Raw genomic sequence first — 125689 nt, 5'->3', positions numbered from 1 at the left:
AGCCTTAGCACTTCAGCCCGGTGGTTAACGCTTTAAGGGCAGTTCAGCACGTTGGGAAAAGGGATGGAAGACCACTCTTGTGGACGCTGTCTGGACTGGGCTAGGCTGGGGTTGGAGAGCCTGGGAGGGTCTCCGGGGTCCCAGCTTTCCCGCAGTGCTGACTGTGGTGGCTGCTGCCTGTTCTTTCCTGCAGTGCTGACTGCACCCACCTGGTGGGGCTGTCCTTGGGAAGGGCACCAGAGCTGAAAAAGGCCCTGGTGGAGGGGCGGGGAGATGCTCTTCTCCAGAGATTTGCCAGAAACTCTCCAGAGCATCCCTTTTCTAGCCCGTGAGATGCTCTGTGTGACAGGGAACGTGCCCATTAGTCCGCAGTCCTGGGCAACCTGGTCTAGGTGACCCTGCTTGAGCAGGCGGGTTGGACCAGAGGACCTCCACAGGTCCCTCCCAGCCTCAGCGGTTCTATGGGATGCTGTGCTTTGGTTTGACTCCTCGAGCACCTCAACTCAGCCCCGATGCCTGCTGGAAAGGATTCTGGCGCAAGAGATGATCCCAAACTCCTCCACAAGGATGCATCACAAAACAACGTCTACCTCGTCCAGAATATCGTACGGCACACACACTCAGAAGAGAGAAAATGTCCTTTTATTGCGGACATTAACTGCAGGAGCCCAGGAGTCACACGGGTTCAACCAGTAACAGCAAAATCAGCACCTACAACGACAGAGCCAGAAAGCACTGGTAAAGCCACAAAGGCAGCAACAGGCATGGCTTGGTTCCCCTTTCTTTGGGAAACAGGAATTGTTGATATCCCAGAAGAGAGCTACTGCTGGCATTGGCTCTGGGGTGGCTCCGGCCCCTTATCCCCATGGGTAATGCCCTTAGAGAGCTGTGCAGGTGCAGAGGTGCACAGTGCCCCTGTGCCACACAGCAGGGCTCCCCTGGGCAGCTGCCACGGCGTTCTTTCCAAACCCTGCATAGCACCATCCCCTCGCCGTCCCTTGCCAGTGAGTTGGACTGACTTAGAGCAGTGTGGGGAGTTGGCAAAGATGGGCAGCAGAGCCTGGTACACACCTGGGGCTTCCCGATCTTTTGCACCTCCCTGCTTTTCTTGCAGTGCCCATCTTCTCCTCTCTTCTCTTCTTCGCCTGGTGGGGTTCCGTCTCTTCTGCCCAGGCCTCTTCTCTCTTTCTTTTCCTTTGGCTGGCGTTCTCCTGGCAGGAGCCTGCAAACCTTTCCATCCCACAGCATGATTAGACAGGTAAAGCCAGGATCAATCGGAATCAGTTCTTGATTTAACCAAAGCTGACTCATTTTACCTTCTTTGCTCTGAGAGGCTCTTTGGTTCCTCTGTGCATCCCAGGGCCTCTACCGTGGTCGCGGGGGTGGTTGGAGACGGAGCAACGGGTGCCTAAAACAGAAAGGTCGTCATTAGCAGGTGGCAAGGGATGCCCTGAAGTAGCAAGCAACTGCTTGGCACGTTGCTGCCTTAGCTCTACAGAGGAGATCCCTTTGGCCGGTTTGCATTAGCCCTTTCTCCCAAGGATCTCACTCTGGAACACAGGGTTCACGTGGGGGTGTGACAGTTCATTTGTGGGGCCATTCAGCAGAGAGCCTGCGATCCCCTGCCGGGCAAGAGAAGGCTGGCCCACTTCCTTCTGCCAGAATCTCTTCTGCCCTCCCAAGACAGAGCTCTGTGGATGCCCATTTGGTGCACTACAACCTTGTGCGGTGGGAGGCTTTGCTTTTGAAATCTATCTTTCTGTGGCATTTTGTAGGTATTTCCTTTGATTAAGCACATGCCTAAGGCATTGGAGAAAAGACCTTGCCAGTTTTCCTTACAGCGTGCTATTCCGGGGTGGGGGGGTGAAATAAAATGCAAAGCCGCAAGAGATCGAATGCCAGGAAGAGGCACAGCAGCTGCTTGGACCCAGCAGCAACTCCCCTCCTCCTACCTAAGACACATCCTCCTCCTCTGTTTTGATAGTGACCTGAAACTTCTCTGCACGGTTTTTCAGGTCTTCTTGGCTCTGTAAGTTAGAATACAGCCTGAAGCAGCATGGGATGGTGGCATGTGAGGCACCAAGTTCTAGGAGAAATTTTGTATGCTTGGCAGTTCCTGGTGAGAGAGATGTCTGGCCCAATACTGCCAATGCCTCCATGGCGACTAAAATTGAGAGGAGGCCAATTACTGTCATGATAGCTGCAACACTGGTGGGCAGCCAGGGTGGAACTGCAGTCGCAGGTAGAAGTGTCACTCTGCAGTTTAAGGATCTTATGACATGCATCTGAATGCAGGGTCTGCGTACCAAGGAGACCCACAGTCAGCAAAGGCTCAGAGGAGTGCCTTTCCTGGTGCTGTGCTGGATCCTGATAGTCCATCAAGTCTCCTCATCTAGTGTGCAGAAGTGGGGTGGTCTGTATAACCCAGATGAAACAGGTTGACTTGAGACATAGCTCTTTTGTTACTCAGCATAAGGAGTGGTTAAGAGCAGTATTTTCATAGAAGCTCAGGGTGCTTTTAATGCCTCACAGTTACTCATATGCAGCACTCCCAGAGTAATTCAACAGCATTAAAATGCCTGTGGAACGAACAAACTGGCATTAAACTCCTCTTGGTGCTCCTGTGAAGACTGCTTTTACAGTCTCGTTCCACTTCCACAGAAGCGTGAGTCAATGGCATGTTACAGTTTCTGATGGATGGTGAAACATCTGCCTGGATAAATGGGGAAAGCTGGAATAAGTCAGGCTTGGAAAAACACAGCTATGTCTGTCTTGATGGTAGCAGTGCAGGAACATGACACCTTTGCAGCTCTGAGGCTGGCTCTTCTCTAGTGTGGAGACATCGTCCTACTGAAAGAAGTAGGAGCATTTACAGCAGTATCCAAAGATCTTGTCAGGGCAAGACTGTTTTTTTGGTGATAGGAGAAAGGGGCTGTGGTTCCCTAAGAAGGGAGGAAACCCTTTCTGCACAACTCCCAGAGGAGCCTGAGGGTGCTTTCTGTGTCTTACCCAAGATTCTTTTGGGACAGAATGTGGGAGAACACTGCCCTGTCTCCTGAAGGGCTTGCGGAAATTTTTGCTTTAGCATAAAGACCTGCAATAAAACACCCTAAAGAAAAGGAACTGAGCTGGAATATGCCACAGCTGTGCATGTTAAAGATATGTTTTGTTTTGCCTTGTTGGTGGAACAGATGTTTCTGCAGGGCACAAACATCAAGAAGATTTTGCTGAAGCTATTTACAATGCTATTCCACAGTGAACAGCCACATCCCTTTTCTGGAGCAGGCTTCTTCTCAGAGTAGAGCTGCTGGAAGGTAACTCATGTATGCCCATGATACTTTTATGCAAAGGTTGGTATCTCAGTGTAAACAGCTAATGAAAGTGATTGCAAAGCCTTGGCATAAATCCAATTCCTTTAAATCTGGGTCTGTGGCATTAACCGTTGCAGATGAGATAATGACCTCCTAAGCTTCTGGGTCTGTATGCTCCGTGATCACAACAGAGATCTGATGATGCTGACACTTGGACCTTCTCATCTAGCTTGTGTAGAAAACAGTGCTGTAAAAGAATAAGCACATGGGACAGCTCATTTTTGCTGCTTTGTTTGAGGTAGGGAATGAAAAATTTAGCAGTAAGTGACTGTAATTAGCTATATACAAGTGTTTTTTCTCCTAGCCAGCAGAAGTCATGTCTCCTTATCTAGCTGCTGCCAGTTAAACTTTGTCTTGGTTCTGTGCAGTTGCATGCATGACTGCCCCAGCTGTCAGTGAGTCCTGGAAGTCAGTCAGGTTGTAAAATTGGGTACAACTGGTATAGAAAGGCCTTCCAGGCCGTTAATGTGGAGCTGCTGATGTGAAGAACATGCGAAGTAGAAGGTCTGTCAGTCAGCAATGCTTTATATTTTGGTGGCAGGCAGTTTGTTTCCTATGCAATTTAAAAAGTGGGAGTGTGAGAGGAAATATTTGCATAGCAAAGCTTTTGAGCAAATGCAGATCTCTGTCTGAGGATCACTGGATACTGTGAAGCTCTGGTGAAACTCAGGCTAGCTTGGTTTGAGTCACATTGTGTGTGTGAAGGTCTCAGTGTGCAGCCAGTCCCTCCATGTGGCAGACTGTTAGGGAACTGTTAGGCAGACTGTTCAGATGAGGCTAAGTATCCTTATAAGCAGATGAGCCAGGAAAGTATGTCATGCACGAGGTGCAGTGCTTCCAGCATACTGGAGAGAGATCTGAAGCTGAAGGAAGCCACTCCTTCAACTTGTTTGTAGCACTTCTGCATGAACCCATACCTCTGACGCACCAACTATGGTTATCCCAGAAGCAATTAATGTCACTGCTGGGATTGTTCCTTTTTCTTCTGCATCTGGGGCTGGTAGGAACAGCTTTCCCTTCCCTCCTTATGCCCTAAATCTAGAGATTATTTTTATTTAATTGCCTTTGTAGCTTGGAATAGCATTTAGGGATATGGTGTAGTTGAGAATGGTCAGTGTTAGGTTAATGCTTGGACTAGGTGATCTTCAAGGTCTTTTCCAACCTAGATGATTCTGATTCTGATTCTGAATATCTGTCAGAGCCTCAGCAAGCTCTACAAGGGTGTGAACTCCCTGGAATGAATGGTGAACAGTTAACCTTGTTGTGAATTCTAGCAAAGATCCAGAGGGCAGAGACATTCGCTTTTGACTGCTGCATGTCATTGTGGTTAAATGGTACGTAGCTGCAGTTCTTTAGGTCAGTGCTAGCAGTGTCCTCCTAATGCAAGACACTTTAATTGCCCAAATGTTTCCTGAGCAAAGTGTTCTGGAGTGGTAGAAAGAGCCCAGTTGTCTTTAGCTCTGCTCCTTTCTTTGGTGCTGTTATCTACCTGGGAGGATGATGGGTGCTGCTATTCCAGTGTGCTTTTCGTATTGTAATGTAACAGCAAACACTTTGCAGCTGTAAACATAAGGCTAATCTGTCCTTCTCAGAAGGTGCTTGTCCCCTTTCCCACTGTGTTGGTTGCAATGAGCCCATCTGTGTTGCAGTAAATGCTGGCCACAGTTTTATGTAGAACATGCTTCCGAACAGGCCTGTTTGGATAGAGAGGTCCGAACGATCCTGCTGCATTTTCCTTGAGAGAGCAGCAAAAGCATGTTGGGTTTGTCAGCCTGCATGATGCCAGGTTCACCTGGCTTTAACAGAATTTCTTTGACAAATGGGAATTGACTTGGTGAGGAGGCTGAGATGAAGCCCTTTATGCCAGGGGCTTGAAGGGTCACACATGGGAGACTGTTCTGTGGTGTGATCCCTGCCTGCATGAATTTCTGCACAGACCTAAGCTGATTGTGTCCTGCCTTCTCACCCCCACTGTGGCATGTGGAAAGGCTGGTGACATCTGTTACTGAGCACCAGGCTGTCCCGCTGGCTGAAGGAACAAACGTGGACCTGTCTGGCATGTTCTGGGCCCAGGCTGTCTGGAGCTGACAGCCTGGTTGGAAGCCCTTTGCACTGTGTGAAGCACCCAGCTGAGGGATGGAGACCGTTGCTAACCCCTTTGAGATTAGGAGAGCAGCTCCTCCTGGCTGCTCTTGCTCTCTTACAAATTTAGCCGTGGTGTGGCTTTCCTGCTTTGTGGACAACTTGAGCCACCACAGCTAGCTTTCTTTTTCCTTGTCTTTGGCTTCACACTGTCAGTGGTGGCTTGTGTGATGGATGAATGTAACACCACACTACATATATCCATGACCCTTCTGGAGGTTGCTTTTGTGCACTTCTTTTTTTCCAGCTAAGACTGCTGTCCCTAAAGACAGCACAGCTGTCTCTCCAGCACTGGATGCTGCATTTGACCTACTGCTGGGCCACCTACTCATCACAAGGGATGTTTCTGAAGCAGAACTTGAGACTTGCCCAACCTGCAAAGGTTTGCTTTGGAATTACTTAGAGCAGAGACCTCAGCTATGCTGTTAATAGATCCATCTGTCTTAAGAACCCTGGACCTTGATCTGGAGCCCTTCACTGGCCTTTCTTGACTGAATGGTTTTTATAAAGGCTGAAAGTGGGGGTGTCACTGCTAAGAGGAGTTGCAACATTGCTGCAGAAAGGCAACAACTGTCAGAAGAAAAGGGGTGTCTGAGTAAAGAAAGTTTTCTTTGGAGCTTAGGTCAGGGCCCTATCCATTTATAAGTGCTGGTCTATGTATGACTGAGTATGTGCCCAGACTTGATTGCTGTTTTAAGGAAGCAGTTACCCAACTCCTTCCAAATAAGAGCTTTAGTCCAGTATAAGAAATAATCTGCCCATACATGAAGAGTGAAAGCTGAAGAAATGGTAGATGCCCACCTAGAGAAGACCATCATTCTACTAAACTGGAATATAAGCTGTGGTCAGCCAGATATTGAATGTTTTATATTAACCTGAATGAAACTACGTTGTTTAACCTCAGCAAAAATATGCTTTGGGAATATGTTTGGGTTAATTTGTCTTGGCATTTGCAATGATGGCCTTTCATAGTAAATGATGATTAAAGTAGAAGCACTAGTTAGACTGTCATTTCTGGGCTGTGGGTGTGTTTCAAAACAGCCTTATCCATACTCTTGTCTTGAAGAAAGAACAACTCTACCTTGCACATTCCTGACAGATATGTCTAACCTTTTCTCTAGCACTGGAGACTCTTAAGACTTTTTTGTGTGTGTGTGCATGTGGAGCAGTTTGCTAACAACTGGCTACGTGAGAAAGGGCACAGCACCGAGGAACTGCTGACAACGGCGACGTGATGGGAGAATACCGAAAAGTATCAAAGAAGAACAAAGAACAGAAGCAGGACTATGTAGAAGGCCTTGCAGAAATCATAAGGGGAGAGATTGGTATTTAACCTTAGCAACCAATGTATCTAACCTTAGCAACCTATAAGGAGCTTGCTTTTTGCAATATGTATGAACTAATTATTGTGGATATAAAAGAAGTGTGAGTACTAATAAAGTTGAGCCTTTGTGCATTAAATGATGGCTGGGCTCCCTCTGCGTTCTTTCAACAAATGGTGACCCCGACGTGATACGTGCCAAAGGACGTATCAGGCACCACGAAGGATAAAGACCAGAGAAGGTTGTTCAGGTCCTTAAGCAGCGAGGACGGCGAAAGGCGACTAAAAAGGCCCGCGCCCAGGGTGTCACAAGAGGTGAGCTCTGCTGATACGTGCTGCCGAGACCTGGAAAGGCTGCAACGGAAAAATTAAGGTATGGACAGGCAAGCAGCATATGATTTATTTGCATCCTGGCTGGCACAACGCCGGGTTGAGGGAATAGATGTAAAAAAGGATCTTCAGGGGCTTTTAGCTTATGGGGTAGAGCAAGGTTGTTTTATTAATCCACATACAGTTCATGAGTTATCGGAATGGCGAAAATTTGGAGATAAGTTATGGGAATTAACATTGAATGATGATAAGACAGCAAAAAAGTTGGGAAAGTTATGGAGGGTGGTTCATAATGAATTGCTCAGGTATCAGGCTGAAAAAAGAGCTGCACAGGGCGCAATTGCGGCAAAAGAGAAAAACACCAGATATGGGGAGGAGGAAACTAGATGGCCATTACCGCCTGCGTTTCGTGAGCTTGTTTTACCACCTTTACGTTCCGAAGAGACGGGACAGGAAAGCTCAGAACGAGTTCTCCCTACCGCTCCCCTCGCTTCTGCCCTGAGTAGCCCTGACGCGTCCAGACAGACTGTGATGCCGGAAAGCGAGAATTCTACTCCTGGCTCAGAAGATGGGCTGGGGATAGAGATCGCTAAAGAAAGGTGTCGGGCTTGGAATGCATTGGCACGAGAGGGGCTAGAAAAAGGGGATGAGGAGATGACTCAGATGGCGACAGCAATGGCTTTTCCAGTTCAGTTTCAGCCGAACCCAGCTGGTGGACTAAATGCTACTGTTACGGCATTAGATTGGAAGCTTTTATCACAATTGCGCTCTACAGTGAGTTCTTATGGTGTTACTGGTGAACCGACTCGTCAAATGTTAGATTATCTCTGGAGCACTCAACTTCTTTTGCCTGCAGATTGTCGGGGTATAGCAAAGTTAATTTTCTCTCCTAGTCAGTGGTTGTTGTTTAATGCGCATTGGCAAGCGAGAGTGTTAGAATCGATAGCGGTACAGCGGCAAGCAGGAGATCCATTACAAGGGGTTACAATGGATGAATTAATGGGGTTAGGACCTTATGCTAGAGTAGAAGCTCAAGCACTGCTCGGTCCGGATAAAGTGAGAGAGGCAATGAGGTTAGTGAGAGAAGCCATAGAGCAAGTGAAAGAGCCAGGCGGAGTTCCAATGTATATGGGGATTAAGCAAGGGAGAGAAGAGACTTTGGGCAGTTTTGTAGATAAGTTGGTAAATGCAATTGAAAGAGCAAGAGTGCCTCTCTACATGCAGGGTGCTCTCTTAAAACAGTGTATTTCACAAAATGGCAATCCTGCTACAAAGAGTTTATTGAATACATTAAGGGCACATTGGACTGTAGAGGAGGCACTTGAAAAAGCGTCATCGATACCTACTGGACCTCAGGCTTTTCTTGTAGAGGCAATAAAGAAATTAGGGGAAGGAATGAAAGAACAGGCTCAGGCTACTCAAAGTCAGGTTATGGCAGCCCTTGCGCCTCTCCAGACTTCAGCAGCAACAGCAGTTAAAGTGCAAACACCTAAAAAGGGGCAGCTACGGTGTTACCGATGCGGAGCTCCAGGGCATGTACGAAAGAGTTGTACAGCCAGAAATGTATGGTGTCAAACTTGCCGATCCAACTCCCATAATGAGGTGGCTTGCTGCAGACGGTCGGGAAACTCCACACGGAGCGCGTTCGCCGGCCGCCGCGCAACGACCAAAATTGCAGCCGCAGCGCAGTCCTTCAACCCGCCACCCGGGGAAGTCTCGGGTTGGACCTGGCAGCAGCAGTAGATGTTATTCTGTTAACAAATAATCCTCAAACAATATCTACGAATGTACGAGGACCTATCATTATTAATGGGAGAGCCATGGGAGCTTTATTATTAGGAAGATCATCGGCATCACAATGTGGACTATTTGTTTTACCGGGAGTTATTGATGCAGATTATGAAGGTGAAATCTATATTATGGCATATACACTGAATCCACCAGTAAAGATTGCACAGGGACAACGGATTGCACAGCTGGTACCTCTGCCACAAGTGACTCAAACAATACGACCAATAACTGAGGAGAGTCGCGGAAACAAAGGCTTTGGATCCACAGGAAGCCTGACCCTGCTAACACTGGATCTGAGTACGAGACCTAGGAAGACTGTTCACCTGTCATTTCAAGGTAACGCAATAACTGTGGAAGGATTGTTAGACACAGGCGCAGATTCCAGCATACTGTCGCCTTCTTCTTGGCCACAAGGCTGGCCGTTACAAGAGCATACCACTACCATCACTGGCGTGGGTGGTTTAACTTTAGCTAATCGAACGCCGCCCCTACAATTAACAATTGAAGGACAAACAGTCACAGCGGTGCTTGCTGTAGTGCAATTACCTCCAGGGGTAAATTGCTTAATTGGAAGAGATGTGTTAGCACAAATGGGAGTAGTTTTGACAAACGATCACCATTTATTCTAATGGCCATTGCTTGGACTTTCCCGATCCCTATAACTTGGACATCTGACAATCCAATATGGGTAAAGCAGTGGCCACTAAAAAGGGAAAGTCTTGAGCAAGCACACTTGCTAGTACAAGAACAATATCAGCAAGGACATTTAAGATTATCTACTAGTCCTTGGAATACTCCAATATTTGTCATAAAGAAGAAATCAGGCAAATATCGACTTTTGCATGACCTTAGAGAAGTAAACAAGCAAATGGAACCAATGGGGGCTTTACAACCAGGTATGCCGAATCCAGCTATGTTACCTTATGAATGGCCTATATTGATTGTGGACTTAAAAGATTGTTTCTTTACGATTCCGCTTCATGAAAAGGACATGCGCCGATTTGCTTTCACTTTACCGGCAATAAATAGAGAAGGGCCAGATCAACGGTTTGAATGGACAGTTTTACCGCAAGGAATGAGAAATAGTCCAACTTTATGTCAGATTTTTGTAGATGCAGCCTTACAGCCATTACGTCAAAAATGGACTAATGTTATAATTTATCACTATATGGATGATATATTATTTGCACAAAAAGAACCATTTACAGAAGCACAGATAAAAGAAATTGTAAACACCCTTGCAAAGCAAAGATTGGTAATTGCACCAGAAAAGATACAAAAAACAGCTCCATGGAAATATTTGGGATTGTCTTTGACGAAACAAATAGTAGCACCACAAAAATTGACAATTAATCCTGAAATTTCAACACTGCATGATGCTCAAAAGCTATTAGGAGATTTACAATGGCTAAAACCTATAGTGGGCATCCCAAACGAGCTTTTACAACAATTACGACCACTGTTAAAAGGAAATGATCCTGCACAGGTAGTGTCTTTATCAGCAGACCAGAAGCGAGTGCTACAACAGATTATGGATCGTATTACTTCTGGACAAGTGCGTCGGAGAGACGCTGAGCTCCCCCTGGACATACTTGTGTGGATGGGTTCACAGCATTTGCTCGGAGCTATTACGCAGTTTAAAAAGAAAACGGGGGAGACATGGGTGCTAGAATGGATCACGCCAGCATTACAACAATCAAAATCTCTACTTCAAAAAATTGAGGCATTAGCAAATTTAGTAAAGAAAGGTCGTGTGCGAGTTATTCAAATAAGTGGAAGAGAACCTCAATTCATATACTGTCCAATGCAGAAGGAAACCATGCAGTGGTACCTGGCAAATAGCACAGTATTGCAGGAAGCCATGTTAAATGGGCCAATGATGTTGTCAACTGATCAATTATCTATGGAACCTTTGAGATGGTTGGGACAATTACATTGGATTGAACAGCCAAAAAGACAACAGGCGCCGATTCCGAATGCCATCACAGTTTATACAGATGCAGGAAAGAAATCTCAGACAGCAGCTATAACGTGGCAGGAAGATAATACATGGAAACACGAGATATTAAAAGCCACAGCACAAGACACACTACAAACTTTGGAACTGTTGGCAGTAGTTTGGGCGATGGTTAAGTTTAATGAACCATTGAATATTGTAACTGATTCTATGTATGTAGCGGGAATAGTAGCAAGGACAGAAGATGCAGAAGTCAGGGAAGTACAAAATAAGCGTCTCTATGAGTTGTTCTTACAATTACAGAGGGCCATAAAAATAAGGGAACAACCGTATGCTGTAATTCATGTTAGGAGTCAATCCTAGAGGGACGAAATCTAATGAAGTATGGCAAATGGATGTGACTCACATACAAAGTTTTGGTAGACTTAAATATGTACATGTTACTATAGATACTTATAGCAAATATATATGGGCCTCTGCACAGAGTGGGGAAAAGGCCACACAGGTAATCAGACACTTAACATGTTGTTTTGCAATAATGGGAGTCCCGAATACTATAAAGACAGACAATGGACCAGCATATGTCGGAAGTCGAGTGCAAAGATTTTTAAACAAGTGGGGAGTGAAGCATGTAACAGGGATACCGCATTCTCCCACAGGACAGGCCATAGTTGAGAGAGCAAATGGTACCTTGAAACGTTATGTAGCAAAATATCAGGAAATACAGGATGTACAAGAAAAATTAGCAAAAACATTATTTGTAATGAATCACTTGTGTATATTTGGAGACGCAGAACAACCACCAGCTATGTTACATTATGAGAAGGCAAAAGTAAGTGAGGGAAGGAAAGAGATATGGGTAAATTATAAGGATCCAAAAGATGGATTGTGGAAAGGACCAGCTAAAGTAGTAATATGGGGAAGGGGATATCTTTGTGTTTCTACACCAACAGGCACCGTATGGGTTCCAGCGAGATGGGCGAAACCTGCCGCACCTCCCAATGACACCAGAGGAGAGACAAGCTCATCGACAGCGACTGAAGATTCAGCCGGTTCTAGCGCGGATTGAGAGTCTACTCGGACATTCACTTTACTGGGCAACGCTGCCAGATGTTTGGGGAATTATTGAATGGTTAAATGTTAGTGTGACAAGGGTTAGTCACGCTTGCTTAAGCTGCCAGAGTCAAGACCATAAGGCCTGGGTAAAACTATTCTGTGGGGGGTGTGAGAAAAGGTATTGGATACATCAAACACAGCTATATTTTGGGTCAAGGTGCATTAATTGTCGTAATGCATGGATTCATGATAATCCACTGAGTGCACTTGCAAGGTTAACAGGACAGCCAGCTCAAGAGTGTCTATATCTGTGGGAAAATCAGGAGTCATTTTTTTTGTCAGCGGCTGTTTGGTGGCTACAGCATCACGAACAGCGGCTAGTGCAAGAATCAAAATCTGTGTACTTACAGACTGAGTGTTTCATACATAGTACTATCCCTACATGGATGCAGGTTACTCCCCGTAGGTGGGGACAGACACAGAGACGATATCTGACAATAGGGAAAAAGGTAAAACAATGGAACAAATAGGTATAATTTGTCTTTACATCCTTACACTAAGTGGAGCAATAGATGCATTGATGAGGTTTAGTCAGCCAAGGGAAAATGTGTGGGTAACGTTGGCCAACTTGACAGGACAGTCATCACTCTGTTTGGCTTTAGGAAGTATCAACCATCCTTTCCGTACTTGTTTGGTTGGACTTCCAGTGTGGAAACCTGGAGAGTTTTGTAGTTATGTTGTGAATCAGACACTATGCAGTGAGGCTTATACAGAGGATGATGGGAAACATCAGTGTGAGCTTATATTATCACTAAATACAACATTAGAATCCCCACCTGAGGAATTGGAACTTTTTGGAAGTGCAAATGCTAGCATAACAACTGAAAGAATTGGAAAATGGGTCAGCTTTCTGCCAAGACAGGAACACCTTAATACACACAGGAAGATGTGGGCTTCATTAGATTCAGCGTTAGACCCTGGTAGTGTGTATGAGCAACTATATTCAAGCTGTAATGGTAGCAACATAACAACAGCAAGAGAGCTACCAACAGGAATCTTTTTAATATGTGGTGACAGAGCCTGGAATGGTATACCGATACATCCACAGGGAGGTCCCTGTTACCTGGGACGACTAAGTTTATTTCACCCGAATATGTCTGCCTTAATGAAACTTACTAACAGAACCAGGACGCAGCGGTCCATACACGAACTAGATTGTAGTGGGATAGGAGAGCCACGATTCTGGACAGAATTTACACAGGTGTTAGTTGCAACTATTTTGCCAGGAGGAGCGGCTAATAAGGCCATGAACTTAGCAAAACAGATAGGATGTTGGGCAAAAGATGAGCTTAATCGCACTTCTGAAATTTTAGATCGGCTTACAGCAGATGTAGAAAGTGTTAACCATGCAGTATTACAAGATAGAGCAGCTATTGATTTTTTGCTTTTAGCGCAAGGACATGGATGTGAGGAATTTGAAGGAATGTGTTGCATGAATTTGTCTGACCACTCAGAATCTATTTTCAAAAGCATACAGCAGCTAAAGGATGGTGTCAAACATTTAACAGAAGATGATGGATTAGATTGGTTAACAAGGATGTTTAAAGGATGGGGACTTTCAGGATGGTTAATATCTCTGATCAAGTCTGTGGGGGTCATGATCTTGGTAATTGTGGTTGTGCTTTTGATGTTGCCATGTATTGTCAATCTTCTGCAAAGGGCCCTGCAGAAGACTGCCTCTGCAATATTTTTAGCACAAGTGCAAAAAGAAAACGGGGGAGATGTGGAGCAGTTTGCTAACAACTGGCTACGTGAGAAAGGGCACAGCACCGAGGAACTGCTGACAACGGCGACGTGATGGGAGAATACCGAAAAGTATCAAAGAAGAACAAAGAACAGAAGCAGGACTATGTAGAAGGCCTTGCAGAAATCATAAGGGGAGAGATTGGTATTTAACCTTAGCAACCAATGTATCTAACCTTAGCAACCTATAAGGAGCTTGCTTTTTGCAATATGTATGAACTAATTATTGTGGATATAAAAGAAGTGTGAGTACTAATAAAGTTGAGCCTTTGTGCATTAAATGATGGCTGGGCTCCCTCTGCGTTCTTTCAACATGTGCATGTATCCACAGGCAAACTATCCCATTGTTGTAAAGCTTTCCTCAATGTTGTAGTCACATGTGCTGTGGTTTGGACTTGTTTACATCGTAGCTGTGTGAAGATTCATCACAGAACAAAACAAGTCCAACAGAGCTTCCTGGGTGTGTTCACACTGCTTCGAAATTCAGCCAGAGTGTGGATGGCTCAGTACTGAATGAACGACAACATGCTCTCATCTGTAGTTTAGTTTTGGAAAAATAGATACACAACTGGATAGCAATAAATTCAGTCAAGGCAGGTCTTGTCTTTGTCACTTTTGAGCATCTTTCTCAGAGAGGAAAAGAGTCATGTGCTTTGAGAGAAGAGCGCTGTGGTGATTCTGTACAGCCGTTGCCCACTTCAGTTTTGGCCTCAACGGTCCAGGCAAGGAAAAACTCATGGTGGTAGATGGTGGTAAGTCAGGATCTCATTGGAACAGGCAAGTCAGTGACAGAGAGCAACAGGGACATATGATTTATGTAACCAAGGTGTTATCCAGACCTCAAAATAGCATCTCAGCATCTGCAAATAAAAGGTGAATTGGTGATGAAGTTCAGGTGGCTGCTGGTTGGTCTCAGCATACTGGGCCATGATGGAGCAGGAGGGAACAGCATCTTTTTGTCCGCCCCCTTTATCCTAGGAAAAGTACTGTTTGCTAAGTAATCATATCTTCGTGGGAAAGCCCAAGTAAGGATTCCCCCCACCCAGGAAATCTCTCTGTTTAGCACCTACTCTATTTCTGCACGCTCTCACTCAGCCACCTAGGAACATGGGCTAGATGGCTGTGTCTGGTTCAACTCCTTGCAGACAGGAGCTGGCCCTGGATGCATGAGAGATACTATGCAGCTTATACTGGTAACTCTGCCTCACCGCAGCTGGCTCTGCACAGAGGAGGCTTGTACATCTATGGGGACATGGCAGACCTGGTCTGAAGGTGACTGTACATCTAGAGATGGCCAAGAATCACCTGCAGTTACTGGGTACCCCAAAAGAATTGGACACATACCTGTTGTAGGCTTTTTTTCCTCTGGAAGTGACAGTTATCCAGGCTGGAGTGCTCCCTCTTCTCACACACGGTGCGTCCAATTTCCACATGGAGCATGTATTTTAGCCCTCTGACAATCTAGAGAAAGTAGTTTCCTCCTTTAAAGTAAGGGCAGGGGAAAGGGATGCTAAAATTTTGGCTAGGAATCAAGTGCTACATCTGTGAATTGTGTGTGGTGTTACAGATTGAAGTGTTTAGTGTTGAATTTATGTGGGGGGTGGGCAGAGCCCTCCTATGGACCAGTTGAATGGGATAGAGGGACATGTACTGTTTATCTTTAGGCATGCATAGCAGTTGTGAGGAGGATCAGGACTCCTGTGTCTTGGATGCTCTGTAGGAGGGTCAATTGGTAAATGTTTTGGAGGACCACCAGAAGTCTGGGCTCTTCTTACCTGTACCATGGCTTTGTTTATTTGTGATTCCTTAAACAGAAAGAGGTCATTGGAGCTGTTGTTGTATCTGTAAACCCCGAAGCGAGCTGCCTTGCGAACACCAGGGTTGTCAGTGTTCATCGGGACAGGGGAGCCGGGTTTCATGGTTGAATGAGGTGGTGATACATACGTAGCTGAAACAACACAAAACATGAGTGCAAAACACATCAGGTGCCTGAAACAGTGGGAGCTTCAGCCCTCTGAACCAATGCTAAACCTTCTTACTTGTCCAATGCACTTGTGCTTCAGAAGGGCTCTGCATCCCTTACAAAGTAATTTTCCTTTGTATGTTTGAAATGGTGAAACAATCCTGTGGAATGAAGTGACACAAAAAGATGCTACTAGAAGTGGTAGCACAGCTCAAACTGAGGGAAAACCAGGGTATCATGAATATTACTTAGAATATCTCTGGTACGACTCCCAGCTCACAGAAGGCCCAACTTTGAATCCAGTTATAAAGCTAGATCATGTTGCCCAGAGCACAGTATAATTTTGATAACATACCAAAGACTGGCTGGCAGAGTCCTGCTGCTCTTAGTTGCATGACAAGTTTAACTTGAAGACATAAGTCTTTCCCACTCCCCCCCTTAATCCTTTGGTATCTTGAGGTTTTTATTTTAGGAGGATTTAGGTGGTGATAAAGGTGCGTGAAAGATACCCTTGTTCTACATGCTGACAAGGAGAGGGTGTCCCTGTTCTCCAGCTGGGTGGGGAAGGGCCTGGGGCAGAACTTGGACTAGCTCCCCACTGGCCTGCAGAATGGGCTGCTTTGGGTGCTGAAGTGCTGTTGCCCTGACCCAAATGCCAAGGACCATCTTATCACAGCCATGAAGTGGAGGAGCAAGGTGTGTAGGAAATGGAGACTGGGGGGGAGGAACCCATGAGCTTTCAGGTTTGAGCACTTCTTTCCACACAGTCCTTATTACTGTATATTCTTATTTGGTTGTGTAGCTAATTTCCCCATGCCCTGCTTGTTTTTTTCAATAATTTAAAAGAACCTTGAAGCTCACAGTTGATGTAATTATTTCCTCCCCTTTAACATTTGCCTTCCTCTCCCTTTTCTCACTTCTGAAATACAAACAAGGGGAAAAAAATCCTCAACCTGCACAAGCTGCCATGCAGCCACTGCTGATGCCAAGACATGCCAGTGCAGGAGATGGCCCCTGGAGTTCACGCTGTGTCTGTGTAGGCAGTGACTGTGCATGTGCACAAAAATGAGCACACAGGCCTTGTACTAAATTTGCTGTGAAAGTCAAGCTTTTTAGCACCTCTAGCTTTTTTTCACAGCTAGATCTCTCACTAACAGCCAAGCACAGAGCATAGACTGTGTGTTTAAGCCAGTTCGTACTGAGAAACCTGAGTAGAAGAGAGAGGGGCAGCCTGATGATCTGGAGTCTATTTAAAAAAACGCCACCAACATTACATGCCATCTTCAGCATAGGAGGCTGCAAAAATTCAGCTTTCAGGTTGCTTATGTATGTCCTAGTTACCCTCACATTCTCCCCTGCAGGTGGTAATTGCTGCACCCCCTTGTAACACTGCTCAGGGATTAAAGTGTTGACCTGCAAGGGAGAGACTCAGTTCCACATCCCTCTTCAATACAAGGATGTCCAAATTCACATCTCTTCCTGGCTGATACCCCAGTTACCTTAATGACCCTCATGTTTTCTTGCCAGTGGGAGCTGAGAGGCCTGGGCCATGTGTCTGAAAGGAGTGAATGTTCTGCCACTGGCAGAACATTTCTGGTGTGGAGGTGACAAGTGTTCCTGTCCCATGTCTCTGATATATGTTGGGACTGGGTGTGCAGCCAGTGTGTTTTCACCCAACAGCCCAGAATCTACTTGTAGGTCCCGAGACTATTCTCTGTGGGATGGTATTTTCCCACTGCAGTGACAGTGGGATTCAAGAGTCACAGAAACTCATGACCATGCAGCCTAGGTCTGAAGGTATTTCTCAGGCAGCACATCTTATGCAGTGCTCAGCTTACGGGTAAGACTTTACAAAGCATGTTTGTCCTCTTGCCCTGAACAGGGACTCTGCCTGGGGATTAGAGTGGATCTGGTGGGACTCACAGGTGATTCAAGAGGACCATGCAGGACCTGCCTGAAGTCAGAAAGGAAGCTTGGAGCAGAGCAGGGCCTTGGTCTGGTCCTTGCCCATAAGGCCAGCTGTCCTCTTCTTCAGGTATGCCATGCTTTTTTCCTGAGCCATCAATACCACCCCAGTAGCTTATAGGAACCAGCTTTTTCCTGAGCTCACCTGAAAACTGAGACAGGCTGCCAGGCTCAGAGCAGGCCAGTGGCTTGAGCTCTTCTGGCTGGTCTCCAGGACATTGATTGAATCTATGCTTTTACGCCTGTTGGAAAGTCATGTGGCAGTGCGGGGGGTGTTAACAGCAGATACTGTCTCTTGTAGTAGGAGGAGATAGCTGCAGGATTTTTCAATCTTAGTACAAGGTCCCTTTGTGGCTTAATAGCCCACAACACCTCTTGAGTCATGCTGACGTCTTTTTAGGCATGGGGTGGCAGGGTGAGTGAGGCTGGCTGAAGTCACACTGTGTGTCTGGGAAGCAAACTATGAAATGTGTTACTCGAAGCAAGAGTCAGAGTCCAAAGTGCCCTTGTTCCTGATTCCAGTGCCTGGTAGATTCAGCAGTGTCACACGTGGCAAAGCCTCTGACATGCAGCACCTGGAGAGGTGAGCTCACAGCCTGGATCATATGTTGTAGACAGGTAGCAGGCTGGTAATACCCCAGGTGTTGTAGGCAGGTGGTAGGCTAGTATATTGTTGCCCCAGCTTTCACCAAGGGGTACTGGGTATTTCATCTCCTTCACCCATTGCAACTTGGTATTGAGAATGACTTGTACCAGAGCAAAGTGGTATAAAATCTACTGAGCCCTTATGGTAAAACTTAACTCCCCTGTTTTCCTCTGGTGATCCAGATTCTTCAAGGCTAGGATTTGTTTTTCTTTACGTGCTTTGATTCTCATTCAAGGTGGTCACTGCATGGTGCACACACTGGTCTGAAATCACTTTTTGCTGTTTGGAATAGTTTGCACCACTGTATTTCAAAACTAAGAACCTCCCCGGTGTCAGGCACCTGATTGTCTTCACTGCAGCCTTTCCTGACAGCTTGACCCTTGAGGGCCATTACCTTAAAAAGTTGAATGTGTGTAAGGCAATGGCTCCATTCCACGAGCAAAGCAGAATGGCCCAGAGGGTCAGATAACAGTGCAGGGCTCTAGGCAAACCAGTATTGGTGAAACACTTGTCATCCAGGCCTGGGTGGGAGCAGAGGCACTGCATGACTTGGCCAGGCACCTACAATACTCAGAGGCCCAGAGGATGTGATCTCATGACCTGGTAAAACAGCTCTTACTGCTCTACAGGGCGATGCCTAGAGCCAGAGCAGTTGTATTTGAGACCTGATCTTTGCTTCTGGGTTTGGAAGTGTGAAGAGAGAAGGGAAAAATCTGGCCCTCCTTCTGTTGGATGGTAGTAGGGTAGACTCTTTTCTTGCTCTAACCACCTGTTGTTAAGCAAGAGAGATGTTTTTCCTGTTCTTGCAGAGATGAGTTGAATGTTGTATTAAGAGGGTCTCTTGTGCTTTCCTTACTGAGGAATAGTTTGGGGGGCCTGTTCCTGCAGTATGAGAGCAATCCCGTGGATGCCCTCTCCCAGCCTGCAGTGAAGCAAGCAGGCAGATTGTAACAGGTTGCTTTTTTATCATGAAGCGCTTTCAAAACTTTTTCTCCATTACTAGGAGCAAGGCTAGGCTTTATCTCTACATTTAAGATGCAGCAGAGTTCCTGCATGCCTCTGCAACCCCCAAAGGAAACCACAGCTGAAACAAAAAGCTACTGGCTAACCGAACACCATCCCTGAGTGCGTTAGTACTTTCTGTATATGGGAGCCAAAGTAAAACTGAAGTAGAACTAAAACCTTCAGAGAGAAAACATTCCTGTCTGCAGCTCCCATTCTAAAGATTTAAGGCCAGCTACAGTCAAGAGAGTTTCCTTGCTCAGCAAAGAAAGAAACGATATGGAGTAATGTTTCATTAAAGCCAGCTAATCAGCACTCAAGTGCCCATCTGTACTTAGCAGTCAAATTGTTACCCACAGTCTTTAGATTTAATAATCAAGGTCATGCAGAGTTTAAACACTGACAAATAAGTTAAAACCGTAAGTTGACTTTAAAATCCTTAGATGATGTCCCTGGATGACATGGTTTGCTATAAGGGGGAAAAGTCTTTTAAAACAGCTGGATTTTCAGCTGCAGTCTGAAACCTGTAGTGCTGAGCCAGCATGGGCAGCAGCTGGAGAAGGGCTGTTACTTACCAGTGCATTAGAAAGCAGCAAAAGAAAAACAGAAATTATTTTCCACTCTTACCACCTGAAGTCCCAGTGAAGCTCCAGAGCGCTAAACAGCAAAGTGCGACGAAGCTGCAGGCAAAGTTCACTGCCATCTCCACCACTTCAGAAGAGGAGCCCGCCAGCGAGAAGAGTGACTGCTCTACTTCCTGCAGGGGAAGATGTGCCTCTTTTGAGTGCTCTTATTGGCTGGGAAGAAAGAAAAAAAAATCACCCTAAACCCCCCTGAATCATCACAACTCTGACGCAGACTTTGTCTCCTGCTGATGACCACGTACCTTGAAGCCCAGTCACAAAGCTCTGGCTTGGTGATAGCAGCACCAGTCCTGCATCAGACGAGGACCTTTGTTTCGTGATCCTCAGGGGATGTGCAGAAGCATGGGCAGATATGTGTGATGTAACACTGGGAAGTGGTGTGGGGGTGAGGAGAGTAACAGTCATGTGCTTTAAGATTGGTGGGGAAATTTAATCCCTAAGAAATGAGTGGTGAGCCCTGGGGATGTTGTTCTTGACTTGTATGGGTGCCTGTGTGGGGAGAAGCCTGACAGAGAAGATGGGCCCAGTGTCTTGCTTCCCCTGATGTGGAGATCTGGGGTTTGGGTGAGGGAGACAAGGAAGTTTTAGGGGTACCTACTTGAGGGGGCTCTGTGGAGCAGAGCCAGTAGGAAGAGGATTTTGGTTTCAGTGGCAGAGAACACTGTGCCCCACATTTACAAAAGGTGTTTTGACAACAGGAAGGGGCTGTGTTAGGCTCAGAGGAGGTGAGGTTTTCTTTAGGTGCTCTCCAGAGAGCAAGAGAAACATGGGAGGGGGTAGTTTGGCTCTCTGTGGCTTGCAGAGCTTTCCAGCTCTGGGATTGGATTCCCTAGAGTCAATACTCTGTTTCCAGAGAGGTCATCTCCAAGCAGTGTTGGCCCACGCTGAGGAGCTTGTAAGTTTGGGAAAAGGTCTTGGTTGCCAGACCTTGTGATGCACCTGAAATAACCAGCTGCCAGATTCAGGAGACTGGGAGATGAATCGATGTATCACTGAAGGGCTGAGGGTGGTGGACCTCAGCCTGTGTATGTGCATTTGTTTCAGGTGAGCAGGAAGGTGATGGTTGCCTTTCACTTGCCCCAGCAATGAACTGTGCTCCTTTCTGAGCAAAGCCATCTTACTGCATGAAGGAAAATCCTAATGCAGGGCAGTGTGAGTGGCACGTCAGAAGCTGGAGAAAAATATTCTTTGTGTTTCCTTGCAGGAAGGGATTAGGTAAACCCTCTGTTGAAACATCCCACCAAGAAGGAATGGGGCAAGCACGGTGAGTCACATTTACCATCAGTTCTACTTGCACAGAGCTCCTGATTCAGTCTCCAAAGCCTGTGGAAAACATTGAGAGAGAATGAGAGGGACTATATTGGGGTTCTTTTGCCCCCTCCCCCCCCCCTTTTTTTTTGAGCTCCCACAGTGATCTGTCCTTCAACTGTGGCACAGGTAGGGATGGAATCAGGTATCTTCAGCCCCTGCTTTCTTCTCAAGACCTGTGCTCTACCGTTCCTACCTCACTGAGAGACTCTGGGGGTGTGTCTTTGTAAGCCTATAGTCGAGTCCTCCGACATGCAAGAAGGGGGTGGTGGGGACCCTCGTCACCAGATCACCACACATCTCCTGTGTGCTGAAAAAGCGTGTTTGTCACCCTGCCACATGATGCACCAGAAGGGGGTTCAGGCTTCCTGCAGGACCTCCATCTCTTCTCTCTTTGCTTCCTGGTGAGCTCACAGCCTTCTGATTTGAGTTGAAAGGGGGCCAGGATGAGGGATTTGGGGGGATCTTTCTAGACCGTAGATTCTTTCCTGGCTTAAAACAAGTGCCTTGGGACACCACTAGCAGCCCTTTGACAGGGTTTGGTGTGAGTGGGGGCGATGACTGAGGAAGGCAGAGCGTGATGAGGTGCAGGGAGCCGGGTGGGAGGAGGGCTGTGGGTGCCGGCGTTGCAAGGCCACCTTACTTAGCTGTTGGCACTAGAGGGCACCAGAAGGTAAGTCACCGTGCCGGAGCCCAGGCTTGCCTGGTCCAGGCAGCTTCCGCATCCCGAGCAGCCGCTGCTGTGTTACCTCTGACTGCGGGCCGGGGAGATTGGGGTGCCCCTTCCTCTGTATGGAAGCCAAAGGCAAGTGCAAACCTCACGCAGAGCAGAGTTGTCCCCAGCGGAGTGGGGACGGACCCCACGGGCAGTAGCCCTGTTTCAGCCTCATCTAAAACTATCAATGCCCTGGGCTTTCTTCTTGCCTAGGAGGTTGCCTGTGGCTTTGAGGGAGCAGCTCTTGGGTGCCCGAGGGCTGGTGCCCCAGGTCAGAGGGGAGCGTGCTCTGGGTGTCGGGGCACGCGCGCTCCTGGTCTGATGCAAACCTGGCTTGTGCTCCCTTCTGCTGTCCTGCTGCGGTGGCATCTGTGCTGCCACAGACTTGGTCCTGGGGAGCTCAGGACCTGCTCTAGGACCTGCTCTTTCCTGAAGAGCACTGTTCTGCTGTTAACAGGATTTATAAAGCCAGACAGTGACTTAGAGCAAGCAGCGTGTATCTGCAGAGGGCATGTTTATTCCTGTGCCCCTTTCTTTCCATTAAATTGCTCATTTACAGCTCTTCTAAATCAACTTTTCCTTTTTCTAATGAACCTTTTATGATTCTGTTGAGGAAGTTTCTCCAGTTCCTTTCTCCTAGGAAGTGACAGAGTGCTCACTAATGAGCAGTAGTGCTGGGTACTATTACATAAAATAACCCCAACAACACAACACCAAAAAACTCCCTCCCCCCAATAACTGGCAAACAATAGCAAACTCTTTCAAGCCCGCATATGCAGATACTTGTTATTTTTCTTTGGGAATTTTTGTGCTGTGGAGGAACCTGTGATTGGAGTCTGGGACTGTTGTCCTTTTGCCATGTCTCATTCTAACCAGGTGCCATCTCCCAGGACACTACTCTGTGCCACAAATCCACCTCCAGGAGGAGTGGAGCAGCATGATGTGATGTCTGACATCCAACCCCAGAAAATGAGTCAGATTGTCTTCTTCCTGAAGCTCCCTCAGGGTCACTGATGGGAATTTCACCCACTTTCCCTGGAACGCATGTGTAGACCACCTCCTCCACATCAGCACAGGGCATGCGGGGCACTCCACGGGGTAGTTTCCACTTTCTAAATTTCACACTATGTGGCTGGTGCTGCGTGAACAGAAATCCTGAACAGCAAATATCTAGCCCTGACCCAGTCTAAATCAAACTTGTGATCTTTCTCCATTAAGCTGGGTTAAATAGATCTTACAAGACTTGCACACGTGAAGAACCCTCATGTTTGTTTTTCTGTGAGTAGGGGATGTTTATGGCAAGTTGTGGGATACCAAGTCTGCTCTCTTTTCTGCAAGAGAGTTTGCAGAGTGTGTTCATTCTCTCACTGTTGGGCTGGGTTACTAGAGGCTTTGGAAACAGTGGGGACTTTTTTGATTAAAATTAAAAGTTAAAAAAAACACCACCAACTTTTATTATCCATAAATCAAAGGTAATTGTATCCTCCTTTTCTATTGAAGAAGCAAAACCCACTGTACCTGAAATTTGATTTTTGTGACATTTGGTGCACGAGGTGGACTTCTTCAGCATCACTTTTTGCTTCTATCATTCAAAGCAGACCTTTGGCCATACAGCACAATCCAGCACAACCCAGCAGTTGCCACCATGCCTTCCTGGAATAATGCCAGTGGGGTCTGCAAGGGGTCATGTGGGAATTAGACTCCTGTAAACGCAATCAGCATCTAGCCCTGTACCCACAATATTTCATTTTCAGTTCTGACTCCCTTTTTACACTTCATGGAGCAATGGGGGACTGTAAGAAAAATTCATCTCTTTAACTTTTGCAGGGACTTGGAGGATGACTGGAGTGTGTTTGAATTATGCTTTCAAAAGTTTTAATTAAGACACATTTACCAGTGTCAATAGTTGTGGGTTTTTTTCTTCCTTTAATCTTTTTTACATTTTTCAGGCCTTTATCTGATCCCCAGGGCAGCTAATTTAGTTAGTTTTGCTTTAATGAAGGATCTGAGCAAGAGGATGCTGTTTTGGCTCTCAGCTGGATTAGGAAAATCACCACATTTCAGCTTTTGGTAGACTAGTACATGGGAAAATATGTGTTCCTTTGGCAGAGTGGCAACAGCTGACTTCAAGCCTTAAAGGTGAAAGAGGCAGGCGTGATGTCTTCTTCCACATGGGAGACTTGCACTTTGCAGATGCTGAAGGTAGTGCAGGTGCATTGAGGTGCAGAGAAAGGACATTCCAAGGAAGAAGGACCAGGATAAAGAATTCATGTGAGGACTCAGCTGTTCCTCAGCCTTCCTATAGTAGGAAAACTTCACCAGCCCATCTTTTGTAAGTGGAAAATCATGCAGCTCATATAGCAGTGGCTTTATAGTACAGAGTCACCTGGACAAGTCAGAGGATACTGATACACTTCTGAGCAGGCACGTGGCTGAACAAGTCTGATGAGGTATAAGGAAAGGAGGAAAATGGTTCAGAGCACATGTCCCTGTGTAGGATTAAGTCAGCAGTGGTGGCCACAGTCAGGATTATGGGTCCGTGTACTTGGTAGCAATAGGATGTAGAGGAGAAATTGGGGTTTGACACTGGTGGGTTGACCTCAACTGGGAAATCTGTCTCCTCATGCTCGTCTGTTCTGCCAGGTGCTCTGTAGCTCACTAACGCACCACCTGTGACTCCCCTGCAGAAGTAGCTATGATGTTTCAAAGGGATCAAGGCTTGTGCAGTTCCATCTGTTTTTCTATCAGCAATCACTTCTGAACTGATGAATTTCAATCAAATATGAAAGTGGGGTGGAAGACTTGAGGATAATTTGGTCACCATACATTTCTAGAGAAGAGGAGACCCAAACTAATGGCTGGGCTGAGGCAGGGGTGGGGAGCACAACTGTGGCATTACTTAGTCTGCCAGTGACACTGTCAGATGGTGTGCAGAGATTGCCTATATATCGTACTGTGGGGTATTTGTAAGGGACAGGTGTATGTAAAGACCCCTCCATATTTTACCTTGGGTCTGTTTTATTAATTTTGAGATGAACAAACCTCCCATCTCCCTCTCCATCTGAATATTTGAAGTAGTCCACTTCCAAGGCAAACCTGCTCCTCCCTATAAGTGCTGCAATGAGAAAGGAGACACACATTTTGCTAAGATCCTGGTGCTGTTCCCACTGCAGCATCTGAGGTTTGCTAATTGAATTTAAAATCAGCTAGAGCCTGATTACCTCAGTAAGAACAAATCCTACGTTTCTAACAGGAACATGATATACAGATGCCCAGAGCAAAGGTTCCCTTTCGCCCTGAACCTTCTCTTGGAGCACAGCCCAGAGGAGAGGATTATGTTCTCCTAAACTACGCTGAAAGTATTTCAAATCACCTTGTTCTCAATCCCATTTGAGGACCACATTTTTGCTGGGAACTACTGATCAGAAGAGGTTGGTGACCCTGCAGATGTTCCCTGCCTCAGTTTCCCCACTGACTCTTTCTATATTTTTCTTGTTTTGCTAATGACCATCTCTTGTCAGGACTCAGTACAGCACCTGGCACCAGACAGATCCTACTTTGTGATAGAGCCTCCTGGCAAATTCATAACCTAAGATGAGTAATGATGAAGTGCTGCCAGTTTAGCTCTTGCCCCTGTGGCACCTTGGTTTCTGAAACGACAGTTCACAGTGGCTTCTGGCTCCACTCTGTTACACTCCCCCCCCCCCGCATGGTGCTCAAGCCCCTGCAAACCTCTTAGCAAATGAATTAAGGCTTAAGAGGTGACTGAGAGAGGCACTGCCTCAGCCAGCCAGTTTGAAGGGGGGGGTTTGAAGGAGGCCAACCTAGTTAAATAGATCTTATCACTTTGGAAAGTGCCTGGGCAGAGCCATAGCCTTAGGCAGACACTTAATGTTGTTAATTGCTTGTGTTTCAGTAGTGCTGGAGGCTCTGATGTGGACTAGGGTCTATTGTGCTAGGGGTCCATCGAAAACACACACCAAATGAACTTGTGTATTCGTTCTGTTAGACATCAGCTACCACAGTGGATAATTAAAAGTGGTTAGAAAGTATCTATCTAGTTCACTGATGTGAACAGTCGCAGCTGCTAATTACAGCTGCTTTTTGTCCCCTCACATCACCCTGGAGGAAGCAGGCCACTGTTCTTCTGCAAAAAGGGAAGGGATTGTCTCAGCAGCCGAGTGAGGAGGTTGTGTGATGATATACGAGCTCAACAGGGGTGGGTAAATGCTGGAAAAAAGAGGAAACACGGTCTGCTTGGATTTTGCATCCAGGTGCACGGGAACAAGCACAAATGCAGGTTCATTGTGTCCTGCCCCTAAACCTGTGTTAAGGCAGTGGCTGAGAGAGGCTCTGAAAGCCCCTTCTTGTCCTCTAAGGACATGGTGCAAGAGTGGCTTCAGATAATTTGGTGTTTCTCTTCCTAGGTGTCTTGCAAATGAATCCATTGTGTCGTCACCCAACCTGCACTGGACCTGTGGAAACGATGCAGCATGTTTTGGGACTCAGGACTGGTTGGTCCTTTGTCCAGGCCCCTGCTGGGTTCCCCACTCTGCACTCACTTTTCATTTGCTGGCATCCTTACTGCTCACCCTCATATATTCTCTCCAGACAGGGCAGATGTTTTTGGTAAGAGAACAGCAAATTTTGCGCTCTGGTTTAAGAACAGGGTGTTGGGAAGTGATGTTGAAAGGCAGAGTCTCTGTGCTCTGTATATGTCCCACTCAAAAACATGATTGGCAGGAACGATTGCTCTTAGAGCAGAGGGATTCACCAAAGACAGCATGTGCTGCACTCACTCTGCATCTTGTTAAATAAGATAATCACTTCTCTTTTGTGGGGAAAATTGACTGACCTTGTGGCTCTGGATGCACTGAATGCATTTGCCATGGTGTCCTGTGGGCAAGGATGTGGGGAATCTGCAGAGTCAGAGCTGCTAGAAAGCCGTTCAGGTGGCCAAAGTAGGGGTCACAGTGAGAGGCTGTCTCAGACTGGCAGCCACCAAGGTTTGCTTTTCAGACTAACACTATGTTTTCTATATTCAGGCTCAATCTTGGAGTGAGGCACATTGGTGCTGCAATATACGCCTGTGTCTGCAATGCAGGGCGTGCTGCAGGTCTCCCAGTATGAAGGGAGACAATTCTGCGCTCTCTAGCTGTGCTTAAAAATCTCGTTCGCAACTCCATGGAGCTTCTCCATCTGGCAGGTACCCAGGTACTCAGCACTGCTGAGACTTGGATCTGACAGCCCCAGTCTGCCTCTGCTGTGCTATTGTTCCCTTTTACCACTGCTGCCAGCTCTTACCTGGTGCTTCAGATCCGTGAGGAGCAACCATAAGCTGATTCGAGGGAGGGCTGAGCTATGATTTCATATTCAGGTGGCAACACTAACACGTGCAAAATGCTCCCTGGGCTATGAGGATGGTGTCAGAGGTGTTCTCCCACAGAAAGCAGAAAATTCTTGTGTCCTGAATCTAATTTAAACCAAGCAGAGCAGTGTCCATTACATCAATACCCTAGGCAAAGGGATGGCTTTGCGCTACCCCTCTCCAGTGAGAGGTACATGTGGGTGCCTAGGCTCAGGGCAGCAAATTAAGTCCCCCTCCCTTCCCAGCTGCTCTGCATATCCCTGCAGTTCAGGCAGAGGCCAAAAAGCCACACAAGTGTTATCTACTGAAATTCATCACTGAAAAATATGGTTAAGCCAGTTCTATAGCAAGGAAAGTGAAGAATCAATTAGGGCTTAATTATCTTCCACGAATGCAACAAGAGCCCTTTCACAGCAGTTCTCATCCCAGCCCTTCCACTCCCCCTGAAAGGTAGCACATGGCATTTTCCTGCATTCAGCTTTTTTTCCTTTAACAGCAGATAATCAGCTTAATAGAGAAAAGATTGTCCTTACAACACAACAAAGCCATAATGGAGAGAAATCTGCCTCAGAGAAAAAAAAAGAAAAAAAAAAAGTGTGGCTCACTTATATAGCAAAGCTGTTGGTTTTGCACTCATGGTGTTTGGAGAGTCTGGGGCGGGGTGTGAATCAACATTCACATCTTTCCCTGGGAAAGAACACTGGGGGGCTGCTGATACAGCCTCTGTCCTCACTGCCTATAGGAGTGGAAGAAGGAGAAGAGTTTGAGGAAGTTTTTGGTCATTGGCACTAAGCTAAAGCTTCAAGGCCCTTGACTGCATACAAAAGGGAGTTCTCAAAAACAGCTCCACCTGGAATGACAGTTATGAACAGCCCCTGCTTTGTTAGTGCCTGTGAAGGAAGCCAGGTAGCTAACAAGGATGGAATAGCTGTGCTTAAGTTTTTATAAAAGAATCCAGAAATGACACTGCCTCCATGCTTCAGGGCACCATGTGAGCTGAGCAGTAGTGGTTGAGGAACAAGCAATGTGATGCTTGGATACCCCATCTCTGAGTCCTGTGGGATTTCTGCACTTTTCTTGGAAGGAGCAAGTTCTGCTCAGTCTTATAGACTGACAGAATTAACTTACCCATGCTGGATACATTGGTTGGGTATTTTCTGTAGAAAATGTTTTTTGCAAAGCCAAAATATATTCCTGTGAAATGAGCTCTTTCAGGTACCTTAGATAGTTTTTTTCTGTTTTACACAAGAAATATAAAATCAGAGAAAACCAGAGTGCTTTGGATTGTGCTGCTATTAAACAGGGCTGCCGCAGTGCGTCAAGGGAGCTGTGATAAGATATCCTGTGTGCAGGCTACTGGAGAAAGAGCAGCCTATGTGGGAAGGGGTAAAGCTGTGTACGAGCTCTGATCTCCCTCGGGGGCTGTCTCAGTTTCCCAGCACACCTAGTGGTACCTCATCGTGCAGTGTGTGCCCCGGGTGCAGCCAAGCTCCATCACTTCCTCCCAGGCCCACGACCGGAGCCCCTGTTTTGGCTCAAGGACATCTCTTCTGTACAAGACCAATGTGTTGGGAACCTGTGTGTTGGTGGTGGGGGTGTTGCCCTATGAGCTTTCAAATTGGCTTTGCTGGGCTGTGTCTGAGGGTGAAAGGTGCTAAAAAGTGAGGAGCCATCTCTGGCAATGGGAGCAGAGCTCCTTGAAGCTCACCCTTTCCAAACTCCAAAACAGCTGTGATCATCACAGCTTCCTATATCTTTCTTCTTTCTTCAGACTGCTGATCTTTCTGAGGTAGGGGGATGTTAGACTTAGAGAGTTTCAGCAGAGATCAGTGAGTGGCTTTCTCTGTCAAAAACAGCTTTTCCCCACAGAACATAATTCCTTTGTCACAAGCTGTCTGAGAAGACCCATCTCCAGGATGATTAATGCAATGAGGCAAAATGAAATTGAAACCCTGCGTAGTTTCTATGAGAGATGGAAAGAACTGGAGAATTTTAAGTGAATACTGAGGTGTTGTGGTTTGAACTCAGCCAGTAGCAAACCTCCATGTGGCCAGTTGTTTACTCCCGCCCCCCCCCCAGTGAAATAGGGGAGGGACAGAAGAAGAAATCTGTAGGTTAAACTAAAAAAAAAAATTGCTAGCAAAGCCAACAGTAATAATAGTAGTCCAAAAGGGGTAAAATGCAGTACTGGCTCACCGAGCAGTGACTGGTACAGAGCCCGTCCCCAGCAGTGATCTGACCACACCAGAGAACTCTGCCCAGCTGATCCAGAAACCCAACACAAAAACCACGTGTGAGAGAGCACACGCCTGACTATATGCTGAGCTTTGACATCACAAGACATGGAATGCTCCAATGATTGATTGGGATTGATTCAGCTGTGCTCCCTCTTAGCCCAAGGAAAGTTAACTCTATCCTGGCTGAAACCAGGACATGAGGTGTGAGAAAAATCCCCTGGACACCTGGGGAGGTTGCTCTTCTCCTCCCTGCTGCTGGGCAGCTCAGCATCTCCACCCCAGCATGCTAAAGAGACAGAGGAGACAGGGACAACAGCCATGGGATGCTTCCACCAGTCAGCACTTTCTCTGGGTGTTATGCTGGAGGTTTGGTCCCCGTCTCTTTCTCACCATGCTTGTGCCAGCAACGCTCAGCTGTCAGAGGGGATGGGTGGGCAGCAAATGGAACCTACACTGCTCAGAGGGAACTCAGGGTCAGGGTAATGTCATGGCTGTGGCTGCTGGCACCGAAGATATGTTGTGACTGGAGCATCAGCCAGGTTTGAGGCACCGAATGCGTGTTGTTTCTTGAGGCAGTCAGCACACACTTAGGTGAAAGGCTGAAGATCCCAAGAGAGGAAGGGTGTTGTCCATCATTAATACCCTGTGAAGTTGAGGGACAGCAGAGATGATAAGGGATCTGCCACTGGCAGGGCAGCAAGGTGCAGCTACCAATTTGTCCAGCAATACCTTGAAGGAAAAACCCCCAAACTTAGAGGTTTACAGAGTAAGTTTACGAGCATTGAGGAGGCTTAGGCAAGAGTAGCTTTGGCCTGTGGAAATATAAATGTCTTTTGCATAGGTACCCCCATCCTGCAGGATGCTTTGCCTAATGAGAGGCCTCATCAATTAACTTGAACACATGCTCTCTTGTCAAGGGCTGCTTACTTGTAGGAATACATCATTCAGAAAGCCAAGGAACCAAGACATTTTCATGAAAACTCGGGGAAGCAGTTGTGTCACTGAAGAGCTGGGAACATTTATCTTTTCTCCCTTGTGTGAATATATTTTTCTTTGTAGAACAGCAGGGTAAGAAGTAAAAGGTGGAGTAGAGCTGAACTCAGAGTCTGTAAGCTGCACTCCTGCTCTGAACGGGGCTGAGGGTCAAGGACCCTGTGTGCCCTGTGCTACCCTGTGGATAGGGGTCCCTCTTGGGGTTGTTAAAAGATGACACATGTTGAGATGACATGTTGAGCAGGCTAGACCCTTTTGGGATTCAGCCAGAAGCAAAGGAGTTCATTTCCCTCCCTCTGGACTTGGAGGCACAGAATGGGAATTGTTCACATAAGCATTCAGTGCTGAGCCGAATGTGAACCTCCTGTTGACACAAATGCAGTTTCCACCCTAGAGCTTACTTTAGATCTAATTAGCATCAAATGGTAAATCATCTCTAATAGCTTGGTGTGTCTGCCCGACTTCAGCTCTGGGATCACGCTGCTAAACTCTGCAGACCTGCAAGAAACCAGAGTCAGTAACTAGGAGGGCTTTCTCTTGATTTACAAGGCCTGTGACCTGTAAGTCAGCACCTATTTAATTCTATTTTACTGTCTGTGTTCTGCAGATTAGTTTAAATGGAAGAAGAAGCTGAGTACTGAAAATGAATTCATGAAGGGCTCTGGCATGTGTGTGTGAACCAGAAATCTTTTTGCTTTGTTTTGGATTTGTTTCATGTTGTTATGCAGAAAGTGCAGCCATTAATGAGCTTTTGTGAACTGAGCAGCCAGCTGTCAAACTACTGGGATGCCTTGTGTGTCAGTCCTATCACACACAAAACCCTGTCCAGAGGCCTGAGCTCTGTTGTTAGCAGCTGCTGACAGTGTGAACACATCTACAACTGCTGGTTGCCCTGACGTGGGATTAGGCTTGAAAACCTTCTCCCAAGCAACATCCAGGCAGTATATAGATACCTGTGTGACAACGTGTCAGGGATATGACTTGGGCTGGGGGATGGCAGTAAACCCTATCCCTGACTCAGCACATCCTGAAGGGATGAAGCCAAGCCATCACCACTTGGGTTGGGAACACTGACAATGAGTCTGCCCTCCTGAGTCAGGGAGGGCAGAGCTGCAGGTTACTGTCACCAGCAAGGGCCAAGCAAGAAAAAAAGGGACCTACAGAGACTGGGCAAACAGTGGCTCCAGACAGGAACCTGGTGGGTGTGGGCTTTCTCTGGAATGGGGAAACCAGGCAGACACTGGGGCCGGCCTGACCCTGGAATCAGGTGAGCAATGCCCTGGCAAGCAGCAAGTGCTGCCCATGTGGTCTGACTGCTGGAAAACAGCCTGAGGAAAGCTAATTCTTCCCACTCTGCTGGGAAACCAAACCAGGGCCAGCTGTGTCTGAAAGCAATGCCTGCACCAGTGCTCTGAGCAAACAGGTTGAATGTTTTCCATGCCTGTGTCTCCTGCCTGCTCTTTCTTCCCTAAGAAAGTCAGAGCCAGGGGCTCTCCCCAGCTCCCCCTCTTTCCAAGTGCTCTGATCCTCCAGGGAGCAGGGGTGTGAACTGTTCTGCTTCAGCGGAGCAGGGGGAGCTGGGCAGAGCTCCCTGCACACAGGGAGTTTTGCACACAGAGGGTTGGATTGCACAGAGCCCAGCTGCAAGATAACCTCGAGAAAATCTGCATGAAGCTGGGAGTAAGAATGGGAGAGCATGCTGATTTAGAGAAGAAATTGGAGGTTGGATCCACAGAGCAGAGAGGATGTCACTGCAGGAGGAAGAACTGGAGCATATCTGGGGGCCTTCTGAGCTTGGTGTTTTTGGGAGGAGGCCAGCTCTCCTAAAAAAGCCTTGCTGGATTGCTGGAGAGCAGCGAGGGAAGGGCTGCAGAAATGCTGTCTGGTAAGCGTGTATGTCTGGCACTCTGCAATAAGGGCCTGAAAGGTTTGGTAGCTTGTAGCTTTGGCTTGTAGCTTGTCTATGGAAGGGGGAGCAGTGGAGCTGCATGCTGCCTATGTCTGCATGATTTGGCTGTTTGGCCTCACTGGGGGGCTTGGGGTATCTGCAGCCTCATCCCCTACCCCTCTGAGCTGCTCTGCCTAAGGCCAGATGTGATCTGGTGCTGCTGTAACCTGGGGTCAGACTGGGAAAAGAAGATGCGAGAAGGAGCCATGTGAGAAAGAACAGTGAGAAACCTCACTGACGTCTCTTCTCCTTGGGTGTAGACCTGCGTAAAGTCAGGTCCTTGACTCTGGTCCTTGCCTGAGCTGTGCTGTAGGTATGCCTGTGCCTGGCCCTTGCTGGTCTTCATGTTGCTTTGCTGATGTGGCTTCCCAGCATGACCGTTGCTCTGCCTCTTCATCACGGGCCTGTCTGGGGATCACTAGACTGTGGCACTACCTTGGATAATATCACTGGACTTGCTCTACTCTCTGTGTTCAGGCACTGTGGGACTGGTGAGCACATTGCCCTGTCTTGCTATTACCCTGGGGTCCCAGCTCCCCTTACCTCAGGGAACAGCCCCACTCTTGCTGCTTCCTGACACAGGCTGTGGGGACACCATGAAAGCACACGCAAGCAAGGCTCTAGTAATGCTTTCCATCCTCCTGACTGTGCAGCGTGTGGTCAGCAGGTCTTTCTGACAGTCTTTGGAAAGTCAGAGAGGTTGAATGTGTATAGAGTTAGTGCAGATAAGCCCACAGAGAACGAAATCTAGAGCCTGCAGTACCACTGCAGGTTGAATCAATGGGGCATGCTGTTCTAGCAAGCATTTTTCACTTGCTCTGTGTGTTGGTCCTTGTCTGTAAGAACATCCTGATCATGCTGCTGCAGACCCTGGCCTCAAACCCCACTTCAGCACAACATAATGGGGAGTACTGGGAACAGGGGAATATTTGAAACAGGGTCTCAAGCTGTCTAGGAAGAGCTAGAGGTATTTGGGTTTACAGAGATACCAAGGTAGGAAGGTGGCTTGAGGCACTCTTGGGGAGAGCAGCTTAAGCTGGTGTGTAGGTAGCCTAAGCCAAATACAGACTTTTCATTATGTACTTGGACAAGTTGACCTTCCAGTTCCAGAGCTCCACAGTCCTTGAAGAAGGCCTTTCTTCAAGGCTCAGTATACAAGACATCAGAGCAAAGGTCCCCAGCACAGGACCTTAGTGGCATTGTGGCTGGAGGAGCATGAATGCTCCCCCCAGATGTACACTTCACGTCCTGCCTGTGGGAGGGCAAGAGGCACAGTTCTGTCCTGAGGATTGGAGGGAAAATACTGGACTACCCAAGCACTGTTGCATCACCTTCAGCTGCATCCACACGGCAATACAGGCAGCCTTCATGGAAACCACAGTTCTCACCTGACTTCTGTATCAGCTGAACAGACCAGTGTTCACAATGCTTGTAAGTCTCTCTTTCTCTTAAAAAACCCAACCCAAACCAAAACCCCACACAACTCCAGGATCTCCCTGGGAAGGTGAACAGGGGACTTTCAGGCCATCCCACTGTGTTCCCATTGCAACAGTGGGAGATGTTCCCTTACAGATGATTCCTCTACAACTCCCAATAATCACGTAAGAATAGGTGCTTTTAGAGAAATAACAGGTTGATTACAAAGCACATTTTTTGTGGTTAATTGGTATTTCATGTGGCCTTTTTTACCCTAGTCTTTGTGTAATGGGAGCTAGATATTTTCCTGCAGCTAAAGGAGAACTATAGCAGCAGGAGGAGCAGGGCCAGGACTGGGACCCTGCTGTGTTGTAGTGCCTAAATAAGACTGCAAGCCTATTTACTATGTCAAAAACAAGTCTGATGAAATGACTGCCCAGGGACAGGAGGTTTTAGAGGGCTTCTTAATAGGAAAAGATGTAATACCCAGTGTCTGGAAATTGAAGTCAGCAAAAATCAACCTGGAAATACAGTGTAGATCTTTAAGAGTGAGAGTAATCAGCCATTGAGACTGATTGCTAAGGGATTGGGTTCTCCATCACTGTGGGTCTTTAAATTAAGGGTACATGTCTTTAACAACTTGCATGCACCATGGCAGGAGAATTTTGGGACATCGTGCAAGGGCATTAGATAACAAGGGGACCAAGCAGTCAGTCTCTGTGTGTGTATGGGTAGTGCTGCATCTCTTCAGTGATGTTCCTAGGACTGAGCCCACCTTGGGTTGGATATATCTGGAAGAGAAAGGACCAAGAAGGTGAGGAAGCTGAGCAGTGGGCATTTAACAAATCAACCGAAGACCTGCACATGAGGATCCCTCAAGGTCGCATCCCTGGATGAGCTGGGTGGGAGCAAGGGCAGAGGAAGCTGTCAGCAGAGTTAGCAGAGCAGTGTGGGTTGTCCAATTCCTCATCTGAACTCCACATTTCAGGAAAATAATTTTTGTTCTGGACAAAATTAAAACTTTTCTTGAACCTGCTGAGCAGTGATGTAAAGGCATCTCCTGCTCCCACCTGGGGGTCTGAACCAGAGTTGAAAGTCACCATTACCCGGCAAATGGGTTAAAATGTGGCTGTTGAATAGGGTGGGTGGACACAAGGTCAGTCAAAGGGGCAGATGTAAGATTACCTGTGCAACCTTTGTTTTCAGGCAGTTCTTAATTTTTCAAAGATACCTTCATACTGTGTGTCTTTTGTAAGCTATTGTGCTGCCACTGCTAACCAGGAAACCATTCTCATTTTAGAGAAATATTTACCTTGTATTTCCACAGTAGTCAGATGAGGCTTTCAGAAAGTACAAATTCAGAGATAACTTGTGGGAACTGTCATTTAAAATTTCCCAGCCTTTAGATGCTCTTTTTTTAAAAAAAAAATAAACTAATTATTTATACAGTATTTTATCAATGTTGTATTAAAAGAACCCATGAAGTGTTGAAAGCTGGCTTTATTAATCTGAAAATGGTTTGGGCTATTCTGTGTGGGAGCATACCACTGCTTGGTTCGCGTTGCGGATTACAGTACAGTGCCCACAGGCAGAAATGCAGTGATAAAGGTGCAAGAGCACTTTTACACCGGGACAGTTGATTTTTGCCTCCTGAAGTGGAAGGACCCATATACCCCTGGAAGTACTTTTGGGTTTGGTAACCTTGTCCACCCTTCACAGGCATCCCACATGAATTACACTCAACAGGCAAAGCAAAGAGCTTTGACTTGTGACAGAGCTTCGTAGCCAAAGCCTGGGTACATCAGTGAAAGAGCATGGGTAGATTTTGGATAGAGCCTGCTGGCTGTAGAGCATAAAGTTTAACAGAAGGCAGATCTCCAACAGGATCTTTCCTAGCCTGGTGTCCTCATTTCCTGCGTGGTTGTCTCTGATCTGTTTGCATTGTACTGCTTGCTGAATTGCTCTGGTATCTGTACATGAGCTCTGTATTTAGGGATGCTCTTCACTTATGGCTTCAGATTTCAGTTATTATTTGAGCTTGGCTAGTTCCTGGCTACATCATTAAAAAGAAAGAGAAGTTCTTTGCCCACCTCTTCTTCTCAAACTTTTGTATTGCTGCATTTTATGCTGCACACATTGAGAGAGTAATAAATTCAGTCGTTTTTGGTCTAAATGTAATTCCTTAGTAATTGCCATCTATTCATTTTTATTGGTAGTAATATCTTAGCTTTACGAATGCAAGATCTGGACTCTTCTGGCAGTGTCTTAAGAAAGGCTTGCTTAATAAAAGTAAGAATGCATTTGGGAAGGTTTAAATTAGATGGCTGCAGGGAACTCTTTTTCGCTGAACATGGCAGAATTCATTTCCCAATAAGGCCATGAGGGGCTGTAGGGAATGGAGAGCAGGATGAAACCCTTCTCTCTGTGAAGGTTTAGGACATCTCATCATCTGAATGATGCCTTGAAAAGCACAGCTGGAATGAGACTCAGATCCTGAAAGGCCAAGTGTAGTGGCTATTTCAGCCTTGTCAACAAGCAGTGGCTCCAACGCAATTTGTGACCTTCCCCTTCTCTTCTAATTCTGCGGCAGCCTTTGCGGAGTCACTAGCGCGCTCTTACTGCTGTACAGTTTCCTGATTCAAACTGAGGATGGCACTGGGAACACTGGCTATTACTGTAATTTTTCCATCCCTTCCGCAGTTTTCTTTCTCATCTTTTGATCTATCCACATTGAGAACAATATACTCCCAAAACTCACTCTAACCCACATGCACATGCAGCGCAGAGCATCTTTATGATAGCCGCATTGAGCAAACTTCAAGAGAAAATTTTAATCTCCATTTTCATCTCCATTTCACCATCAGATCATTAAAACGAGACAAGTAAAGCATCTCAGAATAAAAATGACAGACACAAAGGCAAGTCTTTAAATATTAGCAGCTTTAAAATTAATGTTTGATAAGATTCCGTGCTGACTTTTGATTACCGGTGCCTCTTACAAAGCTCAGCTACAAGATCTGAATTTTTTTATCGTGCATTCCCAGGAAGATAAAACACAGTTATTGCTAGTGCAGTTTGGCTTCTATACCCTTAACAAAAATGCCTGTTCCTTGGTTGCCATATGCTACCAAAAGGGATAAGATTTTAATTACCAGTCAATAAAGTCCCTTCCCATTTTTCATGGTAATAGACCTAAAAGAAGTTATTTTTACTCACTAGTTATATAGTGCCTCTTAAAATGTCAGTGGTTAGGTACATATTGGGGTCACTGAAATTCAGAGAGGTGTTTATTTGCAAATCACGTGCCCCCCCCATCTCTCTGTTCCCTGGAAGTGGTTTCTGCAGAGGGACACCCCGGATCCTGTGAGCCCCATGCGTTGAGTTGTCTGGGACTGTCACTTGCCCCACACCAAAGCCTGGGGACAGCACTAGCAATTTACCAGTGGGACTCTGTGTGAGTGTGTGTGTCTGTCCATGCACAGTATTCTATGCATGGTCTCTGCTGCTGACAGGAATGCTTCCTGTAGGGCCATTGCTTTTATTGCTGCCTCTGGCTGTGTCCAGGAAGCCATAAAATGTAGCAGAATGTGAGAAATAGTTTAAGTCCTATGCTGCTCATAAACATTTAACCCTGCTTTTCAAGAGGAGTACTTAATCAAGGGGAGTCTCTTCCAACTCACTTGGGCCATAAATGAGCCCTTTAGCAAGGGTAAAGTGGGGCACAGAGAATTGCTGCTGTTTCCACTGGCTGAGAAACTGTCTATAATGATTGTTCTTAGACAATGCCATCTCATTAGGATGGTGGGCCTAAAAAGACACTTAATTCCTGGAACAAAAGGGGACCACAACCCCAATGATGTCACTGATGCTAAAATGCTAAACCCAGACTTGTTGCAGTGCTTATTTGTAAAGCCTTGCCCTGAGCATCCTGCTATCACTAGTGGAGATAGGAGGGGTGCCCCCAGACTCAGGGCTTTCCTGTGGATTGTTCTTGAAATGTGCCTGCCTTTCTGCCCCTGGAGAGGTCATGGAAAAGGAAACCAGCTTCCTGACTCACGTCTTGAGCATCTCCAGCTTTCACATTGCCTTTGGAAGTCACGCTGGTGAGGTGAGGGTGACACCCTAAATTTTCATTTAGACATTCCTGGGGTAAACCAAGTGCTCGGATCCATGCTGACAACATCCCAGAGGGGTGTGAAAGAGGATGGACAGGAGGTGTTCAGACCGGAGCTGAGCATGGAGACACAGCTGCAAACACAGCAGCCTGTGTAGGTAGGGATGGGTCTCTGATCCTGCAGACCTTCAGCTCAGCAAGCAATTCTGGGTCATTGCTCGGCACTAATTAAACTTAACTGGAAAATTCCTGGGGGTGTTTCAGTTCACGTGGGTGCTGCTCTGTCGGGGCAGCCATGAAGGAGCATTGCTTTGTCAGAGCCTCGGGCCGTGCGTGACTGGGTGGACATCAGCATCAGGGGAGCAGAAATTGCTCCCATTAGCAGCTAAATGGTTCTGCATCTGCAGATGACAAATATGCCACTTCTGACAACAGAGGGCATGCTGACACAATTCTGGGAAGTTAAATACAGGCAGATTCAGTGCTGGGGGCACATATTGTTTCACAGAGAGGGGCAAATCCTGTTATCTTTACAAGTTACCTTCCAGGAGAAAGGTGGCTCGCATGAGCCTGTGCAGGGCTTTACTCTGCTTTCTGGGGGACTTTACTGCACCAGCGGACCCCAAGGTTTCATTTGGGCTGTAAGCAGGTCAGATGCTATCGGAGGTGCAGAAGCAGGTATTACACCGTGCCTGCAGCAAGCTGTGGGGAGAGGAAATGGCCGTGAATAAAAACATCAGCATCTGGCCCAGAGAGACTCCCTTGCAGCCAGCAGGCTGACAGTAGGGAAGTCCAGCGGGACAGCAGTGGTTAGTTTGACTCATTGATCGTGGCAGGCAGCTGATCTAAATTCAGCTGCGGAGCAAAGCCCTGGGCGAAGGAAGTGTGAGGGCCGTGAATGTTTGCTAGAAAAATAAACAGAGTTAAGAAGGTGCACGCTGTGTGCTGGGCTGTTGGCGTTGAGAGCGATTTGCTGGAACAGGGAGGGTGTACTGCCTCCGGGTCCTCAAACTGTGACACGAATGGTGGCAGCTGATCTGGGTCTTCTCCCTAAATGGTTCATCTTGCTGTGCAAGGAGGTCCAGATCCTGCAGTGGGCTCTGCACAGGGACAGCAGCTTGCCTATATGAGGCACTTTACAGGATCAGGACTCTATTCTGATTTTAATCGTATGCATGTATCTACTTTGATGATGTGTCTTTACATACTGCCTGGGCACAGGACACAGAAGGTCTCATCAGGGAAAGAGTTTCCTTAAGCCTGTCCTACATCAAAGCTACTGAACTTTTTTTTTTTTTTTCCCCCACTGGCCATGGGGTTTGTGTCTGTTTTGTTAATGATTCTGTGCATTCTTCAAAGAGATTAAACCCAAGCACGGGTCCAAAGTGTTGCTGCAGAGGAGTAGCTTTATTTCTTAGTGCTTGCATTAAATCAGTCAGTCTATGTGGCACAAGAAAGGACTGTCTTACAGTCCTTCTGCACGTTGTATGGTCTTCAGGCTGATGGCTGTAGCTCACAGACAACAAATCAACAGGGTCTTTTCCAAAAGCTGCTAAAAGCAAAGCCTCTTTGATAGGAGGCTCCAGGTAACTGGGACTGTCAGGAAGAAGTTGATTTTAAACATCAAACATGCAGGGCCACTCTTGACCCTGGATGGTTCCAGCTGCTCTGCACCCACCATGCACTGTCACCTCGGCTGGGCAGAGCATGCTGGGTGCTTGGGAATATGCCCTGAGATAGTCGTGTGCATACCTCAAGGGGCAGAAGCTGACCTACCTTTTCTTACCTCAGTTTCCCTTCTGTGAAATGGCAATCCTGTTCTGCAGGCTTCAGCCCAGCAGCATATGCTAGACCAAGCTGGGGAAGAGATGAGATGCTTCCCTGAACCCTGCCATTTGCCAGGATTTTGTCAGCATCAGCACCTGAAGATGCAGCTTCCGTCCGTGGTTGCCAGCAGTCAGTTAGGGAACAGGTAGCCTCAGGCTCGATGCTGCTGCAGTTACTGCCCATTGTGATAATGTTGTGTTTGCTCTCTGAAGTGGCAAACGGTTCCTGACCCAGGCTGTTAGAGTCCCATAATAGCATGGCTAATAACCAGCACAGCTTTTGCATTTTTTTTGCAGCCTATTTCACAGGCCATCTGGTGAGCCTGGCTGTAGGTTTGCAGGAGGGTGGAGAATGGACATTCAGCTCTATAGACTTAACTTGAAGGTGACTTGCAAAAATCCCATGCAGCCACAAAGGATATTGAGAACATCTCTTAGTGAATATTGGGCTCAGAAAAACAAAGCAAGCAAAGCAACAATAAATCCAAAAGAAGAAAAGACCCTGACTCCTGTTCTGGACTTCCAGAGGTTCTGCATGGTTGCTTTTGTAGCAAAACAGGAATGAATTCCGTGCTACCAAGGTAGACTGCAAATGGGTGTCAGGGAGCTATGCAAACAGCGGGGAACTCCTCATATGGCATTGAACTAAGCCATCTACTACTGTCTTGCCATTGATAGGACACCAGGACAACCCAAATGCCAGGCCCTGCAAAGGATATGCCTGTTGAGAGCTACATCCCTCTCATAGCTTTCTGACTGTGATTGCTCAGCAAGAGGGAGGGGTGGCAACAATTTATGCTATTAACTGGAAGCCTGGGATCCATGTGCACAGCATCTCCTCCTGTCAGCTGTGGCTGAATTTCAAGCAGTTAAATTTGATGGATGTGGGAAACAGCAGGCTGTAGTGTGAGGTTGGAGAAGCAAGACAGGCTGCTGGAGAGGTGGATGAACTGCGGTTTATTGTCAGGACAGAGATTTAGCATCAGCATTTGGGACTTTTGCCCACCCCAAGCATGTCTCTTGGATTCATGTTCTCCATGGTCAGTACTGAGGTCAAGGCAGCTTTGCTGGAGGAGTGTGCTTGCTGACCCATGGATATCCATGGTATACTTCATACCATGAAGCTGGGGATGGTTGTCACTTTTGGGAATGAGGGCAGGAAGGAGAGAAATGCTTTTTTCCTCTTGGCACACTGTGTCTGTTTGGGTGACAGAGGCAGCTGGTGCCCAGCAGGTCGAGAGGCACTACTTCAGCCTTTGCTCAGCCTGTCTGCAACCACCTTTTGAATCCCAGATTGCACAACATCTTGCACCAGCCCCTGGGATGGGGGACTCCAGCCAAAATCATGCTACTAGTCAGAAAGATTGTGCTGCAGGAAAAAGGTGGAGTGTCCTAGGAATAATGAGCTGTAACATACCCTTTCACTGACTGTGGGATTGTGAACTCTGCTCTTTGTGGCTGATGACACAGGAAAGCATGCTTTGGCCTTGTGCAGGGACAGGCGAGGTGGGTGGTTGTGGGTGTCCATCATGGCCCAGGGTACCTCTGCCCTGCAGCTTTGGCAGGAAGGCAAGCCAGGCCACAGAGCAGCTGAGGGCTTGGTGCCCAGATACTGTCCAGGTTATTGAAGACACACCAGTTTCACTGGAGCTTGCTCCATTTCAGTGGGGCTACACTGATTTACAGTGTCACAGGACCATGCCTGCTGCCCTTGGCGGTGCTGGGAAGTTCTCCGGTGGCCATCCACACCTGCTATCTCCCACACCTGCTGTCTGCCAGCTTGGCTGAGAGGTAAAACTCCCAGGCTGCTGTAGGCACAGAGACCACATAGGCAGAGTAATAAATGAAATGGTGCAGGGCAATGCTTCCAGGCACTCTCCCATCACTGTTACTATTACGTTTTTAACATTCCCAATATGATTTTTGACCAAGACCAACCTAGTGCTGAATTCTCAGTCATGAGCCTGGTAATTGAAAAAAAGGGAGAAGATTATCACAGGTCTCGTGGAAAGAGCAAACCTGTGACGGGACATTTCAGGAGGCTAGTGGGATTGTGTAAAGCTCATTATCAGGTGTTTAAAGGGGATTGTAGAAATGTACAAAATGTTATGGGATGTTTAAGGGAAGGGCCAGAGGTGGGGAAAGGAGGGATCAAAGTGAATTGGGGAGAAATGAGCATGGGAGAATGGGTAGAGGAGGGGATAAAAGGGTCCAGCTGGGTGTAGGCAGGCTGCTGATCAGTGTGCTTTTCTGGCTGAGCCCTGCGTCTGCAGTTCAGCCTGGCCTGTCCTCATATTCAACCTGATTCATAGCTTTTTTCTTTCTGTCTCAGTGCAAATGGATATGTGTATGTTTGTTTCACTGGCAAACTTCAAGCTTGACTAGTCGGTGAGAAGACCAGAATGTGGAAGACCAAGGCTGGACACAGGGTAAGTGAGATTCATTATCTTGGTATGGAGTCTGGATGGAGTAAGTCTCTGGGGTTGGAGGTTTCTGTTTATGCACATGTGCCTGTGGATGAGGAGAGTGAGGAACTGTGTGTGTCCACTGGCGACCTTCAGTCCTGATCTGCTGAAGGGGAAGGGGGGAACAGGTGGGGCTGGTCATGTTGTTCATGTTCATGTGAGTACTGCTGATCGTTTTGTGGAGGCCACTAAAGGCACTGTTCTTTGTCTGTGTTGGTCTGGGTGGCCAGGTGCTTGTGGTTTATGTTCATCTGCATCTTTGAGGTGTATGCTTTGCTGTCTGGAGACACCCACAAATTGGAAAAGTGGGAAACAGACTGGTGAGGGGAAACTCCTTGGGTCTTCAAGCCCACTGGATTCAGCTTCTCCTAACGTGATGCTTTTTAGAATCAGCTTTGGAAAATGCTGTTCCTCACTAGCGGGATGTATTTCAGCCTTGTACCATAATGGCTTTCATGGAGGATTTGTTGCAGATTTCTGCAGAATTCTGCAGAACAGTCGTTTCCAAGGTGAAGTCAGCAACTTGCTGTAGTTATGGGGCAAGGTAACAAGTACAGCTGATCTGTGGGACCAAAGTAAAAATAGACCATTTCCAGATAAAACTTTTAATGTGACTGATAAGCTACAAAAAATAGGAAGCCTTCATCCAAAAACCTTGGGAAGTGCAGTCTAGCACCATATCTTCCAAACCTAAAATGTGCGTTCATATTCATCTTCTGCACATGCTGCATACCTGGTGTTTGATGGTGCATGTCTCAGGAAGGCAATGTTTTGCATTACCAGCACTGAAATAGGTGGCCCACATACGTTCTTTCTTGCAATGTAATTGTAAATGGATTTTGCTTCTAAAACACCATGACATTGATTTCCTACAAAGTGACAGTCTTGTCTCATTACCTAGATTCATTTGTTGTCTGATGGATTTTAATAGCAAAGATCTGAAATCTGATGATTAACCCCCACCCCCAAAACAAAAAAAGTAGTTCAGAGCTGTATCACATCCTTAACAGGAGCTTCAAAAAGAAGCATGACAAGCAGTGTTTGGGAAGAAATTCACACTATTGGAAGTCTGATGGCAGACAGTCTCAAACAAAAGGAAAACATTGAGGAAGGAGAGAGAGGGGAGAGAAATCTTGGATGGCAGAGGCATTAGCATCAAACAGGCAGGCACAGTGTCCCTACCAAGAAAGAGCAGATCTATCTATATGTCCAAATATCCTTTGCTCTGACTTCATCCCCTGTCTGTGCAGTGGTAACATTTCCCTGAAAGTGGTCTTTGTCATATTTGGTTCTTCACCCTCCTGGCTCCAAAGGATCAGTATCACTTCCCTAAGTTCAGTGTGGTATGGGAAAATGGGATAATTTAATGCACAGGATTTTCCAGTGTGTCTTATGTGTCACAAAGAGCTAGATTTCCACCAGGATGGATTTGCCTTATGAACTTAACAGGTGCTGCTTCTGAAATTCTGGGATGGAGTACAAGACCCTTGTACTAAACACAGAAGAAGGAAGGGGGGAGTATAACGTATACAGAACATGCCAAGGAAATAAAAGGCAGAGGAAAAGAAGCCTTGGGACTGGGAGGAATACTGGGGTAAGGCTTGTCCACTGTGTTTTAAGATTTCTATAATAGCCTAGCTATCTGGGACCTCTGGGCTCATCCCCCTAAATGTGGCAGCTAGGAAACTACATTCTCACTGTGAGTCTTTCAGGATGCAAGCTGTGCTACTTCATCAGAGTGATGGCTGCTGCTTTAACAAGCCACATTAGCCCAGGATTGATTGTCGCATTCACAGCATGAAAGATCAGTGCCATTTGCAGCAGTGAAGGTCTACCCTCTCTGGGGTTACTGCTGACGTGGGGGTGTCAGGCAGCTGCCTGTGCAGCAGTGCTGGTGGAGAGCCTGCTCTCCTGTAGCTGGGCATCGTGCTGGGGACATGGGCAGCTGCACGCGTCTCGTACTGCCTGCTGGGGCACTTGCAACCCTCTCCTCCACTGGCTCAGTGACTGAGTGCATGTGAGGATTGTTCATTTCGGGATCCCTTGCTGGCAGCTGTGCAATCCTGGTCCCATATGGATATTGCCTGTGTAGAGCAGCAGCAGGGCTGGGACTGGAGAGGGCAGACCAGACCTTCCTCTGGAGGAGTGAGTCCCTATCATCTGTCCCAGACCACTGCCTCAATGCAGCACTAGCCTTCTGCTCGTGGTTGGGACCAGAAGAGTAACTGGCACAGAGAGATTATGGGGTCACTGATGGGGGCTATCACAGCCTCCACACACACTGTATTGCCCATGAGGCTGGGTCTTAATCCACTTCGTAAGAGCTTCCCTTGGCTGGTGGATGGTGAGTCAACACTGGCCCGGTATCACCCCTTCTCAGTGAGCAGATGTGTAAAGGTCGGGCAGATCCTTTGAATCAGGCCGTGGGGGTGGCGGCGGTGGGGGATAGCAGGGTGCAGCTTTGCTGTGGAGGAGGCACAGACAGCGTGAAAACTGTGACCTGCTGCAGGGTTGGGCTCTCTGGGAAAGCACAGAGCATCAGGGATTGAAAGGCTCATCACCGCAACCCCAGTGGCTGAATACTTCACATGGACGTCTCATATGACACTTCTGGGTTTATGCCAAATGCTCTTGAAGTATTTCTCCTAACTGGATCCCAGAATAAGAAAGGTTATGTGCAGAACAGAAGTGCATGGAGAATTTATAGCTAAATGAAAAGCCAGTGTGCAGAGTTGTGTCTCACCGGTTTCCGAGATCCAGAAAGCCACACAATGTCCTTAGGCTGTTCCTGCCTTTATTTAAGTAGGAAATTTTTTTGGGATCCCTAAGAGAGAGCAAGTTTGTGTGATAGTAAATGAAAAATGTGAGGCCTGAAGCAGTGCCCTTAAGTAAACATCAGGTTGGAGGAGACCCAAATTCAGTGCAAAGGCTATTGTGAAGCACGCTGGAGGCAACCTTGCTGCCATGCACTGAGAGAGGCATCTGGGGCTTAATTCATGGCTGGCTGCTTTTTCAGGTGACTCCCTCCATCCCCTGTTTCCCTCACTCTGTGACTTGGCTCAGAGGAGGCAAGTGGTGACAGCTTTTGTTCATTTTAAAGTAATTTTGAATAAATCTGGACAAAAAGCTAACTGAAAGAAAAGTGAAAGAAGTCTTAGGTGGGTATTATAAGCATACAGGCAAAAATGGCAATGGTGGGGTGAAGTAGGGAATAACAATAACAGCTGAATCTTTCACAGGTTTCTTGCTGAGACCCTATACTGGCCAGTCAGCATAAAGTCTGTGGTCCTGTGCTAGTTATGACCAAATTCATATTTATTGGGCTGCATTGGGTTTTACAACTGGAGACTGCAGCTGGATTCAAGGAACTGACACTGAAAGATGCAATTTTCCTCTTTCGGTATTTCAAGCTATTTTCAGATAAATGACTGATGTTCTTAGCTGATCTTCACGCTTTTAAGAGCCTATGTCTGACCATCTGTCTCCAATTAGTCCCTTCAGCCCTGCAGTCTTCTCTCTTTGAAGTTCCCACACTTCTTTTTTGATACATTAATAATAAAAGGAACCTCAAAGCACTCTCAAAGTATCATTTTCCCTATTCAGAGCAGGATAACTTCACCCCTCTGGGAAGAGGTGGGACAAGACAAGTGAGGTGAATTTTTTTCCTGGACTTCCTTCTCTTAAGAGCCATTATTTTTTTCTCTCTAAGATGTGCAAGCTGACTAAGATAGTACTGTGGCAGAGGCCCTGGGCAAGGCGGAGAATGAGGATTCAGGAGATCTGGGTTCACTCTTACCTCTGCAGAATGACTCCTTCCTGGTCACCACATAATGTTGTCTGTATCGTTACTTTCTCTTGCTTCTCGTGCTGTCAGGACCTGAGCAAACGGAAGTGGGTGCTGCAAACTCTGCACCCCCTCTTGGGAGTGTGACCGCCTGTTCTCAAGAGCAGCTCCAGTATGGTGCAGCTGCAACCTGGGATCATGCTGTTGGGAAAACAACCTTGGTCTAGCAGTTATATTTAAGCTCAGGCTCTTTGCCTTTGCCTTTCCTTGAGTTGTACTGTAGGTATGCCTATGCCTGGTCCTGTACCTTGCTGATCCTGACCTCATTGTGTTGACTTCACTTCCCTGCTTGACCTTGAACCTCTCTCATCACTACAGACGTGAATGGTGATTACTGGTTTTTTGCTCTCACTGGATGTGCTCTGCTCTCCTCTCCTCACTCAGGTACTGTGGGACTGTCCTTGTTAAAAAAGGATATTGAGGAAAGGGAGCTCTTATGGACCAGGTCTTGTCTTTCTGACAATGGCCAGAAGAAATGAGGTGCACAGTCAGTTGTTTCTCTTTGAAGGTCCTTCCCATCTTCTGGCAGTTAGGGTAGGACCTGTTGAGCCTGAAGGTACAGCTGTACTGGGCAGGCATTTATGAGCCTATCTTCTCTCAGCGTAGTGAGTACTGTAGAACTTCGTGTGCCAAATAACTGTGAGTAACTCCCCTTCCCTGACTCCCTCATGAATTCAAAGGTCATCTGCCCAGCTTGGCTCATTTTTTCAAGGGCAGATTCCTTGTCAATATATGTGAGGTGAAATTACTACCATTCTGTGTGTGTTGGGCTAGTGGTTCAGACAGTCTAAACAGAAAATCATTGTTTTTCACTGAACCCCAAATCTTAAAAGCTTTCCTTAAAATATCCACCTGTGCTAAGCTCCTGGATCTGAACCGGGGGTTGGTGATTTTGTTCTTTTTGGTCTATTTTGTCCAAAAGCCATTAGGTGGAAGAAATTTACTTGATTGCCTCTGGAGAATAGGATTTGTTAGCTGACTCCTCTGCTTTTCATTATTTACAAGGAGAGTTCGCTTTATTCTAACATGCTTCGTGCACAATGGGAAATAGGCACATACTGTACACGTAAAAGCCGAGGCCAAAGTAACAGAGAACAACCTTTAAATAGCTCTTATGGTCCATTAGGCAGACAATAACACCTGGTGGGTAAAGGATACACTCACAGAGAGATCTCAGAAAACCCCACAAAAAATGACTTCTGAAAGTGCTCTGTAAATTGTAGGCATGTGTGTGATTTGTGCAACTAACAGACGGTATTTTTTGCACATGACATGGTCGTTAAGAATGACGTGTTTGGCCTCACCTTTGTATTGTGTAGGAACACTGTCTGAGACTCTGATCGAATTAATTGAACGTGTATTGTCCTTCATCAGTTGCAGAGCTCCATATAATAGGCTGAGGTTTGGATGGTTAATGAGTCCCCTGGAGTCCTCTCTTTCAGCAGATATGGCATGTTCTTTAATTTTCTCCCTGTCTGAGCAGAAGGGAGTCAAAGAGAAGAAAAAGCCTATGAACAAGGGGAGAAAAGGAGGTTAAGGTTCAAAAGTGCTGTGTTTTGGGGAAGCTAACTCTTGTTTTCTGCGTATGACCTTTCTCCTAGTGTGCAGGAATTTGTGCTGATGGATCAAAGAGTCATAGAATGCAGCTCTGAAGACTATCTAGTCCAAGACTATCTAGTCCAAGACCCAACTAGAGCAGGTTGCTCAGGGCCTGACTCATTAGCTCTCAACTGACTTATCATCCATCCCAAAGCAAAGCTTCCTATGTTCCTGCTTCTCTCTCATATAAAAGGCAACTCCCCATCCTTGCTGTTCTGGCTAGTTCTGCCTAAAGATCCATATCCATCCATCACAGCCCTCCAGGCACATGAACCTGGAGACACCATGTGAGGTACCATGTCTTCACGATCCAAATGAGATCAGAGCCCTGTAATTGCACACAAACTTCTAATTCCTCCTTCTTGTTCCCCATGCTGCAAGGATTAATGTTCCAGCACTTCAGAGAAACACCCAGTCATGCTGATTTCAAGGAAAAATGTGTGAGAGCTTTCTCCATGATGCTGTCCTGTAGGAACTTCCTTGACTGTGTACTGTACATACCCTGGGTCTGAGCCCTCTTTAGCCCTGAACTGTTGATTATGAGGTCTTTCTTCTCCATATCACCCTGCAGACTTTGCTGTCAACCCACTACACCACTTCCCTACTTAGCTGGGGGTTGTCATTCCCCCTCTCCCAATCCTTCCTAGTTTAAAGCTCTCCTCACCAAGTTACCAACCTGTTGGCACAGATGCTTTTGTTCCACATAGGTGGATTCGACCTCTCTCTAGCAGCCCTTGATCCTCAGAGAGGGTCCATGGTTGTAAAAGCCCTGTTGTCATCTTTAGCTCTGCAACAAGCTGTTGATTTGCAGGATCAATCCACTCTTCCTCAAGCTTTTTCCACCCTTCCCATTTCCTTTTAGAGGCAAGACTGAGGAGAACCCCACTTCAGCACCCACATCCTTGGCCGTCATCCCCAGACCCCTGTAGTATTGCTTGATACTTTCCAATTCTCCAAAGACAAATTTGTTGGTGCCCACATGGATGAGCAGCAGGGGATAATAGACTTCTGAGGCTTTTCTGGCCTTCAGACTATGTTCAGTGTCCTGGATCCTACCAAATCTCCCTAGGTAGCTTCAGCTGGCAGATGGAGGCCTCTGTCCCGCACAGCAGGGAGTCTCCGGTTGCTATTACTCACCACTTTCTCCTGGTGCTGCCATGTGATTTAGGGTCAGTTGCCTCCAATGCTGCTCTGAACAGAGTTCCCAGCCCCTCATCTGTTGCCGTGACACCAAATCTATTCTGTAGTTGCCAATCTGCAGGTGGAGCAGCAGCCTTCCTCCTAGTGCCAGAAGTCACCAGCTTCCAGCCTTTTCCATCAAGGGAGTCTCCTTTTCCCAACCCAATGAGTGCAGACTCCAAATGCTCCTCTGTCTGTGCAGTTGGGTGTTCAGGCTCTTGTAGAGTCTTGGAGAAGATCCTGTCCTCTTTTTCATAATCTCTGATGCTGTGCAGACTTCCCACCTCCTCCTGCAGCTCCTCAACAAGCGCACACCTTCTGCAGGCAAGATGACCATTTCCCTTGCCCTAACCTCACTGGAGGGTCCCAGGCACATCCTGCAGACCCAGGCCTGCAGCGCTGCATCCTTCCTTGGGAGCTCTTCCTGTGCTGAGGCCTCTGATGTGCCAGGACTAGTCCCTGCTGCTGGTGTTGGACTGTGCCCTGTGGTGCTGAGCACACATACACTGTCCTCAGCAGAATTTCTGGCTCCCTTCTGTGTGCTCTTCTGTGAAAACTGGCGCATCTGTTTGCACCTCTGTTACAGCAGCACGGACGGATTTTTTGGTGCTGTGTGACACAGTGCAAACTCTAAGTGGTGGAGATGAACAGCCTTTCTTATTCCCAAATCCAGGAGCACAGAAATCAAGGACTTAAAATGCACACCTGCAAAGCACAGATTTGTTCTCTTCCAGCCTCCTTCTGGCTGTGTAGATCCCTCTGTACGGAGCTTCACCACCTTTTTGTCACTTCCATTTCAGTGCAGCTGATAAAAGCCCAAACCTAGATGCTTATCTGGCATACAAAACCTTGGCCAGGGCTCATCAGATCAAACACAGCATGGTTGTAGCTGCTTCGCTGGTAAGGCACTAACTGCAGTAGGGCAGAGGACTGGAGTAGTTTTCTGTTTCCAGCATGCCTGGCTCCTAAGAGCATTACATTTGATGACTCCTGTGCAAAAGTGCAGGCAAGTGCAAGATCTGAGCTGCCGTTTGACCGGGAAGGAAGCAGTCCCATCCAGAGCTGTGATAAAGGAGGGGCTTTCCTGCTGTATGCGGGCTCATTCCTGGCTGGGGCGTGCTGAAGTAACTCAACTATTTGCTGAACCTGTTTTAGTGTGGGTCCCAACTAGAACAGCTTTCTTCCATGTGCAAACATAGATCTTGAGATATTGATGTGTCCTGTGGGTATCTTTCATAGACAGCAACTGAAGGAGCAATTAAATTCTTTTCTGCACAGTGATGGCTGAATGAGTGAAAGCTGCTACCCAAAGGCTAGGCTGGATGAAAGTGTGGGAGCTGAGGACTGGGCAGGTCACGATGATCTGTGTGTCTGTTTGTGTGAGGAGGGAGAGAAGAGAGAACTTGGCTGGGGAGACAGGTAGAAGACAGGGAAGGAAGAGTCCTTCTGTCAGTAACAAGGGGAGAAAGCCAACTGTACTCTTTGGGCAGAGGACTGAATGGAAAAGTATGCTTGGAATTAGCAGATCAACTGTTTTCTCTCTGAACTACACTTTGAAGAAATAAGATGTTGAAATACACTCTTTGTAAACAGATCAGCATACAAGAAAATCTGGCTTATGCATTTACTTGCTCTTGCTAATACAAGAGCCTGAAAAACTCTGAAGATGGGTTTACTGCTTACTCCAAGAAAGTCAGTAATATCACGCTGGGAATAGCTTTGAGTCAGCCAGGGCTTAATGTAACATGGCATGTGTAAGATTTCCGAGCTTGATGCCATCTGCTCACAAAGAGCATTGGATCACTGTAAGAATGTCAACAAATAGGCTTGAGAAGCTTGTGAAAATGAGGAGAGAAATAGCAAGCACCAGGGTGTAGGAAAATGATGATTTTTCTGTGTGACTCTTGTGTTCGTGAGATTGGTTAGCCTGGTTTTTTTAATCTGCTGCCTTCCCACTGTCTCTGGGCAAATGCCTGCAAGAGGAGAGACATGAGTCCTTGAGTTAAACTGAGAGAAATATGGCAATGAGACTAGCAGGCTAATCGGACAAAAAAATAACTTCCACATGGTCTTTGGAGACATCAGTTGTGAACCCGCAGAGAATTAGGGTTGGTGGGTTAGTGGGGGAAAAGCAGCTAGTCGGCAGTATAGCTAGTAGCTGTAAAATCTCTTTAATGCAGGTCTCAATATAATCTGCGAGGTACCTAGTTTTAAAATAAAGATACATAAAAACTGTGAAATTTAAACCCCAGGTGGTAAGCCTAAGAGGAATGTTCTTTGCTCCAAGAGTCAAGATAATTGTACTTTGAAAAATTATTTTGGTATAACATTAATTTTGACCTTTCCGTGAAGTGTGACATAAACATGTTTAAAATGGATATTCATGCCCAAACTATTTCCATTATCAGCTGGAATTTGGGTGTTATGTTACAGTTAAGCTGTTTTAAATCAACAATCTCTCTTGCTGTGCTGTTTTCATGCTATAATGGAGGTGCTTAACAGACTGCACAGGTTGATCTTTTCTTCCTCTGTAGAAAATAAAACTTTGCTGTTTCTTGAATACATACGAATACTTTGTGTTTGTAAGTGTGTATGCAGATTGCCTGTCACAATGTTTAGCTACTTTAAATTGTTGTTCACTACAGACTAATTTTTTTCCTGAACCCCTGTCCTACTTTCACCTGTGACAGGTGAAGAATGGTTTATTCATAATGATAAGGATTATTAATATACATCAGTCTCTGATTGCTCTCTTATTTTCCCCACCGCTACTTGAAGGGCAGTTGCATGGATGATGGGGCTAAATTGTTCAGGCAGTGCCAGACAACAAAAATACGCGATGTCCACAAGCTGAGATGTGGGAGTCAGTTTCAAGAGCAGCCCTGGAGCAGGTCACTGGGGGAAGGGGGTCGGACCTCCTTCCTAGGAGGTTTTTAAGGCTCTTGCTAGACAAAGCTGCAAGTGATCTGATCTAGTTTTGGTGCTAGTGCTGCTTTAAGAGATGATGGACTAGAGACCTGCAGAAGTCCTTCCCGCCCATGCTTTTGTGAGTGTTATGATGATACTTCTCTCCTCTGATCTTCTCCAGAGTTGGAGACCAGCTTCACTATCTCTACCTTGTGACACCTAAGAGTGAGAGCAAAGGTGCAAATGTATGCCAAAGCCTGGACTCATCCTTCTCCACTGGCATCTCCTTCTGCTCCTTGGTGATTCCTGCAGGGACAAATTATGCCCTGTGCTCTCTAGAAGTCAAAGGTAAAAGACTTGCAGGAGTCTCAAGGCTGGGGCTCAGGGTAGGCATGTGTTTGAAGCCATGGTCCTCCATGGAGCCCAGGAGGTGGCTGCCTTGCTGTGTTGGGGGTAAGAAGGGGTCCATTTCTGTGGTGATTAACACAGTTGTGTGTGTGTAAGGTAGAAGGGCTAAGGAGAGACTGGGAGCCAGTGTAGCACAAGGGGCAGTTTCAGAAGTGTGGGAATGAATGATCAAGGCTGTGAAACTTGTCTGCATAGTATGTGGACTGCAGATCATGGGCTTACTGGGGTCATATCCCAAGCCCATTGAGCTGAACAGCCCTAGCTCCTGGGAAAGCATCCCAGACAAACGTGCTTGTCTGCCATCTATTTGTAGCTCAATATTTCTTCCTCCATCACCATTTCTGTGAGTTACTTTGATGTGTGGCTGTCCTTGAAAGCCAAGAGGTGGAACAAAACAGATGAAGATGGTTACAGTGGTGGTACTGAAAATAATGTTCTCTAGATCAGTGTAATGGTAATGTCACTTGGCAGTTTACCAAAGTCAGTTTTTGCTTATTTTAGTTGCTCTCCATTTCACTCCAAAGTCATTTTTTTCAGTACTTGTGATGATGTGTCCTAAGAGAAATGTATAAGGTTGCTTTAAGGATTAGCCAATAGATCCAACTGTTTTAAGAGTGGAAGCCCTGGAAGGGGAGAAAACATGATGTATGCTCTCAGTGCCTGAGGCTAGCCTGGATGATTTCTGAACTGTGAAGAGAACTTTTCTTTGAGAATCCAATATATATATTTTTTGTGAGAGGAACAAATCTAGAGTTTTTCTCACTGACTCTTGTTTCATTTATTTTTATGACGTACTCGTCATGTGCACGAACCACTGAATGACTGAGTTTTACCTGAGGCCCAATTAATGCATTAATTTTTAGTCTGTTACTCTCTTCCGCAGCTCAATATTTGGTTACATAGTGTGTTATCAAAGCTGTAATTACCTAAAAATCCCCTTACACTGTCTGCAAAGAAGACTGCAATAGAAAGCAGATTTGGAAGGTGCCTGAAATACAACATGTGGTGGGGAAGGAGGAAAAATTACAGATTTTTTTTTTTTGACGCACAGTTTTTGAAGACAACTTTTTAACAGACCCACTTTTATACTAATGTTCATGAAACAGTGTATGCTGGAAAAACTGCTTTGGTGAAAAGGCTTAAAACCTACTCAGTTCTGTTGTCATGCCCAGGAACATTAGCAGGAGATATGCTTGGTGTTTCACCAAGAAAGCTTGGATGAAAAGATTCTGGTTGAGCTGTTTGGAGAGCTCCTTTTTTCATACTTCAGTTGTACGGTAAAAAAGGCTTTTAAAGAGTGGTGCAGGGCAGCATAGGGGTACTGGAGAACAGGCTGCCAGTGCTGAATTTGTCAGTTAAGACATCTTTCTGAGTCTGGAGCAGAAGGGGAAGAATTGGTGTAGGAAGAGATGCTGGAAAGAACAGAGGCTGTGAGATACAAGATACCACAAGCAAAGCCAAGTAGCTCATCTGCTAGAGTCTGCCTACCCCTTAGCTGGGTGTGGGGTATACATGAGTGTAAAAGGGCAGAACTGCAGCCCTTACAGCAAAGATGTGGGCATGAAGTAGTCTGGTTCCAGAAAAGCCATGGACAAAACCTCCCAAAATGACTCTCCATCAGCCTGTTGCTGACAAGTGTGGCTTATAGAAATGGTGCTAAACTGCTCTTCCTTTCAAACCTCTTGCTTTGAGAGCTGTTTCTTCAATGCTTTGCCAATTCTGCTCCTCCAGCAATTATCCAGCATTGCTCTCTTTTCTCTCCCGGGACTCATTGCTCTAGTCACCTCTATTGCTTTAGGGCCTGAGTGTTATCTCACTTATATTTTCACCCTTATATTCAGGTGAAAAGTTGGACTGGATTTTGCTGCTGTTGTTTCTCTTATGTGTTGTAGGGGTTGGGACCTTCTTCCAAGACTTCCATCCATAGCTCTCCTGGGGCAAGCCAAAAGCCTTGTTTGTTTCTTTTGGAGATCCCTCTGTTAGCAAGGGCTAGCCTCCAAGCACCGATGAGCTTCATCTTCTCAGTAGCAGGAACAAACACACTCCGTAGGTGTCCCAGGCTTAATCAGATCAACCTCTCAGCCTTTCTGCCCTAACAAAATGCAATCTCTAAATCCCACTTGCTTGGACTGAAGGGGGAAGACAGCATGAGAGAAAACAAAAGCATCGATACTTAAGCTAGTAAAGACTTAAATTTTGAAGTTGTTGGCTTTTGACCTGACCTTGCACTCTTGGTGATAGCAATCAGTTCTATAGCCACTTCAGTGGCCTGGGATTGTCCTCTGAGCCTGCCCTGTGCTCATGAACAATTTCTCCAGGATGTAGAGGCTGAAAAATTCACCTCAGGGCTCCTGGGGTCTTTGTCTCACTGCCTCTTTGATTCAGACACTGAGGTCATGCTGGAAGGAGAACTTCCCTGATCTTCCTGATGTCCTTTCTTTCTGTGCTTGCTTTTCCTTTTGGACACAGGAAGCTCCTGACACCAGTGCAGGAGAGTGATTTAGAAGATGCTCATTTCTGCTGGTGAGACCCAGGCCTGGGACAAAATTGACAAAAGTTGGACCTCCTGCAAGTAGCCCCAAGCTTGTGCTCTTACAGACCAAAATCCCCTGCAGTAGTTCACGGTCTGGCTGGCACCAGGGGGACTGGAGGCTGGAGGTGCATTTCTCCATGGCAGAGAAGATGAATGAATTGTTTCTAGTAATTTGGGCAAGTCCAGCTCAGGTGAACAGTGCAGGGCCCACAAGTTGGTGGGAGCTGTGGAAACAGGCTCTTCCTACCATCCCACAGTGACAGAAGTGTCCTTGAGATGTTTCTTTCCTGCTCCCTCAGCAGTGGCTCCAGTAGTCTAGGGAGGCAAAGGCATGGGATAGCAATAGGATGTTTTCTACTCCTCAAGTAATATCCTATGCGCCACAGCCATTGAGAGTGGAGAGCAGAAGTATTGACCCACCAGCTCCTGCATGGAGTGGGTTTTGGCCAGCAGCTAAATGAGCCATCAGGATTATCTTGCGGTCCTGGTACACAGGGCTAGAAAATGCAGTCCACCCTCCCTTCCCTGTGTTGGTACGGCACACTAATTAGGCTGTCAAATGAGTTATCAAGTCTTCTTTGCTCATCCCCCTTCTAAGGACAAAGCCCTTTCAGTGCCTGTTGCAGTTAACTTTCTGCCATGACTAGTTGGATTTTGCATGGTGCACAACAGCATTTCGGCGTTGGGGGTGAGAGATGTGGTAGTGCAGCTTCTGATTATGACAGAACAAATTGTGTCTCTGAGCACATGCTGGAAGTCCATCTCCTTCCAGTCTTTCCAAATAATCCCATTATGTGAGGCACATGGGCTGTCGTCTTCCCAGTGAGTGAGTAAAGCAACACACTTTGGAGCAAGATGAGAAGAGATACCTTTCTGGGTTAGTCTGGTGCTTGGGACAGTGCCTGGCTTTCATAAAGAAGTGAGATGAGAAGACATCACTACCATTGCTATGTCCTGGGCTGGATTTGCAGGCAGTGTTTGAAGGCCTACTGGCTGTGTGTTGATACATTTGAAAAGAACCATGCTGAAGGTTTTCTGGCTGTTGGAGTTGTGCAGCAATGCATGGTTTGCACATGCATGCAGAAATGAGTGTGGGATGCTCAGGGATCCCAGGTAAGGAGCAGCTGGCTGTGGGTTCCTGTGCCGCCTTTTTGTTGTTGAAATGCCCTGTAGCAGGCGACACCCCAGTTTTCTTTGCTAAGCACAGGGTTACTGTTACGGTATGGAGCAGGATGGTTTCTGACAGCACAGCAGTGCATGTTGGGTGGCTCATCAGGATTTTCTGTCTGTCACCTATTCAGTGGGATCTGTCAGAGGGTAGAAGTGCAAGTTCTTTTGTCTTGAAGGGCATGAGTTGAGCTTTCCAGCAAGCTGGGTACTGTTGGACTTGGTGTATCACAGGTGAAGCACAGCTGGTTTGCAAGTCTAGACATGACTGCAGAGGACAAATTCATGAGTGTCTGGTCCTGGGTTCTTTGGGAAAATAGGCAGCAGAAAGACCCATGAATGATTCCTTTCATCCTCTGTGCAAGGGGTATTCAAGCTTTTTGTAAACAGGCTGCAATATAAAGAAACAGGTAAGTGGGTCCTTTTAGTAAATCTCTAAGTTTGCAGGGTTGTGTCTTGGTCACTCGGATCAAGGGGGCATGGGGGGGCACTGGAGCTCCTGTCTTGGTCTGCATGCTTGGCTTGCACTTGTATGGTGTCCAGGGTGACGGCCTGTGTCCGGCTGTTAGGACCAAAATGTACCTTGGACGTAGATCTCTACAAGACCTCGACAGTGTGCCAGGCTTTCCTCCCTGGCACAATCCCTCAAACAGACTCTCTGGCAACATGGCAGGGGTTAACCTAATGAGTATTATTAGCTTTTCACATTGATATGGGGAGGCAATAACTCTTTCTAAAGTCTGTGCTGAAGTGGGCACTGGGAAAGGCTGACATTTAACTTTCCAAAAAAACTCATTTTAAGGAGTAATTCACAGTAGTGTTCTTCAGATTAATTTTAAAGCAAGTAATCTAAGAAGCCTGAGGAAAGTGGAATTTCAGGCAGTCTAGAGACCAGGATGGCAAGTGATTGCAGTTATGGAGAGGTTGCTGGGGGTGCTAAACTCTGCACAGAGAGGTTGACTTTCAGGAACTGCTTTGATTCTGGTACATTGGTTACATTATGTGGGTGGGAGACAAATGTGTTTCAGATTTTTAGAGCAGAAAAATGTTTTTCTGCCTTATTAACATGTCAGGCACCATAACTACACAATCTGCAGAGGTGGTGTTTTGTTTGGTTTGGTTGTTTGTTTTTAATTTCCAAAAGGCTGAATAGAGGTATGGCTCCTTTCTATATGCCTTCCAGAAAGAGGCAGAGGCAGGCAGCGCTGTGTAGTCCTGGGTCCAGTTCTCTGCCAAGGGACCTGTTGAGTATTTCAGCCTGGAACTGCTCTACCCTAAAGGAGTCACTGTTTCCTGCTTGCTCACATTGACAGCTGGCTGCTTTGTCATGGTTTGCATTAACCTTTTTATCTGGTAAAATGAAGGAAACTTTTAATGTCTCCTGCTCTGGATAAGGGTATGTTTCTGGAGCCTGCTTCCTCCTCTGTAGTGGCCAGGACTCCCTAAGGTGAACCTCATGCAGGAATGTTTATCAACATTAACCATGCAGGCTTCCCTTTGCTGTGCTGCCTCGTATGGGGGGGACACTTCTCCAGGGGTGTGGGCTCTGTGTTACGTTCAGATGTGCTAAAATCAGTAGGTCACCTAGCATGTATGAACAAGCAGGACTTCTAGCAACAAGGAGAGGTTCCTTGTGTGGGTCACACTGATGAGCAGAGCTTTGCCTAAACTTTTCAGCCTTTGAGATTAACAGAGCTTCTGGACATACAAAGTTAACTGGGACTGGGCATCCTGACTGCTGGCAGACAGGCTCCCCTGAGAGGGATCAGGTGAGACCTCTGGGTTCTTGCTCAGCCTCCATTCAAAATGTGTCTTGCAGTTCCTGGGGAGAAACACAGATTGCCTTCCCTTCCCTGTGCCAGGCCACCAGCTGCCCAGACAGCTATAGGCACAGCTAGCAGGCATGGCCTCATCTATATAGCCAGTTTGAATGCTGTGTCATTGACTGCTCTAAATCCTCCTACCAGGGTATGGAAGGGAGAAAGCCAGCAATGAAGATTTTTTTTTTTTCTTGCAATGAGAATCTGCCAGCTGGGGAGGTGCTCCTGGCTCCCTTGATGCTAGTGAGGATGTACAAAGTCATTCCAAGTTGAGAGTGGGGTAGTATGGTTTAGATAGTGGAAACAGCAGTACTCTGCAGCTTCTGCAGGAGAATTTCAGAGATGCTTTGGGAGCACATCTGTTTTCGCAAGTGCAAGCGGGTGTGGATGGGGAAGGGCAGAATCCAGCCCCACATCTTGCTGGGTGAATGGATCCAGGCACTGTCTGTGGAAGTCTTGCTGAGGATATCAGTTGTATTTGTCCAAAGAGGATCATAGCAAGTCGTGCGTCTTGTTTTGGGGTGCCTGCATGTGTTGTGTGTAGCACAGCAGCATCCTGGTTCCTGACTAATAACCTATATGATAACCTATGATGGTGAAAACAGGACCTTTATAGTGTAAGGCAATCATTTTGCAAAAGCAAATGATAAAAGCATTGACATTATTTCCTCTTCTGCAAGACCTGCCTGTCTTTGGAAGCTATGGTGTCTCCACGGAGTGTATCACAGCTCCAAGCAGGGTGGCTCAGCAAAACCAGGAGCTGGCGTATCCTTTGACTGCCCTTTGTGACAGTGATTGGGTGAAGGATGGTGTTTAGTCAGGTGTTTTCAGGGCAGGATGAAGAGAATTTGTGGAGGATGGTGGTCTCTTTTGCTGCTTGGATGCCTGGATCCAGGGGTCAGCAATCCTACATTGGGGCAGTTCCAGAAAACAGTGACTGTCATTTTACAGAGGTTTCATTCTGCATGTCTTTCTACATGTTATCCTGGGGACTTACCCACTCTTGATCCCGAAATGGAAAAATACTCTGGTCAAACAGGGGACTGGTGTTTGCTGTGAAACTTGAGATAAAACCTCTCTTTAACATCTGCATCCCATGTCCCAGTCTTCCTTTTTTTAGAAAGGCCACCCTGCTCTTCCATGTGGTAGAACAGGACTAGTTAACTGTGGACAAATCCCTTTTGCTCTGGCAGGTTTCTCAGACATTGATGTTCCAGCTGTGCAGGAATTGGGGGTGTGGGTGTGGGCATGGGTGTGGTGTAGAGAGGGGAGAAGCTGATGGCACTCAGATCCACTAAATCCTAGACCTGCTGTTAGCAAGGAGGGGTTGGTCTTCTGAGTACAACCAATGTGAATCCTGTTGCCTTGTTGATTTGTTCTTGTAGGGTTTAGAGAAGTCAGTCCCAAATCCAGCAGAGCTGTGTTTGTGCAAACTGTTTTAACTGCAGTATCCAGCTCTTCTGTACGTAAGTGCTCTGTCAGGATGGCTGCTTAGTGACCTTCACTTTAATTGTCCAATTGCTTGCAGTTCATTTGGATGATTCCAGTAGTGCCTGCTAGCTCTGATTAAAACTGGTGTCTTTCCAAAAGTATTAACTTTCTTCCTCTCACTTCCTTGCATAAGTAAAATATATATTTAGATGCATGCTGAGGTATCCTGAAACACTGCTGTGGGATGGATGGATTGAAGAGCTGAGGTACCTCACTTCTTACTGCCTTGGGGGACTAGGTGTTCATTGTTGCTATCTGCAGGTCCCTGACTTGTGATATTGGGCTCCAGCACTTCCCAGCATGGGTAACATGCTGCATAGAGAGAGTCACCTAGGAGGAGGGGCTCTGCTCAGGTTGCACAGGGAACACTCAGGGCAGGAGTGGCTGAAGCAAAGGGAGCAGAAAGAGGGGACGACACTTCAGCAAGGTGAGTGTTGCACATCCCTGGGGCTGGGCTCTCCCAGAACCAGCACTCCAAGGGACAGAGGAAGACAGCAAGAGATAGGTGTTGCTGGGATCTTCTGACCCTCTGCTCCAAACCTGAAGAAGGGTGCTGGCTCCAGCTGGCAGCCGGCAGAACACCAACAGGAGTCCTTGCCTCAAAGAGCAATTGCTCGCTGTGTCCACAAGTGCTTGCTGTCTGATCAGAGCTCAAGTATGTGTCCACTCTGCTACCCAGATGGGGAAACGGAGGAACAGAGAATTGCCAGGACCTACCTTATATCACCCAGAGATGCAGTGGCAGAACTTGAGTGCATCCCCCTCTTCCTGAGGGTTTGCCTGCCTGGTTCAGGGTCAACTTAGGTATGGTGCAGGCATTCATCTTTGAGGAGAGCTGTTGGAGGGGGGGCTGCTAAGAAGCTCAGTGGGGACTCCCCCCTGCCTTTGACTGCATTTGGCTCTTAAGCTGAAGGTCTCACTGGGTCTGTCCTACCTGCTGTACTATGGTATGTGGGACTGCATCCTTGCTGGTGAGGTGATCGCCTCTGCTCAGAGATAACTCAGTAGTTATCTTGCTCAGCTCCTTCTCCCCTTTCCTCATGGAACAGCCACCCTTGCTGCTCCCTGGCACTGGGGAGTGTTCGGGAGAGACCCAGCCTTCCTCACTCCTGCTTTAGCCACCAGGACAAATCCCCTAGCAGCAAAGAGAGAACCCAGGGGTCCTGCTTTCCGGTGCTTTTATCTGTGCACCTTGACTTATCTCATGAAACAGCCTGTGCCTTTGCATCACAGGGGCAGCCACAGTGGAGCATTCTGGGTGGGCAGTCCTGGTGCTCAGAGGAATTGGGCTGAGCAGGCCGTGCAGCATGGAGAAGTGCTAACCTGATGATGGTGGAGGTCCTTCCACAGTCGGAGTCTCCCTGGAGGAAGCAAAGGTTCCCAGACATTCAGCTCTAGCACTGGGACAGGAACATGATGCTTGGAAAGTGTGTTGCTGGGAATTCCCCTGCACTGTGTCTTTGCATATGTGGTGGTGTGGGGAGAGGCTGAATGTGGTGTAGGCTGCTCTCCAGGTGTTTCTGGAAATCAGATGTCTGTGTTTTTTAGTCTCAGTTCAGAAAGCAGAGCAGAACTTCACAGAGGCTTTTTGGCTTGGTTGAGGCTGGAAGGGACCTGTGGAGCCATCCAACCCCCTTGCTCAAGTAAGGTCACCTAGAGCTGGTTGCATAGGATCATGTCCAGGTGACTTTTGAATATTCCCAAGGATGAAGACACCACAACCTCTCAGGGCAACCTGTGCCAGGGTTTGTTCACCCTCACAGTGAAAAAGTGTTTCCTGATGTTCAAATGTGAAATCCTGTGTTTCAGTTTGTGCCCATTTCTCTTGTCCTGTCATTTGGCACTGCTGAGAAGTGCCTGGATCTGGCTTCTTTACACCCATTCTGTCCTTGGAGATCTCCAACACCTGTCTGGACAAGGCCATGATCCTGGCTGGACCCACTTTGAGATGGAGGTTGGACTAGAGATGTCTAGAGCCCCTTCCAGACCTTCATTTTCATCTGATTTTATGGCAAAGGCAAAGGACTGTACATTAAGGGTGCCTCCTTAGAGACTGATGAGGGGACCAAGCTACTGCTCACCCAACAGCTGCAGCACTGAGTGAAAGAATACAATTATGAGCAATTTTGCCCAGGTTCCTCTTTAGTCAGAACATACATCTTTTTATAAGAAGTCTTTAACTTTGATTACTGCAAACACTCCAGTCAAAGGCACTCAGCAGGTAGCTATGGCAACCCCTGAGATAAGTGGTCTAAAATATACCAGGTAAAATAATGAGGGGATAATAATACGGTTTTAGTTCAAATAAACTATTAAGTGTGACTAATGGTTTTACATTTAAAAAATATTCATACACCATATTTCTGGGCTATAAATTAGTAACGGTTCGAGGCCCATTGTTCATCCCACTGCTGTAGGTGGTCTCCAAAGAATACTGTTAATATATGCCTCCAGCATTTGTTAACCCAGCACTCAGCAGGAGAAAAAAAGTCATGTAGCTCCACAAAATAAAACTGTTAAAGGGAGAAGAGAGAGGGGGGAAGACTCAGGGAGGAAAGATTACCCATGCAGAGAGAGCTACAGCCCCTTCTCAGAGGCTGACCTAACTAACTTAATGTAACTGTCTCCTCAATACTTTTTTTTTTTTTTTTTTTTTTTCCAAACAGTCTCTATTAAACCCAAATCAAAATTAGCAATTAGCAGTTGGGTGATAAGTGCTGTGCATACGCAGGATGGGACAATCATTACCCAAGGAAAGCTTATGATTTAAATAGTCTAATGTATTTTCTTAATTTGTGGTGAGGAAAACTGCAGCTGCGATTTTCTGTTCCCGAGGAGCTGGTCTCCTGCAATTACTCCTCCAGCAGGACTGCTAGCCCGCTAGCGATGGGAAATTGCAAGAAAGCAGAACTGAGATTTGCTGGAGCAACTTACGCTGTTTATGGTGGGTAGTAAACCTTTAGATATCTTGATTTTCAGAATATACACACAACAAAAATGGGAGACCGTCTTCCCTCTTGCTGTCCTTTTCTCCATATAGGCTTCATGTCTTCATCCTGTCCCTTCTAATATTTCCTTTGCCTTTTGACTGTGGGTCACACAGATGCAAATAGACCTGTCCTAACATCAGCGAAGAATTCATCCTTCACAGATGGCAACTACCCCAAGGATTTTGGATCATAAATCCTGCAGCAATCCTTGCAGCTTATTTAGTTGGTTCACCTTGAAGCATCTAATACATAAAAGATTATTATGTTATTTCTTTCCAAAGTACAGGCATTATGAAGCAGACATAGTAAACAAATGTGGTATATATAATTTTTTTGGTATCTTCCCTTATTTCTAGATAGTTAACAGAAAACCCAGATCATAAGCAAAGGGACTTTGTTGAGTTAGCTTTTCTTATCAACAACAAAAATTATATTTGAATGTATTTTAGGCCAATGGAGAGGATCACGTGAGGAAAAACATTGTTCTCCCTGGGGTTGCTTTTCAAATGGACTTCGTCATTGATTTTTATTTTTCAGAGGCTCTTCCTGACCAATTTAAATTCCTCCTCCAGGAGCTCTTAAGTGTCTCTGTATGCTTGTTTTTGTCAGGTATTGCCTCTGAAAGAAGTTAGTTTTGTATCACAGCAACAATGTCTTAAATAATTCAGTATGCAGTGTTTAATCAGCCATTACCTGGCGCAAGATTTTGCAGGTGGGGAAGGGAGCAGAAGGAGCAGAAGGTGGAAGCCCTTTGTCCTCTTCAAGCAGTGGGTCCCAGCAGATGGGGGCAGGTACACTTCTAGCCCTCTGCACAACTCTTTTGCCTCGTGGGCTCTCTTGCCCTTCCCTAACTGCTGTGTTTCACCAGTCATCCTGCAGTGCTTTGGATCCATTGCTGGTTGAGGAGATTTTGGACCATCCTTCTCCCTATTAGTATTGTTCCTCTCTAAGGCATTTGGAGATGAAGGCTCGCTTCCTCATACAGGTGTTCTGGGCAGCCGTGGTCTCAGCAAAGTAGGGTGCTTTCTTAGGCTTGGGATGAACTGGGGATCAATGTTCTGCATCTGTTTGTTAATCTGTGCTTCAGCCTCCCTTTGCTCATCGAGTGTCTGGGCTCGACACAGTGTGCCCTGGATGTCAGGCAAGACGATGCTCAGGACCACGAGCAGTCCCAGCTCCTGTGCAACTTGGTCGTTACCAGAGTTTGTTTTTTTATTTTTTTTCTCTGATTTCCTTTTGCTGCCTCCATGCTGTCCCTCGGACTGCAGTGAGGTTTTCCCAGTCTCTCCTTTGAAAGGCTGTTCATGTAGCAAAAAAAGAGAGCGAAAGCTGGGATCCACTGTTGAATTTTAATTCTCTTGTTGGCCGGTGGCAGGGAATTAGCCTGTGAAGATCAATGGACCCTGACACTTTCCTGCTGGCCAAGTGCTAAACTGAGTGTTTTAGCAATGACAGCCAAGCTATGCTCTGCAGTCGCCCAAATCTCATCTCACTCCATCCCATTCCCCCGGCCCTGGGGACAAACCTGGCAGGTTCTGGGTGCTGATTCCCCATTGAGCTGCAGTGTGTGCAGCAGGAGACTGGGGCAAGCGTGGGTGGCCCTGCAGGAAATGCTGATGGCATAAATATTTTATATTTAAATGACTATTATCCACCAAGACTTATTTTTGTGTTAATGTAAACCAAAAGCCACAAAATAAGGGATAAATAAAAGGAGGGCAGAGTGGGTAATACTCACACCAGTGGCAATTGCTTCCAGGAAGGAATCTGCCATAATACTGGAGCATGCAAAGCCATGGGAGCAACACCATAGAAAAATCAGGTGGAAAATACTGCCCCTGAGGCTCTGGACAACGCTGCTGTGGGAGTGGTGAGAGGTTGCAGCTGTGGCAGAGAAAGGCAGGCTGCAGGATTGCAAATAGAAGGCCCTGCGTGTTGCAAAGATGAAGGCACTGTGTAACCCCTTGCTCATTTGTGCTCACTCCTGTAGCTGACAGGTTCTGAAGAACAGCCTGACTTAATGGGAGTGCTGGGAAATGGCCATGTTTCAGGCCCTTTGCCTTTCTGGGCTCCAAAAGTATCAAATTGCTGCGCATTGAGAACAGCAGTATTGGGTATTACTCTTGTCAGCAATATCACCCTGTTTCTTGGCTTCTGACTTGACTTGGGTTTTGTCTGGTTTCTGTGAACAGGGTTCTATTGTATTATTCCCTGGTTTTGTATCAGGAAAGGATGTAGTTTCATCACAATCCAGCTTCCTATTAACCTGTGTTAATAAACTCGGCACCTCCAAATTTCTCGCAAAGCCAGGGAAGTCTTATGCTTTCCCAGGACATGATCATGCTCATCAAAAATAGCAGTCACTGTAAAATACATGCTTGTGAGAGCATTCCTGTACAATTGGCAATTCTTTTCCAGCTCTGTCAAGGCTTGTCATAATGCTTATCTGGGCTTGCTCAAGCAATGTGCAAAATACATTGCAACAAACAAACAAATACCAAAAAACAGAAAAAATAAAAAGGGTGAGGGAGCAAAAATCTCCTCCCCCAACCCCGAAACAGAATTAAGGAAGAACTGTGCTAATGATTCTCAAGCAGATGGGGGAAGAGAGAGGTGGCAGCTTGTACAGGCAGACAGATGTGAAGGTGCACATTTTTGAGGGCCAGAGAGGAGTGAAAATGCAGGAGTGTTGAGAGACACATTAAGTTTCCTAGGCTGTGGAGCAGGATACTGCACAGAGACTGTAGAGACCCTGTCATTACACCATAAGATGACACTGCAAGAGAGACCAGTGGACGAACACCAGAGCTGCTTTGGGTGAAGATAATGAGCCCTGCACGGGTGCCATGCCTCTACTCTGTGCTTCGTTTATCAGGGAGCATAAAAAGATAGTTGAAAGAGTATTGCATGCTTCAACATCCTTTCCTGTTAAAGCACAGCTAATGTGTGTCTGCTGCAGTATGCCATGCAAATGTTTATAAATCCAGCAGCTCATTATGCACACTGTTAGGTGTGTGCATGAGCTCTGCAGTCCCCCTCTGGGATATTTGGGGACTCCCTGTCACCTTGAAATAGGGCAAGGAGTTGCTCCATCCTGCTCACAAAAGGTGATAGCGTTTAATACTTATTCTGTGCTATTGATTTAAAGTAATGCAAGCTCTGTTTAGAAGTAGAAAATAAAACAAGGTGAGAAGAGGTTTTCTGAAAATATCTGAAGTATCTATATGCTGATGAAAATGTAAAATGTGGAGGATTTTTTTGCAGCTGTTGTCTGAATTGCCCCAAATCAAATAGCTATGGAATTGTCCATTGATCTTTTTTCTCCCCTTAATTAAAAGAGAGACTTAATCCATTTTGATTTCAAACCAATCCCAAATCAGAAAGCAAAGGATGGAAGGGCAGGTGTGGGAATGGCACATGGCAGTTGTGTTATGAAGACTGCCTCTTTCCCTAAGAATACTTTTGTTTTGTTATAAAGTTTCTTTTTTTTGGTGGAGGGGAGAGTATGAAAATAATTTCCTGCCTGGCTCTCATTGTTGCCTCAGTGGAGAGAGGCTGCAGAGAGGGATCTAGTCAATGGGCCGTGGGAATGTCCACTCAAAAAGGGTATTGCATTGCAGCGCCCCCAGGAGAAACGTCTTTGTCCTGCTCTTCATTGCCACTGTTTTCTTCTTCCTTGCCACGCTGGTGTTTCAATCTAGTTTTCCTTTCCTGTGGTTGCCTCCTGCCTGCTCCCCACACTTCTTTCTATCATCACTCCCAGCAGTGGTTATGCAGAGCAGAAGTCAAACTGGGTGCAGTTGTTTGTGTCTCATGGTGGCCTTTCACAGCAGCTGCAGAGCTTACCAGCTTGGTTATGTGCTTCCTCCACCCGGTGCATTACAGCTGGGACTCTAGAGCTCAGTGAGTGGACAAAATGCCTTACGTCATTTGTTGTAGTTAAAACCTATCCTAATTCAAGTGACAGCTCCCCATATCCCAGCTTGCTTTAAGCAAGAGTGAAGGAATGCTTTGTTCATGTGAAAGACCTAAAAGAGGCCACTTCTCAATCTTTCCATAAGATGCAATGAATAGCCTGCCTCAGAAATGAATTCTGGGCTCCAAGAGTAAGTGCTTTAATTTTGGGGTGGAGACACACATAAGAATGAGACTGATTCTCTGCTTCCAGTGCAAATTCCTTCGTAATTGAGCTGCTATTAGCAACTCCGGGGCGGTGCACTGTGTGTTTTTATGGACCAATAATAGATGTCTAGGGTGATTGGAGGCAATCAGCCTTCAGCCTAGAATTTCACAAAGCCCCAGATGTGTAAAATGATAGGCCACTGAAGTCTTCCTTTCTCAGACTTATAAATACCCCATGCTCCAGGAAAGTGGGCCAGCTGCCAGCTAATGGGGAACAGGCAGAAGACCTATGGCCATAGTGTAGTGTATGGCCTGGGCTACTGTCAGCTGAATCAGAAGGGTTGACCTGATTGCTCTGGCCTGTAGTGTCCAGCCGGGGTTGATCGTAACAATTTGAGTGGTAGTGAATGGTATGAACCAAGTGGGGCGTGGTAGATGTGGCAACGGCCTGGCAGTCCCTTGCAGTGGCAAGGAGGTTTTGTGTGTTTGAAGTGTGTCAGTTTTGCTAGAGCAGGGGATGACCTGTCAGAGGTGAGGCTCACGGCCAATCTGCGACCCTGTGGGAATACATTTTCCAAACTGCCTTTCAGGGCTGCATATTATTACTGAGCCTGCAGCGGAGGTGAGCCTTGTTGTGCAAGAGTCTGCTTGATTTCATTGCAATGCTCATGGGTCCTGGAGCACAGACATGCTAAATAGTATTGAATTTGGAGGTGCTTTCTATGCTAAAAGCAGCGTTTGTGATCTGGCATTGCCCAGCAGAAATCAAGCCATCTCTTGCTACTGCCTTTCTTATGGTGCCCAGGAGTGGGCCAGACCCATTACTGTCTTCTCTCCGTGTTCGGCAGCCATGGGTGCACACAAATCTAAATGTATGTGGGGAGCTTAGTGGTGGTGTTCAGAGTCACTGTCCAACAGTGCAAGTGGGCTGTGTGTACAGCACCTAGGACAGGCAGGATCCTGGGCTGAATCAGGGCCCCAGTGCTGCTGCCCTGGTGCTTCTCAAAAACCCAAATGTGTTCCATTCTCTAGCAAGCAGTGAGTCTTTTGACTTTGAACCCATCTAGCAAATGGGAGAAATGATGGATGCTAATATAAAAAAGATTCAGCTGATGGAGGGAGCAGAATGGGGAGGCATTTAATGTTTCTCAAGTGAGAAATCACTAGGGAAAGAGGGAGCAAACTGTGCTTGAAAATAGATGCTGAAGTGTTTAAAGCCAGAGGAGAAGCTCAGATAAAGGCATTCTCCATTTTGGAAGTGCAATGAGGACAAATTTCCAATACTTTAATAAAGAGGAGTCTATTAACCATAGCCTATGCCTACCAAGGGCAGTCAGTTGTGCTGTAGTGGTGTGAGATGGATAACTGTGCAGTCTCTCCCTGAGCTGATATTGTACAGCGTTATTAGATGCAGTGCTTAAGATATTCCTTCCCTGGCAGCGCTCTGCTTCATCCAGGAAGGGGCTTGTGTCTCTGTTGCTTTATGCTTTCTTTTGTATTCCTAGCTGAAATCAGGTGAGTCTGTGGGGATATCAGAACAAACAGAGGTCCCTGGTGCAGTTAATGCCTAGGAGTGACATGAGACAATGAAGGAAGATGTGCTTCCCTACCTGGCTCAATGCTGGGATTCCCTTGTCACATTTAGAGGTGTAGGGATTTCTGTGGGGAAAAAACAGCTGCTGATTTAGAGGTATTAATACTAATAAGAGTCCAGTTAATTAAGAAGGCTCCCAAATCTGATCTTAGGTGCATTAGCCTCTAGGGTGGTGGTGGCTAGGTGTTTTCCTGTTTTGACTCTTTTCCTTTTTTCATTTTTTTGTCTGTTGGCAAAAATACTTGCTCAGTGTAGAAAAGCACCATTATCTGTGGCATATACGGTAGTTAGTAAAGTCAAAATTTTGTTTGAGAGTGCTAGTTGCTGTGTAGCAAGGGAGATTTTGATTGTTTGGAAGAGAACTCTGGTTGGAAGGCAGCAAAAAAGTGCCTTTCCGTTGAAATGCGGGAAAGGAGCAAAATGAAACCTGCACTGGTTTCTTTAAGACATAAAAATAAATGAAAGTATAAATCTGAGCCCATTATGGATCTGCAATAAATATGGTGATAAATCAGAGGCAGCTGATAATGTAGGAGTAATGCATGTTAGCAACACAGTCACCACATGATGTTAAAAGATATGTACGTGTTCATTTACACAGCAATGATGAAGCAATTCTGGATGACTTGAAGATCACCTTGTAAAACTGCTAGGTGAAGGGAAAAGGTCCCTGTGTTGGATCCAAAGGAAGTGTCAGAGACACTGGAATATGTGAGAGCAGGTGAACTGCCTTTGCTTGCCCAGCAAGGCTGGCCTGAGGAATGGGGAATCTGAGCTGATGTCCCCAACTTGCAGTTCCAAACCTCTCTTCAAGATGAAGGTTCCTACCAAGTGAGAAGGACAGTGGTTTGCTTGCAATGCTGCCAGATTGAAACTGTGCCTAAAAAGTACTGTGAAACCCTCATAAAGCATGTAGTAAATATAAACATCAGTTGTGACTGTGATAAGATGAAATGAAAGCAGTAACTAACAGACAGGATTAACAACCAAAAATTTCGTGTTGCTCTATAAAACTTGGGCTATGCAGTGAAGCAATGAACAGGGCTGCATAATTACAGCCATAAAAGTGCAAGTGTTCTCAGCACACTCAGAGCAGAAGAGTCAGATGAATACTGCTGAGCTCGGGAAGCTGTTAATTTGTTTAATTTCTGTAAATTTCCATCTTGTAAGCTGTATTCTCAGATGGTACCTCACTTACTTAGCTTAGGTCCACTGTACGCAGTGGAGTTCTGGGGACTTGCATCCAAGACAGCAGTCGCTGCCAAAATGAAAGCAGAAGTAAACTGCATTATTCGTAGATCTTAAGGCTAGATGGGGTCATTATGAATCTGTATCCTGCCCTTCTATAGTAATTCAAGCCTTGAAACCTTACCCAGCAATTTCAATATCTAGCCCATAGCTCCTGGTTTAGTTAGGATGCATCCTTCAGCCAGCTGACTGTAGACCTCAGGTGATGGAGATTCTACCACGTCCTGAGGGAAGTTGCTGAGTGGTTGATTTACATCATTGTTAGATAAGTTCAGCTTTCAGTGTTGAACTGTATTTGGCTTTTTTTGGAGATGGAAGAATTGATACTTCTCAGTAACTTTTATAATCCACATTGGAAATAATTTAATATAGGCAAGAGATTTGGAATAAATTTTTCTTTATAAGACATATTTTCCAGAACCCCCCTGGTGGATTTTTTTGCTCTTTTTTGAACCATTGTTCCTTCTTTAACCTCCATCTGGAAACACAGATACAGAATATGTTAGTCTAAAAGCACTGCTTTGTCCCTATCTGGTATTACTTGTGGCTGGACAAGAAACATTTTGCCTGAAGTTTTTGTAGCAGGAAATTTTTATTTTTTTTTTTTTAATTTGAATTTATTTCTTCTCTTCTGTAGTCAAAAATTCATCTGAGTGCAGCCAAAGTATTTGATGTAAACTGTAATTCTGCGAAGACAGAAATATTTTTTATGAACTCTTTTCTGTCCTCTATCTTCTTTCTGTTTCTGTCATGGTTTGCAAGACACTGTCTATTAGAAATATCTGGGTCATTGTTTTCCCTGTCTTGATCCATTCATTTTGCCTTCTGTCTTTGAGGTGGGCTGCCATATTACCAACCAAAGTAAATACCTCATTAACAACCTTGACAATACTAGCTAATGACTTTGGGTTCTTCTGGAGCAGATGGAGATTGAATTGCTGCCTGTGATGACAGCACTAGTTGTTCCTGTCTCATTCCTTTGTGCTCTGGACTCCACTTAGTGGTTAACAGCACCTAAGAGAGATGCTCTGATCAAATAAAAGTCGCACATCTGAATTTTCTTCTCCCTTGTCTTCTCTGGTCACTGGAAGGGTTTGGCCTTGTAATTGGGTGTCATGTCGTGGCCTGATGATAGGCACATGGAAGGTGTAGGACTGCAAAGCATCTCCAGTGTCATTGTATCCACTCCATGTTGAGCATCTTATGGCCACCAGCATCTTGGAAAGCTGATTCAGAACAACCTGATATTAAGGTGATACATAAAACTAGGGGAGAGCCAGTGTTTAGTTTACAGCTCTGATCAGACAAACTGTCTTTCTTTCAAATTTCCTCAGTTTCCTCTTGTAAATAATAGGGATAGTATCTATCTTCTCCTTGGTAATGAACTTAGAAATTAGCGGGTTGAAAAGGCTTTAGATTCTAATGCATATGCATGAGGAGTTGACAAGCATCCCTTGATCTGATTAGACATGTTTTGAGCAGATGCATAGGCTAACTGACCTCTGGAGGTCTCTTCCAACCTAAATTGTTCTAAAATTCAATGAATACGAGTCATTTGAGGCTGTGTTGTTATTTTAACATGTTTGTATGTTTTTATTTTGAGACTGGCAGTTGTATTTTCTGGATTTACATTTTTAATAGTTTCAACTTGTTTTTTTCAAGTGCCTTAGCAAACCAATAAAGATCAATTTAAAAACCAGACAGATAAATTACCTAGTGGAGCCCTGCCCCATGCCAACTGATAAAATGACCAAGGTGCTCAGTGCCATGACACCTGAACCAATGCTGTCTCAAACATTGAAACAGAGGGAACCTTTGAGATCTGGGTTGGTCTCCCTTCTCTTCAACCTGGATCATTCAAATCCAGAGCCACTCTGCTTTATGTGTGTGTACTGGTTCAGGCTCCAGTCCTTGATCTTTCTTATTCCTTCTCCTGAGAAGAGTGTGTTGGGAGCTGTTTGTTTGCCTATGCCTTTTAGTTCCTCAGAGGCAGCCTGCAAGCGGTCTCATTTTAAATTGTGTTTGTATCATAATTCTCTGCTTTCTAAAGTGAAGAAGGGAATGGTGGCTTTGCTCTTTCAGATCAGCTAAGCTGTGGTGGGTTAGCCTTGTCTACCAGCCTAATGCCCACCCAGCTGCTTGCTCCACACCAGCCCCTGCAGGACGAGGGAGAAAATAGGGAAAAAATAACCAAAACAGGAACAAGAAAGCTCATGGGTCAAAATAAAGACAGGGAGATTGCTTACCAGTTACTGTGGAAGGCAAAATAGACTCAAATTTGTGAAAATTAATTTATTGCCACTTCTGACTCATCTACCTCCCCTGAGGTGAGGCTGACCAACTTGTAGTTCCCTGGATCCTTCTTCTTGCCTTTCTTGAAGATAAGAGTGACTCTTGCTTTCTTGCAGTCCTCAGGAACCTCTTCTAATCACCGTGATTGTTCAAAGATTATTGAGATTGACCACAAAATTACATCATCCAGCTCCCTTAGCACTTATGGGTGCATCCCATCAGGACCCATAGTCTTATGTATGTCCAATTTGTATGAGTATTCCCTGACCTAATCCTCTTCCACCAAGGGTACGTCTTCCTTGCTCCAGACTTTTCCTTTTGTCTCAGGTTCTGGCATTTCTGAAGCTGATCTTACTAGTGAAGACTGAAGCGAAGAAGAGATTCAATACCTCACCCTTTTCCATGTCCTGTGTCACCAGGTTCCCCACCCTATTCAGCAGTGGGCTCACATTTCCCCTAATCTTCCTTTTGCTATGTATGCACTACGGAAGCCCTTCTTGTTGCCTTTGACACCCCTTGCCAGGTTCAATTCCAGGTGGTATTTGGCTTTCCTAAACACATCTCTGCATGCTAGGACAGTGTCTGTATATTCCTCCCAGGTTACCAGCCTCTGCTTCCAACTTCTGTATACTTCCTTTTTATGTTTCAGGTTTGCCAGGAGTTCCTTGATTATCCATTCATATCTCCTAGCATTTTTGCCTGACTTTCCACTTGTCGGGATGGACAGCCCTTGAGCTTCAAGAAATGAAGTCAGCTTAAACAGTTCCCATACCTGGAGGTTTAAATTTCTAATATTTCTTCTTTTTTTTTTTTTTTTGAGTCTTTCAGGTCAAACTTTTGAGTTGTTTGTTCTCTATGGCAGTTAAGTACTTACCTAGAAGAGCCAAAAATTATTATCTTGGATTTAGTGGATTCCAAAATATGGGACTTAAAAAAAAAAACCAACCCAGCAAACACAGATTTGGTCCTGAGATAGCAGTCCTGTTTGTGGAGAGTAATTTATGCCATTTTTAAAAAGCATTTTGGCTCAGTTTTGCTTTGATGGTCAAATTCAAGTTTATCTGAACTTACCCTGAACTTTAACAGGACTATACTGGTTTTGATCAACTCAGGGTGTAATCTTCAGTTCCTATGCACTAATGCAGCGTGTTGGTGTGGATAAAGCATGGCATGAGGGGCATGAATCCTCCATGTCTGGATTTCCACGTTTGAACTTTTGTATGTTTTTGAGAGCTTATTCAGAAGAAAGTGGTTCAATAATTTAAATGTAGATGAAGCTATCTCTTTCTGGCAGGCCTGATCTCCTTTGCCTTCCTTTTTTTTCGGTGTTCAAGATCTACTACAAATTAGTTTCTCCAGGGAATATTTGCCTTAGCTTCACTCAGAAAACTTACTTGTTGAAAGAAACTGTGTAAATAACCCTTCAGCTCAGGCACCCTGGCCAAGTGCCTTATAGCATTTTTCTCTTAAAATTTAATTTGTTCTAGTGATTTAAAGTGCAGCATTCACACAGTGAGCTCAGAAGCCTCTGTGCTTCCTTTCATCACTGTCTTTATCACAATCAAATGAACCCTTATGGTGTACAATGAGACTTCTCCGCATTATTAATAACAGATGGCTCAGGAGCGATTGTAGCCCTTTGTGCTTGTAGGTGAGCATCAGTCAGTTTTATACACACCACAGTTTTACACAGCCCCTGCCACCTCAGCTGGCTAAGAACAACACAAAAGGCAGAAATACGTTTTTCAGCTTGGCTGAATCTGGAGCTTTCAGGAGGTGTTAGTGGGCCGTTGCAGGGAAAGTCTGCAGTGCAGTCAGTTTGAGTTGTACCTGATGTTCAGACTGCTGAAGACACTTAATTAGCACTCTGCTTTCTTTAGCTTCTATGAATATCCTATAAATCACTTTCAAACTGGAAATTTGGGCTGACTCTCAGGCCAATTAACCGACAAACATCCGAGGAAGATTTTACATGGTATTTTCAAAAGTAATCATGATCAATCTTAATAACTGAAGTATGCAGGTTTTTTGATGTGTGCATTTATTCATGTTTTGTAAATGCAATCTACTTGCAAGAGAAGTGTACATTAAAAGGCTGTTGGAGTTCAGAGGTGTTTATCATGTTTTCAGGTTCATTTTCTTTGAGATGTTGAAAAAAACATTCCAGCCTGAAGGAGAGTCTACTGTTGCTGCCTATTAAGTATACTAAATCATACAGTGGTTTAAGGCTTTCATGTGTGATAGATTTAACAGGTATAGAGGGATGAATTAAGTAAAGAATAATTTTCCTCTTGTTTTTCCCCTATTAAATTGTAGTATGTTTACTTACAGTATGGCTCTAAAGAATTTTTCTAATGTGAATATTGTTGGCTAGATTTAAAACTGAGCAAGAAATTGGTAAAATAAGAAGAGACTGGGTTACAGTGATAGTTATGTTCAAAGCTTCCACTGTAAACATTGTGATGAATTTTTAATCAGGATTTTGAAAGTAGGGGAAAACATCTAGTTTCAGTGTCATTTTAGGTTTCTGAGGGAAGATCTGTGCCGTGTGTTTTAGAAGTGCAAGGTTTGGCTATAGGGCAGCTGTTTGTTCTCACGAGAAGTATGAAAACAAAAATTTCATACAAACAGTGCTTCAGGTTGCAAGCACGCAGGCATAGCTTGCCACATCACACCATACAGCTGCCATTTCAACCCTGCTGACCCATACGCAGCAAAATCATCCTGGCCATCTCCACGCACAGCTTTTCCACGCTGTGTGATTTAATATTTAATTTCTGCCAGCTCCTACCCAGACACCTCCTGGCTGACAGCCCTGTTACCTTCCTAGTTCTGATGAAATTGCCTCCTGAATCTTGGTGCTGAACCTTGGGTGCTGGGGCAAACTTCACTCACCCTGGCTGGATGAAGGAAGATCCAGTTGCATCCCAGTCTGAGACATGTGAACAGGGATAAGGCAACTGTTAGCTTTCTAATGTTTTTTTAATAAAGCCTCTTACTTGATCTCCCACAAAACAGAGAGAGATTTTCTACACGTGGCCCCGGTGTGATGAGTCCCATTGTTCACCAAGAATGAAGGCCTGATTGTAATGAAGATGCAATGCCTGATACTTACTGCAGTGCAGCCAGCATGTTTGTTTCTGCCCATCCCACTGCAATTTAGCCTTCCTTGAGACAGTAACTGTAGTCGCCATCTGCTGGAAAACATGGCCTGCATAAGTAATGCTGACTGCAGTGTGGGTGCTGGAGGGGGAAATGAGACAAAGCTATGGATGGGAGACAGCCTGGTACCAAACAGACAGCTATGAGGAGGAGCCAAACAAGAAAGCTTCCTGAAGAGTCTTGGCCCTGGTTGTGCTGTTAAAAGAGCTGCCATACCTTGGGCATGGTCTTCTTGGTAGTAGAGGTCGTCTGCTCTTTCACCTTTTCTGTTCTCCAGCTGTATGACAAGGAGGTTAATTCTCAACTATTTGAAGAAGCAGCCGCTTGTCTATATGGTGCCTGTTTTTCCTTTAACTTGCACTGGTTTTATGTCAGCCTCCTTTGGGCTTCTCCAAGTTATTTTGGTTGTTGGGGCCAGTTTGCAGCAGTAATTGCTTGTGCTGCTGGAGACCTCAGCTTTGTTTGCTGCATATATGTTACATCTGTTGAGCTCAAAAGGAGAACAGTAGTTGTTGCCATGCTGACCTGCAGGTTCTTGGGGGAGCAGCTGGCCCAGCAGGAATGACACACAGCCCAGGACTTTGGTGAGATGAGCTCCAGCCATGCATGGGTGATACTTTGAAAAATCGTTCTGTCCTTTTTAAATGCACTGATAACCAGCTTCTCTAGCCATAAAGCATCCCACTTCTGTAAAGAGGAGCACAGAAGTCCTCATTTCCCTTATGTCATCTTCTCTGGCAGGGCAAGGGTCCAGGAGCAGTGTATTGCATCCATGAGGTCTACCCAGTGGCATGGAAGATCCACCTCGCACATGGGGACCCTAAAGGCTTGTTCTCTGCAGCAGCTGGGACAGGAGAGAAGGCTGCTCCCCCAAGTAGGGCCATCCATGTGGGAAGGTGGATGTCTCGTCACAGCTGAGTTTTTGTCTAGCAGAAAGGGAAACATCCCGAACAACCAAAGCAGGCAGGCTGTGTGTTGGAAGAGGACCCAAGCACACACCATCCTGCCTGCCCGGAATCTTGCTGCTACCTGCAGCGAGTGTTCTTTTTTCACTCTCTTCATGCGCTTGAGGCAGGGAAAACACTTCCTGAAGGGCACAAGGGTATGAAGAGGGTGTTGGGAAAGTAAAGCCAAATAGCTGGACGTCAGGATGGAGTGGCATAAGGGACACTTAACAATCTGCAGGCTCTAAGCTTCTGATGATGTTGTGCAGCCTGCGGAAAGCTTCCTGCCTGGATTTTTAGCAAGGAGCTTCAGCTCTCTTAGTGAAGGGTTATAGGTTGCTATTTTCCTTCTCTTTCCTTACTGTATTTCTTCTTTTATCTTAGCTTTTTTTATTTTCTTAAAAAAGTGACAAAAGCAAAGAAACAACAAAATCCTCAATTCAGCCTGGCAGTCTCAAGACTCACCTTGGCAAGCTCCACTCAGTTAAAGGACGCATTTGGCAGCTTCTTGCTGCTTTTCTTAAGGAAACTCTGCCCTTTTTGGTTTGTTAAGCACCTGAAATGCCTGGGTGAGATTACAGTGCTATCTTTTAATGATCCCAATAGAGGCTGATGCTACTTTTTGAAGGAATATACTGCCCATCTTGTAATTGGTAGCAGACAATTGACATGTAAGTGTCTCATTTGGGGAAAATTGCAAATTAGAATGGTTACGATGCTGCAAATTAGAAGGTAGCACAGCCCATTATTCCCAGTCCTGCTTGTATGACACAGTGCACTGCTGAAGCTTGAATATCACTGAGACATTCCAAGTGACGTCTGCAGATCTCCCCTACCTGCAGTGAGGAGCTGTGTGTGAGAGGCTGGGTCTGGTCTGCCTGGCAGTGTCAGCCCGGAGGAGCCAGGCTGTGGGTGGACGTGGCCTTTGCTCACCATCTTGGCTGTCTGTCAGGAAGAAAGAGGAGTTCTTGAAGCTGAAGGGCAATGCTCAGAAGAAATGAGGATGTGTAGGGTCAGCGTGAGGGCCTGCCACAAAGCTCTCAGCAGGTCACACTCTCTAAGTCTCTTTGCTAATATACTCCTCTCCCCGCCCCACAGCCCCTAGATAGTTTAGGTAGCATTTTTCCTCACTGTCTTTGACTTTTCTGTGCTTTCTTGATCTCTAGATGCCAGAAGGCTGCATAGTATCCCAGGACTGGCCTCCTCATCACAGTGTGAAAAGTCACATGTGGTCTATTGGTAGACAAGGATTGTGTCTCTTTGCCAAATCCTCATACTGGGAGGCCACGTTCAGTCCTGTGGCCATGCAGCCCCCATTCTGGGGTACTGTCACTGTTCTATGTGTTTCTCCTTGCTAGATGCATGACTTTGCATATTCATCTGACTCTGTGTGAGCAGTCCCTGCTCCCTCAGTGACCCAGATGTCTTGGTATGGCAGCCTCATCCTCATCACTCTCTACTGAGCTGCTGGCATTTACGTCACTTGCCAGTTGTATCTGCATCAACTCCCAGAGCACAGCTGAAAGTAGCAAACCATTCTGGGCATAGTCCTGCTTCTTGTGTCACCTCACTGTTTAATGCTGGTTTCCCCTGACTGATTGCTGCTTGATATCTGTCAGGTAGGCAGTTCTTAATCTGTTTAGTTCATGCCTTATTGATGCTATATAGTACAAATTTTTTAAAACCAAATGTCATTTGATACTAAGTCAAAAGCCCTCCGAAGATCTAAGCCTATTACATCTGGACAGTTCCCTTTATCAACCAAATCTGTAATCTCATCACAGAGCAAAATAAGGTTTGTTTGACAAGCCCTATTTTCAGTAAAAACAAATTGATTTGTCTTGTTCTGTTCCCTTCTTTAATTCTTCACAGAATGGGTCCTGTATGGAGATTTCTACAACACTGTCCTGGACTGATGTTACATATCCCTTTCACTCTGCTTGTGTTTTTGACAAGATGTTACTACCCTCTGAGGCTGCTGGGTGGACTGTGCTGCTCTGGGAAGACAGAAGTAATTTCTCAGAAACCAGGTTCCCTTGCTCCCCTGCTCCAGGCACAGCTGGGAGTCTATGGGAGTCAGTTTGAAAGGCAAAGGAGCTTAGGAAAGGTGACAGGTCTTGAAGGACAGCATCCTCCAGGTGCAAGAATGGCCCGTCCTCATATGTGTCCTGAGAGACACCTCTCACCAAGTCACTAGGAACCAGGTGGCAGAGCAAGTAATGCTTTTTCTCCCTAGGCAGTAACACCCCTTATGACTCCCAGAGATGGTTTTCCCCTGCGCCATGGGGCTGATGGCTCTCTTGTGACAGCCCTGGGAGGAACTGGAACAGGGTATCATTCAGTGTTCCTTACCTGCCACTCTTCTGTGAGCTGGAGGCAAGATTTTGTCACATAACCTACAAACTGACATTCAGAAAGACAAACAGATGCATCAGGAGACTGGCTTAGCTAGGTAGAGGAATCATGATCTGACCTGCTTCATGCTCACCAAAAATGGAAAGGAACCAATCTGAAACCTATTGTCTTGTGGGAAGTGCAAATTCAGAGATGTGTTTTTATTGCACTAAGCACCCAGGGGCTTTGGGCTGGGATGGGGGTGATGGGTCTGCAGTATAGACAACTCAGTGTGACTACTCTTCAGTTTATAGCTGCCCTTAGTCTCCTGGAGTGGGTGAACCAGAAAAACCCAGATAAAGGTGCTCACTCTGATGAGAACCAAGGCATTAGATACAGATTCTTGCCATCTTTACCTTTGTTACCTGCTCAGAATAAAGCCAAGCCCAACACATTAGCAGTGACAGTGGGAAGCCAGCCTTAAGGAGACCTTCCTCTAAGAGCTGTCAATAAAGATTACATTTTGTAATGCCTTACAGGTAATCTGCTCCCTGGCTGCCTGCTGGATAGTAAGACAGGGAAAATCACAGCGTGTTCAAAAGTAATATCCCAATCAATGCAGACTGCCCACCTGTCTGATATAAGACAGCTTTAGATAAGCAGTATACGGAGGCTTGGTGTGTCTACATACCCCTCTGTTACTGTGTAGACTTAAGTTCACTTGTGACCATGTCTTTTTTCCCAGCTTCCTCTGTAAATCCCTTGTTAACCTGACCTATTCCAATGTGCTATTTTGTCCATCTGTGATGTTATACTTTTGGATTACTCCCCAAGCTACATAAAAAGCTGGCATTGGGATAATGCCTCTCAGGGCTGAGCAGAGAGGTTGCCTTCCTCACTGTACTGACAATGTTTAAAATGATGAAGAAGACTGATGTGCTTGAAAGCAGCAGCTCGGATGCTGATGTTAAGCACAGCTGCTTCAAGTGGAGCAGTTTCTCACCACCCTCTTTATTGTCGCTGCCTGCAGTCTCCAGAGACCAGATGTAATGGCTGCAGGGCAGGCAGGTATGTTCACCTTTCAGTCAGAGGAGGGGAAAAGATGCTACAGGGGAAATACACTCAGGAGGCTGACCAGGGAGGGCTGTCTCCCATAGAAGAACATTGTGGGGGGGTTTGTCAAAAGGAGGTCAGGTTTTGCCCATCATATTTAATAGAATGGTCTTGTGTGTTGTAAACCTTTCTCATTGCCAGTGAGCTGCCAAAATTTGCAGATACGCAGCTTAGAGAAGGAGAAAGGCTCACAGTAGAGGAGATGTTAGGGGGCAACATCTTGCAGCAGTGCTGTACTGGAGACTGGGGCTGGTGTTCATGCTGGAGGCAAAATGCTTTTGCTATTCGACTTCACATGTAGCTTGATCAGGTGGGCTGGGTCAGACCTGAATGCTGAGGTCCATTCTAACCCCTTCTAAGAGGTCCTGCCAACTTACAGAGGTGGAAACACGTTAGATGGAGAGGGTCTGTCTCATACAGGTGGCCTTAGCCATGCCATTTGGAGGGATGAGAGGAGTTTGTGCTCCACATCTGCCTCTTCTCACAGGTGAGGAGTGATGAGTGGCTTATCCTGCATCAGTCAGAGGCAACGGGATGTGGTGTGATGGAATTCAGTGCAGAGTCCTCCCCGGTTTGACCTATTCAGCAAACAGGATGTGTCACAAGGAGCTGAGAAGTAGCAAAGCTTCCCACAGGGTATAGGGAGAGGCTGGGAGAGAGGAAAGGCACTTGACTGCAGAAGACACCCTGTCTGCAGGGTGAGACATAACCTGACCATGACCAATTGTTGTCCACCACTGGTGAATATGGCCTAAATTACTGTCAGACAGTTTACGTTGATGATGCTGAGCTCAGTTTTAATGACCTGTATGTCATAACTTGGGCAGCAGTCACAAACAACAGATCTAGAGAACACGTGAGAGGAAAACATGCCACCAAGGATGGCTGAAATGGGGGCAGCCACCCCCGAGGCACAGGGTATTTGACCAGCTGTGCTCTCCTCCTCCTGCGGTAGCTACAGTGCCATGACTTGAGGCTGGTGCCTCAGACCAGGACTTTAAAACGCATTTTCATTCTTGTTTGTGGATATTACTGAAAATTGCAGGTCAGCAATGGCTCCAGCTGGTTAACCCTGTCATGTACCCGTGTACATCCAGGTTTCTTCCCTGGCTTGTGATCTCTCACCTAGCAGAAATCTGCCCCATGGAAAGAGTGGAGCTGGAGGGAGGGGAACAGACTGGCATTTGTAGGTACCACCTCAGAAACCACCTGCCTTCAACCTCAGAAGTCCTGTTCATTCATCTTGTGGACACAGTAACTGCAACTTTAGCCACTTTCCCCAAGACTAATTTAGGAAACAGAGATGCAGGTGAATTAAAATTCCTTGTCTGACCTTTTTTTTACAACTCTCTCCAAATCACTAGTCATCTCTCTTGTTAAATGCTTCATGCCTGTCTTCAGCCAGCCTTGGTGGACAAGTACATCAGAGCTGGGTGTCAGCACCAGAGGGGACACAGCTTTTCTCAGCCCTCAGGCAGCAGGGGGGAGGCCTGCAGCAGCTAAGCTGTGTTTTGTGTTCATATCCATATCTGTATAGATATCTGGATGTTGTAGTATTTATACTATATCTACCACCATGTGTGAACAAATCTGGAGACTGTCCTTGCTTAGAATGTCCCTCTTCCCCCCGCCCCAATCTGTGACAGCTCTTTAAACTTCTGACAGTGCACAGTAGCTAATGTCTTCTTTCTTAAGTGTTTTGTCTGCTTTCGTGACTCTGACACAGGGTCTGCCCCTTGCTGTGTTCACCTACGGCAGCTGTTACAACCAGGCTAAAAGCCTGGAAGGACTCCAGCTAGCTTGTATTATTGAAGATATTCCTACCACCTCACCTGGTGTCCGAGCCAGCTCCATTTGGACCTTGTCTTCTCACAATATTTATCAGCCAAACATACTTTTCATGTAGCTGGAACTGCTCACACAGGTCTCATTGGAGACAGAAAATTGATATAAATTTCCTCTGAATGATGCTTAACTAATTTGCAGTGTCTCTTGGCATCAGAAAGGCATGATTTAACCAAAACAACTGGAGTTCTGGTTGTTTTCTTGGCAGCAATACTGAGAAACTGGGTGGTGGAGCAACTGCTTGCCCAACTTTGTACAACTAGACCTTTATGACCTTTCATCAGAGTCAAAGAAAGGTGGGGGAATATGAGTGTGTTCACAATTCATATTATTGATTTTTATAGTGAAGTTGGTTTGACTGGAAGTTTTCACGGCATGTTTGTGTTGCATATGCATAAATCAGAGGAGGAAAACTTCAGGGTGATGTTTTACAGCAGAGTCTGAGTGACTTTGGAGTCTCTGTTTTCCAGGCTCCTGAGACTGAGGACTAGAGCCTCAGGGTGTCAAATGGTCAGAGGAGGGTACTACACACTTCTGGAAGTGCCTGCGAGGAGGTTTGCAGCCCAGCTGGGCACCTCATCCAGGTAGGCTCTTGAAGGACTTCTTATGGAAGTCTTATGAAGGACTTGCTTAGGAAGTGCTAAAAATACTTCTGGGAAGGGAGCTGCACCTGTAGGTCCCCACAGCAATCATAAAGCTGGTTGCTCTTTACTGCAGGAACTGAGACGGAGGTTTTGTTTGGTGTTGTTTGAACCAGCCTCCTGTTGGGAAGGAGGCTTTGATTTCAAACTTTGTATTTCTGAAAAGTGTATCTGTGACTGGTGCCTCCAAGCCCGGTCTACGATGCTGGGGTATGAAATCCTTGGATCCATCATGATTTTCCTGTCTATTTAGAGGAAGATACAGTCTCTACTAAACACATACACAGAACCAAGCACTCAGGTCTTGGTGGGTCCACACTCCCCTCTATTGGTCTGTTACCAGAGGGTTTTGGAGATTTCATGCAGTTTGAAGTTTTGCAACAAAATCGTGGTGAACTGTATGATTTCAAGTATTTAAACTTTCAGATTTATCTAATACTGAGAACAGGATTACTTGGCAGCTCCAAGGTTGGAGAAACCTTGGTGGAAGTTAGGGAAATATGTTATTTTGTCTAGCTTTTGAGAGGTATAACTTTTGGGCACAATGGAACACCATGTAGATGACAGAGAAAAAATAGGTAAGGATGAAAAAATTGTCTTTTTTTTTTTTTAATCTGAGGATCTGTAGAAGGCAATTTTGACAGTTTCTTTGCCAGACTACTTATTTCATTTGGCATTTGCTGTTAGTTCATTTTCACTTCAAGCTTTATCCTCAATAGGTTAATTTCCCTGTGTCTTTTTTCTCTTTTTTTTGATTACCTTTAAGAAGCAAAGCCTGAAGGAATCAAGATAAAACCAGACCTCCTTGTCTCAGGAACTTTTGCAGCCACAAATTTTGGAAAACATGACTTGTTAATACTTCTTTAGCATTTTAAAATAAAATTAAATCACCTAACATAAGAGTCTCATTTGTAGCTTGAAATTAAGTTAGAAAATTAAATGCCACTTTTTGGGCTAGATTTTCAGCCAGTTTAAACTCCATCAGAGTCAGAGATAGGCTAATTAGCAGGGACTGAAAAGCTCTGTCTCTGCATAAAACCATATAATGCTGTTAGCTGAATTTTTAAACTAAGTTTGTACTTTTTGTTTCATTAGCTAAAAATACATACATTCATATATATATGCACATATATACACAGAAGGAGAGACTATGTCAAGAGAATAAATTAATTTCTCTGTAGCCTTATCATATTCAAACAAAACCCATGTATCCTAGGAGATAAGAAAATTGCCTCCTATGACTGGATTTTTACAAAGTAGTGTTGGGATGAATAGCCATTATCTTAAAGAGTAAAATCACTTAGCACAAGTGCATGGAAATAAAAAAGAGCATTTCAAAGCCCTCTGCAAGTATGGGCTGTTTTCACTTTGGAATTTGCAGCATTCGGGATATAAGGATGCCAGAAGCTCCCTGCACTTTTTGCCACAGAGCTGATGGCTGGTTCCCTGTGTCTGATACTAGACGGTTTACTCAGGATTCCTAGAGCCCCACTATTACATGGCTGTCTTTAAGTTTCCTTGTTCGTTTGTTTGGTTTTCCCAAATACTGGTACCTTGGGTTCTTAAATGACCAGATCCAAATCCATAGGCAAAGTGATGTTTCTTATTTCTATTAGATTGGCATGTGTTGCTCACAGGTGAGTGTGCAGCAGAGCACCCATCTTGTGGGTTTGTGGTTGGCAGTACGAAGGTGAGAGACAAAGGGCAGGGAAGAGAGCAGGAACCAGATTGCTACGCAGGGTTTTTAGCATCAGGCCTGATCTTACTTTGGCCATGCTCAGCACTGCCTGACGTGTTAGTGCCTCATCCGAATTGAGACAACTGCAGAAGAGTCCCTAGTACTTCAGGTTGGTGGTGGTAGTGCAAAACTGATACAAGCCCCACTGAGGTTCCCTGGAGTCTTTAAAGGCACTGAGGTGCTTGTCCCAAGGACAGAGTGCCCTTGGTCCCACTCATCCTCTCTCCTTTTTCTCTTTATCCTCCTGTGAGCATGACTTACAAAGCTTCCTCTTCACCCCTTCCTCAGGCTGGGGGGTGGGAAGTACTGCTTTGGCGTCCTCCCCAGATATGCTTCTCTCCACCTCTGTCTCACAGGAGGGAAGGCACAGCAAGTGGAGCCTGTTAGTTCATCCTCCTTCCTGGGGTCAGTGAGAGATGGCAGCAAATTTTCTTTCTGTACTGCTGTGCTTGAGCAGCTCATGAAAAACCCAGGCCATGAGCTCTCTGGCTGAGTAGGACAGATGACCATCTAAATACTGCTCAGTGGTAAATAGCTTTCCAGCTAAGTGGAAGCTGCTTAGGAAATACTGTTTTCATAACAGAGGAACATTTTTTTTTTTTTTTTTTTTGTCCAAAGGACAAAAAGCTCATTGTTTTAAAAAAGAACATCTGAAAACCAAAGAAAACAAGGTATCATGATTGATGCACACTTGCATGGAGCAAACTATTTCTTGCCAGGCACTTGTATCCTACAGGTATCATGGTTTGAGTGTTTGGCTATCCGAGCTCCATGCTGGTGCATTCAAAGCTTTCTTGCTGATGCAACTCACATCAGCAACAGTGGAGGAGGTCAACAGCCACAAAGGAAGAAAGAAGAATCTGACTTCCGAAGAAAGGAACAAGGTATAGAAACAGGCAGGAGATGCGATAGTTCAGGTCCTGCCTGTGTCTGAGCTTTTGAAATGCATAAAGACTCAGCTGACACTCTACAAACAAAAAGTACATTTCCCTTCACTCAATTTTTAAATTCTCCAGAGGTAACAAATGTTGCAAACAGACAGTTCTTGGTATTAGTTCTATTGTACATGGTGAATGCATACTGCACTCCCACGCTTGTGCAGAAATATTGAACAGTCAAAGCAGAATCTAGTTATACATTCCAGATACATCTACTGCTCAGTTCAATATATTCATTACCTGTTATTGTTCCATATCCTCTTTCATCAGTAGACATGAACAGTGCAATATATATTAAAGGTGAATTGGTATTCATGTAGTTATGTAGATTTGATAAGTCCCTAAGCAAACTGTCAGTGGAAGTCCTCTGGAAGGGATGAGTTTCCACATTTCTCAGTAGACTGGGTGCAGATGGGGTCAGAGTATTGCAAAGACTGCCCCATTCCCAGGAGGAGATGGGAACCTGCCTTTAGCTCTTGCTCTGACTCGTGGGTTTACGTCCAAAAAGTATGGTTAGAAAGGGAGCCACTGAACTGTCCCATCCACCTGTAGATGACGGCTGTTCAGCCAGCTTGCCCCATGTGTGGGTTTTAATGCAAACCTGAGAACAGCAGCCTTTCTCTAGGACGTGTCACAGACTGCCTGCAAACCAGTGTGCAAGAGACTCCCACCCACAGTCCCCTGTGTTCAGCATCTCTCCCAGGCAATCCACACAGCTGGGAAGTCTCTTAAAGCCACCAGCCTTTGCTGCAGTGCTGGACCTGAGCAGAACTGGGAAAGAAGGCCTAAGTCTTGGGGGACCTCAAGTCTGGTGGCCTCCTGGAGAAGAAACAATGACTATGAAAGATTCAGTGCTTGTAAAAAACAGTGCCTATCTGGAGTTTGGTCATCAAAAACTTTTGCAAAAAGGTATGTTCTGAAGGAGCACCAAAATAGCTTGCTAGTGAATCACACTTGAGGGACTTTGGGGGAAGACTGCTGCCTCTGCCTGGTTTTGGTTGGAAGGTGTATGCAGGAATTGTGGGCTGGCTGGTGTTACATGTTTCAAAGGTGGTATGTGGCCACAGCACCATTTTGATTGCATGGCAGAAGGTCATGTGGTAACTTTCGGTACACTGATGATAGGGGTGAGACGGACAAGCTGTTGGATGCATATCTGGCTTTTCCCAGGTCTAGAGCAGCAGCAGCAACAAGCTGTTAGACAAGAGAGCTTGGGAACAATTGCTCTGACTTTCTACATCAGGTTTTGCCATGAGAAACATCTCATTACACTTGTCTCACCTCTCCCTCAGCATCCAGGGCCCACCTCTGCCCCATATATCACTGAATGGACAGGCAGCCTTGTGCTCAGTACCTGTGCAAGGCTGGAAAGTGGCAGTAATTCCTGCACCTAGTCCTGACCTGAATTTAGCCTCATGGATATTACCTGCCTCTCACAGTTCTTTTGCAAACTACAGCTGATAGGCAAGCAACTCAGCACTGGTGACGATTACTACTCTTTCTTGTTTTAAAGGACCAAAGCCCAGAAGGTCCAAGGGCTCCCGCAGAAACCAGCTGGCTCAAGACTCAGGCAAATTTGGGCCACTTCTGCTGGGCAACCTATAATCAGAAGCATATTCCTGGATCTGTTGGCATTGCTCCTGCCTACTCTTCCTGTCTGACAGCTTGTAGAATCGTAGAATGGTTTGGGTTGGAAGGGACCTTTAAAGATCATCTAGTTCCAGCCCCCAATTGTCTTTCCCACCTGTGCCCGGATGCTGTGCCTGACTCTGCTTTAGGAATTGAAGTCAAGGAGTGTCACAGGTTTGGATTTCCTGTCTCTGGAGGGATGTCCGATGTGTCATTCTGCCAGTGCTGCAGTGTTTGCTTTCCTCCCTGTATAACTGAAGTTTTGAGCCTCTGTTTACAGAAATATTTATTTCTTTTCCTACTGTCAGAGCCGTGAGGGCACTAATAGGCCTTAATGGTCCTGAGCAGGGACCTCCAGCCATGTACCCTGGCCAGGAGCCCATTTAAACTCAGGCCTGGGTCCCTGGTCCCTCTGCCTCCTGGAGGGATCCCTCCTACATACATTATAGCCTTGTTTCCTACCCCATCTCCTGCTCCAGACAGGGTTCCCTGCAGGGACCCTAGTCCCAGTTTGTCTCCTCACTGTGTCTGGGGCTGTTGATGGACCCCCCTCGCTCGTGGGACTGTACCTTGTTGGTGAGGCCATGACCAGTGCTGGAGTCCCCCTGGCCTTCCCTTCTTGTGCTGGTCCCTGGCACCCATGGACCCTGAAGCACAATGCCCGATGCACAAAGCCTGTCTGTGTTCCTGCCACCAGTGGAGTGCCTTCCTCCGAGTGAGCAGCTCGCCTGCTTCTTTCTGTGCTCTTGGTCTGCAATGAGCTGAAGTGCCACTGGAGTGGGTGTATCTGCAGCCCTGATTTACCACCGAGGTAATGAGACAAAGTGACAGTCCAGGGTGTTCATGGGGATGTGATAGCAGAGCTAAAGATAAAAATAGATCTATAATTTCTGATATAATCGACAGGCAATCTCTGAATAGACCCTCACAGAACATAAAATCATCCTTTCACCTTTGCCTAATGACAAAGGCAAGATACTCTCTTTCTTGGTAGAAGAATTGGCAGGACAGGGGTATACAGTCTTGATGAATAGAAATAGGTCTTATTTTGCTGGGGTGTGAGCTGTGACAAACACGTGGATGCTCTGAGATGGTTTATCCTGGAAGGTGGTGTAGTTATACAAACTCGATAGGAGTATCAACCTAATCCCAGGTTTTGGTGGCATCACATGCTAGCACATGCCAAACTCATGTCAAAGTTTTGCAAATCCTGATTGTATAGTTTTGAATGACAACATTTTGCAACTCCAACATTGTGTGTTTCAGTTTGCAATGTTGAACCAGAAGGTATTAGGCAATGAAGAGATCAAGGTTTCTTGGTGTTATTGGGTGCTTTGGATACTGACCAGCGTGTGGAAATGATCAAATGCCTTGTGGATTTTAATGAATTGGAAAAGGAAACTAAGCAGATGATCACACAGGACATGCTGCCCCAGAACTGTAAAATAAGTCTGAGGCTGAAGCAGAACCAAGGTGTCATGGAGCCTGAACAGGGCAGCTTTCCATGAGAGAATGATATCCTTTCTGGAGCAGTAAGGGTTTCCAGCCCACACACCTGCTCTTAGATGAGTTTTGTCTGGCACTGCTCCCTTAGACTGCTTCAGGATGGGCTTTCCTTTATTTATACCAGTATCACTCCACTCCCCATGTGCTGTTGCTTCTTGATCCCAGCCCAGAGTCCTGTCTTGATATCTCTTCAGCCTGGAGGAGGTATTTGTACAGCAGCAGGGTCTGGGTTCTCTGAAATCTGTCTGTACTTCTGGAAAGGTTGTACTGACTTTGGCCATGTTTTCCAGTTTTTCCCTGAAATTGAAGAGTCAAGGCTTCTGGGTGTGTCCAGGCAGGCACAGACAGATTTTTACAAGCCTTTTGAAATAGTCTGATAGCTAGAAAAACAAGCTGCCTTTTTTGAAAACTGACAATAAGGAGTAGGAGCCCATATCATCAACTGTGTAGCACTGTTTCTACAATATATTGTGTCTTGGGTGCTGTTTGAAACTGGGTATGTTTCACAGGAGACACAGAGATGGGGGAAAGGTAGGGATGCCTACTAGCTTTCATTCTTCTCATTCTGGATTCACATCTTGTCATCACACTTTCTGTCTTTATTTTCTCCTATATCTAGTGTTCTTACTACACCCTGGAGTGCCATTGCTAGTCTCAGCTCTCACGACTGTTGTGGTAAAAGCATTACAGTCCCTCTGGCCACAAGTTGGGTCTTGCTACAGCTTGGATGAAGTCACAGGCAGGCCTTGTGCCTGCAGCGTCTGTGGTGGAAGGGGACGAACAGGGGCAGAGGAGGTGGCTGAGCACTCAGCTGCAGTTGTAACTTGTGGTCTGTAATGTGCTATGGTGATGGGAAGAGAACTGCAGAAAGCAAGAGAGATGCCAGCTCCACAATCCAAGCAGGGAAACAACAGGGAAAGATGACATCACTCACTGAATCATATAATTTTATGACATCACAGAGCAATCAGAAAAGTGCGTCTCTGGCAAACAGTGCTTCTTAGGTAAGTTTGATCTGTGCTGCATAGCTTCTCTTCGGAGTTTGTATTTTCTTTGTCTTGCTAGTACATCAGTGACTTTCAGCTGTTCTGCAGGAACTTTTCCACAGTTCTGTGGGAAGAAATCTGTAGATATTTACATTTCCTTCATGACAAAACAAACCAGAAATCTGTCTTACTCCAAAGAAGATGCAGCTGTTATTTTCTTTCTCTTCATTAATACTGACAAGAGCAAGGAGGACAGATCTGCAGCACTAACACAGCAATGGTGAAAGCTCCCGTCTTTTTCATTGCAATCCTTGTCAGAGGAATGGATTCATGCAATGCTATTTTCTCTTCTCATTACAATCCTTGTCAGAAGAATAAGTTTTTAATCCATCATGCACCCTGCTAAGAGATAGTGGAGTGGCTGAGGACTCCTTTTTGCTGTGGTCTGTAACTTGCTGGGCCACTGACCGCCATCAGTTGCCTTGCTGTGAGGAGAGAGTAGCCAGACAGAGCTGATGAATGGAGACAGTGTTAAACATGTGGCACTGGGGTGATGGTGGATTCGAGGCTAACTCAGGGCTGTCCCCAGCCCTGGAAGACAGAGTCTTTCTCTCTTCCCCCAGTGGGGTGTATCTCTAAAGGATTTGGTTGTACTGGCACAGCTGTGGGGGCACAGTGCTGCCCTGAAACACTCCAGTGACAGGGTGGGCTTTTGGAGATGGATTCCCAGCTGTCCTGGTAGCACCCAGGGCTGGGAAATGTGGTGGAGCCCTGTAAAGCCATGGCTACCGGGAGGACATGAGCAGGGAATAAGCTGTTTGCCATCTGTTCCATAAATAACTTGTGGACTGCTATCTGAGATGATAACACAACATGGTACTGAGCTGTGGTATCCCTTATAGAGAGACATAAAGGGTCCTCAAAGTTGACAGCTAGAAGAGAAAGGTCAGTGTTCTGGTTTCCCTCCTGGGCTCACATTTAGAAAGCCCATGCTCAGTTGTGAATTTGACAGCAGGTTCCTCCTCTCATCCCAGTCAGGTCCCTTAGTGGTCCCTTGACTTCGCTGCCTGCTCTTCTGGTTACTTATTGACACAAACCAGAAAGGAAACTGCAGTGCTCAGCTCTTCAATGGCTGACATAACCAGTAAAATGGGATAAACTTCTCTTTCTTGTTGCCTGTGTGGAGGAGGATATATTTATAGTGACATCAAAGGCTTTTGTGATGTCGTGATTTTTTTTTTCTATTCTTTAATTTAGAGGAAAATTAGTCAAGGTGTCTAAAACCATTCGAAGTTTGATGGCATCAAAATAAACCAAAAATCATTTCTAGGGGAGTTGGAAGCTGGTTTTAATTTAAAAATCTTCTTTCACTGTAAGACAATCCAGAACAGCCAGACAATTACAAGCTCAGAGATGAAACTAAGTATTGTGGCTGACCTGAAATTTTTCCCCATGTTTTTCATCCACAGGTAGCTGCAGGAGGTCAAAAATGGATTTCTTTCAAAATAGAACTTTTCTTTTTCTCTGTCCTTCTTCTTTATCAGCATTTTTTTTAAGTGCTCTGCAACTGTACTAATAGCTGTGATAGACACTCACTGTACAACAGGTAGAAGATGGTGGTGGAGATCATCAGGCTGGAAAAGCCAAAGGAAAAAGCTGGGAACTGGAGTTGCCTGGAGAGAGAGGGGTCAGTTTCCAGACTAGGTCAGCTTGTGCCCTCAGCTCCCATGCAGGAGACAAATCACAGACAGGAACTGCAAAGAAATGTGACACATAAAAAAAGGTTTGCTTAGCTCTGGATCACCCAGAGGCATATAATTGAAATTCAGCCCTTGCTAGTGGGAAGGAAACATGCCCTGCAAGCACACACTGAGGCATGAGAGCTTGACTGCGGCTGTGGGATATGTCAGGAGACCTACCTGAGACCTCCAGAACCTGCAGTTGCAGCGGGGGGATGGGTAGGTCAAATGATCCTGGTGGGGCCCTGCAGGACCTGACATATATTGGATTAACGGGCACCTTCCCTTGTCACACAGAGCATCTCATGGGCTGGAAAAGGGATGCTCTGGAGAGTTTCTGGCAAATCTCTGGAGAAGAGCATCTCCCCGCCCCTCTACCAGGGGCTTTTTCAGCTCTGGTGCCCTTCCCAAGGACAGCCCCACCAGGTGGGTGCAGTCAGCACTGCAGGAAAGAACAGGCAGCAGCCACCACAGTCAGCACTGCGGGAAAGCTGGGACCCCAGAGACCCTCCCAGGCTCTCCAACCCCAGCCTAGCCCAGTCCAGACAGTGTCCACAAGAGTGGTCTTCCATCCCTTTTCCCAACGTGCTGAACTGCCCTTAAAGCGTTAACCACCGGGCTGAAGTGCTAAGGCTTGGACAATAGGCCCAAGCCAGAGTTGACCTATAGAGGAATCCTGTATATTTTGTACCTGATAACTGTTGTGCTAGTAGGTATTGTACTAGGTTATAACAAACCGCCTATCCTGATGTAAAAAGTGCTAAAATGTTGAAGTGTTGAAGCCTGAACAACAGGCCCCGAGCCAAAGCTGCTAACTTAGTATGTAGTCATTAACGATATGTGTATGGTCATTAATGAAAGATGTAGCTTAGATATCATAGACTCCTGACTGATGATGAATGTAATGGAAACATGTCTATCCTGAATGTATCTTTCTTCTTCTTGGCATAGAGGTAAGTTAACAAGGCCATGAAGCCTGCTGTCCGGCCTTGGGACCAGACGTGTGGCCTTGTTCTAAAAAGAACATAAATAAATTAGATAAGCAGGGAAACTCCCTTAGCTTCTCCCTTGAGCCCTGGCCAGGCTCCGGGGGAATCTAATGTGAGAGTGAAACCAGATGTTCCGCTCAAAACAGAGGTGCCAGCTGTTCTGGCTTGCTGATTTGGGGCTATATAAGGCTGGACCCGCTCACAGCGACTTTGGAAGCCTCACCTACGGGTGGACGCACCGCGTAGGATTTCCCACTTGCCGGGACAGGCTCTCCAAATCCTCGCTGTAACCGGGGCTGCCCAGCCACTGCGGGTCTGGATGATGGTGACGTATGCAAGTGGTGATGGATCTTTCTTAATCACTGTTCTCTCCCTCAGGTAGTAATGATTTGATGCATGACCCTGTATTTTCCTATTTGTTTAAGTGCGCTATTGTGTCTTTTCGTACTGTATGTTTTCTGTATTATTCTGTTACGTTATTTAGCTATTTCCAGTAAAATACGCCTGCTCTCTTCACTCTGGTGTCTGAGTTTAATTGGTATCCCTAATCAGCAAAACACGGGCCCACAATCTTTCTGGTTGGAGTGTAAAATAGCCAAAAGATGCTGGCTTCCTGCATTTTTCCTGCAAAGACTCTGATTTCCTGCATTTTTCCTGAAAAGGGCAGGTTTTGAACTCTCTTCATCGCTCCTATTTTAATCAAGGCATCGCGCAGTATCAACAGTTCCACCAGACACACGCCATCCAAAGCTGACTATGGATCCCCTTTTTGCCACGGGGAGGGCCTTTCGCACAGACGTGTCCCTGGCTGTGCTGGCTGCTCGGTGGGTGAAGGTCATGGCTCACAGTGGAGTCTGTCTTTCGCCACGATGGTCATTTCCAGGGAGAGCAGCTTGTTGTATTGACCAGGACCCTACAGGGAGAACAGAAGGGCAGGGATGCAGACGCAACACTTGCCACAAGTCCAGCGGAGCAGCTTGCCCCAGTGCGGCCCACTGTGACTTTCTGTGCTGCTGGAGCTGTGCGGATGCTCAGGGGACAAAGGGTTAAACCTGAGTTACCTGCATGAACTACAGCTGTCGCCAGCCTCGGTGCAAGCTGACGCAGGAGCTGGTCCTGACAACCACCAACCCAGGGCACGGAAAGCTTTGAACAGCTGTGACTGTTCTGGAACAGACCGTGCCTCGTGCATCCGCTTCTATTAACAACTCTTCTCCTGCAGCAGAAAAGGAGTTTGAGATCTTGCTCACGGCTACAGGAGGACGGTGGTGGCCTCGGATGGTGCGTGAGGCTCGGGGCTTGCCTTGCCTATGAGCAGCTACGCCCCCAGAGTGACAGAGGAAAGGCTTTCCCTGGGGAAGAGCCATCAGCGCCCATTTGAAATGGAGGAAAACTTCACTACGGTTTTGGTTGTAGGTGGAAAGCTGTGGGTCAGGGAGGAATTCTGCATCTTCCATAGCGTAACAGAGGCAACTGGCTGTACAGCAATTTTTTGGTTTGTCTAATTCTTCCGGGAAGAGTCTTATGCCGGTACCGAGTAAGGCGGAGTGTCAGACAAAGTAGCTCATTGAATGGGCATGATACGGGGAAATTTACTTGCCTATTAAAAGCCCCATTGCTCTAGAAGTTGCATCTTTTTTCTCTAGTCCTTTCTCTTGGAAGCGGGTGGGCGGAGGGGCATGGAGGGTTTATCTTCATACCTCCTAAAACCTGCATTGTAACAGTCAAGACAGAATATGCCTTTCTCCTGTACCTTCTCTTTTTTGAACGTGCTGAATTCAGTCAATTGCCCACTGAGTTCAACAGCCACCTCTGATTGGCTGAACAGCTAGATGCAACCTCCCGTCACTGGCGTTAGCACCATTAATGCAGATCATCTGCTCTCTACTATTCTAGGCTACCTACTATCTAACAGTCTAGGCAAGGGTACAGCCTGATACAACGTTGCACATAAGGTCAGTACTACCACGGGGTGTGACATTCCAATGAAAAACAAGAGAGCCTGTACACCTTTTAATGGCTTGAAGGGATGACAGGGAGAAGCACCGTATTTATAATACACACACACACACACACAAGTGGATCTTCCCCCTCAATTTCTGATCATCCCGTGAGAAAGCCGTGCGCCACATGATGCACGCGCTGTCCACATTCAGTGATGCGGATGACGGGGCAGAGCGCACCCTCAGACAGCTTGCAGAAGGCACACGACCGGGAGGAGAGGCTCCTGCAGCCGGGAGTTGTGTTGCCAACCAGAGGGCCCTTGACAGGCTGGAGAAAGGGGCTGCCAGGTGCCTGCTGTCGTTGAAGAAGGGGAAGAGGGAAGAGCAAAGTGCTGGACCTGGGCAGGAAGAAGCCTTTGGAGCCGTATGTGCTGGGGGAGACCCAGCTGGAAAGCAGCTGTGCAGAGCCCTGGGGTCATGGTGGACCCGAAGTTGAGCAACTTGGAGCCAGCAAAGTACCCCTGGGGCAACGGGGGCTAAGTGCATCCCGGGCTGCAGCAGGGAAACCACTGGCAGCAGGCGGAGGGAGGGGGTGCTTCCCCTCTGCTCTGTCCTGCTCTGGGCTCCCCAGCGCAAGACAGCCAGGGCCATGCTGGAGAGAACCCCCAGCACGAGGCCCCGCCCACTTTCAGTTGGGCTCCCAGAGGCGGCCATTTTGGAGCCAGCAGCCACCAGAGCCGGCAGCAGGGGGCTGTGCTGGCACGGAGCAGCGCTGGCAGGAGGCAGGCTCTGGCCGAACAGCGCTTCCCGGCACCGGCACCCTGCTTCCCGTCCTCGCTGTGACCGGCTGGGCCGCATCCCAGAGCGGTGCAGAGCGAGGGTCCTCCTGTCCCGGGCAGGATGGGCCAGGCCAACTGCTGCTGGCACTCCAGGTAGGATGCCCCCTGCGGCTCGGGGATGGGTGGGCACGGCCGGGCCCCGCAGCCGCGGCCTTTCTCATGCCCGCCGCTCTCTGCTCCGCAGGGAGGCTCTCACCGACGCCGAGGCGGTGCTGAGCACAGACGTGCGGCTGACCCGGGGCCGCAGGAGGAGCGAGAGGCGCCTTCTCCTCCTCCAGGAGGAACTGGTCATCGCCAAGTTGCGGTAAGACCCTCAGAGCCCCACTGCCTTTCCCCCATCCCTGGCCCTGCCACCAGGCCAGGGACACTCTGGCACCAGCCCCAGGCCCTGGGGCCTTGGTGCTGGATGCAGCAATGTCCATCCCAAGGTGTCCTGGTTTAGCCAGGATAGGGTTAAGTTTCCCCAGCAGTGGGGAGGGAGCTCTAGCCGGGTTATTCAATACCATGCTGACGTCAGGTCCGGGCGCCCAAGCGCGGGAAGATTGGTAAACGCGTGGGGTGGGGTCCCTTCCCTCACTGCTGTATCGGTATATCCCTTGTTCTGTTTATTGTTATTACTGTTATTGCCATTGTTCTTGTTGTTGTTCGGTTTGTTGCTGTTGCACTGTTGTATCAAACCTCTCCTTATCTCAGCCCCGGGGTCTGTATTTCACTCCCTGCCCCGTTCCGGTCGGAGGGTGGGGGAGGGGCAGCGTCAGCGTGGTCTCGGGTCCCGGCGGGGCCTAAACCACCACAGCCTTTTTGGCACCCAACGTGTGGCACGAGAGGGTTGAGATAAGGACAAAAGGAGAAGGTGTGTTAGAGCCATCTGTTAGGTGCCATTTTTCTGGTTTTATTTGTATTTGTTTGATAAGGAACATTTGCAGTGCTGGCCAATTTGCTTGCGTGGTGGGGCTGGATTAATCCTTATATCCCCTGTGTGTTCCCAGTGCTGGCGTTTGTTATCGGTGGAAAATGTGTCAAGGGTTTTATTTTGCTATACTGGCTACTGACTGCTTATAATGTGCTTGGATCACTGCTTGTGGGGGTGAACCGGTACCTGTTTGCTGCCTGGGCTTTCGTTAGGGGTCTCACCGCCTCTGTGGGTGAGCCAGGGGAAGAGATGCTCTCGGTTTTTGAGAGTTTTAGCTATCCTTGGAGCACCCAGGCCAGTGTGTTTGCGGCACAGCGCTTTCTGAATGTCTGCCAGATCTTGTTTTGGGCCATGCGGTACTTCTCCAATAATGGCACCACCCGGAAACCTGCCCCGAGGGCAGATAGCTATAAATGGCAAGGTGTGTGGGAAAAGATGGGCAAGTGCCTGAGTCAGTGGTCACCCCCAATGCTTTGGGATTTCACTCCCAAACAAGTGCAGAGTCCTGATAAACTGGTGGAGTGTTTGGAAAAGGTGTGTTGCCAATCTGACAAACCCCGGGAGACACAACTCGTTGCGATGTGCTGGGGGCTTGCCCATGCTTACTGTGTCATCTTTAACACTGCTCACTTTAACCACCACAGAGGGGCAGGTGGGGGGCAGGGCTCTGCCAGAGGGCACCCCAAGGCAGCCACCTCCAGCTCACTGCCTGTCTCTCTTCTCCGCAGACGTGGCACCACCCTGCACCCACAGCTCCGCCTGGCCCTGGACCAGCTGTGGGTGCTGAGCAGCGGGAAGGAGGCAGCGGGGGACGTCAAAGAGGAGGAGGAGGAGGAAGACAGCGACGAGGACAGGACCTCCATCATCTTCATCTGGCCCAGCGGCACCTGTGTTGCCACTTTCGGGTGAGTCGTGGTGCCACGTCCCACGGCCGGGCAGGAGAGGGTCCCAACCGTGCCCACACCACCCTGTGAATGGCCTCTGCCCTCCGTGCAGAGCCTGGGCAGGGAGCAGGCAGCACGCCGGCAGGGAGGGATGGGGGTGCGTTTCCACATCCTGCATCCCCTGGTCACCTTTTGGTCCCCAGAAGGGAAGGGCAGGGGCAGCTGCTCTGGCAGGACACAGGGAGCCAGGGCTTGGGCAGCACCCCTGTCCTGCCCCACGGGGCCTCGTGCTGCCCCTCTGCCCTTCCCAAGGGGCAAGGCTGTGCCGGGGCCCAGGGCCTGGGGGGCAGCGGGGCCTGACGCTGGTTCTCCTCTCTTTCTGCAGCTCCCGGGCACTGAAGCAGCTGTGGCTGGGCAAGCTGCTGGGGTAAGCTAGGGGGGTGCTTCAGGCGCGGCCGGATGGGGCAACACAGCTCCCCAGGTGGGGAGAGCTGCCGCCGCGGCTGCGGGCAGCTCTCAGGCAGAGCTGCCTGAGAAGGGAGAAGAGGTGGCTTGGGGCTCAGCCAGCTCTCTCTCTGTCCCTTGCTGGTGCACAGGACACCCGAAGGAGCCACGGGAGCCCGCGTGACCGACGTCCCATCGATCAAACTCCTGCAGAAGGAGCTGAGCCGACGCCATGCCGTGAGTGTCTCTCTAGTCTGGCCACTGTCCCCGAGCGCTGGCCCTCCAGCCGAGCAGCAGAGGCATCGCTGCTCACCTCCTTCCACTCTTTCTCTCCTGCCCAGTGGAAGACATTCAGCGCCAGGAGCCTGGAGAGGCTGATGGAGGACCAGGCAGAGGTGAGAACGGCTGCCTTTCACCCGCCTCTGGCTGTGCCGGGATGCCAGGGATGTGCAGCGAGTGGGGTGAGCCTGTGCAGGGGGGAGGGAGGGTCCCGCAGTGCCACCCCGGGCGCAAAGAGGCTTGGGGAGCCACCAGGAACGCCGCATGTCCCCGCTGGTGGTGCTGGGAGGAAACCTGCCGCGTGAGGCAGAAAGCCCAGGAGGGCAGAGGGTCCCCGCTCTGCCGCCCTCAGGCTGCTGGTGCCGGGTGGCCGCTCGCCGGTGGCCCTTTCCGCCGTGGGGATGCTCTCTAAGCGCAGCCTGGTTCTTGCAGGCTGATCCCAAGCAAGGGCCTCCAACAGCCCCATCTACCAATGGAGGGGGACTTTGCCGCTCACCAGGTGAGTTTGGGAACGAAGGACAGGGAGGGCCTTCTTTTCTCCTGGACCGGCACGTCTGCACAACTGAGGATGCTGTTGCTGCTGCCCTTTGGCCAGAGAAAATCGGTGCCCATCACGCTGCAGCAGGAGAGAGCTGAGCGCTCGGGACCCTTCGACAGTGCTGAGCACTCGAGGTGCTGCCTGCCTGAGCTCTGTCCCCAAAGCCGGGCAGATGGGTCCCTGCTCCTCGGCCAGAGCCGGGAGGAGCCGTGCTCCCTTGTTCCCTGAGTGTCACCCCGCAGGTTGGGCACCCCAAGGGAGGACGGATGTCACCCGGACGAGCAAGGACACCCGCTGGGCAGCGGCCGCTGGACGTGATTCTGCGGGACAGGGAGCCTCCCTCTGCTGCTGCTTGCAGCCTGGGGGAGGGCAGGGCGAGGGCTGGGCGGGGCTGTCCCACTGTCCCGCCGGTTCTCAGGAGACTGCGAGCCGGAGCCGCTGAGCCAGAGCCCTGGTTCCAGCTGCCGGCTCCCTGCCCGTCCCGTCCCGCCGCACCGCTCAGCACCGCGCTGCAGGCAGGGCAGGGCAGGGCAGGGCAGGCTCCGGGAGCGCTGGCCTGGCGGTTCCCACTGACGGGCTCTTGCTCTCTTTCCCTTTGCAGCAGGAGGGAGCGGCGGCAGCACCGGCAGGAGGAGGAGGGGGCTGCCCTGGCCCTTTGCGCTGCGGCGGAGCCCGTCCGCTGCCCCGGTGCCAGGGCAGGCGGGCTCCGACTGCAGCAGGGCGCTCTTTGGGCAGCCCTTGGCAGCCCTCTGCGGGGAGGCCGGCACGCTGCCCCGGCCCATCCAGGTAGGCCAGCCTGGACAGGGGGGCCCCAGCCCTCCCTGCGGCTGCTCCAGAGCCACTGTCCCCAGCAGCTCCGGGGGTGGCTGGGGCACTGGGCTCTTCACCCACGGCCACCGCTTCTGGCGCCAGACCCTTTGCGGGTGGGGGGGGGAGCCCAGCCTGGGGCAGAGCTCTGGCCTCTGCCGTCACTTGTTTCTTCAGCCAAGCAGCTGTTCTCCTGCGTCTCCCGCAGGAGCTCGTGGACATCCTGCACCAGCGAGGACCGTCGACGGAGGGGATATTCCGGAGATCCGACAGGGGGACGGCGCTCCAGAAGCTGAAGGAGGACCTCGACCGCGGCGCAGATGTGGACCTGGCAAACCAGCCTGTCATCCTGCTGGCTGCCGTCCTGAAGGTGAGCGCTTCTGCCCTGCAGCTGGAAGAGCTCCTGGCTGGCCTGGAACCTTCAAAGGCTCACCTGAAGCCCTTGGCCTTGCAGGACTTTCTCCGCAGCATCCCGGGCAAGCTGCTCGTTGTCGGCCTCTACCAGGACTGGATGCAGGCCATGGAGAGGCCAAGCAAGGAGGCCAGGGTGGAAGCGCTGAAAGTGTGAGTGTGGCCAGCAGCCTGCCTGTTGAGTAGGGAGTGGCAGAGTCCTGGGACTTGTCTGAAAAGGGACGGGCTCCTTAGAAGGTTGCACTTTCTGGCAGCTCGCATTTGCTGGGCTGGGGTTGCATTTTGGGGGAAAGGACGTGGGCAGGGAGCCCTCCCTTGCGTGGGCTTGGGTGAAACCAGGAGCTGGGAAGCAGCAGTGTGTTTTCTTCCTGAAGCACACGAGCCCTGATCGCTGCCTGAGAGCACCTGGAAAGTGGCACAACACAGACACTGGCTCCCACCTGCCTTGTGCAAGCTTCGGGGACAGCTGTGGGCAGCATCTGCTTCCTTAACGTTGTGTTCCTGCTCCCTCAGGGTGGCCGAGAAGTTGCCTGCAGCCCATCTCCTCCTCCTCCAGCGCCTGATCTCACTGCTGCAGAACATTGGCCACCACGTGTCCACCAGCAGAATGACCTCCAGCAACCTGGCCATCTGCCTGGGGCCAAACCTGCTGGGCCCACCCGACGAGGACCTGCTCCCGCTCGAGGCCATGCTGGAGGTGACCGAGAAGGTACGCTGTATTGACCGGCTGCCTGCAGCCTGCCTGGACCCTCAGAGCTTCCTCCTCTCCTGAGCAAATGCCGGTGGAGTGGCTGCCTGGAAGAGCAGCCCCACAGCCACAGCCACAGTCTGTGCAGAAGCAAGGGTCAGGAGCAGGAAAGGCTGCTCGGCACATTTTCAGACACCTGCGCTGAAACCAAGGCTTTGATGTGTGCAGGTGAAGCTGCTGGTGGAATTTCTCATTGAGAACGGCAGTGACATCCTGGGGGAGGAGATGGCTGGCCAGATGTCACCAGAGCCCATGGGCAGATCCACAGGTAGGAGGAGGGACTGAGGGTTGTCACAGCCTGAGCAGACAGCGGGGGTAGGGCTTCCTGTGGGTTTTGCTTTAGCTGTTGTCCACTTCCAACAAGTCACTTGGCTGCACGTGCTTTTGCTTTCCAGAGCTGCCTTTGGGAAGGGAGCATGGCCCGGCAGGTGAAGCAGTCGCACAGCTCCAGGCAAAAGCCTGCCTGGATGCACCAGCCTCTCTGCTCAGCCTCCAGAGAGCAGCAGGGGCAGACGCGGTGCTGGGAGCAGAATGGGCGGAGGTATGGCAGCTCCACGAGCGCTGCAACAATGTGGCTTAGGTAGGAGGAGGGGAGTTGCTGCTGGGTCCAAGCAGCTGCTGTGCCTCTTCCTGGCGTTCGACCTCTTGTGGCTTTGCATTTTATTTCACACCACCGCCCCCCCCCCCCCCCCGGGAAGAACACCCTGTAAGGAAAACTGGCAAGGTCTTTTCTCCAATGCCTTAGGCATGTGCTTAATCAAAGGAAATACCTACAAAATGCCACAGAAAGATAGATTTCAAAAGCAAAGCCTCCCACCGCACAAGGTTGTAGTGGGCCAGCCTTCTCTTGCCCGGCAGGGGATCGCAGGCTCTCTGCTGAATGGCCCCACAAATGAACTGTCACACCCCCACGTGAACCCTGTGTTCCAGAGTGAGATCCTTGGGAGAAAGGGCTAATGCAAACCGGCCAAAGGGATCTCCTCTGTAGAGCTAAGGCAGCAACGTGCCAAGCAGTTGCTTATACTTCAGGGCATCCCTTGCCACCTGCTAATGACGACCTTTCTGTTTTAGGCACCCGTTGCTCTGTCTCCAGCCACCCCCGCGACCACGGTAGAGGCCCTGGGATGCGCAGAGGAACCAAAGAGCCTCTCAGAGCAAAGAAGGTAAAATGAGTCAGCTTTGGTTAAATCAAGAACTGATTCCGATTGATCCTGGCTTTACCTGTCTAATCATGCTGTGGGATGGAAAGGTTTGCAGGCTTCCGCCAGGAGAACGCCAGCCAAAGGAAAAGAAAGAGAGAAGAGGCCTGGGCAGAAGAGACGGAACCCCACCAGGCGAAGAAGAGAAGAGAGGAGAAGATGGGCACTGCAAGAAAAGCAGGGAGGTGCAAAAGATCGGGAAGCCCCAGGTGTGTACCAGGCTCTGCTGCCCATCTTTGCCAACTCCCCACACTGCTCTAAGTCAGTCCAACTCACTGGCAAGGGACGGCGAGGGGATGGTGCTATGCAGGGTTTGGAAATAACCCCGTGGCAGCTGCCCAGGGGAGCCCTCCTGTGTGGCACAGGGGCACTGTGCACCTCTGCACCTGCACAGCTCTCTAAGGGCATTACCCATGGGGATAAGGGGCCGGAGCCACCCCAGAGCCAATGCCAGCAGTAGCTCTCTTCTGGGATATCAACAATTCCTGTTTCCCAAAGAAAGGGGAACCAAGCCATGCCTGTTGCTGCCTTTGTGGCTTTACCAGTGCTTTCTGGCTCTGTCGTTGTAGGTGCTGATTTTGCTGTTACTGGTTGAACCCGTGTGACTCCTGGGCTCCTGCAGTTAATGTCCGCAATAAAAGGACATTTTCTCTCTTCTGAGTGTGTGTGCCGTACGATATTCTGGACGAGGTAGACGTTGTTTTGTGATGCATCCTTGTGGAGGAGTTTGGGATCATCTCTTGCGCCAGAATCCTTTCCAGCAGGCATCGGGGCTGAGTTGAGGTGCTCGAGGAGTCAAACCAAAGCACAGCATCCCATAGAACCGCTGAGGCTGGGAGGGACCTGTGGAGGTCCTCTGGTCCAACCCGCCTGCTCAAGCAGGGTCACCTAGACCAGGTTGCCCAGGACTGTGGACTAATGGGCACGTTCCCTGTCACACAGAGCACCTCACGGGCTAGAAAAGGGATGCTCTGGAGAGTTTCTGGCAAATCTCTGGAGAAGAGCATCTCCCCGCCCCTCCACCAGGGGCTTTTTCAGCTCTGGTGCCCTTCCCAAGGACAGCCCCACCAGGTGGGTGCAGTCAGCACTGCAGGAAAGAACAGGCAGCAGCCACCACAGTCAGCACTGCGGGAAAGCTGGGACCCCAGAGACCCTCCCAGGCTCTCCAACCCCAGCCTAGCCCAGTCCAGACAGCGTCCACAAGAGTGGTCTTCCATCCCTTTTCCCAACGTGCTGAACTGCCCTTAAAGCGTTAACCACCGGGCTGAAGTGCTAAGGCTTGGACAATAGGCCCAAGCCAGAGTTGACCTATAGAGGAATCCTGTATATTTTGTACCTGATAACCGTTGTGCTAGTAGGTATTGTACTAGGTTATAACAAACCGCCTATCCTGATGTAAAAAGCGCTAAAGTGTTGAAGTGTTGAAGCCTGAACAACAGGCCCCGAGCCAAAGCTGCTAACTTAGTATGTAGTCATTAACGATATGTGTATGGTCATTAATGAAAGATGTAGCTTAGATATCATAGACTCCTGACTGATGATGAATGTAATGGAAACATGTCTATCCTGAATGTATCTTTCTTCTTCTTGGCATAGAGGTAAGTTAACAAGGCCATGAAGCCTGCTGTCCGGCCTTGGGACCAGACGTGTGGCCTTGTTCTAAAAAGAACATAAATAAATTAGATAAGCAGGGAAACTCCCTTAGCTTCTCCCTTGAGCCCTGGCCAGGCTCCGGGGGAATCTAATGTGAGAGTGAAACCAGATGTTCCGCTCAAAACAGAGGTGCCAGCTGTTCTGGCTTGCTGATTTGGGGCTATATAAGGCTGGACCCGCTCACAGCGACTTTGGAAGCCTCACCTACGGGTGGACGCACCGCGTAGGATTTCCCACTTGCCGGGACAGGCTCTCCAAATCCTCGCTGTAACCGGGGCTGCCCAGCCACTGCGGGTCTGGATGATGGTGACGTATGCAAGTGGTGATGGATCTTTCTTAATCACTGTTCTCTCCCTCAGGTAGTAATGATTTGATGCATGACCCTGTATTTTCCTATTTGTTTAAGTGCGCTATTGTGTCTTTTCGTACTGTATGTTTTCTGTATTATTCTGTTACGTTATTTAGCTATTTCCAGTAAAATACGCCTGCTCTCTTCACTCTGGTGTCTGAGTTTAATTGGTATCCCTAATCAGCAAAACACGGGCCCACAATCTTTCTGGTTGGAGTGTAAAATAGCCAAAAGATGCTGGCTTCCTGCATTTTTCCTGCAAAGACTCTGATTTCCTGCATTTTTCCTGAAAAGGGCAGGTTTTGAACTCTCTTCATCGCTCCTATTTTAATCAAGGCATCGCGCAGTATCAACAGTTCCACCAGACACACGCCATCCAAAGCTGACTATGGATCCCCTTTTTGCCACAGGGAGGGCCTTTCGCACAGACGTGTCCCTGGCTGTGCTGGCTGCTCGGTGGGTGAAGGTCATGGCTCACAGTGGAGTCTGTCTTTCGCCACGATGGTCATTTCCAGGGAGAGCAGCTTGTTGTATTGACCAGGACCCTACAGGGAGAACAGAAGGGCAGGGATGCAGACGCAACACTTGCCACAAGTCCAGCGGAGCAGCTTGCCCCAGTGCGGCCCACTGTGACTTTCTGTGCTGCTGGAGCTGTGCGGATGCTCAGGGGACAAAGGGTTAAACCTGAGTTACCTGCATGAACTACAGCTGTCGCCAGCCTCGGTGCAAGCTGACGCAGGAGCTGGTCCTGACAACCACCAACCCAGGGCACGGAAAGCTTTGAACAGCTGTGACTGTTCTGGAACAGACCGTGCCTCGTGCATCCGCTTCTATTAACAACTCTTCTCCTGCAGCAGAAAAGGAGTTTGAGATCTTGCTCACGGCTACAGGAGGACGGTGGTGGCCTCGGATGGTGCGTGAGGCTCGGGGCTTGCCTTGCCTATGAGCAGCTACGCCCCCAGAGTGACAGAGGAAAGGCTTTCCCTGGGGAAGAGCCATCAGCGCCCATTTGAAATGGAGGAAAACTTCACTACGGTTTTGGTTGTAGGTGGAAAGCTGTGGGTCAGGGAGGAATTCTGCATCTTCCATAGCGTAACAGAGGCAACTGGCTGTACAGCAATTTTTTGGTTTGTCTAATTCTTCCGGGAAGAGTCTTATGCCGGTACCGAGTAAGGCGGAGTGTCAGACAAAGTAGCTCATTGAATGGGCATGATACGGGGAAATTTACTTGGCTATTAAAAGCCCCATAGCTCTAGAAGTTGCATCTTTTTTCTCTAGTCCTTTCTCTTGGAAGCGGGTGGCCGGAGGGGCATGGAGGGTTTATCTTCATACCTCCTAAAACCTGCATTGTAACAGTCAAGACAGAATATGCCTTTCTCCTGTAGCTTTTCTTTTTTGAACGTGCTGAATTCAGTCAATTGCCCACTGAGTTCAACAGCCACCTCTGATTTTTACCCTTTGGCTGAACAGCTAGATGCAACCTCCCATCACTGGTGTTAGCACCATTAATGCAGATCATATGCTCTCTACTACTCTAGGCTACCTACTATCTAACAGTCTAGGCAAGGGTACAGCCTGATACAACGTTGCACATAAGGTCAGTACTACCAAGGGGTGTGACATTCCAATGAAAAACAAGAGAGCCTGTACACCTTTTAATGGCTTGAAGGGATGACAGGGAGAAGCACCATATATAATACACACACACACACACACACACACACAGACAAGTGGATCTTCCCCCTCAATTTCTGATCATCCCGTGAGAAAGCCGTGCGCCGCATGATGCACGCGCTGTCCACATTCAGTGATGCGGATGACGGGGCAGAGCACACCCTCAGACGGCTTGCAGAAGGCACACGACCGGGAGGAGAGGCTCCTGCAGCCGGGAGTTGTGTTGCCAACCAGAGGGCCCTTGACAGGCTGGAGAAAGGGGCTGCCAGGTGCCTGCTGTCGTTGAAGAAGGGGAAGAGGGAAGAGCAAAGTGCTGGACCTGGGCAGGAAGAAGCCTTTGGAGCCGTATGTGCTGGGGGAGACCCAGCTGTGCAGAGCCCTGGGGTCATGGTGGACCCGAAGTTGAGCAACTTGGAGCCAGCAAAGTACCCCTGGGGCAACGGGGGCTAAGTGCATCCCGGGCTGCAGCAGGGAAACCACTGGCAGCAGGTGGAGGGAGGGGGTGCTTCCCCTCTGCTCTGTCCTGCTCTGGGCTCCCCAGCGCAAGACAGCCAGGGCCATGCTGGAGAGAACCCCCAGCACGAGGCCCCGCCCACTTTCAGTTGGGCTCCCAGAGGCGGCCATTTTGGAGCCAGCAGCCACCAGAGCCGGCAGCAGGGGGCTGTGCTGGCACGGAGCAGCGCTGGGAGGAGGCAGGCTCTGGCCGAACAGCGCTTCCCGGCACCGGCACCCTGCTTCCCGTCCTCGCTGTGACCGGCTGGGCTGCATCCCAGAGCGGTGCAGAGCGAGGGTCCTCCTGTCCCGGGCAGGATGGGCCAGGCCAACTGCTGCTGGCACTCCAGGTAGGATCCCCCCTGCGGCTCGGGGATGGGTGGGCACGGCCGGGCCCCGCAGCCGCGGCCTTTCTCATGCCCGCCGCTCTCTGCTCCGCAGGGAGGCTCTCACCGACGCCGAGGCGGTGCTGAGCACAGACGTGCGGCTGACCCGGGGCCGCAGGAGGAGCGAGAGGCGCCTTCTCCTCCTCCAGGAGGAACTGGTCATCGCCAAGTTGCGGTAAGACCCTCAGAGCCCCACTGCCTTTCCCCCATCCCTGGCCCTGCCACCAGGCCAGGGACACTCTGGCACCAGCCCCAGGCCCTGGGGCCTTGGTGCTGGATGCACCAATGTCCATCCCAAGGTGTCCTGGTTTAGCCAGGATAGGGTTAAGTTTCCCCAGCAGTGGGGAGGGAGCTCTAGCCGGGTTATTCAATACCATGCTGACGTCAGGTCCGGGCGCCCAAGCGCGGGAAGATTGGTAAACGCGTGGGGTGGGGTCCCTTCCCTCACTGCTGTATCGGTATATCCCTTGTTCTGTTTATTGTTATTACTGTTATTGCCATTGTTCTTGTTGTTGTTCGGTTTGTTGCTGTTGCACTGTTGTATCAAACCTCTCCTTATCTCAGCCCCGGGGTCTGTATTTCACTCCCTGCCCCGTTCCGGTCGGAGGGTGGGGGAGGGGCAGCGTCAGCGTGGTCTCGGGTCCCGGCGGGGCCTAAACCACCACAGCCTTTTTGGCACCCAACGTGTGGCACGAGAGGGTTGAGATAAGGACAAAAGGAGAAGGTGTGTTAGAGCCATCTGTTAGGTGCCATTTTTCTGGTTTTATTTGTATTTGTTTGATAAGGAACATTTGCAGTGCTGGCCAATTTGCTTGCGTGGTGGGGCTGGATTAATCCTTATATCCCCTGTGTGTTCCCAGTGCTGGCGTTTGTTATCGGTGGAAAATGTGTCAAGGGTTTTATTTTGCTATACTGGCTACTGACTGCTTATAATGTGCTTGGATCACTGCTTGTGGGGGTGAACCGGTACCTGTTTGCTGCCTGGGCTTTCGTTAGGGGTCTCACCGCCTCTGTGGGTGAGCCAGGGGAAGAGATGCTCTCGGTTTTTGAGAGTTTTAGCTATCCTTGGAGCACCCAGGCCAGTGTGTTTGCGGCACAGCGCTTTCTGAATGTCTGCCAGATCTTGTTTTGGGCCATGCGGTACTTCTCCAATAATGGCACCACCCGGAAACCTGCCCCGAGGGCAGATAGCTATAAATGGCAAGGTGTGTGGGAAAAGATGGGCAAGTGCCTGAGTCAGTGGTCACCCCCAATGCTTTGGGATTTCACTCCCAAACAAGTGCAGAGTCCTGATAAACTGGTGGAGTGTTTGGAAAAGGTGTGTTGCCAATCTGACAAACCCCGGGAGACACAACTCGTTGCGATGTGCTGGGGGCTTGCCCATGCTTACTGTGTCATCTTTAACACTGCTCACTTTAACCACCACAGAGGGGCAGGTGGGGGGCAGGGCTCTGCCAGAGGGCACCCCAAGGCAGCCACCTCCAGCTCACTGCCTGTCTCTCTTCTCCGCAGACGTGGCACCACCCTGCACCCACAGCTCCGCCTGGCCCTGGACCAGCTGTGGGTGCTGAGCAGCGGGAAGGAGGCAGCGGGGGACGTCAAAGAGGAGGAGGAGGAGGAAGACAGCGACGAGGACAGGACCTCCATCATCTTCATCTGGCCCAGCGGCACCTGTGTTGCCACTTTCGGGTGAGTCGTGGTGCCACGTCCCACGGCCGGGCAGGAGAGGGTCCCAACCGTGCCCACACCACCCTGTGAATGGCCTCTGCCCTCCGTGCAGAGCCTGGGCAGGGAGCAGGCAGCACGCCGGCAGGGAGGGATGGGGGTGCGTTTCCACATCCTGCATCCCCTGGTCACCTTTTGGTCCCCAGAAGGGAAGGGCAGGGGCAGCTGCTCTGGCAGGACACAGGGAGCCAGGGCTTGGGCAGCACCCCTGTCCCGCCCCACGGGGCCTCGTGCTGCCCCTCTGCCCTTCCCAAGGGGCAAGGCTGTGCCGGGGCCCAGGGCCTGGGGGGCAGCGGGGCCTGACGCTGGTTCTCCTCTCTTTCTGCAGCTCCCGGGCACTGAAGCAGCTGTGGCTGGGCAAGCTGCTGGGGTAAGCTAGGGGGGTGCTTCAGGCGCGGCCGGATGGGGCAACACAGCTCCCCAGGTGGGGAGAGCTGCCGCCGCGGCTGCGGGCAGCTCTCAGGCAGAGCTGCCTGAGAAGGGAGAAGAGGTGGCTTGGGGCTCAGCCAGCTCTCTCTCTGTCCCTTGCTGGTGCACAGGACACCCGAAGGAGCCACGGGAGCCCGCGTGACCGACGTCCCATCGATCAAACTCCTGCAGAAGGAGCTGAGCCGACGCCATGCCGTGAGTGTCTCTCTAGTCTGGCCACTGTCCCCGAGCGCTGGCCCTCCAGCCGAGCAGCAGAGGCATCGCTGCTCACCTCCTTCCACTCTTTCTCTCCTGCCCAGTGGAAGACATTCAGCGCCAGGAGCCTGGAGAGGCTGATGGAGGACCAGGCAGAGGTGAGAACGGCTGCCTTTCACCCGCCTCTGGCTGTGCCGGGATGCCAGGGATGTGCAGCGAGTGGGGTGAGCCTGTGCAGGGGGGAGGGAGGGTCCCGCAGTGCCACCCCGGGCGCAAAGAGGCTTGGGGAGCCACCAGGAACGCCGCATGTCCCCGCTGGTGGTGCTGGGAGGAAACCTGCCGCGTGAGGCAGAAAGCCCAGGAGGGCAGAGGGTCCCCGCTCTGCCGCCCTCAGGCTGCTGGTGCCGGGTGGCCGCTCGCCGGTGGCCCTTTCCGCCGCGGGGATGCTCTCTAAGCGCAGCCTGGTTCTTGCAGGCTGATCCCAAGCAAGGGCCTCCAACAGCCCCATCTACCAATGGAGGGGGACTTTGCCGCTCACCAGGTGAGTTTGGGAACGAAGGGCAGGGAGGGCCTTCTTTTCTCCTGGACCGGCACGTCTGCACAACTGAGGATGCTGTTGCTGCTGCCCTTTGGCCAGAGGAAATCGGTGCCCATCACGCTGCAGCAGGAGAGAGCTGAGCGCTCGGGACCCTTCGACAGTGCTGAGCACTCGAGGTGCTGCCTGCCTGAGCTCTGTCCCCAAAGCCGGGCAGATGGGTCCCTGCTCCTCGGCCAGAGCCAGGAGGAGCCGTGCTCCCTTGTTCCCTAAGTGTCACCCCGCAGGTTGGGCACCCCAAGGGAGGACGGATGTCACCCGGACGAGCAAGGACACCCGCTGGGCAGCGGCCGCTGGACGTGATTCTGCGGGACAGGGAGCCTCCCTCTGCTGCTGCTCGCAGCCTGGGGGAGGGCAGGGCGAGGGCTGGGCGGGGCTGTCCCACTGTCCCGCCGGTTCTCAGGAGACTGCGAGCCGGAGCCGCTGAGCCAGAGCCCTGGTTCCAGCTGCCGGCTCCCTGCCCGTCCCGTCCCGCCGCACCGCTCAGCACCGCGCTGCAGGCAGGGCAGGGCAGGGCAGGGCAGGCTCCGGGAGCGCTGGCCTGGCGGTTCCCACTGACGGGCTCTTGCTCTCTTTCCCTTTGCAGCAGGAGGGAGCGGCGGCAGCACCGGCAGGAGGAGGAGGGGGCTGCCCTGGCCCTTTGCGCTGCGGCGGAGCCCGTCCGCTGCCCCGGTGCCAGGGCAGGCGGGCTCCGACTGCAGCAGGGCGCTCTTTGGGCAGCCCTTGGCAGCCCTCTGCGGGGAGGCCGGCACGCTGCCCCGGCCCATCCAGGTAGGCCAGCCTGGACAGGGGGGCCCCAGCCCTCCCTGCGGCTGCTCCAGAGCCACTGTCCCCAGCAGCTCCGGGGGTGGCTGGGGCACTGGGCTCTTCACCCACGGCCACCGCTTCTGGCGCCAGACCCTTTGCGGGTGGGGGGGGGAGCCCAGCCTGGGGCAGAGCTCTGGCCTCTGCCGTCACTTGTTTCTTCAGCCAAGCAGCTGTTCTCCTGCGTCTCCCGCAGGAGCTCGTGGACATCCTGCACCAGCGAGGACCGTCGACGGAGGGGATATTCCGGAGATCCGACAGGGGGACGGCGCTCCAGAAGCTGAAGGAGGACCTCGACCGCGGCGCAGATGTGGACCTGGCAAACCAGCCTGTCATCCTGCTGGCTGCCGTCCTGAAGGTGAGCGCTTCTGCCCTGCAGCTGGAAGAGCTCCTGGCTGGCCTGGAACCTTCAAAGGCTCACCTGAAGCCCTTGGCCTTGCAGGACTTTCTCCGCAGCATCCCGGGCAAGCTGCTCGTTGTCGGCCTCTACCAGGACTGGATGCAGGCCATGGAGAGGCCAAGCAAGGAGGCCAGGGTGGAAGCGCTGAAAGTGTGAGTGTGGCCAGCAGCCTGCCTGTTGAGTAGGGAGTGGCAGAGTCCTGGGACTTGTCTGAAAAGGGACGGGCTCCTTAGAAGGTTGCACTTTCTGGCAGCTCGCATTTGCTGGGCTGGGGTTGCATTTTGGGGGAAAGGACGTGGGCAGGGAGCCCTCCCTTGCGTGGGCTTGGGTGAAACCAGGAGCTGGGAAGCAGCAGTGTGTTTTCTTCCTGAAGCACACGAGCCCTGATCGCTGCCTGAGAGCACCTGGAAAGTGGCACAACACAGACACTGGCTCCCACCTGCCTTGTGCAAGCTTCGGGGACAGCTGTGGGCAGCATCTGCTTCCTTAACGTTGTGTTCCTGCTCCCTCAGGGTGGCCGAGAAGTTGCCTGCAGCCCATCTCCTCCTCCTCCAGCGCCTGATCTCACTGCTGCAGAACATTGGCCACCACGTGTCCACCAGCAGAATGACCTCCAGCAACCTGGCCATCTGCCTGGGGCCAAACCTGCTGGGCCCACCCGACGAGGACCTGCTCCCGCTCGAGGCCATGCTGGAGGTGACCGAGAAGGTACGCTGTATTGACCGGCTGCCTGCAGCCTGCCTGGACCCTCAGAGCTTCCTCCTCTCCTGAGCAAATGCCGGTGGAGTGGCTGCCTGGAAGAGCAGCCCCACAGCCACAGCCACAGCCTGTGCAGAAGCAAGGGTCAGGAGCAGGAAAGGCTGCTCGGCACATTTTCAGACACCTGCGCTGAAACCAAGGCTTTGATGTGTGCAGGTGAAGCTGCTGGTGGAATTTCTCATTGAGAACGGCAGTGACATCCTGGGGGAGGAGATGGCTGGCCAGATGTCACCAGAGCCCATGGGCAGATCCACAGGTAGGAGGAGGGACTGAGGGTTGTCACAGCCTGAGCAGACAGCAGGGGTAGGGCTTCCTGTGGGTTTTGCTTTAGCTGTTGTCCACTTCCAACAAGTCACTTGGCTGCACGTGCTTTTGCTTTCCAGAGCTGCCTTTGGGAAGGGAGCATGGCCCGGCAGGTGAAGCAGTCGCACAGCTCCAGGCAAAAGCCTGCCTGGATGCACCAGCCTCTCTGCTCAGCCTCCAGAGAGCAGCAGGGGCAGACGCGGTGCTGGGAGCAGAATGGGCGGAGGTATGGCAGCTCCACGAGCGCTGCAACAATGTGGCTTAGGTAGGAGGAGGGGAGTTGCTGCTGGGTCCAAGCAGCTGCTGTGCCTCTTCCTGGCGTTCGACCTCTTGTGGCTTTGCATTTTATTTCACACCACCGCCCCCCCCCCCCCCCCCCCCCCGGGAAGAACACCCTGTAAGGAAAACTGGCAAGGTCTTTTCTCCAATGCGTTAGGCATGTGCTTAATCAAAGGAAATACCTACAAAATGCCACAGAAAGATAGATTTCAAAAGCAAAGCCTCCCACCGCACAAGGTTGTAGTGGGCCAGCCTTCTCTTGCCCGGCAGGGGATCGCAGGCTCTCTGCTGAATGGCCCCACAAATGAACTGTCACACCCCCACGTGAACCCTGTGTTCCAGAGTGAGATCCTTGGGAGAAAGGGCTAATGCAAACCGGCCAAAGGGATCTCCTCTGTAGAGATAAGGCAGCAACGTGCCAAGCAGTTGCTTGCTACTTCAGGGCATCCCTTGCCACCTGCTAATGACGACCTTTCTGTTTTAGGCACCCGTTGCTCTGTCTCCAGCCACCCCCAAGACCACGGTAGAGGCCCTGGGATGCGCAGAGGAACCAAAGAGCCTCTCAGAGCAAAGAAGGTAAAATGAGTCAGCTTTGGTTAAATCAAGAACTGATTCCGATTGATCCTGGCTTTACCTGTCTAATCATGCTGTGGGATGGAAAGGTTTGCAGGCTTCCGCCAGGAGAACGCCAGCCAAAGGAAAAGAAAGAGAGAAGAGGCCTGGGCAGAAGAGACGGAACCCCACCAGGCGAAGAAGAGAAGAGAGGAGAAGATGGGCACTGCAAGAAAAGCAGGGAGGTGCAAAAGATCGGGAAGCCCCAGGTGTGTACCAGGCTCTGCTGCCCATCTTTGCCAACTCCCCACACTGCTCTAAGTCAGTCCAACTCACTGGCAAGGGACGGCGAGGGGATGGTGCTATGCAGGGTTTGGAAATAACCCCGTGGCAGCTGCCCAGGGGAGCCCTCCTGTGTGGCACAGGGGCACTGTGCACCTCTGCACCTGCACAGCTCTCTAAGGGCATTACCCATGGGGATAAGGGGCCGGAGCCACCCCAGAGCCAATGCCAGCAGTAGCTCTCTTCTGGGATATCAACAATTCCTGTTTCCCAAAGAAAGGGGAACCAAGCCATGCCTGTTGCTGCCTTTGTGGCTTTACCAGTGCTTTCTGGCTCTGTCGTTGTAGGTGCTGATTTTGCTGTTACTGGTTGAACCCGTGTGACTCCTGGGCTCCTGCAGTTAATGTCCGCAATAAAAGGACATTTTCTCTCTTCTGAGTGTGTGTGCCGTACGATATTCTGGACGAGGTAGACGTTGTTTTGTGATGCATCCTTGTGGAGGAGTTTGGGATCATCTCTTGCGCCAGAATCCTTTCCAGCAGGCATCGGGGCTGAGTTGAGGTGCTCGAGGAGTCAAACCAAAGCACAGCATCCCATAGAACCGCTGAGGCTGGGAGGGACCTGTGGAGGTCCTCTGGTCCAACCCGCCTGCTCAAGCAGGGTCACCTAGACCAGGTTGCCCAGGACTGTGGACTAATGGGCACGTTCCCTGTCACACAGAGCACCTCACGGGCTAGAAAAGGGATGCTCTGGAGAGTTTCTGGCAAATCTCTGGAGAAGAGCATCTCCCCGCCCCTCCACCAGGGGCTTTTTCAGCTCTGGTGCCCTTCCCAAGGACAGCCCCACCAGGTGGGTGCAGTCAGCACTGCAGGAAAGAACAGGCAGCAGCCACCACAGTCAGCACTGCGGGAAAGCTGGGACCCCGGAGACCCTCCCAGGCTCTCCAACCCCAGCCTAGCCCAGTCCAGACAGTGTCCACAAGAGTGGTCTTCCATCCCTTTTCCCAACGTGCTGAACTGCCCTTAAAGCGTTAACCACCGGGCTGAAGTGCTAAGGCTTGGACAATAGGCCCAAGCCAGAGTTGACCTATAGAGGAATCCTGTATATTTTGTACCTGATAACCGTTGTGCTAGTAGGTATTGTACTAGGTTATAACAAACCGCCTATCCTGATGTAAAAAGCGCTAAAGTGTTGAAGTGTTGAAGCCTGAACAACAGGCCCCGAGCCAAAGCTGCAAACTTAGTATGTAGTCATTAACGATATGTGTATGGTCATTAATGAAAGATGTAGCTTAGATATCATAGACTCCTGACTGATGATGAATGTAATGGAAACATGTCTATCCTGAATGTATCTTTCTTCTTCTTGGCATAGAGGTAAGTTAACAAGGCCATGAAGCCTGCTGTCCGGCCTTGGGACCAGACGTGTGGCCTTGTTCTAAAAAGAACATAAATAAATTAGATAAGCAGGGAAACTCCCTTAGCTTCTCCCTTGAGCCCTGGCCAGGCTCCGGGGGAATCTAATGTGAGAGTGAAACCAGACGTTCCGCTCAAAACAGAGGTGCCAGCTATTCTGGCTTGCTGATTTGGGGCTATATAAGGCTGGACCCGCTCACAGCGACTTTGGAAGCCTCACCTACGGGTGGACGCACCGCGTAGGATTTCCCACTTGCCGGGACAGGCTCTCCAAATCCTCGCTGTAACCGGGGCTGCCCAGCCACTGCGGGTCTGGATGATGGTGACGTATGCAAGTGGTGATGGATCTTTCTTAATCACTGTTCTCTCCCTCAGGTAGTAATGATTTGATGCATGACCCTGTATTTTCCTATTTGTTTAAGTGCGCTATTGTGTCTTTTCGTACTGTATGTTTTCTGTATTATTCTGTTACGTTATTTAGCTATTTCCAGTAAAATACGCCTGCTCTCTTCACTCTGGTGTCTGAGTTTAATTGGTATCCCTAATCAGCAAAACACGGGCCCACAATCTTTCTGGTTGGAGTGTAAAATAGCCAAAAGATGCTGGCTTCCTGCATTTTTCCTGCAAAGACTCTGATTTCCTGCATTTTTCCTGAAAAGGGCAGGTTTTGAACTCTCTTCATCGCTCCTATTTTAATCAAGGCATCGCGCAGTATCAACAGTTCCACCAGACACACGCCATCCAAAGCTGACTATGGATCCCCTTTTTGCCACGGGGAGGGCCTTTCGCACAGACGTGTCCCTGGCTGTGCTGGCTGCTCGGTGGGTGAAGGTCATGGCTCACAGTGGAGTCTGTCTTTCGCCACGATGGTCATTTCCAGGGAGAGCAGCTTGTTGTATTGACCAGGACCCTACAGGGAGAACAGAAGGGCAGGGATGCAGACGCAACACTTGCCACAAGTCCAGCGGAGCAGCTTGCTCCAGCGCGGCCCACTGTGACTTTCTGTGCTGCTGGAGCTGTGCGGATGCTCAGGGGACAAAGGGTTAAACCTGAGTTACCTGCATGAACTACAGCTGTCGCCAGCCTCGGTGCAAGCTGACGCAGGAGGTGCTTGAGGCGTCAAACCAAAGCACAGCATCCCATAGAACTGCCGAGGCTGGGAGGGACCTGTGGAGGTCCTCTGGTCCAACCTGCCTGCTCAAGCAGGGTCACCTAGACCAGAGCCCCAGTATTGTTTGCCCTTGGTCTTTGAGTATCTCCGGAATGGAGACTGTATAATTTCCCTGGGCAACTTGTCAATATTTGACCCCCATTGCAGGAAAAAGCTGTTTTCTCATGTGCAGGTGGAATATTTTTTGTTTTAATTTACGCCCGTCGTCTCTGGTGGTCTCGGTAGACACTCTCAAGAAAGCCTGGCTCACTAATCTGTATTTCTTCCCAGCAGGTTTATATATATATATATATATGGATAAGATACATCCCTCACCAGCCCCCCCAGATTTTCTCTTCTCCCCACTGAAATGTGCCAGCTTAAAATCACCAGGTAAAATTTGGCATTCTTGAGGCTGATTTTCTTTTGTGTAATGTATGTGTTGGGGGTCTGTCCACCATCTTACATAGTGCCTGCAGTGCTGCTCCCCTGTCTTGAAATGGCTCAGAAAGGGACACAAAGCTACACGCCAGCTTGTGCACAAAGAAGAAGCTAACTGGCCTAGGTCTCTTCAGCTGGAAAAAAAATGGCTGAGGGAAGGCATGCCAGGGAGATGAAGAATGATGAATGGTAAGGAGAAGCTATAAAGGGACTATCTTGCATTTCTCCTTCTAGCAAAAGATCCAGCTGTTGTCTAGGTCAGAGTGAACACAAAGAAGTGTTTCTTCGTAGATCATGTAGTTAAACAATTTGCTGCTAGACACTGTAGAACTTAAATGGTGTACAATCGTAGCTTTTCTTGTTAAAAATCCTTTCAGAAAGAATTCTTCTTAAAGGTAACCACACCTGGGAACTGTGAGCCCCATTCCTCCACCTGATTTGGGAGAACCGCCCATCTCTCACTGCAGAACAGCCTGGAGCAACAGCTTTTTTCTCCTTGGAGCTTGGCAGCTCATACAACTGAAAATAGAAAATGGGATCATATTAAAACATTTTAATTTATGCATCTGATTGATATTATGCTGTAATTAAATTATATTCCCATGGTGCGTATAACATCAGGGTTGTAGTAATACAAATAATTAGTAATTAACTCTAATCAGATCAGTTAGTAAATGGCAGATTCCAGATGAATAAGCTGGCCAACAGTGTGTGTGGTAAGGAAAGCCAAGGAAGAATGAAGAAAAGCTAATTTGTGCTAATGGGTAAGGGAGGAAGTGAACATAACAGGAAACTGATTTTCAAGAGAACTCCCCTGCCACAGAAAACAAGAATGCAATCTTAAAAGATCCTTTGGGTAATAGTCAGCACCCTGCAGCTCAGTTCTTGGAAGATACCCCAATTTGACCTGTCACACCCTGCTCTGAGTTCCTCCCAAATGCTCATGCCTCTTACTATGCTTTGGTGCTGAAGTAAATGAAGGGCCAGTACAGCAGCATGCACAGAGTACCTTCAGCCAAAGGGACCTTCCTAAGCTGCCTCCCAGCTGACAATCCCTTGATGATGACAAATGATGATGGCACTTCAGTGCCTTCCTCAGTGTGCCAGCAGCACCTTGGCTTGGGAATTTGGGAATGTGTTCATAACCAGTTGCTCCCGCTGATCTCCAGATAACTGCAGTGCTGCAGAGGCAAGTCTGATCTGCAGAAACGGCCTGAATAGGAAGGCCCAGGCATATGTGGTGGGAAGAGCAGTCTGAAAATGCACCTGGGCATGGGACTCAGGAAGGACTACAGCTGGAGTGCTATTTGATCAGAATCAAATATTTTAGAGACCGTAATTGCAAAAGAAAATAGCCTGTGTTAAATCTCAAAAAGGTCACTGTGAAATATTCTGCCATTGTGAAGGGTTTCGCTTTTTATTTTTTCAGTTTTAAAATGCTCTTGAAACCAACATCTTCCTACAGCCAAGGTTTCCTTTCAAGTAAATGGCATTTTCTGATGAAAAATATTCTAAGTAAGCATAAAATGATTAGAAAATGTGACCAGCTCTAATTGCTGCTCTGTACCAAGAGCATACCAACAGGTCCCTTTCTTGGAGGGCAGCAGGAAGAGGAAAGTTGCCTGGTGGGTTTTTTTCATTTGTTGATTGAACAAGTCATTGGCTGCTGAGAAGTTACTGATAAGAGTTCACAGGCAAGGCACCCGAAATGGTCACATGAACTAATTAATCAAATGAAATAATAAAGGAAGGTGAGGACAGGTCGTAATGGGCAGACATTTCAGTTCCTTTCCAGGATCCTACAAAAATATGAAGAAATGGGAGAAACAGATATATTTGTGTGTAGCGTTAGGGTGGGAGCAACACTCTACAGACCCATATAACATAGATGGTAGCGGTTTATCAAGGTGTTCGCTGACCCTCCAGAATGGAAAGGAGCCTTGCAACAATGTGTATATGTGGATCACTCTGCCTTAACATGGAAAAATTTATGGAGCAATTTGGTGAATCAAGTACTGCCTGCAATTTCATGTCTGTCTCCTTTCTTGGTTAGAGAGGGTCTCCACAGATTTGATGTGATGAGGGAAGTTGGCATAACAAGGATTTGCAGTACCCTAGTCTGCTACCAGATTCCATGCCAATCATTGCTCTCAAGGCTCAGGTCGCCTAATTACTTTCAGATATGACTTTTTCTGCAGCTTCTACTTAACTGTTTTCAGAAGTGCCACTGTTAGGTGTCATCTTAAAAGCTCTTTTCTTCTTGCATGCAAGCAAGTGTTCAGCCTTCATGAGATGTTTTAGTTTACTTATTTCATGTTTCAGTTTTGTGGGCTGTTTTACTGTTGGCTACCAACAACGTTTGCTCCTTGCATAACTGTGACACAGGAGCTTCTTGGAGCTACTGGAGCCCATTGTCTGTCGGACCACTCCTCGGGGGCACAGGGAACTGTGACTTGGGATTCCCAGCCTTCTGACTGAAATCCAACAGGTCAACCCCTCTGGCTTTCCAGTATTTCATAGAAGAGTAGAAATCAACAGTAGTGACAGAATATTCCTAGGATCATCCTTCCCACAGGGATGTTGGTAGACTTTTGCCTTAACCACATATGCAAGAAGATCCTGAGGAAAGAAAACAGTGCAGTAGTTCATACTTACTTTTTCCTCAGGGGTGGACCATCAAGCACTGGAATAGAAATTTTGCTCCCGTCCCTAATCTAAGCAGGAGTTGTAACTGTCACCCAGGAGATGGAGTGGGGTACACAGCAGCTTGTGGGATTCAAGAGACATGCCATGGGGTTTGGCTACAGGTGGTGAAGGTGAAAGGACACTGGATCTAGGATGCTTCTCATCACACCCAGATTGGCAGGTTAGCATCTGTGGCTGATGATATTCACTGTTCCTCAAAAGGCCTTGGGAGCAGGAGGAAAATGCCCTTTTTACTGTGCCATGGCCCAAGGAATTTGCACCTTCCATGAGAGCAACAGAGCACTGCACAGCTGGGAAACAGCCTGTGATCTGCAGCCAACCCAAATGAGGACCCAGATAAAGAAGGAGGGAGTGATGTGCAGAACCAGACCTTCACTGTGGGAGATGAGGAGGATTTTCTACCAAACCCAAGGGACTGTGCAGACCTTGCTGCCACACAGGGAAGTGTTGGATGGAGGCCTGGAGAAAGAGGAAGGGCCTGCCCTAGCTAGACATTGGGAATGGGGGTGATTTTTCTGCAGACCATTTTGTTTTAACATTTCATGTGAGATTTTCTTGTTTGACTAGTCCACCTCTGCTAGGCACAGCTGGGGATACCCCCAAACCCACTTGTGGCCCAAGGAGGCAGTTGAGCACAATGCTGTGTGACCATATTCATGCTTTAGAGACCTCTGAGAGACAGCTGCTTTGGCCACTGACTGCTTGCTGACTGTCCAGGAGTAGTTTTGCATGCATGCTACTTCCTTTATGTCAGTGTTGCAAGTTGTACCTATGTTCTTTCTGGTCTCTAAGATGGCTCCTTGATGAGGCTGTTACTCTGTCACGGCTTTTAAGTCGCTCATAACTGAAGCACTTTAGTAATAATACAAGCTGTTGCTTCATGAATCTGTTTTTGAAAGAAAATCTATATTACTTAGACTGCATATTGGCTCATTTAAGCATTTATTTATTTATTGTGATCAGTCTTGCCTCTTGGGTATGTCTCAAATGAGTAGAAAATAATGAATGTGCAAGGACTATAGTAGGTGAGGTCCTGCCCAGTTTGGAGCTCCCCAGTACAAGAGCCAGTTGTGTAGCTGGAGTGAGTCCAGTGGAGGCCACCAAGCTGGTTGGGGGCTGAAGCACAGGGCATTGAGCAGGAGGCCAGAGTGGAGACCTTCAGAAGTCCCTGCAAACCTGAGTTATTCTATGGCCCTATATGCAGACCACATCTCTAATTCCTAGAGATTTCAGATGACAGGATGACTTGACAGAGATGGTAGACCACTCAGATGAGCTGCCAGTCCCTGGAAGGCAGTACTGAGTCTACTGAGGCTTATCTAAACACACAGAGGAAATCCATGGCCAAGCTGGAACAAGACCTGCCTTCCTAGGGGCCGGGTCCTTTCTGCTGCAAAATAGTGGGCAGCATGCTGCTAAGGATGTGTCAGTACCACTTCCATGCACAACCATCAGCTTGCCCCAACCCAATGCTAACAAAAGATATATTGGGCAAAGCTAGCAGGGAGAAAAAAGCAGCGAACAGCTGACTCAAAAGCTTGTAGCAGGGAAGCAGCAAAGCCTAGCTCTCATGATCTGTTGTACATTTTGTAGATGATTATTGATCAGTATTGTTGGGTTTTTTTCTGTTGAAATCCACTGCAGCATTCCTCTTGATGGAGAACAAGTCAGTTGATTTCCCTGTGTCTTTCTGTTCAGTATTTCACATATACATATATGTGTTATATGGATATGTATGTGCACATGTACATGTATATATGTATGTATATGTAGTCATACACCTGTATGTGTATGTATATGTATGTATGCACATGTATGTGTACATCTATGGCACTGACTAAGAAATGGCATCAGTCTGAAAGAGGGGGCACGCCTCTGAGTTTTCTGGAAGGACAAATTGAATCTATAAGGTATGCAAATACCTGACCCTGTGTTGGGAAGAGAAGGCCAGTGTAACCCACCTGATGCATCACTTCAGATGCTTTACTTTTGCACAAGCACAATCTGTTACTTGTCAGGAAAGTCTGTAGAGGGAGGGTTTTGGCCACGGCAAAATAGCCCACCATAGCGTTATCAACCAAAAGAAGGTGGCCTTCTCCCCAGGCACATGGCACCATGGTTGTGTGCAATCATAGATGGGATGTAGTAAATGACAGATTTGCTCCTACCTCCCACCTCATAAAATCTGCCTCCCAGAGCCCTTTCCCACGCCTCTGCTTTCTTCCACAGACAGCTAACCCTGAAATGGCTAGAACAGCCTGTCATAAGTACACTTGGACACGTCCAAAGAAGGAAGTGTGATGGCACGAAGGAGTAGCACCTACCTTCTGACCACAGCATGCAGAGCTGCCTCATGGTCAATAAATATGAGACATATGTTGTCCTCACTATAACACCATAAACTGCAATGGTGTTGGCAGCTCCTGCTTTCATTCCCTTAACACAGCTGTGATCCTGGTGTCTGCAACACTGAGTCCTGTCCACGATGTCTGAAGCAAAACCCAATGTTCTTTGTTTCACAAGAGAAGTGGGACCATGGGCTGCAGTGACCAGATAGCCTGAGGAACCACACTGTGTTGGTAATGCAGCAGCTGTGAGCAAAGCCACGCAGCTGGCAAAGAGCATCTTTTGTGCTGTGCTTGATACAGAAAGCAGAGTTGGTGCAGGGTGCTGTAAAGGTTTGGATTAGTTTAGTTGAGAAAACTGACACTGTTCCTGTTGTCCATCTCCATCTCTGCCTCTTGGCTTGGATTTGAAGTTGTCTGAGCCCAGGACTAGCTACCTGAACCACATCTTGCACTGAAGAAACCAGGCACATAACAAGGTCTCCTAGGTTCAGCCCTTTTGCAAATATTCACCCTGTGGTCTTGTGCTGCTAACATGCAAGTGCAACAAACCCCGAGACTAATGAAACCTGTTCTGCAAACTGTGTGTATCATTGCCTGTTGTGCACTCTGACAGAAGCTCCACCACTGGCTGGAGCTTTTAGCAGCCTCAGTGTGTGTTCTCTGATGTCTAATACACCGTGCACTCTCTCTTTGTGCCCTTTCTCTGAGGGCAGTGATTTGGTATATCTCTTCTGTTGCACTGCTCCTTACTGTGAGGTTTATGGGCACTTAATTATATTAAAGATGTCCACACCTTCTGTCAAGTGCTGTTGAAAATGGTTACTAAATTAAAAAGTCCCTCAGGTTAGAAACACCCTCCAGCCAGCCATCATTGTATGCACTGATGCGGGAAGAAGTTAAGGGCAGATTATAGAGGAGCCACTGATTGTTGGCTGCCTGTGAATTTCCTTTGCAGCTCACCAGGTGGCATTTCCCAAGCTGTGAAGGGTGCATGGCAGCCAGCCCAGAGAAGGTGGTTGCCACTGTCACAGGCAGGCAGGCTGGTGTCTGCCCCCCATCTGTTCCAGCCTTGGTGTAGTTATGCTTCCAAGCAGCCTTGCTGTGCCCTCTTCCTGCCTCAGCAGGGAGCTCTTGCAAGCTAGCTGTATGGTGGGTGTTGCGAGGAAGACAGAAGAAATTAATTTCAGACTGACAGCAATAAAAGATGCTCAAGGCTAGGAAGATTCCTAAATGAAGGCACTGAGAATCAATGGAGGTATCAGGGGGTTATGAAATCCCGTCAGATGGCAGATGTAATGTGTAATTAGTCTCTGACCCAGTGCATTATTTGCTGAGACTCTCTCTGTTCCCTGGAGCTCTGAGACTTTCACAAAGAGGGGTTTTTTTCTTCCCTCTCAGTGAGTCTCCAGCACTCCCCATGCATCTTTTGAGGTTAATCCACAATGACATCCTACATTACATGATTAAGTTGAAGCCTTCCAACCCTGGACTTTACAGCTCGATATTTTTCCTTGTAGTAAATCTTTGTTATCACTACAGCTTGTCATCTGGTAAAGATATCTGTGCCACTTCTTTGATACCTCCTGATTGAGCCAATATGGGATGAAGGTCTCACTTCAGAAAGGGAGGGAAGCTGTAGTCTTTGGGAGACTGCCTTCTCTCTTCTCTCTCTGGTATGGTAGAGTTCTTTTGTAAATTAAACAGGATCTCCCTGTGTCCAAACACAAGAGGGTAGAGCACTCTGCTACCCCAAAAGTGGTGTTTATCAAAAATAAAATTGCCTTTAAGCCTGGAGAGAGCATAAAAATAGCAATCGTTTCTCAATAACAGGTAAGTTTAAGGGGCAAGTTCAAGGTGAACTGCATGACAGGTACGTTAACTCAGTTTCAAAAAGCTGCTTTGAAAAATGAAAGCATCCAGAGTAATTTTCTTGGTGTCCCTCTATAGATAAGTAAGCTTTCAAGGTTCTATCTTTACCTGTCAGTACTTCCTCCTGACTTCTTCCCAATCCATCATTCACAGCAGATGTAGGATCTCTGACTCTCCTCCCTCTCCCTCTCCTTCCTCCCTCTCCTCTCCTCCCTCTCTGGTCACACAACCCTTCCTTTCCCAAAGGAGGGAATAACAAACAGAGGAAATAACAAATAGAAAATAACCATCAGCAACAAGCAGCCAACAATGAATAATGATAGTCTGCAGAATGCTTTCTTAGTTCAACAGTTGCTGACAACATTTCATAGCCAGTCTTGAATCGTAAGGCTATAAGCAGCGGGAGTAATTGCTATAGCAATTTATGAAGATATTCCTCTATCTGACTGTGATTTCCCAATTCATACAGGTTTGTACACTGTGGCATCACTCAGAAATACCAACATTATCTGCGTAAGGCAGATGCACATACTGGTCTTTCTGCCAAATTTGCCTGAGCACACAATAGGAAGGTCATGCCAGATTTATTCTTGCTGGGGGAAGACAGGTGGGACATGCTCTGACACAGAGCTTATATGTAGAAAGATAACATGACTGATTATTTTTTGATACATGTGAACCAGTGGAACGCTTGTCAGCCCATGGCCTGTAGTAGTTTGGAGCTGGTACTCAGAAAGCAAAAGCTGGTCGTATGGTTTCAGTTGCAGTGTGGGTCACGCAGGCTGTTCTCTCTGAATGAAAGAACATGAAACTCACTTGGCTGCTCAATTTCAGAGCTGTGTTTCCAGCTTAAGCAACAGGGACTTGTGATTTCATTTGCACACAGACCCTCCTCCCTTCTGCTGCTGAAAAAGGCTAGAAATTCATCCCCCCCATGTGTGTTTGAAAAGCAGTTTCCTGACTTTGCCAGCCTAAGGTTTTTCATCAACATCAGACAAGATCATAGGCAGCCCAAGGCATCACTTTTACCTTTGGTTTTTGCTGTTCCTCTTGCTCGCAGATATCTTATGAGAGCCCAAACCATGTTTCTCTCAGCTCTTTCTAGCTGGGCCCATCAGGATGGCAGGACTTTACACATCTCCCAAGTTGATATGGAAAGAGGTATTGAGATGCAGTAGAGAAATTTATTTCCACAGCTGGCATCTTCTAGGAGTATCACTGCAGATGGTGAGATATATAGCACACCCAAAATCGGGTGAGCCTCTCTTTCTTCAGAGAGGCCCTGTACGCATGCAAACCTGAAAGCTTTTTACGTTCCTTGTGTGTGTGTGAACGTGCACTGATTTCTTGTGAAACTATACGTCTTTGCAAGGTTATCCCAGTCATCTGCTCTGCTCCTCCAGCTCTGTGAGGGTCAAGCCCCTCTCTGCCATGATGGCCCCACTGGTGTTCTGGCCTGAGGATGCTGTCCCAGGACACACCACAAACCTACAAAAAAAGTTTTGTTTCAGGTGCACAGGTAAAGCACAGATCCTAAATTCTGTCTCTGCAAAAGGCTGCTTCAGTGTCTCAGATGGGTGGAAGTTTATAGCTGCCTCCTCACTCTGGTGTGGTGAGATGATGTGGACAGTGTTTTGAGAACCAATGTTTAGAAAGGCAGCAGCTGAAATGCTGTATCAGCTCCTCACAGCCCACTGTGGGAATTAAGAACTGCTGGTTAGCAAAATGTAAACTGACCTTGAGGTTAGAAGAATGATTGTGGGAAACTGAGGCAGCATTATGTAACACCGTGTTGAGTGAAAAACAGCAGTAAAAGCCACCACCTGCAGAGTGTGGTGAGTATGTAAGCAATAAACAGGCAAAACCTGAAGGTCAGTAGGATGTAAAAGTAAAAACGAACCTATGTAAACAGGTGGTAATAAATTGGGAGCTTGCACGTAGTGCAGCAGCATTTGCTCTTGACAATGACCCCCTTCAACAAACTGGTGTGAGTTTGTCATTCTTCTGCGTGTCACCCTGATCCCAGCTGGACCGAGACCGACAGCCCACTGCAGACCGAGAAGAAGATACTCTTGCAGGCAGAGAATCCTGCAAGGCAAACGCATCCTCCTGCAAGCTGTGAGATAGCACCAGCATACTGCATGTGGTCCTTCTTGCATGGTCTTTCTTGCTCTCCCACCAGCTGCCCCTGCTCAGAGGCAGTTCCTCCGCTTCAGCCACATCACAGCATGTGACAACCCCAAAGCCTGAGATGAGGAAAGCTGGAGTCAAATGCTACCTCTGCAGCATTTCCTTCAAACCTCTCCTTCCATTAGAACCTTCCTGCCACTGGGGAGCAAACCCGTCCCACCCAGCTTCAGAGGTCCTTGCTCAGCAGAAGCTCAGACTGTAGCACTGGTGTCAGTGGCACTTTCTAGTCTTCATGCCATGGGTTTTTCTTTAGAGGATTATATCTGTTCTGCTGGCCAGAGATGCTGCAGTGGGCCATGCCAACATCACTCACCTTAGGAAGAGACAGGTCCCTGTTCAGTTCCTGGCTAACCCACAGGCCTGGTAAATACCCATGCAGTAGATATTCAGCAAACTGGACCCATACTAAGGCATGAAAGCTATCAACAGCAGCTTTATCTCCTCCTTGGGCTGCAGCGAGGCTCAGGTCTACCTCCCTGGGATGCAAGCCCCTTTTAGGTTCTCTGCTCACCCCCCCTGGACCGCCATGCCAAGTGCCAGCCCCATGTTGCTCCAGTGTGTGCAGCACAGAGGCACATCCTCAACTTTCAGCCAGATGATGCTCTCAGGAGTGCTCTTGCTAGGCAGGTCTTTCCCACAGTGCTGCTCCTGTTTACTGTCCCTTGGGGGTTCCTGGAGACATGCAAGCCTGTGCTCCCCAGTTTGGGATGCTATTTTTAAGGCTAGGTGCAAGGATCTCTACGGCTGTTTTAAAGCTGCCCATCTAGAAAAGTTTCTTCTAGCTCCAGAGCTGGCTTTTGCCTCTCAGGTCAATATTCAGCCTGCACAACCGTCATCAAATATCATAAGGTTGGTTTAAAATCAACCACAAGACTGGTTTAAAAATGGCATTAGTGTTATTATTATTGTTGGGCATGTATCATGAATGACCTTAGTGTCTCTGTATTTGCTTTCTAATTTTTTGAACTCCAGGTTAAATTCAGATTAGGACTAGGAAATGTTAGTTTCTTTCTTTTTAAATGAAAAATCTAAGATTCTTCTTTAATACCATGCGCTCCAAAGTTCAGCCTTTGAGAGAAAGAGCTAATTCCCCACAACTCATGCTGACATAGTTGCACGTTACACACAGCAATCCACTTTCTTGGCTGTGTGTCAGGGCTTCTTTGGGATGATCTGTGTGTCAGGAGCAAAGCACAGGAGCCCATGGTGAAAGCCAAGTCCTAACTGAAATGTGTTACCTTGCCCAAATTCAAGCTCACTGGGCACCTGTGTGTTGCAAAGTGAATGAGTGTGCTGACAGGTCTCACTGCACATCTCACATGCCACGGCATTTAGGGCCTTCACACAGAGGTAAGGTGATGTCCTGGGAGTGCTAGCTTGAATCCCAATCATCATTCTCATTTCTTGTGGTGAACCACACCCAAACACACTTAAATCTGAGTTATTTAGCCAATGGATTAGTTGTTGATGTGTGGTGCTCAGCTTTGGAGTCTTGGATGGGACTTACATGGCCCCCAAAGACTCCCAAGGTGGTGATAGATGAACAGGAGCCCATGCTCCCCAGCCTGGATGTCACCCGCAGGCTGAGACGAGAGTTCTGCTGGCAAAGCATGAGGCTTTTGCTGGAAGTTGATCCCTCCCGCCAATATGCAGCCTCCAAGGACCTCCAGCCATGCACACCCCCTACTCAGCTGACTGGCGGAGGAGTCACCATGTGGAAGGGCTGCATCTCTGCCCTGTAACAGTGCAAGACTTTGGCCTGGCTGCTGAGGAGCATGAGGCAGAGGGAGATACCCACACCTGAATGCATAGGACCAGCCAGCTCTTCTGAAGCCCTCAGGACCCTGCAGGGCTCCTGTGCCTTACCTCAGATGAGACAGCCATGGTGGTACTATTAAGAGTGCAGCTGATGGTGACGTGCCCCATACTGCTGCACCTCCTGTTCTCCCAGTCTTTGTGCTTATTTTAGATGGAAAACAAATGGGAAAAGGCCAGGATGGGAATCTCTTCATTTAAGTTAAATAAATAATCAGTATTTCCGGTCCTTGTCTGCTTGTTAGATAAGGGCTTTCCTAGCCTTAGATAAGGGCTTTCCTAGCCTCAGACAAGGTTTCTCTCAGACAAGGCATTACTCCATTATGAACTGAGGCAAAATAAGATTTGGACTGAGATACATGTTTGACATAAGTCCAGGCCTAGCATACATGACCTTGTAGTCAGACATGTCTAGCAACACTTCACCCTTAAAAACAACCAGGAAAGAAACTTTCAGTTTTTTCCTGAATGGGAAGAACAGTTTGAAATGGGGCAAATGTGAACCAAAGCAGTCACAGCCACCTGATTCCAGGGTCAAGTGAGGCAAGGACTGCAACACACATCCCAGGTTAGTTTTTAAAGCCATGACACACTGCTTTGGAGAGCCTGCTGTAAGCACCATAGCTAGAAACCCTGTGGATGCTCTTGGAAGAATAAGGAGGCAGCAGATTGTGCCCTTGTCCCTCACCTACCCAAATGCAGATACTGCCCACTGGGGCAAATAGAGAGTGGGG

At 48.1% G+C, this 125689-nt stretch overlaps 3 protein-coding genes and 1 long non-coding RNA gene across 5 annotated transcripts; 2 read left to right on the top strand and 2 right to left on the bottom strand.

Moving 5' to 3' along the window:
• Window positions 1-620: 620 nt before the first annotated feature.
• Window positions 621-1205, bottom strand: LOC141941908 (uncharacterized). Its single transcript, XR_012628468.1, has 2 exons — window positions 1072-1205; window positions 621-711 (listed from the first exon to the last, which is right to left on the bottom strand). It is a non-coding gene; the product is annotated as an uncharacterized LOC141941908 (long non-coding RNA).
• Window positions 1206-14310: 13105 nt separating this feature from the next.
• On the bottom strand, window positions 14311-20070 carry LOC141941905 (cystatin-F-like). 2 transcript variants are annotated; one of them, XM_074864884.1, is made up of 4 exons: window positions 19975-20070; window positions 15547-15719; window positions 15116-15232; window positions 14311-14631 (listed from the first exon to the last, which is right to left on the bottom strand). In XM_074864884.1, the coding sequence occupies exons 1-4, from the start codon at window positions 20048-20050 to the stop codon at window positions 14554-14556; spliced, it is 444 nt and encodes a 147-aa protein (XP_074720985.1). In that variant the 5' UTR covers window positions 20051-20070; the 3' UTR covers window positions 14311-14553. The 2 variants fall into 2 exon arrangements, with proteins under 2 accessions (XP_074720985.1, XP_074720986.1); XM_074864885.1 differs by having other exon boundaries at window positions 19978-20070.
• Window positions 20071-31983: 11913 nt separating this feature from the next.
• LOC141941663 (uncharacterized) lies at window positions 31984-102294 on the top strand. Its single transcript, XM_074864633.1, has 18 exons — window positions 31984-32497; window positions 42249-42345; window positions 94106-94225; window positions 95563-95739; window positions 96104-96145; window positions 96315-96399; window positions 96504-96623; window positions 96886-96940; window positions 97037-97293; window positions 97581-97765; window positions 97995-98156; window positions 98241-98350; window positions 98711-98906; window positions 99114-99213; window positions 99341-99486; window positions 100017-100108; window positions 100195-100353; window positions 100714-102294. The coding sequence occupies exons 2-18, from the start codon at window positions 42319-42321 to the stop codon at window positions 100718-100720; spliced, it is 2040 nt and encodes a 679-aa protein (XP_074720734.1). The 5' UTR covers window positions 31984-32497; window positions 42249-42318; the 3' UTR covers window positions 100721-102294.
• A 5267-nt stretch (window positions 102295-107561) lies between these two features.
• LOC141941662 (uncharacterized) lies at window positions 107562-112949 on the top strand. Its single transcript, XM_074864632.1, has 8 exons — window positions 107562-107588; window positions 108889-108998; window positions 109359-109554; window positions 109762-109861; window positions 109989-110134; window positions 110672-110763; window positions 110850-111008; window positions 111369-112949. Exons 1-8 carry the CDS (start codon window positions 107562-107564, stop codon window positions 111373-111375), a joined length of 837 nt encoding a protein of 278 aa, XP_074720733.1. The 3' UTR covers window positions 111376-112949.
• The last annotated feature ends 12740 nt before the right edge of the window (window positions 112950-125689 follow it).

Source organism: Strix uralensis, chromosome 3, assembly GCF_047716275.1.
Source record: "Strix uralensis isolate ZFMK-TIS-50842 chromosome 3, bStrUra1, whole genome shotgun sequence".
Classification (NCBI taxonomy): domain Eukaryota; kingdom Metazoa; phylum Chordata; class Aves; order Strigiformes; family Strigidae; genus Strix; species Strix uralensis.
This window is presented reverse-complemented; position numbering and strand designations above follow the sequence as displayed.

Coding starts and splice junctions, on each gene's coding strand:
- LOC141941663 (XM_074864633.1), top strand. CDS start 42,319: ATGTGGAAGACCAAGGCTGGACACAGG. Junction 94,226..95,562: donor CTGGTCATCGCCAAGTTGCG/GTAAGACCCTCA, acceptor TCTTCTCCGCAG/ACGTGGCACCACCCTGCACC. Junction 100,109..100,194: donor AGCCTCTCAGAGCAAAGAAG/GTAAAATGAGTC, acceptor TGGGATGGAAAG/GTTTGCAGGCTTCCGCCAGG.
- LOC141941662 (XM_074864632.1), top strand. CDS start 107,562: ATGGAGGGGGACTTTGCCGCTCACCAG. Junction 107,589..108,888: donor GGGACTTTGCCGCTCACCAG/GTGAGTTTGGGA, acceptor TTGGCCTTGCAG/GACTTTCTCCGCAGCATCCC. Junction 109,862..109,988: donor GCCCATGGGCAGATCCACAG/GTAGGAGGAGGG, acceptor TTTGCTTTCCAG/AGCTGCCTTTGGGAAGGGAG.
- LOC141941905 (XM_074864884.1), bottom strand. CDS start 20,050: ATGGCAGTGAACTTTGCCTGCAGCTTCGTCGCACTTTGCTGTTTAGCG. Junction 15,233..15,546: donor TAAACAAAGCCATGGTACAG/GTAAGAAGAGCC, acceptor TACTTTCTCTAG/ATTGTCAGAGGGCTAAAATA. Junction 14,632..15,115: donor GGAAAAAAAGCCTACAACAG/GTATGTGTCCAA, acceptor TTTTATTTGCAG/ATGCTGAGATGCTATTTTGA.